Genomic DNA, 110,706 nt, shown 5'->3' with positions numbered 1-110,706 from the left:
CCACATTGCAAGACTTATAGTGGTCTTCTCCCCTTTTAATGCTCTTATGCTCATTCTTGAAAAATGCCATAAGGTCTGAAATAGACACCAAAGTCGACATACTGTACAAACAATTATCTAGGCTAAGTAAAACAAAATTATGTTTTGATCTACTACTCTGCTAACTAGCTAGCTAAAGTGTAGTCAGTGGCTAGCTAAGACAAGGGGATGCAAATTCATGGATTGAGTACAGAAGTTCTCTGGGCACAAAGGTCTCTGATCGCGCTGGTGAACAGGCTGACAGTGTAGACAAGAGATGACATGCAGGAGCTTCCTACAGGAATTTGTATTGCTGAGGTCTCATCTGTTGCTAATTAGCATTTCACATTTTCTTGAGTAAACAGTGTGGCAGGCAGGCTCGGGGTCAAAGCAGGCAGAATTGTCAGGCAGGCGGGTACAGAGTCCAGAAACAGGCAAGGGTCAAAACCGAGAGAATTTAAAAAGCAGGAGCACGGGAAAACACGCTGGTTGACTTGAACATACAAGACGAACTGGCACAGAGAGACAGGAAACACAGGGATAAATACACAGGGGAAAATAAGCGACACCTGGAGGGGGTGGAGACAATAATGAGGACATGTGAAACAGATCAGGATGTGACAACTACAGAATAAGAGCAAATCTTAGACGTATAATTACTAGTCTGCAGCTAGAAATTACATAAATCTAGAACGAGAATACTGACAACCGCTGAAGCATCTATCTATGAGAACAATTCCGAATGGTACTCTGAAGTATCCATTCTAACCACATACAACCACGAAAGACATATTCTGTTAAAGGTCCCCAAAGCACACACATCCCTGGGTTGCTCCTCTTTTCAGTTCGCTGCAGCTAGCGACTAGAACGAAAAACACTCAAACTGGACTGTTTTATCTCCATCTCTACATTCAAAGACTCAATCATGGTCACTCTTACTGACACTTGTGGCTGCTTTGCGTGATGTATTGTTGTCTCTACCTTCTTGCCCTTTGTGCTGTTGTCTGTGCCCAATAATGTTTGTACCATGTTGTGCTGCTGCCATGTTGTGTCTCTGCCATGTTGTTGTCATGTGTTGCTGCCATGCTATGTTGTTGTCTTAGGTCTCTCATTATGTAGTGTTGTGGTGTCTCTTGTTGTCATGTGCATTTTGTACTACATTTGTATTTTTCATCCCAGCCCCCATCCACGGAGGAGGCCTTTTGCCTCTTGGTATGCAATAAATAAGAATTTGTACTTAACTGACTTGCCTAGTTAAATAAAGGTTCAATTAAAATGTTTTAATAAAACCAGCTCAAGCATGCCCCTGGTAGAGCTGCCACACCTTCAGCAGGCTTGAAAAATGGGAATTTTCTGTTTGTCTTTGTTTGTTTCAGTAGTTAAATCTTTTGACGTGTTGATTTAAAAAACATTAACAAAAATGCACTGGATTGTTTGAAAAGTGATAAACTTACACTGAGCGTACAAAACATTAAGAACACCTTCCTAATATTGAGTTGCAACCCCTTTTGCCCTCAGAACAGCCTCAATTCATCAGAGCATGGACTCTACAAGGTGTCAAACGCATTCCACAGGGCTGATGGCACATGTTGACTCCAATGCTTCCCACAGTTGTGTCAAATTAGCTGCATGTCCTTTGGGTGATGGACCATTTTTGATACTGTGGCAGACCAGGGGGTTTGGCGAAGACGTTTACACAGATCAGACACGGACAGAGTAGGATTAGCTCGGTTTCAAGGGTGTTTATTTAAATAATAAATCAAAAAGAAAAGGATAGGTCTCCCCCATGAGACCCTCTCCAGGATACCGTCTTCTGGGCTCCGCGTCTTGCTGTATCCTGTCGGGGTCAAAACTGCACTCACTCCTGTTACCTCTGTAACCGTCCCCACCTATATGGGAGTCCTTTCTTCCCCCTTCCTGTGTGCTGCTGTATGCCACACACCCCCCTTAGCTCTGTCGGGGCGGGGACTGTAATCAGTGCGACGTATGTCTCCCTTCTCGATAGGGCATCCGCGTTTCCATGCTTCGCCCCTGACCTGTGCACAACAGAAAAAGAGAAGCATTGAAGGGACAAGAACCACCTGGTGACCCGATCGTTTGTGTCCTTTCCCTGGCCATCCAGAACAGGGGAGCATGGTCCGTGACCAGGGTGAAGTCGGTACCTAACAGGTAATACTTGAGTGTCTAGCGCCCACTTCACCGCTAGAGACTCTTTCTCAACAACATTTTGCTCGGTGGGATCTCATTGTAATCCTTTTTTAAATATTCAATGATGGCTGTTGACGTCAACCGCCTGTATTCAATGGAGAGAGATGCTATGCTACTAGATCGTGCCACGAATATGCATAGCGATCTCGAGACAACTCCAATATAAAGTGTTTTTTCTCAAAGTTGCCGGGATGTTACGTGTCCTGCTCATGTCAGTACATGTAAAAACTTTAGCGTTACAAAACTATTCGATAAAATAAAATAAACCTCACGTAGCAAAAAAGCCATAAAAAAATGTTGACAAAATTCTGCATTCTCTAATTGATCTCCATACAAAAACTCCTTTCTTGGTGGGTGAAAAAACGCCACCTGCTGGAGGGAGACAGTTTTTATGCCGAGTTGGGCCTCTTCTCCTCCAATTATATTCACCAGATACTCTAGTGGCTGCTCTAACAATGAAAATAAATGTCTTCAAAAATGGAAGGCAGTCGGTAGGAACATTCTTTTTTTTCTTTTTTATTCACCCCAATTTCGTGGTATCCAATTGGTAGAAGTTACAGTCTTGTAACTTTGATGCACATGTACTGACCTCACCTTCTGGATGCTAGGGGGGGTTGTTATCCTTGATGATCTTTTTGGCCTTCCTGTGACATCAGATGCTGTAGGTGTCATGGAGGGCAGGTAGTTTGCCCCCGGTGATGCGTTGTGCAGACTGAACAACCCTCTGGAGAGCCTTGCGGTTGAGGGCGGTGCAGTTGTCATACCCGACAGGATGCTCTCGATTGTGCATCTGTAAAGGTTTGTTAGGGTTTTGGGTGACAAGCCACATTTCTTCAGCCTCCGAGGTTGAAGATGGGCTGTTGCGCCTACTTCACCACACTGTCTGTGTGGGTGGACCATTTCAGTTTGTCTGTGATGTGTACGCCGAGGAACTTAAAACTTTCCACCTTCTCCACTGCTGTCCCTTCGATGTGGATAGGGGGGGGGGGGCTCCCTCTGCTGTTTCCTGAAGTCCACAATCATCTCCTTTGTTTTGTTGACGTTGAGTGAGAGGTTGTTTTCCTGACACCACACTCCGAGTGCCCTCACCTCCTCCCTGTAGGCTGTCTCGTTGTTGTTGGTAATCAAGCCCACTACTGTTGTGTCATCTGCAAACTTGATGATTGAGTTGGAGGCGTGCATGGCCACACAGTCGTGGGTGAACAGGAAGTACAGGAGGGGGCTGAGCACGCACCCTTGTGGGGCCCCAGTGTTGAGGGTCAGCGAAGTGGAGATGTTTCCTACCTTCACCACCTGGGGGCGGCCCGTCAGAAAGTTCAGGACCCAATTGCACAGGGCGTGGTTGAGACCCAGGGCCTCCAGCTTGATGATGAGCTTGGAGGGTACTATGGTGTTGAATGCTGAGCTGTAGTCATTGAAAAGCATTCTTACATACAGTTGAAGTCAGAAGATTACAGACACTTAGGTTGGAGTTATTAAAACTCGTTTTTCAACCACTCCACACATTTCTTGTTAACAAACTATAGTTTTGGCAAGTCGTTTAGGACATGTACTTTGTGCATGACACAAGTAATTTTTCCAACAATTGATAACAGACAGATTATTTCACTTATAATTCACTGTGTCACAATTCCAGTGGGTCAGAAGTTTACATGCACTAAGTTGACTGTGCCTTTTAAACAGCTTGGAAAATTCCATAATGATGTCATGGCTTTAGACGCTTCTGATAGGCTAATTGACATCATTTCAGTCAATTGAAGGTGTACCTGTGGATGTATTTCAAGGCCAACCTTGAAGGCACTCTTTGCTTGACATTATTGGAAAATCAAAAGAAATCAGCCAAGACATTGGGAGAAATGTTCAAACCCCTGAAGGTACCACGTTCATCTGTACAAACAATAGTACACAAGTATAAACACCATGGGACTATTACAAGCTGCACACCCAGGGCCCACTGTACAGTCGTGGCCAAAAGTTTTGAGAATGACACAAATATTAATTTCTACAAAGTTTGCTGCTTTAGTGTCTTTAGATATTTTTGTCAGATGTTACTATGGAATACTGAAGTATAATTACAAGCATTTCATAAGTGTAAAATGCTTTTATTGACAATTACATGAAGTTGATGCAAAGAGTAAATATTTTCAGTGTTGACCCTTCTTTTTCTTTTTCAAGACCTCTGCAATCCGCCCTGGCATGCTGTCAATTAACTTCTGGGCCACATCCTGACTGATGGCAGCCCATTCTTGCATAATCAATGCTTGGAGTTTGTCAGAATTTGTGGGTTTTTGTTTGTCCACCCGCCTCTTGAGGTTTGACCACAAGCTCTCAGTGGGATTAAGGTCTGGGGAGTTTCCTGGCCATGGACCCAAAATATCAATGTTTTGTTCCCCGAGCCACTTAGTTATCACTTCTGCCTTATGGCAAGGTGCTCCATCATGCTGAAAAAGGCATTGTTCCTCACCAAACTGTTCCTGGATGGTTGGGAGAAGTTGCTCTCGGAGGATGTGTTGGTACCATTCTTTATTCGTGACTGTGTTCTTAAGCAAAATTGTGAGTGAGCCCACTCCCTTGGCTGAGAAGCAACCCCACACATGAATGGTCTCAGGATGCTTTACTGTTGGCATGACACAGGACTGATGGTAGTGCTCACCTTGTCTGCCCCAAACAATCGGAAAGGGGATTCATCAGAGAAAGTGAATTTACCCCAGTCCTCAGCAGTCCAATCCCTGTACCTTTTGCAGAGTATCAGTCTGTCCCTGATGTTTTTCCTGGAGAGAAGGGGCTTCTTTGCTGCCCTTCTTGACACCAGGCCATCCTCTAAGTCTTCGCCTCAGTGAGGATGCACTCACACCTGCCTGCTGCCATTCCTGAGCAAGCTCTGTACTGGTGGTGCCCCGATCCCGCAGCTAAATCAACTTAAGGAGATGGTCCTGGCGCTTGCTGGACTTTCTTGGGCGCCCTGAAGCCTTCTTCACAACAATTGAACTGCTCTCCTTGAAGTTCTTGATGATCCGATAAATGTTTGATTTAGGTGCAATCTTACTGCAGCAATATCCTTTCCTGTGAAGCCCTTTTTGTGCAAGGCAATGGTGACGGCACGTGTTTCCTTGCAGGTAACCATGGTTGACAGGGGAAGAACAATGATTCCAAGCACCACCCTCCTTTTGACGCTTCCAGTCTGTTATTCGAACTCAATCAGCATGACAGAGTGATCTCCAGCCTTGTCAGCACTCACACCTGTGTTAACGAGACAATCACTGACATGATGTCAGCTGGTCCTTTGTGGCAGGGCTGAAATGCAGTGGAAATGTTTATTTTATTTTTTATTTATTTTTTATTTTTTAATTTTACCCCCTTTTCTCCCCAATTTTCGTGGTATCCAATCACTAGTAATTACTATCTTGTCTCATCGCTACAACTCCCGTACGGGCTCGGGAGAGACGAAGGTCGAAAGTCATGCGTCCTCCGAAGCACAACCCAACCAAGCCGCACTGCTTCTTAACACAGCGCGCCTCCAACCCGGAAGCCAGCCGCACCAATGTGTCGGAGGAAACACCGTGCACCCGCCCCCCTTGGTTAGCGCGCACTGCGCCCGGCCCGCCACAGGAGTCGCTGGAGCGCGATGAGACAAGGATATCCCTACCGGCCAAACCCTCCCTAACCCGGACGACGCTAGGCCAATTGTGCGTCGCCCCACGGACCCCCCGGTCGCGGCCGGCTGCGACAGAGCCTGGGCGCGAACCCAGAGACTCTGGTGGCACAGCTAGCGCTGCGATGCAGTGCCCTAGACCACTGCGCCACCCGGGAGGCCCCGGAAATGTTTTTCAATCAATCAATCAATCAAGTTTATTTTATATAGCCCTTCGTACATCAGCTAATATCTCGAAGTGCTGTACAGAAACCCAGCCTAAAACCCCAAACAGCAAGCAATGCAGGTGTAGAAGCACGGTGGTTTGGAAAAACTCCCTAGGAAGGCCAAAACCTAGGAAGAAACCTAGAGAAGAACCAGGCTATAAGGGGTGGCCAGTCCTCTTCTGGCTGTGCCGGGTGGAGATTATAACAGAACATGGCCAAGATGTTCAAAATGTTCATAAATGACAAGCATGGTCAAATAATAATCAGGAATAAATGTCAGTTGGCTTTTCATAGCCGATCATTAAGAGTTGAAAACAGCAGGTCTGGGACAGGTAGGGGTTCCATAACCGCAGGCAGAACAGTTGAAACTGGGACAGCAGCAAGGCCAGGTGGACTGGGGACAGCAAGGAGTCATCATGCCCAGTAGTCCTGACGTATGGTCCTAGGGCTCAGGTCCTCCGAGAGAGAGAAAGAAAGAGAAGGAGAGAATTAGAGAGAGCATACTTAAATTCACACAGGACACTGGATAAGACAGGAGAAGTACTCCAGATATAACCAACTAGCCCTAGCCCCCCGACACAAACTACTGCAGCATAAATACTGGAGGCTGAGACAGGAGGGGTCAGGAGACACTGTGGCCCCATCCGATGATACCCCCGGACAGGGCCAAACAGGAAGGATATAACCCCACCCACTTTGCCAAAGCACAGCCCCCGCACCACTAGAGGGATATCTTCAGCCACCAACTTACAATCCTGAGACAAGGCCGAGTTTTTGGGGGATTCAGATCATTTGCATGGCAAAGAGGGACTTTTCAATTAATAGCAATTCATCTGATCACTCTTCATAACATTCTGGAGTATATGCAAATTGCCATCATACAAACTGAGGCAGCAGACTTTGTGAAAATTAATATTTGTGTCATTCTCAACTTTTGGCCACGACTGTACTCGACAGGGGACGGCAGCAAGCAGACTGCTGTCCTCGCACTCCATCTCCCAGATCTCCATCCACAAGGGGGCGGTGTTCATGTGCCAGGTTTCCTATGTGGGGAAAGACTAGGTGGTGATGGAGAGGATGTCAGACAAGTTCACTATATTAGTTAAGGGACACCTCTCACACCTGGAATGGGGTCAATTTCAATTTAATTTTGGACATTTAATTTAATTTAAATGGAATTTGAACACAACCATGTCTTTCTTACAGAAACCCTCTCATTCTTTGTGCTTTTCCTCTTCCTTTTGACTCAGTGTATTTGTAATAATTGTATTCAAATTACTTGTCCTGTCCTCCTTTACTTTTCTTCAGCTCTCCCTGAGGTCTCAGATTCAGCTCACATAGGCAGGTGATGACTCCAGTTCTAGTTCTTTTAAATGCAATACACATGACAGTACATTGCATATCAGGATTGCAGTCCATCCCATTTCAACTCCACAAATTGCCCTTTTAACAGTCATGACAATATAGCAGCCATTTTTATCCAAAGCAACTTAAAACAGTGAGTGGTAAAACATGTTTTGTGTGTATGATCCCTGCGGGAATTGAACACACAACCTCGTCGTTGCCAGCGACACACTGTTACAAACTGCCCAATAGGCAAATAACGTCATTATGACATCTGATAATTGTCCTATTCTGGTCACGACGTCGTGACAGTTTTAGACGTCTTTTTTGAGACGTCTTTATTTATGACCAAAATATGACCAGAAATCAGCAGGGATGGAAATTAAGCTAGACCGAGGCTAGTACTTTTCAGACTGGGCTAATAGACAATGTGCCAAACTAGCCTGACACAGCAGTGAAATGTTGACTTTACAAACATTGCATGCCACATATTTAGGACCTGAATGTAGAAATTGTGGTCTGCTGACCAGTGCCCAAAATCATCATGTTACATCTCTGCATGTCAGTCCCTTTCAGATGATCCACCTATCACTGTCGGTCCTCCTCAGTGACCTTACGGCTAAGGGTTTTAACTTTCCTCTTGAGAATTAGAATCAGAAGTACAGCCATATAGCTCATCGCAATATTATACCTCTTCGGGCAAATAGTACTCTTGACTGTCCCAATCACCTAGTTGAGTGTTACAGATATTTCCTCCATCCCAGCAGAAATGTCCCATCTACCAATTAGGATTTTAGATGTGCAGATAGACCAAAGCCAGTCTATTTTACCGTTACTATAGTTGTCTGTGGGTTATTGTATTTTAATATAGACGTTACCATTTTAGTAATCAACTTAGCTAGCTAGTAAAACTAACTTATCTGTGTGTCTTTCAGATGGGCGGACCGGAAACAACACTCGGGTCTGCAGCTGCCATTTCCTGGTGGGAAAGATAAATAGCCCAGTATTTACCAGAAAAGGTAGCTCATCCATTATGGCAGAAGAGGAATATCCAGACTGTTGATTGGGAAACAAGAACAAACAATGAGGCATGAGGATTGGGTGTTAAGTATGATAAACAATGCGTTTTCTGTCCAGATAAAGATGGTGTTACACCATTGAAAAGACCTACCACTGACCAACCATCCATATTTTTTTAAACTGCACTGTTGGTTAGGGGCTTGTCAGTAAGTATTATACCCACCTATTTTAAGTCTCACACTTTCAGGTGGGACTTAAACAACTTTCCACACTTTGCCTATTTTGCTTGTTATTTTGGCATTAATACGTGTCACATATTAGTTTGCAAACAATGTATAAAAAAAATGTCAGTTAATAAAGCCCCATGGTCTCTTTGTTGCTTTCTTGAGTAAGGCAGTTCTAAAATGTAGGTGTTTCAGCCTAGCTCAGTGCTTTCTGTGGTGGTGGGGCTAGCCAGCAGAAAATACAGAATGTTGTGCCTGATTGGCTCAGTTTTCTGTCACTCATGGGACCGTACATCATCCCCAATTCTAAGGTTAGAGCTCCAAAATTTTAGCCCCTTGGGTGCTGTCATAGAGTTATATTAGAAGTGCCCATCCAAGTAGGCTCAAGATCATTGGCCACAAATGACATCAAATCACGTTATATCTACAGTAGCTTTGATTGGACTCATGTCAACATCTTACTTTCAAAGTCTTAGCTAGCAGTCATCATCAGTTGTCATCAAGTCCACAATCATTTTTAATCGTTGTCATATGAAGATAAATAATGTAAAGAAATTATAGATAAAATGTATCGGTGCTCATCGTCCATTGTACATAAAGATTACACAACGCGTTGGAAATCGCAAAATCAACAATGAGTCGTTTGGAAGGAATCAGTGGCTAACTGCAAGCGTTGCAAAGAAACCACCATGTCAACATCATACTTTAAAAATCTTAGCTAGCAAGCTAGCAGTCGTCGCCATGAATCAAGTCGACAATCAAATCCTTTTCAATCCTTGTCATATGAAGAGAAATTAGAGATAAAACGTCTTGGTTCTCTTTGGCCATTGCACAAACATTACACAAGTTGGGAATCGCAAATTCAACAATGAGTGGTTTGGGAAGGAATCAGTGGCTAACTGAGTTCAAGACAACTGGGAACTCTGGGGGAAAAACAAGCTACTACTGGGAAAATACGTTTTGAATGGTCATTCAAACCTGTATTGTAAATCCGGCATCTTTCTCTCTGACAAAATTTGCCCATGAAGGACCGCCGCACCACTTTCCTGTTCAAGCACATCACAACGTGAGTCCAAAAATGTCTTATGCTGCTTCATAAATCATATAGGATGCCAGATAGATATGTATACTGTAGCTAAAGTAATACTAAGTGTATATTGTGTAGTAGAGGCTGACCGATTAATCGTCATGACAGATTTAATTTGGGCCAATTTCAAGTTTTCATAACAATCGGTAATCAGCATTTGTGTGTTTGTGTGTGTGTGTGTGTGTGTGTATGTGTGTATGAACAATGTGGAATATTTTTGGACCATTGGCTTCCCTGAAAATAGGCACTGACAGGAGGAGCAATATGAGTCTAAGAGGTCGTCATGCTAATGGGGATGGTGATGGAGGCTTTGGTGGTCCACACAACAAAGAAGCGGGTGTCCCTTCCAGTGATGTGGAGCTGACCTTGGACCTAATGCCAGTAAGGATGGTCTTCACGGAGGCGGTAAGACCCTCCCTCCTTGATATAGAAATCCTTCACTGCATCTTCAATGGTAAGTCTTACGAAGTCTAGTTGATAGGTAATCGACTAGCTGGACTGTTCCCCGGACTCCGCGTGTAGGGATTTGTACAATGCTTGAACATGGCTATTGGACTTGACATTGGTGTCTTTCTTTATTCCTTTATCCAACATATCATACTGAAACATGGTATCAGAAGTGTCTTGAAAACCACACGCTTGTTATTTTTGTAGCGAAGTACAGTATAAGCGCAGTTACGTTCCATATGCAAACACACGCCGTTTCCTACTCCTATTCACAACACTGATCAACTCGTTGTTATGTTAGCTGGCTAGCTAGCATCACTACCTACCTCGAAGGCAAAGAAATCTCCTATTCCATCGCTATGGCAGCGAACATTCCGCCACCAAATCCCATGGTTCTCACAGGGGACTGGAATACTAATTGGGACAACTTCAGGGATGAATTCGAGGACTAGGCGCTGGCAACACGTCTACATGAGAAACCCAACAAGGTACAAGCGGCAACTCTGAGGAGTGTAATGGGCAGCGAATGCAGGCATATCTATCGGCACAATCTCACCCTCACGGCACGACAACAGTGTGATGCAAAGGCTATATTGGATGCATTGGATGCATTACTTCAAACCCGCCAGGAATGTCATTTACGAGTGGTTCTTTTTCGGAAGCTGCAAACAGGAAGAGGGTGAGTCCGTACACAACTTTGTAACCTGTTTTGAGAGAAATCCGCTACTTGTGATTACGGGGGATTGAAAGATGAATTGATTCGTGACAAAATAGTACTGGGAATTGCAAATGAGGATACATGCCAGCGTCTACTAAGAGAGAGAGGCTTAACATTAGTAATTTCCATTGAAATGTGCCGCACTGCTGAAGTCACTGACATGAGAATGAAAGCAATGGAAATCGAAACCCCACGCACTGACGTTGATACTGTTCATGCTGTTGCCAGGCAGACATTCACACAAAACCAATCGAGGCAGAGTAATTCACCACGAACGGTGAACACAGAGAGCCCCATAGCATGTAAATACTGTGGGAATACACACGCACGAGGCAAAGAGCACTGCCCTGCCTACGTAAAACCATGCAGAGCTTGTGGAACTAATAATCACTTTGCAAAAGTGTGTCTCAAAAGCAAAAGAAGGGTGAGTGAGGGCAAAATTCACTGTGTTGATGTCACTCAATGTTCAGAGCAGAACAGTGAAAGTGACATGCATGAATCCATATACCAGGTATACCAACGCAAGCAGCATGGGTTACTGGCTGGGCTCAAGGGCATTGAACCCATCTCCGATGATGTCCTGATCGTAGGCTGTTGTGACACAGACGAAGAAGCAGAACGCGACCACAATGTGAAGCTCCTGGCACTGATGGAGCGCTGCCGATCAGTTAAGCTTCGTCTTGGCCTGAAGAAGCTGCAGTTCAAGGTGAAAGACGTCCACTTCCATGGCCACAATCTCTCGGCCAAATGCCTGAAGCTGGACCCAGACAAAGTCAGAGCGATCCACGACATACCAAACCTGTCTGATGCAAAAGGAGTACAGCGTCTCATCAGTTTTGCAAACTATCTTGCAAAGTTCATGCCACACCTATCAGCAGTCTGTGAGCCTCTGCGCCGGTTGCTGGACAAAGACACATCATGGCACAGGCTACCCAAACACGAGGCCGCAGTAAAGGGGATGAAATCTCTGGCTTCATCCATGCCAGTGTTGCGCTACTACGTAGTCACGAAGCCTGTCACAATCCAGAGTGACTCCAGCCAAAGGGGACTTGGATGATGCCTTATGAAGGAAGGCCAGCCCGTTGTTTGACTCGAGAGCGCTCACCCCCACCGAACAAAACTATGCACAAGTTGAGAAAGAGTGCCTCAGCATCGTCTTCTCCTGCCAGCGCTTCCATCACTACTTATATGGTCGAGAGCTGGTCACCGCTGAAACTGACCACAAACCACTCATTGCCATATTCAGTAAACCTCTCAACGCGCCCAAGAGGCTTCAAAGCATGCTCCTGACTCTGCAAAACTACAGCCTGATGGCCATCTACAAGCCAGGACCAGAGATGTACATCAGCGACACACTGAGCAGGGCAACAGCACAATGTACAGGCAGAGGCACTGCCTATCAGCGGCAGGCCATCTGTTCGCTACAGCAGGAACAACAAGATGTTCAACAGATCAATCAGGCAGACTACTTAAACGTCACAGATCACCGTCTAGCCCAGATCAGGCAACACACCGAGAAGGACGAACACCTACAGTCACTGAAGTCCATGGCTCTCACAGGTTGGCCGTAACCTGAAAGAGGAGGCACCGTTCACAGTGAGAGAATACTGGACCTTTCAAGATGAGATCAGTGTGCAAAATGGTGTCTTGTTCAGAGGTCAGAAGGTCATTATTCCCAAATCACTACATCCAGAGATGCTTACCCGCATACACTCCAGTCACGTTGGAGGTGACGCATCCTACCGCCAGGCTCGTGAAACATTATACCACATGCAACGAGTACCCTCAAGAACAGCAAAAGGAAACCATGATGTCGCACGAACTGCCCACAAGGGCCTGGCAAACCGTCAGCATGGACTTATTCAGCCACAGACAAAAGGACTATCTTCTCATTGTTGATCATGTGGCAGACCAGGGGTTTTGGTCAAGATGTTTACCCAGATCAGACACGGACAGAGAAGGATTAGCTCAGTTTCAAGTGTGTTTATTTAAATAATAAATCAAAAAGAAAAGGATAGGTCTCCCCCATGAGACCCTCTACAGGATACCGTCTTCTGGGTTCCGGGTCTGGCTGTATCCTGTCGGGCACAAAACTGAACTCCCTCTTGTTACCTCTGCAACCGTCAACAATAACACGGGAGTCCTTTCTTCCCCCCACTCTCCCTGTGTGCTAACATTCTGGCAGCTTTATGGGCCTTGCACAGCTGGTGAGCAATCCGCCCTTGATTACTCCCAATCAGCCCCAATTAGTCCTGGCTGGAGAGACCGTCGAGATCTGGCACGTCCAGCAGATGGAGCCATCGCCTCGTGATGTATACTCCATCTGTTACCAGACCTCGACAAGTCTCCCCCTGGTGGCTGACCTACTGTACGCCACAATCACTACTCTTGACTTTTGGAAAATTTAACTGATCCCTGACTTGTCTGCAGAGACGGTCATAAAGCGCTGCAAGGCATAGTTTGCAAGGCAAGGTCAGCCTGACAAGGTCATCACGGACAATGGCCCACAATTCACTGCACAGTTCAAGCGTTACGCCACAGAATGGGAGTTTGACCACGTGACCTCCTCAAGACACTCCTCAAGACACTCAAGATTGTAAAAAAAACTGTTAAGCAGGGCCTTGCATGACAGCAACAACCCATGGAAAGCGATCTTACAGTGGAGGAACACACCCACCAAAAACATGGACAGCAGCCCAGCACAACACCTTCTGTCCAGACGTCTGAAGACTACCATCCCCGTAGCTAACAAGCTACTTGAGCCCCGCATCATGGTTGGAGCAACAGACAACTGCGTCACAGAAAGCAGCTCGCTAAGTGCTTCTACGACCGGACTGTGCGAGACCTACCAGAGCTGGAGGTGGGTGAAACCTCTGCCGGGAGACCACACAGGACTTGAGGCTGGGCACGTGCTTACAGAGAGTTGCACCACGTTCTTACCTGGTGGATGTTGGTGGCTCCCTCTATCGTCGTAGTCGGGTGGATCTGCGCGTAGCAGAGCAGACAAACCAGAACACACCATACACTCACCTAGATGAGCTGGATCACAGTCCAGGCCTAAGGGCACAGAATTGAGACATGCGCCAACTGAAGGTGAGGCTTCTACACCACCAAGCTCGTGGCCCTAATCCTACCCCTGTCAGAACACATACTTACTCATGGGTGGGTCGGCTGTGCAAGCCACCAGACAGGCTTACTCTGTAAGCAAGAGACTGTGTTAACTTGTTGTAACGCTCGTCTGATGAAGAATGAGTGGACCAAAGCGCAGCGTGGTACGTGTTCATGATTTTTATTTAACTCAGAACAAAAATAACAACGAGACAAACGAACAGTTCTGTAAGGTAACCCAACTAAACAGAAAACAACTACCCACAAAACACAGGTGGGAAAAGGCTACCTAAGTATGGTTCTCAATCAGAGACAACGATAGACAGCTGCCTCTGATTGAGAACCACCTCCGGCCAAACACACAGAAATAGAAAACATAGAACACAAAACATAGAATGCCCACCCCAACTCACGCCCTGACCAAACCAAAATAGAGACATAAAAAGGATCTCTAAGGTCAGGGTGTGACACTTGTCCTCTTTTTTTTTTATAAACAGAGGGAGATGACAACTGAAGTAAAAAGAAAATGTCATGCTTTTTCAATTGTTATGACTTGACTGTTAATAACTTAATGTTATGCCGTTATGTTTGCACTTTCTATTGAAAAGGATGATTTTACGGAGTCTAGTTGATAGGCAATCGAGTAGCCGGACTGTTCCCCGTACTCCGCGTGTAGGAATTTGTACAATGCTTGAACAAGGCTATTGAACTTGACATTGGTGTCTGTCTTTATTCCTTTATCCAACATATCATACTGAAACAGTAAGGTCCCTTGCTTGCACCATAGGGACACTTGACCTCCACCCCTGCTGTGATGCCCACCAGACCATCCGGTGAGGCTCCCAGGATCCCAGACTCCGTGACCCAAAGCCATGACTCCTGCACATCCATCCCTGTAGACATTTTGAATGCCTTGATGCCCTCCTTTTTTCGTTATATGTGCCCCACTTTATAGACAACACCCCATCCAACGACTGAACACCTTGAAATGCATTTGTTGTAAGAAATGTGCTATATAAATACGTTGGATTTGATTGATGACATTACAGCTGTAGAATATGAGGACAAGTACAGTTTTCCCATAAACTTTTAATAAAGAACTTGGGATTTTATGACATATCAATCATATATTGGGAAGGATCCCATAAATCAAGACTGTGAATGCATGTACCACTCTGAATAAATACATATTGTGCCTTTGAAGATTTGTCTTTGGTTATAAAACTACAATACAGGCTGGATGTCTAAACAAAGTCGATTTTGAATGTCAATAGGTTTTTAGATTCATTCTACAACTGAGTTATCACTCATCAAATTCTGGTGTCCGGGGTAATCTGGTTAATGACTATATCATTGATTAATTGGCTCTTTCCTTGTAGAATGTTGACAGCTGTATAGAAGACATTGTATTGCTAAGATGCTCGAACTTAACCTAATAGCTACACTCACTGACACAGGATAAACTTTATCTCTCATGCTGGCCCACACCAAACCTGTAAGTTGCCTTTTTCACTACAGCTGCACTTCTCAACATGGCAGATTTACCCTTTTAATGCTCTTATGCTCATTCTTGAAAAATGCCATAAGGTCTGAAATAGACACCAAAGTCAACATCCTGTACAAACAATTATTTAGGCTAAGTAAAACAAAATGATTTTTAAAATATTCTGCTAACTAGAGTGTAGTCAGTGGCTAGCTAGACAGAAAAAGGGGACAAATTCATGGCTTGGGCACAGATCGCGCTGGTGAAGTGTAGCTGACAGTGTCTGCTAGACATGAGGTTCAGCAGCTTCCTGCAGGAATGTGTAGTCTTGCTGAGGTCTTCTCTGTTGCTAATTTCCAGTTAGAATATGGAGAGTAAATTGAGGCGAATATATTGCGAACTCACCTTGTCTGAGCGAGAATTACATGGTCAAAACAATCGGAACCATTATCGGGTTTTACCGCTAACGTTAGGTTGTATGTGTATTATGAGGAAACCACAGTGCCTGACTATTGCGCTTCGTGCAATGATGCGGATGCGACGTGCCTAAACCAGAGAGGAGAGGAGAGAGGGTTTACTCCATATACAAATTCTTATTTTTGGGCGGAGGTCAATGACAGCGGCAAATTTGGTTAAGAAGAAATGTAATTGATAATATTCTACATGATGCTTATTTGATCAAATATAAGTTTCGTAATGGTTAGTTTGTTAAAAATGCACTGATATAAATGGACGCACGTGGCATTTCGACAACTTTGAAAAAACTACTTTGTATCGGAGTTGTACCAGTCTTCACACGCCTATCTGCCCTCTCATTGGCTAGAATGGTCCCACCTGATCTCGCCTGTCTTCCATATTTGAATACATATATTTCCATTGTTAGAGAAGTCACTCGACCATCTTGTCAATATAATAGATCATCTTTGCCTAAATCAGTCATGCGAGTTTCCTAGTTCAGAGTAGCATTTGAACGCGACGTTATCATCTTCCTGCTGTATACCTGTATCACATTAGTTGAAACCAAGACTGTTCTCATGGCAGTTTAGGATAATTAACGTGACAGGTTAGGATAATTAAGTTAAGGTTAGGAAAATGTGTAGGGTTAGCTAAAATTGTCCCTGATGTGACTCGAACATATCTAACTACAACCAGGCCTGCCCTGAGAACAGTCTTGGTTTCCACTAACGCGATGACGCGAATACCGGACATCTCAGTCTCAGGAACTACATAAGAGCTGTTACCAAAATTCTCATTTACATTTGCTCGCGTTTAGATCTCTGTAAAAGTTAATAGGTCTATTTGACAATTGACTACAGCGATTTTTTTTGTTGTCCTCGTTTGACAAAATAATTAATAGGCCTATCAAGAACAGGTAGGCTACCTCAGGTTGCAGTTACTTTGTTGTAGACTACTCTGAAGAGAAGTGTATTATCTTATCGAAAAAGCCACTGAAACACCAAAATATGGACTCACCAGCAAGCCCCCTCTCCCGTGCTGGGAGGACTTTCTGGACAGTTTGGGTGAGTTTCTGCACTGAAATCATTTACTACAGGACACTGTTTTTATAGCCTCCCGTGATTGGTATATTATTTCCTATTGTTACAATTACAATAAATATATTTTAGACTACTTAATAATTTGTTGATGAACAATTAGTTTAAATTGAGAACTTCCCCGAAGGAGGAGAAAAACACAATGACTGCATTAACTCTATTTCACTGTACCTGGATTGATGTAATGTGATCATATGTTATCATAAATGGACAAATAACATTAACATAGAGTAATTATCTCTCTCTCTCTCTCACTCTCTCACTCTCTCACTCACACTCACACACACACACACAGAACTACTTTACGGAAGTTGTGGGGAGGTATCTAAGCCCAGAGCCCACTAACAATGACACAAGCTCAAGACAGGAAGCCACTGCTGCACAACAAACAGACGACCATAGAGATGGTGTGAAAAATGAGTTAAAGGAAACTGAGGTCACATTTGAAACAGGCTCTGAGGTTAAGAAACCAAGACCAGTCGTTGCCTGGGAACAGTGCAATGTCATCATTGGTCCAGGCCTCGGCAGAGAAAATGTGCAATACACTGGACAATCCAACAGAGGGAGTGATAGCAAAGCATCCCAGGAGGGGGATGATATAAAACAAGAGCAGGTGGACCGAACAGAAAATAAAGACACAATCCAGCATGTTACTAAAGAAGAATTAAATATGGGGAAAGGGGTCCAATCAGTGGTAGTCACTGGGATCCAGATCTTATTCAGAGAGCCGACATCTGAAAGGTCAAAGGGCCAGGGAGCACAAGGACACACTGACAGTTACAACTGTGCTGAAGCAAATAGATTAAGAGGTGCAGTGGCAGCAAGAAAAGAGGAGGAAGAAGAAATCCCTGAAGAAGTTACTGAAGAATTCCCCTGTGGTGAAGAAGGAACCAAAACAGAAGAACATGAAAACAATAGAGATGGAGAAATACATTTTGATATAGAGTCCCCAAACCTTACATCAGCCTGTGCTGAACCTGCCACACTTTTGGATAAGAATGGAGACACGGAAAATAAGGACAGATTAATGAAACACAATGTGCAAAGTACAGAGGATGAAACCATGGTAAGATTAAATGAAAAAGAGGGAGAGGAAGAAACGGCAGTACTCTTCATGGAGACAGACAAAGAAGGGTGGAAAGTAGCAGAAATAGTAGAATTCTCAGCGGGAGGGGAGAATAGCGATGATGATCTGTGTGTAATCAAAGACAAAATGAGTCGAGATGGTAATGAAGTGAAGAATGGCATAGACATGGAAGAACTTAGGAGGAAGGAGGAGAGAGAGGAAGAGAATAGAGCAATAGAAGAGATGGACAGAAGAGAACAGGAAGAGATATTGGACAGGGGCTTTGGACCGAACAATGATTTCCAAGTCTCAGAAAACAATAAAAAACATGAATATGGTGACAATCGTTTGAAGGTTGATGAAGGAACTATAGAGAAGTTGGATCAAGAAAATGACCCCAACCCACGACTGCTTTGTGGAGGATTATCAGACGAAGATAGAACATTGGGAAGAGGCCAGGACATCTTTGTTTCGGAGGCAGAGTTGGAATTGCCAATGGCCTATGACAAAAGAGTCTTTGTGTCAAATGATGAGATAACTATTGTTAGAGACGAGCAGAGAAAGGAGGGCAACATTGAAAGAATTGACAGCACAGTGTTAGAAGAAAGAAAAGAAAGGGTATCAGAGGATGGATCCAAAGTGTTTGAGGACGGGGGCAGTAACAAGATAGAAGACGTAGCAATCAGTATTCGGACGAAGACTGATACAGAGGCAGAGGATGTGAAAGATAAAGTGACTGGACTGGACACTTTCTTTTATCAGGACAGAAATGTTGTAGTGGAGAAAAATAAACTACAGGAAGAGAAGCTCTCAGAAGAAGACGAAGACCCCCTTAATGAAGTGGAGGGAAAACTTATTTCAGTGGTTGACAATAGAGTGGAAATCAGAGGCGTGGCAAAATACATTTCCCCTGGGCTATGTGAGGACCTTGTTGTGGCTCAGGAGCCAAAACGTGTAGCGTGTGAAGAAACTCGAGAGGAAATTCCTGAAATCAACAATGGCAAAGAGTTAGACGAGAATACGGCACCGAAGATCCTGGAAGTTGGCGACGATGAAGTCAACACCACCCATTTACAAGAAGCACACACCGAAAGTGATACCAAAGAGTTAGAAGGTGTAGAGAACACTGGAACTACTTTTAAATCTGACAATTCACCAGTGAGTGAACTCATGGAAGGGAAAGAAGATCCGAAAACCGTTGAAAGAATATTTGAAAGTGAGGATATTGAGAAAGCCTCTGATACAGTAGTAGACGAGCACACAGTCGCGAAAGCAGCGGAATCACTGGGGGAAACGGAGAGAACAGATTCTGTATTACTGAATGGAACAGATACTCAAATACTAGAGGACCCAGCGAAGACAAAGACTGAATCACATGAACCGATGGAGATTGAGTTAGGACTGTCAGAGGAAGCAGGAGAGACATATGTTTGTTTATCAGATGAGACGCTGAGAACAGAGGCTGGAGTATACAAAGAGACAGAGGAGATAAAGGCAGAGTTTAGAGAGGGATGGATGGAGTCGAAGGCAGGGGAGACAGTGGGGACAGAATTTGAATCAGTGGAGACACAGGCAGAAACACCAGAAGTGAGGACCGGGGTTGTGCCATCAGAGGACAAAGATGAGACCGAGTCTGGATCAATGCAGGAATCAGCAGATACCAGTTTTGGATTACTAAGGGAAACTGTGGAGGAAGGGTTACAAAAGGTGGCAGAGGTAGACACACCAGAGGTGAGGACAGTGACCGTACTGTCAATGGAGACAAACACAGAGGAATTAGTGGAATCTGAGGCTGGGGACATGTTGGAAACAGAATCTGGATTAGTGAAAAAACATGAGGCAGAAATACCAGATGCGAGAACTGAAACGGCATCATCAGAAAGAACTGTGACGACAGAGGCAGCAATACTTGATATGAAGATTGAGGAATCGCCATCAGAGGAAACAGAGTCTGGATTAGTTGACACAGAGGCCAGAATTTTTCTGGAAACAACAGCGATTGAGTCTGAATTATTGGAGGAATTATCTGAGACTGAGTCTGGATCACGGAAGGACAAAGAGACAAAAAGACAGAGGATTGAGACAGAGCCATCGGTGGAGAGAGATGTAGAGGAATTAGTGGAATCTGAGGCTGGGGTTATGGTGGAGACAGAAGTTGGATTAGTGAAAAAACATGAGGCAGAAATACCAGATGCGAGAACTGAAACGGCATCATCAGAAAGAACTGTGACGACAGAGGCAGGATTATCAAGGAACATGACATTGTACCCATCATCAATTCATACAGAGGCTGTGTTTCTCACAGAGACAAAGGCTGTGTTATCTAATGAGTCACTGGAAACAGACAATGGATTATCAGACAAATCATCTGAGGCTGGGACTAAATTACAGGGAATGGTAGAGGCTGGATTACCAGATTCGAGAGAAGTAGAGGCTGAATTATTTGAGGAAATGGTTTGTGGAGAAGTTGTACTATCACAGGACACAGAAGATGAATTATCAGAGGAAAAATATAATATAAAAGCTACATTAATGAAAGAATTAGTGGAGCCAGGGCCTGGGGAAACGTTGGAGACTGAGAAGGGAATCATGAATGAGACAGACGCAGCAGTACTTGATATGAAGATTGAGGAATCGCCATCAGAGGAAACAGAGTCTGGAATAGTTGACACAGAGGCCAGAATTTTTCTGGAAACAACAGCGATTGAGTCTGAATTATTGGAGGAATTATCTGAGACTGAGTCTGGATCACAGAAGGACAAAGAGACAAAAAGACAGAGGATTGAGACAGAGCCATCGGTGGAGAGAGACGTAGAGGAATTAGTGGAATCTGAGGCTGGGGATATGGTGGAGACAGAAGTTGGATTAGTGAGGACAGTAGCCGAATTACCAGAAGAAGTTAGGCCAAAGATAGAGCTATTAGAAAAAACGAATAGAACAGGTGCTGATTCATCAGAGGACACAGATGAGACAGAGGCCAGATTTTCAGAGGAGATAGAGACTGATTTAGTAGAGACCAAGTATGGGTTACAGAAGAACACAGAAGAAGACATACTACATGTGAGAACAGAGACTGTGCTGTCGGTGGAAACAGTAGAGATGGATACTGACTCATCAGACAAATCACTGGAGTCCAGATCACTTGAAATATCAGAGGCTGGATTATCTGAAGAATCAGTGGACAGTGAGGCTGTATTAAAGGATATTTACACAGAAATACCAGATGTGGAGAAAGAGTCTGGATTATCAGAAGAGACCGTAGATGCTGGATTATCAGAGAAAACAGACGTGTCAGACACAGAATTAGTGAAAAATACAAAGGCTCTAATAATGCTAGAGCCTGAACTTTCAGATGCGACAGAGGCTGTGTTAAGAGAGAAGGCAGAAGACAACACGGCAAACGAATCACTGGAAATTGAGGTAGGATTATTTTGGGAAACCGATGAGACCGAGGCTTTGGTAACAGAGGAAGTTATGAAGACAGGGCCTGTTTTATCGAAGCAGACAGATTTTGGATCACAGGGTCAATTACTGGAGATCGAAGATAGAATAATAGAGAAATCACAGGTTGGGTGGTCTGAGGAAACTGTGGAAACAGATGCAGGATTACCAGAGGAAAACAGAGGGGAGGGTGCAAAAGCAGGATTCCGTTCCCCATCAGGAACCAAAAATGTAGACCAAAGTCTTCAGCTTCAGGTAATAATAATACTTTCCCTATTATAGGGATACTTCAGGATTTTGGCAATGAGGCGAAAATTCACAACTTCCTCATTTTTAAAAATGGTATCCACAAGTTCATCTGACTCTGGGGAAGTAGATAAAGGGCCTCATTGCCAAAATCCTGAAGTATCCCTTTAAAAGAATGCAATCAAATATATACGATTGTGATGTCTAATCGTAAGAGATAAAGCAAACGTTAGTCTGTCATATATTTTATTGGATTTGTTTCCCTTATTTTTATGTTATCGAAATTAAGCTTGATAGCTTCATCTAAAAGGATGTTATGAATTTGAAGACTTGTCAGTAAATCAGTTGTTTATCATACCATTGCAGTTTGACGCCTCCGCTTTGGACTTCACTGCTCAAAAGTCTCGCATTGCCCTCAAGAATCCACATGTCCGTCCACCCAGGGATCCCCGTACTCTTCTACAGATGCCATCTTTGACCCCCTCCCCTTCAAAACCCACCGTACACGTGCCAGTCAGAGGCCCAACAGGGATACCAATGAGGGGCATGGGCGGCATCGGAATCAAACTGCCTGGTAAGTTGAACAGAGAAAAGAGGAATTTAATGTACATGTGTTCTTTCCTTCTGTTATCGTTGGTGACACAGTGTTCTATGACAGATAATGGATGATGCCCAGATTTAAGTGTGAACGGATATCTTTCTTTGTTGTTTGTGTTGCTATGATATTATTTAGGATTCGGTGCAGGGCCCCCCATCTTAAGAAAGACCGGAATGGGGGTGAGAGGTGAAAATAACACCGAAAATATCCCTCAGGTACCAATCAGATACTTGCACTTTTTGAGCTCAACCTTTGAATAGGTCTAGTAGTATGTTTATTATTCTGACTCTTAATTTGATTTGGCAAAGTCATCTATTCAACAGAAATCTGAGCTAGAGCAAGATGTAAGGGATGAATCTCCCAAGAAAGAAGAGATGCAAAACAAGCAAGAAGAGCGCAAAACAAAATGGACACCGCCTAGACATCCAGGGTAGGGAATCAATTGCACTATTTTCTACAAGATTCTCTTAATTTCTTGTTTGAAATCACTTTTATATGGAGATATTTCCTACATGAATGTCACTCTCTTTTTATTATAACACCTTAGTTCAATATATATCCACCAGATTTGGAAATCCCCTGATGATGAATGAGCTGAAGAACAAGCTGAAGAAGACTACAAAAGAGAGCGGAGATGATTGACAGGACCTTTTTTCTCATTGGTGAACCATGGTCCATGAACAATGGGCTTTCATTTATCATAAGTATCTCCATTTTATTTAAAACTATCTTTGTCTATTTCTTTTGAATATCTTTGTATGAACATTTTCAAATAAATAATATATTTTTGTTTTGGACAGTGTTTACTTGTTCCAGAGGGTTTTAAAAAACTGGTGTGATAAAAAAAAGTTGACTGCTCAAGGCATTAAATTGATTCAAGAAAACTATTTGTGACATTTGTTTATTTCTTCATCAGTGGGTTTGTTTCAGCAAAAATACTTATCTTATGCATTATTTCCGTACTAATTATTTCTATTGCTACTGTAGTTACCTATAGGGAAACCAGCAATAGCGTCTTGATATTTGGGCTAGCCTATAATTGCCTATACTGATTGGTCTTATAAAGCTTTTATATAAACCTTAAGATTCATTATTTTAAAAAAGTTTATATTTTTGGAGGGCTTGCCTGTTTGCTTGTTATTTTGGCATTAATATGTGTCATATCAGTTTGGAAACAATGTAAAAAATTGTTTTTTAAATGTCATTGAGTTAATAAAGCTGCATACAAACATGGTCTCTTTTGGCTTTCTTCAGTAAGGCAGCTCCTAAATACAGGTGTTTCAGCCTAGCTCAGTGCTTTCTGTGGTGGTGGGGCTAGCCAGCAGAAAATACAGAGCGTTGCGCCTGATTGGCTCTGTTTTCTGTCACTCATGGGACAGTACATCATCCCCAATTCTAAGGTTAGAGCTCAAACATTTTAGCCCCTTGGGTTCTGCCATTGAGTTATATTAGAAGTGCGCATCCAAGAAGGCTCAAGGTCATTGGCCACAGATAGAATGACATCATATCACATATCTACAGTAGCTTTGATTGGACTGATCATGACATCATACTTTCAAAGTCTTCACTAGCAGTCATCGTCAGTTGTCATCAAGTCGACAATCATTTTTAATCCTTGTCATATGAAGAGAAATAATGAAGAGAAATTACAGATCAAACGTATCGGTGCTCATCTGCCGTTGTTCATAAAGATTCCACAAATTGGAAATCGCAAGTTCAGCAATGAGTCGTTTGGAAGGAATCAGTGGCTAACTGCAAGCGTTGCAAAGAAACCACCAACGTTAGCCTGCTATTCAATCGAGTGGCTAGTTTTTTTTCTTCCAAATTCCCGCCATTAATCCAGAGAATGCCAGATTTAGATGACAAAATATGCCTACAAAGGCCCGCTGCGCCACCTGCACAAGGTGAGTCCAAAAATGTATTGACTTCTTCTGCATAAATTATGTCATATGCAATGGAGAAATGTGTACTGTAGCTAAGAAATTAATACTAAGTGTATGTTGTGTAGTAAACTGTTCGTAGCCCATGTGCCTCACCCTAATAATTTGGGCTATTTTCACCAACGCGGTATTGTAAACACAACGTTAGTAGTTGTGGTGCTTGGTTTGCACGTGCAAATCCAGCACACACAACATAGAATTGTGTTATTTGACGTGTCAAATTAAAGGCTTATTTAACGCGTCAAATAGTGTTATTGTAAGGGGTGCGTAATCAGTGGCAGGGAAGTCAGACGCAGGAGAGCAGAACTTGGTAATAGCTGGAGCAGTTTAATAGCAAAACCCACGGCATCAAAAATAACAAGATAATTGGGTACAAAACCCGTCGCGCACACGTGCACAAGCACTTACAATAAACAATACCGCACAAAGACATGGGGGGAACAGAGGGTTAAATACACAACACTTAATGAGGGAAATGAGAACCAGGTGTGTAGGAAAACAAGACAAAACAAATGGAAAATGAAAAGTGGATTGATGATGGCTAGAAGACCGGTGACGCTGAGCGCCGCCCGAACAAGGAGAGGAACCGACTTCGGTGGAAGCCGTGACAGTTATATGACGTATATATATATTTTTTTATTTTTTTATTTATTTTTTTAAATTTTATCCCATTTTCTCCCCAATTTTTGTGGTATCCAATCGCTAGTAATTACTATCTTGTCTCATCGCTACAACTCCCGTACGGGCTCGGGAGAGACGAAGGTCGAAAGCCATGCGTCCTCCGAAGCACAACCCAACCAAGCCGCACTGCTTCTTAACACAGCGCGCCTCCAACCCGGAAGCCAGCCGCACCAATGTGTCGGAGGAAACACCGTGTACCTGGCCCCCTTGGTTAGCGCGCACTGCGCCCGGCCCGCCACAGGAGTCGCTGGAGCGCAATGAGACAAGGATATCCCTACCGGCCAAACCCTCCCTAACCCGGACGACGCTATGCCAATTGTGCGTCGCCCCACGGACCTCCCGGTCGCGGCCGGCTGCGACAGAGCCTGGGCCCAGAGACTCTGGTGGCGCAGTTAGCACTGCGACGCAGTGCCCTAGACCACTGCGCCACCCGGGAGGCCCTTGACGTATATTTTTGGACACACGGAGACCCAAACGGCGTTCAATGTGCTTTACCCTAATAATTTTGTCTATTTTCACCTCATAATTTTGCCTACTGTTCTAACTTGGTGGTGCACAAATAGCCTATAACCTGTTTTAGAGAAATGTAATTATCAAATATTGTAAGAGCTTTCATTGTCTGTTTATATGCCCCATTTATTTATCCTACGGTTCTGACTGGTACAGTCCGTACACATTAAGAATGGCCCATGTTCTGAATTATGTTGCTGTACATTTCAAAAGTGCTTAACAAATAGTTATATTGACCACATCCGTCGTTGCTTGCCCAGAGTCTTAATCGAAATTACAGATTGCCTCCGCTTGTCGGACGTATTTGTACATCTCAATTGTCCGTAGTAACCACATTTGTTTAAGCAAGTCTGCTATATCAGCTATGTTTTTTTAAAGGGCAGTAAATGAGTCTGAATGAACTGTAGCAGTGGTAAGGTGTTGGGACTCTGCTGTTGGGACAGCTTTATGTAGGCCCTAACAGTTTATGGGCACAGTTTGTCACCGTTATAGTGCAATTAATGTATTGTTTAGTGTTGTGTAGTGGCTTTGCTGGCATGCATCCCACATGTTTTTTGTTGTTGTTGCCCCACCAAGATTTACATGATAAAATCGCCACTGGTAACAACCAACTCATTACGAATGTTATATTCGTTCAAATAAGCCATACCTAGCAATTAAGCCATTACATGTTTTGTTAACCAAATTCGACACTCTCATTGACCTTTATACAAAAACAACTCGCTTGGTGAGCGAAAAGAAAAATACACCTGCTGACAAAGACAGATTGTGGCACCAGTTATCCCTCTCACTTCGCCTCTTCCTCTCTGGTGCTATCCAGGATCGTTGGGACGTCCCAAGCAAAGGGTCCCGGAAGGCAGCAACTCGCACCTCTCTTGATTCAGAGGGGCTGGGTTAAATGCATTCAGTGTTTTTCGGTCGTCATTAGTTACCACAGCCACAAAGTCATAAACCACGCCTATTTCTCCAATTTATCTTAAAATCTGATTTTAGCCAAACATCATATACATTTTTGTTTTCATGAGTTTTTATGATAGACAATTTTGACTTTGTGGCTGTGGTAACTAGTGACAACCATGTTTTTCGTCTCTGCTAGCTAGCTAATAAATAATACATTTAGCTACTATCTTCGTATGTTAGCTACCTCATCAAAATGTCTGCAGAGAACGAAAACTTTGCTGAGGGAGAGTCTACGCTGAAGGAGGAAATAAACTAAAAGGTATAATGGGTTGTTGACTTGTCAAATGTCTGAGCATCTAGCTACAGTAGCTAGCTAGCTCTTTGGCAAACTTTGGCTATGCCATCTTATAAAGGTTCTCTGAACTGACTTCATGTCTGTAGCTAGCTCTTTAAGGTTTTCTCACTGAAAGTGAAATATTTCTGTAGATCAAGGAACATAAAATGGTAATTGATGAGCTCCAATCTGCGTAAAAATGGGGTAAAACAGTGTTAGCTAATTTAATTAGTTTAAAACCTACTGATTGCTCTAACGAATATGGTATTGTCAGACCATAATTTACGGAGATCTGCTAATCTTCATCCATATTTATTTCAGAGCGTCTATGTCCAACAGCCCAACAGTAACCTATTCTTCTTGGCAGACAGAGTGCAGACTCTTGGTTCATGCAAAAGTAGGCCAAAGTGCATACAAGTTTCATATTATTATACAAGTTTTGTTTTCTCTTAGCCATAGATAGATTAACCTGTGAACTTTTCTTCCCTTGGAGGAACTGGTCAACATGAAGAAGGTCCAGGATATGTCAAAATCTACACAATCTGGGAGTGAAATACAAATGAAGCCTTACTAGCTATAAATATGTGTGGTATCTGTAGTGTGCTGGAGAAGAGTATGCAGGAAAACCTAAGGAATAGAGGGCCGAACTCCAGTCGCATCACCAAAAAAGCTTCAAATCCCCACCACTGTCTGTTCTCTGCTCGTGTACTTCACATGAGATTGCCTTTCACCTCAGCCAGCACAAGACAGTAACAGGAATGTATTGATGTGGAACGGAGAGGTTTTTGGTGGACTGTCATTGAGACCGGAAGAGAATGACACTGACGTTATTGGCCACCATCTCTCAACCTGTGACAGCCCTACAGAGATCCTGTCTGTCCTGGCCAATGTTTGTGGACCCTGGGCTTTTACATATTCCCAACAGGCCGGACACTATCTCTGGTTTGGGAGAGACGTCTATGGCCGGCGAAGCTTGCTTTGGTAATATGACGCTGAGGAGAAGTCTTTGACTCTGATGTCTGTGGCTGCCCATCTCCCTGGCTCTGAAAGACCACCATAGTGGAAAGAGGTTCCAGCAGTAGGTGTTTACAGTATTGACCTTTGCAGAGTCTGGCTCTTTGAACTTTGACGTTTATCCATGGGTTCACGCAGGTGAGAGTCTGTCATCTGTTAGTCAGGAATCCAAGTTGGAGGGTATCCCCAGGAACACCTCAGCAGTGATGAACAATTCAGGTCTCTCCCTAACCGTTCCGGTTTGCCCACTGAACATGACAATCCCTCAGTTGTCAAAGGAGGTAGAACATGATCCGAGCTCACAAGCCTCAGTTAAAGACCTGGAGGTGTTGCTGGAGTCTGATGAGAGAACGTTTATGGTGAATAGTCTTAATGATGTTCTCAGTAAGGCAGTAGGGAGGCATGTGCAGTGTCTTCTCTTTGATACACTGCTGACATCACCACAGACCAATGACGAAGCAGCAATTGCTGTCATTTTCTTGATTCCATGATTCTGGCTGCTCTGGCCGACCGCCACATCCCAACCCACCAACCAATTGACCTTCTGAATGTGCCACTCAAACTGCAAGAACCAAAGGTGCTGAAGGAGTCTACCAAGAAAAGCAAAAAGCACAAAACAAAGCCCATGGATTCTAAAACTGACGTTGCTGATTCCCACGTGTATAGCCCTTTTGACGTCCCAGACAAGATCACTGGCAGAGCAGGCCTGCAAGGGCTTCAGCACTTGAATCCAGAGAAAAAAATGTATTATGTTGAAATCAACGTCCCTCAGAAGGAGGAGCTCATCTGTCACCCTGGTGCACCCATACTGTGCTTGATGACAGCATTGGATGTGCTGTGTGGTTTGCAGCGAGAGGAACCGGCTTCCTCACAGAAGGCAACAAACCGAGGGGGTTCACTTCATCTGCCAAGGTACAGTATCACTGATGTGTTTGTCTTGTCCTTTGTAGATCACATGGGTAAAGTAGTAAGGAACATGCCATTTAGATGTGAATAAAGTCTGTTTCTTTTTTGAGAAAATTATGCTAGCTTGGGCATGGTGTAAATTCGATCAACAGTATGTAGGCCTAATCGAACCACTGCTCTGTCTGCAGGTGGTTTTGACAGGTATGGGTGCCGATGAGCAGATGGCAGGGTACTCCAGACACAGAGTCCACTTCAAGACCTCTAGGCATGAGGGTCTGGTCCAAGCCCTGGCCATGGAGCTGGGCAGAATTTCTACAAGGAATCTCATTTGAGATGACAGAATCATAGGAAGGAGGCTAGGCAAGTACTGAATAGGACACTAAGCAATAACATTTGTTTTCGTTTTAGTGATTAATGCCCATTTATTACCACCAATTTAAATGTTGATTTGAGTCACACCTGTCTGTCATCACTGTTGGCCCAGTTTCTGTTCTTCTTCAGTGGCACGCAGATTTTCCATTATTAAAAAAATAGGAACACAGAAAGAGGCCATGAGTAACTTGATCAACATTTGTCATAAGAAACTAGCTCCCTGGTATACAGAAAATACCCGAGCTCTGAAGCAAGCTTCCAGAAAATTGGAAGGGAAATGGCGCCACACCAAACTGGAAGTTTTCTGACTAGCTTGGAAAGACAGTACAGTGCAGTATCGAAGAGCCCTCACTGCTGCTCGATCATCCTATTTTTCCAACTTAATTGAGGGAAATAAGAACAATCCTAAATGTATTTTTGATACCGTCGCAAAGCTAACTAAAAAGCAGCATTCCCCAAGAGAGGATGGCTTTCACTTCAGCAGTGATAATTTCATGAACTTCTTTGAGGAAAAGATCATGATCATTAGAAAGCAAATTACGGACTCCTCTTTAAATCTGCGTATTCCTCCAAAGCTCAGTTGTCCTGAGTCTGCACAACTCTGCCAGGAACTAGGACCAAGGGAGACACTCAAGTGTTTTAGTACTGTATCTCTTGACACAATGATGGAAATAATCATGGCCTCTAAACCTTCAAGCTGCATACTGGACCCTATTCCAACTAAACTACCCAAAGAGCTGCTTCCTGTGCTTGGCCCTCCTATGTTGAACATAATATACGGCTCTCTATCCACTGGATCTTTACCAAACTCACTAAAAGTGGCAGTAATAAAGCCTCTCTTGAAAAAGCCAAACCTTGACCCAGAAAATATAAAAAACTATCGGCCTATATCAAATCTCCCATTCCTCTCAAAGATTTTTGAAAAAGCTGTTGCGCAGCAACTCACTGCCTTCCTGAAGACAAACAATGTATACAAAACGCTTCAGTCTGGTTTTAGACCCCATCATAGCACTGAGACTGCACTTGTGAAGGTGGTAAATGACCTTTTAATGGCGTCTGCATCTGTCCTCGTGCTCCTAGACGTTAGTGCTGCTTTTGATACCATCGATCACCACATTCTTTTGGAGAGATTGGAAACCCAAATTGGTCTACACGGAGAAGTTCTGGCCTGGTTTAGATCTTATCTGTCAGAAAGATATCAGTTTGTCTCTATGGATGGTTTGTCCTCTGACAAATCAACTGTAAGTTTCGGTGTTCCTCAAGTTTCCGTTTTAGGACCACTATTGTTTTCACTATTTATTTTACCTCTTGGTGATGTTATTCGGAAACATAATGTTAACTTTCACTGCTATGCGGATGACACACAGCTGTACATTTCGATGAAACATGGTGAAGCCCCAAAATTGCCCTCGCTGGAAGCCTGTGTTTCAGACATAAGGAAGTGGATGGCTGCAAATGTTCTACTTTTAAACTCGGACAAAACAGAGATGCTTGTTCGAGGTCCCAAGAAACAAAGAGATCTTCTGTTGAATCTGACAATTAATCTTGATGGTTATACAGTCGTCTCAAATAAAACTGTGAAGGACCTCGGCGTTACTCTGGACCCTGATCTCTCTTTTGACGAACATATCAAGACTGTTTCAAGGACAGCTTTTTTCCATCTACGTAACATTGCAAAATTCAGAAACTTTCTGTCCAAAAATGATGCAGAAAAATTAATCCATGCTTTTGTCACTTCTAGATTAGACTACTGCAATGCTCTACTTTCCGGCTACCCGGATAAAGCACTAAATAAACTGCTAGAATCTTGACTAGAACCCCAAAATTTGATCATATTACTCCAGGTTTTACTGCTAACCTACAAAGCATTACATGGGCTTGCTCCTACCTATCTTTCCGATTTGGTCCTGCCGTACATACCTACACGTACGCTACGGTCACAGGAAGCAGGCCTCCTAACTGTCCCTAGAATTTCTACGCAAACAGCTGGAGGCAGGGCTTTCTCCTATAGAGCTCCATTTTTATGGAATGGTCTGCCTACCCATGTGAGAGACGCAGACTCGGTCTCAACTTTTAAGTCTTTATTGAAGACTCATCTCTTCAGTAGGTCCTATGATTGAGTGTAGTCTGGCCCAGGAGTGTGAAGGTGAACGGAAAGGCACTGGAGCAACGAACCACCCTTGCTGTCTCTGTCTGGCCGGTTCCCCTCTCTCCACTGGGATTCTCTGCCTCTAACCCTATTACAGGGGCTGAGTCACTGGCTTACTGGTGCTCTTCCATGCCGACCCTAGGAGGGGTGCGTCACTTTAGTGGGTTGAGTCACTGACGTGATCTTCCTGTCTGGGTTGGCGCCCCCCCTGGGTTGTGCCGTGGCGGAGATCTTTGTGGGCTATACTCAGCCTTGTCTCAGGATGGTAAGTTGGTGGTTGAAGATATCCCTCTAGTGGTGTAGGGGCTGTGCTTTGGCAAAGTGGGTGGGGTTATATCCTGTCTGTTTGGCCCTGTCCGGGTGTATCGTCGGACAGGGCCACAGTGTCTCCCGACCCCTCCTGTCTCAGCCTCCAGTATTTATGCTGCAGTAGTTTATGTGTTGGGGGGCTAGGGTCACTCTGTTATATCTGGAGTATTTCTCCTGTCTTATCCGCTGTCCTGTGTGGATTTAAGTATGCTCTCTCTAATTCTTTCTTTCTCTCTCTTGGAGGACCTGAGCCCTAGGACCATGCCTCAGGACTACCTGGCCTGATGACTCCTTGCTGTCCCCAGTCCACCTGGCCGTGCTGCTGCTCCACTTTCAACTGTTCTGCCTGCGGCTATGGAACCCTGACCTGTTCACCGGACATGCTACCTGTCCCAGACCTGCTGTTTTCAACTCTCTAGAGACAGCAGGAGCGGTAGAGATATTCTGAATGATCGGCTATGAAAAGCCAACTGACATTTACTTCTGAGGTGCTGACGTGTTGGACCCTCGACAACCACTGTGATTATTATAATTTGACCCTGCTGGTCATCTATGAACATTTGAAAATCTTGGCCATGTTCTGTTATAATCTCCACCCGGCACAGCCAGAAGAGGACTGGCCACCCCTCAAAGCCTGGTTCCTCTCTAGGTTTCTTCCTAGGTTCTGGCCTTTCTAGGGAGTTTTTCCTAGCCACCTTGCTTCTACACCTGCATTGCTTGCTGTTTGGGGTTTTAGGCTGGTTTTCTGTACAGCACTTTGAGATATCAGCTGATGTAAGAAGGGCTTTATAAATACATTTGATTTGATTTTGATCAAAAATAATGGCACTGATTCACCTATAGGGTTAGGGTTAAAAAGGGAATTATTGTTTTATACTAATACAATTGCTCAGAGAAAGAGTTTTTGTTTTACACTTGTGGGAATTGGCCTATATGGATAGGTTTACATTTAAATGTTTCTTACAGAAGAAATATGAAAAACATATACATAACCATCGTAGCAATTGAAAGGGAACAGTTTAGAGATAATGGGACAATTATTAGACCAAAGGTGAATACACAGCCGTTCACCTGACAAGTCTGAATCCAAACATCACACTGTTGATTTTGTGCATTTTTCATTTACTGTGCTTTTCGCCGCGTTTGTTGATGACGAAATCGGAAAATACTCTGGATACATTCAGTAACTTTAAGACTATTACTGGAAAATGTTGGATAGATGCAACATAAGACAAAACATTTACAAGGGTTTGAGGGAGAGGACTAACTGGTGTCTCCAAGTGGCCACACACCTCTCTAAAGTGGGCACAGTTCCTAAGTAATTTCAATGCACTTGATTTACTCAAGGAAAGAGTTAAACTAAAAGGTACCTTTTTTAGCTCTATTAGCATTGCCATTGAGGAACTGAAGCAAACGCACTTGCTATATTATTTGTTGGTTTTGTACAGGCTTCCCTATTTGGATGAGGATGTGGTGTGTTTCCTGATTGCCCTGCCAGTGTACGAGAAGGCAGATTTGTCAGGAGAAACTGCTACTGAGGCTGGCTGCCAAGGAGCTGGGCCTGGGGGCCTCTGCTCTACTCCCTAAGAGAGCCATGCAGTTTGGTTCCCGCATCGCAAAGATGTAAAACAGCCACAGGAAGGCGTCAGACAAGTGCAGCAGAACATTTAATCAGGAATGTTATCTTTTTCCACTGTATTGACATAAGCCAACTAAGTCATGCTTTTAATTCTGGTCACAGTGAGCCACAGTATCAACAGACATGTTTTAATTAATTTGTATACATTTACTCTTGATATGTTTTTGTAATATTCAAAGTTGCTGTTTTCTTCACAATGCCAATCTCACACATGCATCTGAGTAAGCTATATTGTGTAAGACTTCACATCTTGAAGATCTTCTCTGAAGTACCAGTCACATTAAACATAGGAAGGAAGGTCTCCCACTTTTTTTTTATTTTTTTTTATTTTTTAAATTTTACCCCCTTTTCTCCCCAATTTCGTGGTATCCAATTGTTAGTAATTACTATCTTGTTTCATCGCTACAACTCCCGTACAGGCTCGGGAGAGACGAAGGTCGAAAGCTATGTGTCCTCCGAAACACAACCCAACCAAGCCGCACTGCCTCCATCCTGGAAGCCAGCCGCACCAATGTGTCGGAGGAAACACAGTGCACCTGGCTACCTTGGTTAGCACGCACTGCGCCCGGCCCACCACAGGAGTCGCTGGTGCGCGATGAGACAAGGATATCCCTACCGGCCAAACCCTCCCTAACCCGGACGACGCTAGGCCAATTGTGCGTCGCCCCACGGACCTCCCGGTCGCGGCCGGCTGGGACAGAGCGCGAACCCAGAGTCTCTGCTGGCACAGCTAGCGCTGCGATGCAGTGCCCTAGATCACTGCGCCACCCGGGAGGCCTGTCACATTAAACATAGGAAGGAAGGTTTCCCACATCTTGAAGATCTTCTCTGAAGAACCAGTCACATTAAACATAGGAAGGTTTCCCACATCTTGAAGATCTTCTCTGAAGAACCAGTCACATTAAACATAGGAAGGTTTCCCACATCTTGAAGATCTTCTCTGAAGTACCAGTCACATTAAACATAGGAAGGAAGGTTTCCCACATCTTGAAGATCTTCTCTGAAGAACCAGTCACATTAAACATAGGAAGGTTTCCCACATCTTGAAGATCTTCTCTGAAGAACCAGTCACATTAAACATAGGAAGGTTTCCCACATCTTGAAGATCTTCTCTGAAGTACCAGTCACATTAAACATAGGAAGGAAGGTTTCCCACATCTTGAAGATCTTCTCTGAAGTACCAGTCACATTAAACATAGGAAGGTTTCCCACATCTTGAAGATCTGCTCTGTAGTACCAGTCACATTAAACATAGGAAGGCTTCAAACAAGTAATGTGTGATAGATGCAAAGTTGTAAAGGTTTAAGTGTACGTCATCTCTCGTGGACAGACTACGTAAACATAAATGGTGCCGTAGATCTGTCACGATACAACGGGATGCGTGAGATATCCAGCAGCATTAGTTCTGGAGCTGCTTTAACACCATTGCTCTTAGGACCTGCATTCACCTGTAAACATTTCCCGTACAAGTCAGATGAGTATTTCCCACCTACACGGTGGGATTGAAGTTTGACGTGGGAAGTCATCAGCTAGAGGAAGTCTCTGAGGAAACAACGGTGAGGTTTGGATTCACTTAAAATGTACGAGTGAGCTGTCGCAAGCCACTGAAAATTAGGCCAGGGTTGGGGGTTAAGATAACGCCAGGGGCAGATAAAGACGGGATGAGGCCAAAGTTGCTTATGGTGCCCCCCAATCTATATGGGAGGGGTGGAACCAAGCATTCTGGCTATTAGCTATATGAACTGGGAATTATCTGTATGATTCAGACTCTCAGCCTAACAGTCAGTCAAGACTGGTGGACTGACGGTCTCATTATTGCAATAATGAATTGATATTAAATAAAGATGATTGTTTGACGAAATGACCAAGTCTCTCGCAGTACTTAATTTCCACGTCAATTATTACACTATTCTCCCTGTACACCAAGTCAGAACCATAGGATAAATAAAAGGGGCATATAAGCAGACAATGAAAGCTCTTACAATATTCAATGAATACATTTCTCTAAAACAGGCTATAGGCTACGTGTGAACCACCAAGTCAGAACGGTAGGTGAAATGAATGACAATGACAAGCTTCCGATGACAATTAAATGACAATTAAGAGGGGGTGAAAGGGACCAAATTACTAGGGTGAGGCACATGGGCAACAATCAGCTTACTACACAACATACATTTAGTATTACTTTATTAGCTACTGTATACATATCTCCCTGGCATATTACATCATTTATGAAGCACCATACAATACATTTTTGGACTCACCTTGCTGTGTTCACTTGAACAGGAAGGTGGCGCAGCGGTCCTTCGTGAGCAAATTTTGTCATCAGTCTGGCATTCTCTGGATTGATGGTGCTTTCAAGATGACTGGGAACTCTGGGAAAAAAACAAGGTCAAATCATGATGACGTTGGAGCTCTAGAAAGAGGCCCGAGTTCCCGACTTGCAATAGCGAGTTGGATGACCGTTCAATTCCGAGTTCCCAGCTGTCTTGAACTCACTGAAGTCAGATTTCCAAGTTCTGAGTTTCCAGTTGTATGCTGCTATTGTCACAAAGAATTGTTAGCTAGCTACCCACAAATAATTTACATCTACCTTGACTTACTATGGGCTTGTAACCTATGCACTCTACGGTGGATATTGTAGGCATGTAACCATGCCTAAATTAACATATCATGTATTTATTAACACTCTGGTAGCACTTGAGCATGTACTTTAAGTTGTTTCCCCTCGGCAGTGTTCAGGGTTGAGTTCAGTAAGGCAGACAGTATCAAATAGTTTTGCCACAGAAAATTTAAATCTGTTATTATGAGACAAATTCAGGTAGTACCTCCCTGTTTTAATTTGTTTCTAAACGTTTTCTCCCTACTAAATGTGACCCAGGTGTTCCAGGTAGAGGTGAGGTAGCAGGGTGCCGTCTCTCTATGGACCTTGGTAGGACACACTATGAAATGGCAGAGCACATCGGCTACAACTTCATCCTGGAGCTCATCCTCTCCTCCTCGCGACAGGGTTCAATATGTCGGTACATTCCTTGAACTCCAATTCTAACACTTGTTTTAAATGCCACCCCTCTGTACTTGCCAGGATTTTCACGCAAAATAAGTCTCTTTACACCAAGGTCATCTTTCTTAAAAGAGGACTCCCCGGCAAAGCAAAGGTTAAATGACACTCATCAGTTCATGGACTGAGTTGGCTCGCTAACAAACTAACGTCAAGCTTTTCCAGACAACATTTAATTCGCTCAGGGGGATGACCTCTAGGGATCGGTGAAAAAAAACACAGAGCGTCGTAAAACAACGTTACTTCCATGTGCCGTTGACAGGCGATGCAGATAAATGATTGACTGTATTGTGGACATGCACCCTGAGATTTGTGCTGGAACGAAGCCTGCCTCTGTCACCGCAAGTCAAGCCACCTCCTGCCCCCGGACGGCTTTCCTCTGCTAGACTCATCACCCCCAGCCAGAACACAGGAAGGCATGTAGTCAGGAAGTCTACCTTGAAAAGAAGAGGAACACAATCCTAAACAATACTGACTGTTACAAATGTTTCAATATCCTAAAGTTGATTAGGAAGAACTGGGGTATCAATTAAAATGGGATGGGTGTTCACTGTTTTGTTGTGTTTCCAAATGCTTACTTCTGACTCCATGAATAAATGTGTTCCTGTATTTTTCCCTGTAACATGGCAACAGCCTCTAGTCTTCCCTCAGGTCCTCTGTCTGTCACACACACGTCTACAGAGAATCTGTACAGCAGCATCTGAAATAGTAGCTGTCCAGACAAGACAACAGATGGTTTTTTCATTCCAGCCTTCTTTTCCACAATAAATGTCTGTTCTCTTAATTAGAAACAAAATTAGGTTAACGATGTGGAAATGGTAACTTAAATTTCTATGTGAATTTGGTCAGGTTGTCCAAAACGTTTTTAATGTACAGCTTGAATTATAGGTAACACTTTACTTGAACCCTCTTACACAAGTTCTACATAACGCCATCCTAGTAATGACAGAACAGTCATGACAGGTGATGTCATCTTATTGGCCTAGGGACTAACTTTACACTATGCTATCCCATTGTTATTAGGGTCAGGTAATTGGCAAGGCATTACACTAGCGAACTAGCTTACCCTGATCATATTTTCCTTGACAGTTTCATGAGCTGACAGCTGGCATCAACTTATACCCTCATCCTGTCATCTTCACACTGATGGTCACCACTGCTGGCCGATATGCAACAAAGGCATCACTCACATCCCACAACTGCCACCAGTTGTCAAATGTTGTGTGGTGGTGTTAGATATAGTCAGGCCAGAGAGCGCCCTTACGTAGCCCTTATGAAATAATTAAAGTCACGATTTACCTACGATTCATGTTGGTAAAGTGTAACCAAATAGTATTGTGTTTCAGGCTGCCAGGCAGTTATAGCGCAATCTGAGCCACCTGGACAGGACGTGTAAAGAAAGAGTTCCACCACTGGTTCGTCTACTACGGGTGTCCTGGACAACTAAGAGAACCCTCCTCAGTGTTATACGAGCCCTGGGCATCCTGTGTATTGGTACGCACTGTTGAAGTCGGAAGTTTACATACACTTAGGTTGGAGTCATTACAACTCGTTTTTCAACCACTCCACAAATTTCTTGTAAACAAACTTTAGTTTTGGCAAGTCGTTTAGGACATCTACTTGTGCATGACAAGTCATTTTTGCAACAATTTTTTACAGATTAATTCACTTAATCACAATTCCAGTGGGTCAGAAGTTTACATGCACTAAGTTGACTGTGCCTTTACACAGATTGGAGGATTCCAGAAAATGATGTCATGGCTTTAGAAGCTTCTGATAGACTAATTGACATAATTTGAGTCAATTGGGGTTGTACCTGTGGATGTATTTCAAGGCCTACCTTCAAACTCAGTGCCTCTTTGCTTGGCATCATGGGGAAATCAAAAGAAATCAGCCAAGACTTCAGAAATAAAATTGTATGCCTTCACAATCTGGTTCATCATTGTGAGCAATTTCCAAACGCCTGAATGTACCATGTTCATCTGTACAAACAATAGTACGCAAGTATAAACACCATGGGACCACATAGCCGCCATACCGCTCAGGAAGTAGACTCGTTCTGTCTCCTAGAGATGAACGTACTTTAGTGCGAAAAGTGCAAATCAATCCCAGAAGAACAGCAAAGGACCTTGTGAAGATGCTGGAGGAAACAGGTACAAAAGTATCTATATCCACAGTAAAATGAGTCCTATAACGACAGCAAGGAAGAAGCCACTGCTCCAAAACCGCCATAAAAAGCAGGACTATGATTTGCAACTGCACATGGGGAGAAAGATTGTACTTTTTGGAGAAATGTCCTCTGGTCTGATGAAACAAAAATATAACTGTTTTGCAATAATGACCATCGTTATGTTTGGAGGAAAAAGGGGGAGGCTTTTTGGCAAGCCAGAGTACACCATCCCAACCGTGAAGCACGGGGGTGGCAGCATCATGTTGTGGGGGTGCTTTGCTGCAGGACGGACTAGTGCACTTCACAAAATAGATGGCATCATGAGGTATGAAAATTATGTGGACGTATTGAAGCAACATCTCAAAACATCAGTCAGGAAGTTAAAGCTTGGTCGCAAATAGGTCTTCCAAATGGACAATGACCTCAAGCATACTTCCAAAGTTGTAGCAAAATGGCTTCAGGACAACAAAGTCAAGGTATTGGAGTGGCCACCACAAAGCCCTCACAAAGGTATCAGAGTTGCCATCACAAAGCCTCCTTGAGGCCTACAAAACCTGACTCACTTAACCAGCTCTGTCAGGTGGAATGGGCCAAAATTCACCCTACTTATTGTGGGTTGCTTGTGGAAGGCTACCCGAAACATTTGACCCAAGTTAAACCATTTAAAGGCAATGCCACCAAATACTAATTGAGTGTATGTGAACTTCTGACCCACTGGGAATGTGATGAAAGAAATAAAAGCTCAAATCAAATGTATTTATATAGCCCTTCTTACATCAGCTGATATCTCAAAGTGCTGTACAGAAACCCAGCCTAAAACCCCAAACAGCAAGCAATGCAGGTGTAGAAGCACGGTGGCTAGGAAAGACTCCCTAGAAAGGCCAAAACCTAGGAAGAAACCTAGAGAGGAACCAGGCTATGAGGGGTGGCCAGTCCTCTTCTGGCTGTGCCGGTGGAGATTATAACAGAACATGGCCAAGATGTTCAAATGTTCATAAATGACCAGCATGGTCAAATAATAATAATCACAGTAGTTGTCGAGGGTGCAGCAAGTCAGCACCTCAGGAGTAAATGTCAGTTGGCTTTTCATAGCCGATCATTAAGAGTATCTCTACCGCTCCTGCTGTCTCTAGAGAGTTGAAAACAGCAGGTCTGGGACAGGTAGCACGTCCGGTGAACAGGTCAGGGTTCCATAGCCGCAGGTAGAACAGTTGAAAGTGGAGCAGCAGCACGGCCAGGTGGACTGGGAACAGCAAGGAGTCACCATGCCAGGTAGTCCTGAGGCATGATCCTAGGGCTCAGGTCCTCTGAGAGAGAGAAAGAAAGAATTAGAAAGAACATACTTAAATTCACACAGGACACCGGATAAGACAGGAGAAGAACTCCAGATATAACAAACTGACCCTAGCCCCCCGACATAAACTACTGCAGCATAAATACTGGAGGCTGAGACAGGAGGGGTCAGGAGACACTGTGGCCCCATCCGATGATATCCCCGGACAGGGCCAAACAGGAAGGATAACCCCACCCACTTTGCCAAAGCACAGCCCCCACACCACTAGATGTGCCACCACACCACTAGGATCCCTTCAACCACCAACTTACCACCCTGAGACAAGGCAGAGTATAGCCCACAGTATAGCAGTATAGCCCACAAAATAAATTATTCTCTACCATTATTCTGACATTTCGCAATCTTAAAATAAAGTGGTGATTCTAACTGACCTAAGACAGGGAATTTTTACTAGGATTAAATGTCAGGAATTGTGAAAAACTGAGTTTAAATGTATTTGGCTAAGGTGTATGTAAACTTCCAACTTCAACTGCACATCCTCAGCAAGGCTCAATCTCATTTTGAGAAACAGTACATTCACTCAAAGGTTTTGCAGAAGTCATACATTGGTATGAATGGGAGATTTGAGCAACCGTTTGTCATGTTATTACTTGACTATTTTGCCCATTACTGTTGTAACAGTGCTAGAGTAATAACATGGCTTTCAGAATTGACTTGGAAACAGGTCACAGTATACAAGCTAATAATATACCATGACTTCTGGTTCATACTGTATATCACAGGAGGTTGGTGGGGAGAACAGGCTTGTGGTAATGACTGGAGCAGAATCAGTGGAATGGTATCAAATACATCAAACACATGGTTTCCAGGTGTTTGATGATATTCCATTTGTTCAGTTCCAGCCATTATTATGAGCCTTTCTCACCTCAGCAGCCTCCTGTGCTGTACATGTGTTTGCGTGCATGTTTCGTACATCTAATTTTACGATTGACACAAACCAATAACCCAAATGGCCAGATGGTCATAGCTGAGGAGCAAGCCATTCCAATGCTTTCACAAATTTCTGGTTGGGATAACATCAATAATTTCTGTCCTTTTCAACACAGTTTGGAGATAAATGGTGGCCCACCTGTTCCTCAGTGCAACAATAAAAAGGTACATTTTGTTATGTAGTAAAAATGCCCTACATTTGTTTCATGATAAATCAATGTTTTTCATGATTGGCTTTGACTCCTATGTACATCAGGTGTGTCCAAAAAGACGAACTGCACTAATGGCCTGTTGGTGTCTGTAGGTCACTTTGGGCAGACCAGCTCGGCTCCAGCTCCAACGCCAGAGGAGCTGGACAGCCAACCCCAAGGTTAGGCTGTGGGGGACAGTCTACCCTGGATTCATTAAGGCTGGATGAAGACAGCCAGCGTCCCCAGCAAAGACGGTGACCCTGGAGGTCAGTCTGGGATCTAGCCTGACTAGGAACCAGCTTAAAGTAGTGATCTTGTGAGTCAGGGACTGAACTCAGAGAACCATTCTATTTATGTTCAAGATGAATATATTACATGATATTATTAATGGGAAAGAGTGACTTAATGGTCTAATATATAGGAAGTCGGTTGAATAATAAAACAAAATGAAACACCCAATAACATAGTCTGGAGTCATTTCTGCTAGGATATCAAAAGTTTAATCATAAATGGTGAGAAAAATGTGTTGTCAGTGTTGGACAGGATGCCCTTTCCTTCCTTCAGTCTCAATTCCATTCCTGAAATAAATCAAATAAAGAGTAGGTGGATGCCTTGGATTCCAAAGCCATATTTTCATATCCAAAATAACAAATAGTCTTCTACATACCATGCAATCATGACTCCATTTTTAGTACATAACTTGGATGGAGGACAAAGCAAATGTAATTCAGTGGCATCTGTGACCATCTTCAAAGCCTTAACTGGTTACTGGCAAGTCCGCCTGACATCACCTAATAGAGCAAAACCTTTAGGAAAACAGACTTGAGTGTTTGTAGAAATATACCTTTGGTCCAAAAGGAGATCATCAATACAGTATGGTGAATTCGATCTTGAGAGCTATGAATCCACTATCCAATTATGGGATGAATTCACTCACCAGGGTTGGATTGCAGGAAGGCAGTAGGCCTTACAGAACAAAATGGCACGATGTGTGCACTTGGCAATGTGAGAGGCCACTGTGTAGCTGCAGCTATATCATTCACACATACAACAAAGTCCCCTGCTCCAGACCTTGTATGAAACAAAAATACACGGTTGATGCATTTTCACACTTAATTTAAATGACCTGATTCAATGTGTCGACCAGGGAAAGGTTATGATATTAATGCATATTATATCTTTGACTTATTTATTACCTTCCTCTTTTTTCTGTATTGACATTGTCACCTGATTTTGCAGAAGAGCAAAGAATAAGTTACAGTCATAGTCTGCTCCCACTGGTGGCTTGAAGAGAAACGTCGACCTGTCTCCATCTTAAGCCAGAAGCTGTATCGCTTGACCCCCACTTATCGTGGATCACTTTGGGTGTTTGATGAGTGACAGACATCTTGCCACCTGTGAATGAACAAAGGTCACAAATTCAAGGCCAAGAAAACCCACCGGCCTCTGACAAGTGTTTTCTTAAAGGTAGACTCATGACCTTGTCTATAGTGTCCCATGGAGCGTCATCCAGTGTTTGACCCAGTAGAAGAAAGTCGCTGATTCCTTGGGCCAGAGCCAGGAGAGTGACCACAGAGACCAGGAGGACAAGACCACTGGTTGGAGCATCCTGACCATCAGGACATGGGCCTCCATGTGGTGGATGAAGTGCTTCTGCTATTGCTTTACAAAGCTCAGGCTGAAGTCCAGACAAGATTATACCCACCTCTTTTGTGAATGAAGAGATTCTCCAAGGATTAAGCCTTTTTTTTTAAAATCCACTACAGCCACACCTGTCTCGTCACTGCCACGAACAATATATACTTGTATACTTAACATTACAAAATGAAACACCCAATAACATAGTCTGGAGTCATTTCTGCTAGGATATCAAAAGTTTAATCATAAATGGTGAGAAAAATGTGTTGTCAGTGTTGGACAGGATGCCCTTTCCTTCCTTCAGTCTCAATTCCATTCCTGAAATAAATCAAATAAAGAGTAGGTGGATGCCTTGGATTCCAAAGCCATATTTTCATATCCAAAATAACAAATAGTCTTCTACATACCATGCAATCATGACTCCATTTTTAGTACATAACTTGGATGGAGGACAAAGCAAATGTAATTCAGTGGCATCTGTGACCATCTTCAAAGCCTTAACTGGTTACTGGCAAGTCCGCCTGACATCACCTAATAGAGCAAAACCTTTAGGAAAACAGACTTGAGTGTTTGTAGAAATATACCTTTGGTCCAAAAGGAGATCATCAATACAGTATGGTGAATTCGATCTTGAGAGCTATGAATCCACTATCCAATTATGGGATGAATTCACTCACCAGGGTTGGATTGCAGGAAGGCAGTAGGCCTTACAGAACAAAATGGCACGATGTGTGCACTTGGCAATGTGAGAGGCCACTGTGTAGCTGCAGCTATATCATTCACACATACAACAAAGTCCCCTGCTCCAGACCTTGTATGAAACAAAAATACACGGTTGATGCATTTTCACACTTAATTTAAATGACCTGATTCAATGTGTCGACCAGGGAAAGGTTATGATATTAATGCATATTATATCTTTGACTTATTTATTACCTTCCTCTTTTTTCTGTATTGACATTGTCACCTGATTTTGCAGAAGAGCAAAGAATAAGTTACAGTCATAGTCTGCTCCCACTGGTGGCTTGAAGAGAAACGTCGACCTGTCTCCATCTTAAGCCAGAAGCTGTATCGCTTGACCCCCACTTATCGTGGATCACTTTGGGTGTTTGATGAGTGACAGACATCTTGCCACCTGTGAATGAACAAAGGTCACAAATTCAAGGCCAAGAAAACCCACCGGCCTCTGACAAGTGTTTTCTTAAAGGTAGACTCATGACCTTGTCTATAGTGTCCCATGGAGCGTCATCCAGTGTTTGACCCAGTAGAAGAAAGTCGCTGATTCCTTGGGCCAGAGCCAGGAGAGTGACCACAGAGACCAGGAGGACAAGACCACTGGTTGGAGCATCCTGACCATCAGGACATGGGCCTCCATGTGGTGGATGAAGTGCTTCTGCTATTGCTTTACAAAGCTCAGGCTGAAGTCCAGACAAGATTATACCCACCTCTTTTGTGAATGAAGAGATTCTCCAAGGATTAAGCCTTTTTTTTTTTAAATCCACTACAGCCACACCTGTCTCGTCACTGCCACGAACAAGCCTGGAACTCATTGCTACTCTAAAAGCACATTTCCATAAATGCTTGAGTATAAACATAGGTGGGCCCTGTGGAGCTGAATTTTTAAATGCAAACATTTTTCACTGTAACAGAAGTTCCTGCATTAGCCAAAATACATATCCATAGAAAATCATCAAAATCTAAGATTATGGATAATACTGACAAGATACTCGTCTACAGTGGCACGTGGACTGTCAAACTCCCGCCTATTCCTCTCTTTGGATTGGTGGATGTCTCATTTTAATACATTTTTAAATATTCAAATGAGCGTTGTTGACGTCTACTGCTTGTATTCAATGGCGAGAGATGCTATGCTACTAGCCTCATGTCATGAATATGCATAGCCATCTCAAGACAACCCCGATAGTGTTTTTTCAAAGTTACCAGGATGTCACGTGTCCTACTTATATCAGCATACTCGTAACAACCTAAGCATTACGAAACTATTCAAGCTAAAAAAAAAACTCATGTAGCAAATAAGCCATACAATTTTTGTTTACCAAATTCGACACTCATTGACCTCCATACAGAAACTCAACTCCACCTGCTGGAGAAGACAGATTTTTGGCTGAGTTGAGCCTCTCGCCTCTCAGCAAAAATGGAAGCAGTGTAGCTACCCAATGGACACACACTAGTTGAATCAATGTTATTTCCACGTCATTTCAATTCAATTACGTTTAACCAACGTGGAATAGACGTTGAATTGACATCTGTGCCCAGTGGGTACCAGCTACCATGACTATTTTTGAAAGGTACTGTATTAAAAACTTGATTATTGAAGTCTGACAACAATACCGTTGTCCCAAAAGCTGAAGTTGCAATACTGAGAAATGGTTTTTGCATGGAGCTCCACGACCTTTAAGATTGTGAACTCAGGCCGTTTACCATTGAGGGAAAAAAATGTGTCAGTTCCTGTGACTCTCCCATAGACACCAATGCAATAGCAGTTGGGTCTGGTCTACTTTGGCTGCATTTAGACAGGCAGCCCAATTCTGATATATATATTTCTTTACCAATCAGATCAGCTCTGAAAAAGATCTGATGTGATTGGTCAAAAGACCAATTATTGGAAAAAATATCCAAATTGGGATGCCTGTCTAAACGCATGCTTTGTTAATTTGCCTTTTCTCAATTGGATTTGCTTAAACTCCTGCATCCTCTCTGGCCTCCTTTTGAAATAGGTCAAAGGTAATTGAGGAGAGGCTGCAAGGAGAGGGAGTGGAATGAAATGAGACTATTCTCCAATCATGCATCATCAGGCAAATTACATTTACAGGGTAGAATCACTAAATAAATGTATACATTTCTAAAGACAAATAAAGATAGTTGTGCAATACATTTTATATATAAAAGCAAAATGCTACTTATTGTTTTAAACGTTTGCATGTTTTTCTCCTCTGACAAAACAAAAGCTGATTCAAAGTGGGTGTGGCAAATTTAAAAACTCTTCCGCAGTATTATACACAAGTATCCTCGATCAAACGTGGATATGGAGGAGGGGAGAACACTCTTCCGTTTGCCTACTAATGAAATTAAACACTCATTGACCACTTACTGGTTTCCGGGTCATGGAGGAGAGAGGACGGAATACGGTCTTTTGTCCAAACGAGAATTTCCCATAGAAACAGAAAAAAACAAGGGAGTGGTACAGTATGTCTCGCTTCCTCGGTCTCTGACACTTGTACTGGTTTCCACTAGCTTCTATAGCCACAAATTGTGGTCTTAATGTAAGGTTAGGCATAAATTTAAGGTTAAAATCCAATTTTATGAAGAGAAATTGTAGAAATGGCTGGGGTATATGACTTAGTGGCTATATTATACTGAGGTATAATAAGAACTGGAGATTACTTCCAAACGTATTTTTTTTTAAAGGTAATAAATTCACGTTCGTTCGCATAGGTCAATTCATTGACTGTCTATATCGGGTTGCATCCGGTTTATATGGACCAACATTACATGCGCACTAGCATTCAGTGCGCACAGGGAGCAACAACGTCATCATGTCATCCAAAAACATCAGACATTGGATGAATATAAAATGTTAATGGACGTGTTAAAGGATCAAAACCACAATGTACATTGGGTAAATTGTGACTGACTGATCTACAAATAATAAATTAGTTATTTATGATGTAAGGTGATTTTTATACCAGTTTGCAGTTGCATTCAGTCGTTTTGGTTCTCTCGGACACTGCCATTTTTTATTTTTTATTTCACCTTTATTTAACCAGGTAAGCTAGTTGAGAACAAGTTCTCATTTACAACTGCGACCTGACCAAGATAAAGCATAGCAGTGTGAACAGACAACAACACAGAGTTACACATTATCTTCAGCTGTGACTGATAAAATAAAATGGCCTCCGCAACAGTTATTTGAATAATTCAATGGATGTTTTGTGCACAAAAGGTGATGACTAAAGTGTCTTATTAGGATTTTTCAAATCTGACTTCGCTATGTGGCGGTGTATGGAAATGGTCTTTCTGGGTCAGGCTCCAGTTAAACTGTAGTACCACAGCATAACTATAGGAGCAGTGGAAAACGTGCTTCTAGACGGGACCCCTGCCCCTTCATAGAAGCCAGTGACGTCCCGGGTACTTTGGTCATGGCTAGACGGTATCCAGCTTTTGTCAAATCAATGTATTTAAGCTAACCCTTTTTTATTAACCTTAACCCAATTCTCCTAACCTGCTGCACAAATTCTAACCTGCTACGACCGTGTACTTATTATACTTGTGAGGAGCTTTGTGTCACATGAAAATAATTCCTCCATGAAACCACAAATAACACTAATCTAACGTTAGGTTTATGATTTGAGAAATATGAAGAACATTTTAAAAGTTTTTTCCGATATTAAAATAATCCCTTTGATTTAAAATCAGTACATTTTATGAATCTAGGAAACAAAGCTGTGGGTGGCTATGAAGATTGATAGCCTTTGTTTCAGGGGGATATAATATGCAGTCGGAACATCAACAAGCACGGATGGAAAGGGAGAGCTAGCTCCACGTATCTGAAATCTGTCACGTTTTACACTTCTAATCAAAGCTGGTCAACAAGGTAATTTTTATTAATCAATCGGGTAATGTTAAGTATACACTGCCAGTATTTTTTTCGCATGCTCGCAAAACAACCTTACATCTCTGCGCCACTACATCCAATGTTTATCTTCTTGTAAACATTTGGTCTGTATCCGAGTTGTGTTTCGTCCTGATTTTTAACAGAGGTGCTTTGAAATGGAGCCACAACTCAAACGCAGAAAAGAATATGAGTGTGACATCGACTCCTGGGTTGCTTACCCTGTGCTGTCCAACGAGCAGTCACAAGACATTGAGCTAATCGAGGCCTTTGCAGCTCCCATCATCAACAAGAAAGAAACCTCTCGTTTGATCAAGGAGTTGGCCAAAGTATACCCATTACCTGGACTTCAGCACATCAAGAGAGTACGGTCATGCAAGGATAAGGGCAGCCCTCACCCTCTGGAGGTCATTGTATGCCTTGCCAGTGATGCACAAGTCATTGACCGCAGTGAGGAGCTGCACATATCTGATCTGTCATCCTCCAGTAGATTAAACTGTGAAGGTCTAGGAGACCCTTTCCTGGTCAAGATACCAGCATGCCCTCCTTTGACCAGACCACAGTTTGAGCAGGCCAGCAAACACTGGCCCACCTCCTTTCACGAGGACAAACAGGTGACTGTGGCCCTGAGGGGCCAGCTGTTCACCTCTTCTCAGAAATCAAAGATGCAGGAGTACATGATGGCTGCTGTGGCTGCAGCCAGAGCGGGGCAGGATTGTGGCATGGAGGCTGTGGGGGCTGCGGTCGTTGACCCAGAGGCAGAGAGGATCCTCGCTGTGGGACATGACTGCCGGCAAGGCGGTCACCCACTTCATCACGCCATCATGGTCTGCATTGACCTTGTGGCACGTGGGCAGGGGGGTGGGGCCTACACCTATGACAAGTACCTCGCCTGCCAGTCTGTTTTGCCCTATTCCTCACCCTCTCAAAAACAGGGCGCCACCACCATGACAACCTGTGGGGTCGTGCAGGACGGGGACAGTGCAGAGGAGAGCGGTGAGCCATACATCTGCACCGGGTACGACTTGTATGTTACTCGAGAGCCTTGTGTTATGTGTGCCATGGCGCTAGTCCATTCTAGGATAGGCAGAGTCTTCTATGGAACATCCTCTATCGATGGGGCATTTGGGACTAAATATAAAATCCATGCTCAAAAAGATCTGAATCACCGCTTTGAAGTTTTCAAAGGAGTCTTGGACCAACAGTGTTCAGACCTTAACAGGCCAGTACACTATATCAAAATGAATTCTTAAAAAAGGTTCACAATTGTTACAGGAACGCTAGACCATTATAAACGGATGAATCTCGTGTCAGACTACTTGGCACACGCGGTTGATGAATGAGACTAGATCAATGTGTGAATTACATAGGTAACATTTTACTTCTAGAAGATTTTGGATTACATAAACACATTTTAATGTTTTACTTTGTTACTGTGTAAAATTCAATGCAATAAAGGTTTGGCCACTTTGTGACAGCAAGCTTTCACAGCTAGTTTTATTGCTCATCGTCAATATGGTTCCCATTCATTTCCCACGAGATTTCATCCAGTTAAGACATACATGCTGCTTTCAGGGCATAAATGTTTTAATGATGTTAGGTACAAGGGCTGACAAAGCTCCAAGAATACCCTGGATAAGCCATAACCAAGCAAAAACAGGACTAGCTGTCTTAATAGTAGCCTCCAGGAGATATTCATATCCTAAACATCTACATGAATATACAGGCAAATGCCAAAATAAAAGGAAACACCAACATAAAGTGTCTTTAAAAGGGCGTTGTGCCACCATGCCCCACTTTCCACAGTTATGCTTCCGAAACTGACACAGCCACTTGGTTTTAGCATGCAAATTTCAACAAAATGCATGTCAAGTGGAATAGGTACAAAAATCTCCAGGGTGAACCATTCATTCAAAAGACTAGAAATCGTAACAAAAAAAAGTGATATGGAAGAAAAGTCAAGGGTACAAGACTGTACATACCAGTTAGGGGGCAAACAAACTACTCATCCCATACAGCAGTGCGGCCCGTTTCATCCAATCGGAGCAGATGAAATTCACATGACCACTGGAATCTTTCCTTGTAAATTAGAAAAACATGCCGGTTGTTTGGCGAGGTGTTTCGTTTAACAATTTCTGTTAGCTAACGGAGTTGCCATACATTGTACTAAAATAAACCATGAGATCTGTTAGTAAGATCACAGGATCAGCAGAACCGCTAAAACTTGTGGATAGTGTTGTTTTTGGTGCCCTTTGAAGCCAGGAACTGACATAAAAGCACAACTTCAACACAGAGGTTGAAACATTCATAACCGATGGACACTACATCAACATACGAGTTATGCAATCTCAGGTGAAAATAGAACATCTACATTGCACAGTAATATTGCCATCACTAATATTTAACATCACCACGAGGATTGAGAAGCGATGCCATTCTTCCTGATAAATTCCATCATTTGGTGTTTTGATGGTGGAAAATGCTGTCTCAGGCACCACTCCAGACTCTCCCAGAAGTGTTCAATTGAGTTGAGAGCTGGTGACACACACACACTTTAAACCACCTATGCTCCTTTGAGACCCCTCTTCAAAGTCACCGATCTTTTCTAGCCATGGTAGCTGAAATAATGGGAAACTGGCCATTTTATATGACCCTAATCATGAGATGTTAATTGCTTAATTAACTCCGGAACCACAGCTACACGGAAGCACCCACTTTCAATATACTTCACATCCCTCATTTACTCAAGTGTTTATTTTGGCAGTCATGTGTAGGTACATAGCCATAGCATAGACCTGTCTCAGTAAACAATTATCTGACAACACTTAACATCTTATGACAAATCATCTGATCTTCACATAAGACATGAAACTATACAGACAAACTATATACACTGCAAAAATGCCTGCCCTAAATGATTAACACGGATAAATTATTAATATACAAAGGAAATCATGCTAAATTAGTATTTCATATTGTTCAGGGGCCTCAAGTGTTGCATACACACAAAATATGCCCAAAATATGCATGCGCCAGAATTCACACAAGTTGGCATTAATAAAAATGTAACTTGATGTAATGTGCTTATCCTCACACAAATTTTAGACCAGGGGTGTCAAACATACAGCCCACAAAGGTGGTCCCAGTAAAAACAAAAGCCACTCAATATACTTAAAAAAAATGACTAAAACCAAATCTAAACTAGAAATTATAATGAACCTATATTTATACAGTTTGACTGTCCAGCTCGATAATCATTGTGCAGTCAATGGACCTACATTCATAGTTTCTTGACTGTCCATCTCGCTAATAAATCACAAGACAGTCAGGGAGCATTAAATTCCAAAGACGATGAATATAGGACTTATGTTTTAGCTAATTTTGATGGCAAGGAAATATAACATTTTCAGTGTGGCCCTCGAACTCTATGAAAACCGAATGCTGACCCCGGGGCACAATTAGTTCGCCACTGCTGCTTTAGACCATGCGTACGCACAGTTTCTAGTGGTTTAAGTATTGCATTGTAAGAAGGCAGAAGTAGCCAAGTAGTGGCCTTGTGCAGGAATATATGATGACACTCTTATAACAAAAAAAGTTTTAAAAAACAAAACAGGTAGGCCTAGCTAAATATAATAAGATGCAATCATTTACCATTAGTGAGAAGAGCAAATATCCCTTTATTTGATCTAAAATAATTATAGAAATAGATGTATTCTTTACCTCAATTACATAACCATTGTAGAATAAATTCCTCACCTTTTCTGACTGATGGTTTCATACAAGTTAGGATAGGCTACCATTCATCCCATCAATTGTTTAATTGGACCCACTTCACAGTAGTAAATAGATGAGCTACTTTAAGTATTTTGCTTTGTGATCTGTTCTTAAGTGCAGTTTAACGGTAGAGCAGAGGGTTCACCTCTTTCCGTTGACGTTTGTGAGATACGTCTGAATACTGTAATGTCAAATTCCGAGTAAACATTTCATTTATACACAACTATTGCAAAATAAATTGCTCACCTTTTCTGGCCATGATGAGTTCATTTTCCTGAAGCAGCCATACAACAAATTACCAACGCGCATCTCATTTAATTGGGCCTATTAATATAGGCGATAATCATTTCAAGTTTTTGCTCTATGCATCCGAAAGGGAGCGTGGTTTATAACATACAGTAGAATTTAACAGGTGAGCAGACAGGTTGATATTTTGCATTGAAGTGTGTGTAAGCTACCACTAAGTAGGTATTTCAAGGAGTCAGCTTCAGAACTCGCGGGCAGTGCACCATATTTAGATTAGGGGAAAAAGTAAATGCTAAACATGATTGAATTAATTCAATCTGTTTACAGGTCCACGACAATTAGCAAATGTTTGTCTTTCAGAAACAGTCAGATAGGCTACCACAACTACCACTGCAAAAGAAAACATTCTGCCAACACCTCCAAAAACATTTGATCAAGTTCGCCATTTCCAGATATGGTCTTGGCCTAATTCCAATACCTCCAAAGTAAATAAGGGCGTTATTGTCACCATAAAAGGTGAATGATGGGCGTTTTTCAGGCTAAGTTATAATGCTTCACGTACGCAGTTTTACGACAGGTCTGATTTCTAGGGGGAAACATACGTATGATTGGCGTGTGCCAAGTTTATAAATCTCAATATTTGTGCGTGCAGTCTTCAGAAATGGCGCATGCAGATATTTAGTGTAAAATTTACGCAACGGTTCTAATGCCCCAGTTTTTTTCCAGTAATAAGATTGACACCCTTCTAGAAATTAAGTGTGTGTCAAACAATGAACCATAGGCCCCTACTTTTATGAAGAAATCATCTTTAAAAATACATCTGGTATTTTTAAGGCTTCCGGTTAAGAACAGAAAAATACATTGTGACAAGGAACGCAGTCCGTGTCACTGTGTGAAGTGAGAGCAAATAACAAAAAAACAGAACAAAAAAAGGCCCACGTTTGAAACCTGGGCCAGCCCAGGTCTATGCAGATCAAAAAATACAACATTAAATATTTACTTAAGTTAGTAATGCACATGGCATTCTCTCTCATTCTCCCACTAGTTTAACCTGACGTATCTAAACAATGAGTGACAATTGCACGTACTGTACAAAACTGCTTAGTACACACTCCAGTGGTACATAGTACATAGGGTTAACTATTCATCTTGCTATGAGGCAATAGCTCCTTTGAGAGTTGGTCACACACCACTGACCCTCTTAACACTCGGATTAATACTTGTTGATGCCAAAGATTCGGACTCCGTGTAGTTGTGGCAATTTGGGGATCAGCACGCTCAAAAGGGACGCAGTGTTTATGACAAAGTGTGTTGTGTCGTACTTTGTGTAGAAGCTTGCAAGAAAATATCTAGGGGGATAAAAAAAAAAAAAAAAAAAAGTTAGCAAATGTGTCAATTAAAAAATATCTGCAACATGGTCAACAATTAGCATTTATAGGGCCGTTTTCCCAGTCACAAATGAAGCCTAGTCCGGGACTAAAACACAATCTCAATGGAAGACCTCCATTTAAGTGCTTTTCAGTCCAATACTTGGCTTAATCTGTGTCCAGGAAACCACCCCATACGGTTTACAATTACTTCTGCACTGGATGCTAAATCGGTATCTAAAGCAAAATGTACAGAAATGTAACCTCTTATTCTAAATGACGGAAGGCTACGTACAAAATGATTGGGGAGATGGTGAAGAATTTTCTGGATGATGTAAACTGCACGCCGTAGTCCAACTGTTCCCAATGTGTCAGGAGCCGGGCTTTGCCTTGGTCTGGGGTCTCAAACGGAGTGCCTTTCACTGCATGCATGAAGACATACATCCCCTGGAAGACACAGACATACAGAGAATGAGTCCAAGTCTCAATGGTGAGTGACAGTCCACTAAGACAAGACAAACAAATCTTAAAGTAACAAATGGTGCCAGGGACTGAGGGTAGATGTTGCAGCACAGCTGTGTGTCTTTTCGGTTACGTGTCTTTTTCTTTTGATAAAAGAGAATTCATCCTTTCATGGTCCCATGTGGCTCAGTTGGTAGAGCAAGGCACTTGCAGCGCCAGGGTTATGGGGGACCAGTACGGAGAAGAAGAAAAAAAGTATGAAAAGTATGCACTAACGACTAAATTCCTCTGGATAAGAGCATCTGCTAAATGACTTTAATGTACACATTTAAAAGACAGAGCTGTGATAGAACCTGAACTGTATTTATGATAAGAAGCTGAGTGCGAGTGAAAACTGCTGACCAAAGCATGTCATAATTACCACAACACGGGACTGATACTTAAACTACTTGCTCATCAGTGGGACATGGGAGTTAGTATGTTCTGTGTATTCACTTAGTTTCTTTATAACACCTGGCACTGTGGACATGAGGTAATTTGAATGACCTCATGTCCTTAAATTTTGCTGGACCTCAGGAAGGCAACAGCTAATGGGGATCCATAATAAATACAAATACATTCTAATAACAAGGTCTCTGAAATTGTTATTGATTTATCAGCTGAACTAGTATTTGCTGGCAAGCAACAAAAGATACAGGAAACAATAAGCTGCTGAACAAAAAAAAGTGCAGGATATTGTGGTCCCCTTTTAATGGCCTTCCTTATCGCTGTGATGCAGAAGACTTTACATACAATATGGGGACAACAGCTAAACTTAGTGAGTGATGACATGCCAGTGACCTTGTTCCTTTATTAAAGGAATTCCGCTCAGAACAATGAGAGGCCAGTGCATTGAGGAAGCAGCAATGTCTAGGCACCAACTTTGAAGTAGTTTTTTTTTACCATGATATGGCTGAAAGTAAGGACAAACTGGTAATAATTAGGGCCGGGACGATACCGCAACACTCGTTAGTATTGTGGCAAGGAAACAAAACAAATCAAATTTAACTTCTTTAGGAAAACAGCCCTATTGTTGGAAACAAACATTGGTGTCATCCAAAGTCACATTTAATTTATTTTCCAAGCCATAGCACACAATATTTTACATAGAGCAGGTTTTTAAAAAGGACCAACATTTGGTCTGTTTCGTGTCTTAATTGCAATACTGATATTGTCCCAAGTAATAAAAGCACTCAAAATGGGGTCAACACAAATGTATTCATGAGAAGAAAAATGACTTACAAAATTGTGTATAACATTTGTGAGAGTCCACACCACAGCTACACCGAAGAAGGGTATGCTCAAGAGCACAATGTGAAGCATTCCAACACCGAGGGCATAGGTGAGCCAGATCCCTCGACTGTTCATGACCCGAGTGTTGGGGTTCACCTCACTGTGCGCAACGCCAACATTCATTTTGTTTCTGTGAACAAGTGGATTATGTTATTGATGAATATGCATTATTCCTTTGAATAACTTAACACAAAAACGAGTCATTCAAAATGAACCCCAACAGGGAGCCATTTGCTTCAGGACTATAAAATAATGACTTGCTGCATTGCAATACACAAAAAGGTCATAGCCTCGAGGTACAAGAAATTATTACGAACATGATCTGCTTATGTAGTACACTTTCACCTTTCTTGCACAACAATACCTACAGCTGTTTACAGGCAAATCAAATAAAGCTTTTCACAAAAATGACATGAGTAACCGATTTGGACTTCACTTGTCTTAGTTGCTTTTCAGACCATTGCTTGGCTTGAGATTGAAAGTTCGAGGTTGCGTCATACATTCTAAGATTTCTCAAGCTCTTGATAATGCTGGGAAAAAATACGCCTGTGGTTAAGTATGCATGTTTATATAGCTACTTTGCTGGTTAGCTTGTATCTCAGCCATTTCGTGAAAGCGTGTAGCATGTTCGTTTTCAAGCCTATAATGGGAAACCAAGCTATTCACGTGCAACTGTCCTAAGAAGGGAATGCATTCATAAGCAGCTGCACTGAGGCTCAGAAAAGTGCTGCAACAATGTTAGGCAACACTTGTGAACTTTGTTTGAGACAGAAAATATCAAGGCACGAAAAGCAACTCACTAACGTTAGGTAGCAGACAGCAGCGTCAACATTAAACAACTTTCCAGAGCCAAGCCTGTGTGATCAGAAGTTAGCGACAACTTTCCCTAGATAAGTGTGATTCTTAAAAAAGGTAAATTCAACATTAACCCTGCCCTTAAACTGGGCTTGCTAGTTACCTATGCTAAGTGAGATGGCTTGTAATTCATTGACATTCATTGTATCATATTTCTAGCTAGCTAGTTAACTTATCGTAGATTACTTGGTATTATGTTCACATTTGTATAAGTCCCAGCTACTACTGATTCAGCCAAACTCCAGCTAATGTTAATAAGTCAAGTATGCTTGAAACACCAGTTGAATAGCTAGCTAGCCATTTTGTTGACAAGCTAGGAATATCTAGTTACTGTAACGTTAGATAGCTAGGCGACAACATTTGCATATCAATAGCTAGTGTTATCAAAAACTTTAACAGTCAACACATAGATATGGCAATATACTTACTGGAGTACCTTGTTATGAACCTGTTTTTAAACGTGGCAGTGCAGAAGGCCAGTCTCCCCTAATCAACCGTGCTGTTGTTGACTGAACCTGTCCGCTAGCGACTAGTGAGCTATCTAGCTAACTTTGGAGCAGTTCTTCTTCTATGGTATAATGGCGGTCCACCAAAATTCGTTAGAGGTGCATGTCGCCACCTACTGTATGGGTGGTAAACTATAGGAAAACATCTATTGTAGAAGAAAATAAGAAAAAAAAACATCACACTCCTTCAGTCACATTCCAATTCAAGTCACATCCCTACAAAGGCTCAGGGGCATGTGAGGGCGGATCCTCCTTTGACAGGATTTCTTGCAATGCCTCTGCTGTAAACTCACTGAGTCCCAAAAAGCGTTCAGCTGCGCTCACAATGATTCCAATTTTTCCTGATTTCTTCTTTGTTTGCGCTATGCAGTTCATGACCATTGCAATAATGCTACAAAGTCCACCTTTTTCCACATGTAATATATCAGGATCCCTTGATTGCAGAGACACTTTCACGGGTGCAGGCTCAAATACCACTGCATCTTCAATGCCACTTGCTCCTTCAACTCTTCTCACATCCTTCAGATAGGAGACACGCTGGACAGCCCTTATTCTTGCCACCTCTGTCTCCTAAACCCAACAGGGCAATCCAGAAATTCGAGCGCATGTTCGCCACCACAATTCAATACTCTTCCCATATGCATATGCTTGACACATGACCAAATCTTTTGTATTTATGGCACCGAAGGGGTTTGTGAACAAAGGCTCTTACAGGGTATCTCACATAACCCAACTTGACATGAGAAGGGAGAGACTCTTCATCAAAGAAAACAAGTATGGATGAACAGAATTTCTTCCCTCCATCTACCATACGGGTCAGTCAACGACGTGCGCCCACCACTCCATCTACTTCCACAGGTATTACATCTGCACGCACTTTATGCGCCACCCCAGAGATATATCCCTTGATAGGTACTTTGCTTTGAAGATCCATACATGAAACATACCACTTCTGCTCCTCGGACACACAAAACATGTAAATAAGTCCACTTCTTATGATGCTCACTGACGCAACTTCACCCAACGCTTCCATGAAATGTATCGAAATTTCAAACGGATCTCCAAGGTTACATTGGTCCAAAAACCTCCCTCTGACTAAAAACGAGTCTAGGGGTTTCCTAGTTTCCACCACAACTTTACTTCTCGTTTCCTTTTTTTCATGGTAATCCATTCATTCTCAATCTCTGTGCTCTCATCTTCACCCAACTCGCCAGCAGTTTCAAACAAAACATCAGTTTCAACCATCTTCCCACTCAACCTTACGGTCTCCCACCAGCATTGCCTTGTGTGTACCCCCTGCTTCTTAGTATAGCCAAGTTGATGTGCAGGGGTACTAGGTAATTCAGGTAGATACAGTGCATTCGGAAAGTATTCAGACCCTTGACTTTTTCCATATTTTGATTCGTTACAGCCTTATTCTGAAATTGATTAAATAGGTTTTTCCCCCCTCATCAATCTACACCCAATACCGCATAACGACAAAGCAAAAAACTGTTTTTTTAGAAACTTTTGCAAATGTATAAAAAAACTGAAATATCACATTTACATAAGTATTCAGACCCTTTACTCAGTACTTTGTTGAAGCATCTTTGGCAGCGATTACAGCCTTGAGTCTTCTTGGGTATGACGCTACAAGCTTGGCACAACCATAGGGAGCTTCTTTCATTCTTCTCTGCAGATCCTCTCAAGCTCTGTCAGGTTGGGGAGCGTCGCTGCACAGCTATTTTCAGGTCTCTCCAGAGATGTTTGATCGGGTTCTAGTCCGGGTTCTAGCTGGGCCACTCAAGGACATTCAGAGACTTGTCCCGGAGCCATTCCTGCGTTGTCTTGGCTGTCTACTTAGGGTCGTTGTCCTGTTGGAAGGTGAACATTCACCCCAGTCTGAGGTCCTGAGCGCTCTGGAGCAGGTTTTCATCAAGGAGCTCTCTGTACTTTGCTCCATTCATCTTTCCCTCGATCCTAACTAGTCTCCCATGGTTTTCTCAAGACTTCCTGCCCAAGATGCAGAATACTCGATTAAGATGAAGAATTTTTAGGACTGATTAAAATGTAACATAGTGAAAACTAAGTACATATTTATTTTCTTTCTTCCAGGACTGATGGAATGTCCGCTACTAAGTTTTTTTTGACAAGTTTACCAATGATTCTCTATCTCTCCCTTTGAAAGGCTTCCTGAGGCAGGTGCCTTAGGAGAGCAGTAATTGAGACTGTGTACTATACGTAACTATGGTACCCTGATCAGGCTGTTAAGGGAGCTCCCACACTAAGTAAGGCCTGGCCATTTTGTTTGTTTTACCTGTTATGAATATCTGTTAGTGATGTTAACACTGTGTTTGATTTATTGTGTGGGGTCTATTTATTTTGGTTTTAGTGGGGTTTTCACAAGTTAGAAAGGATGCACATTAAATGGCACACAAATGACATTTTCTACCTATTTTCCGAGTTTTAGGTACACACATGTAAATTCTCTTGATAAAATGGTTTTTATTTTTTTTATTTTACCTTTATTTAACTAGGCAAGTCAGTTAAGAACAATTTTTTTTTTCTCAATGACGGCCTAGGAACAGTGGGTTAACTGCCTTGTTCAGGGGCAAAACGACAGATTTTTACCTTCTCAGCTCGGGGAGTCGATCTTGCAACCTTTCGGTTACTAGTCCAATGCTCAAACCGCTAGGCTACGCTGCCGCTAGGCTGAAAAACACAATGTAAACCTGGTACACAAAATGTTTGGAATGTTTGAAATGTTTTTAAATGAGTCTGAGGTACAGTAAAGGATACCTGTCTCTAATCTATTTTACTATTCCTTGAATTACCCTATGGGATACAATTATTTTAAGATGGAGATAAAGGGTTGTAATTCTAATTTTATTTGTTATTTTGATTTAACCAGCAGTGTTTTTTTTGGACGCATGAATCACGATGTGATTCGTGTCAAAAGGGAAGAAGTGTATTGTTGTTGTTGTTTTATGTGTATTGTTGTAGTTGTTTTGTTTTTGTCTTGCTTCAATACAAATCTCACCTGATTGGGTCTGCTGGATGTTCGGGATTTCTCCCTAAGGATTAGCCCTCTGACTCCCTGACCCTGTAACTCTGCGGTGAGATCGCTAAGATCTGTGTGTTGTTATTTTCTTTGACATTTGTCTTAGAGATCTGTATTAAGAATATTGGTAGTAGTAATATTTTGTCATACGGTAAATAGTTTGTATGGATTTCCTGAATCAGAAATGCCCTAACCTAAATTGTTGTTCTGGTCTGTCCTCTCTCGAGGTTATGGCAAAGGGGACCACAGATGGTATCTAGATGCATGGAAGCGATAATTCGAACGAGAACAGTGAACCAAACCCCCTCTAACCGGCTGAAGTAATGGCAACAATGGCCTTCACTATGGCCCTGTCCACCACTTCTACATGAGTCCTGAGACCTTCCATGTGGAGTGAGCATAGAGAGAGAATGATTCCAAACTTCTCTCATGCTGCTGGTGTACTGGTCCGAAAATGAACATGACATAATGAACCGTAAAGGATGGTGGCGGCTCAGGTGAGATTCGTCTGCTTGGGAAAATCAGATTATTACCCAGATATTGAAAATCCGGACATTATCAAGAGCCATCCACATTGAACACATGTGCCATTGGGAGGATGAACTGTAAAGCTATCTGAAGAAGAAAATGAAGAAACACTAGAAGAATGAGTGCCGTGAAGGAGGGGGGTTGTCAACCATGCCCGTAATTGATTTAGGCTTGTCCAAAATTGTTTATTTGGGGTATCAGATTGATTGTGGAGACCTGCACACTGTGAAATGTATAGTAATTTAGACTAAGAATGCATTGAGATACCAATCTGTCATTACCACAAATGGGGGCAGTGATGAAAAAAGTTCATGCTAGAAATACAAGAAGATGAACATACTGTATGTCAATATAAATGTACATTCTGCCAGTGTCGGTGTTTTCTAAGTTGAGGGTTTTAAATTCAAGTGATAGTGCTTCACGTTGGTTCTGTCATTCTACATTTGGGTTGGATAAGTTATCAATAGTTCTAATTATGATTTGGAAAGGTGAGGCTTCTAGAGACAGAGCTATGCCCCTAAAATGTGAGGAGAGCCACTAGATTGGGGATTGAGTAATTTTAGCCCAAGCTACAATCTCATTCTTATCAAGGTTAGTGTGAAACTGTTATAACATTCCCTGTGAAAGTCAATATGGTTTCTAGGTGGTGTCGAACATGTGAGTGATCATTGTTCCAGATGCTGGAAACTGACACATTTTTTTGTAACTGACTAATTGACTTGAGCAAGTTATTAATATGTTTATAACTATATAAGTGGAGCAATTAATGTGTTATGGGTGAGATGGAATGATTTATGTGCAAATGTATTTGTGGCCTGAGGCAAAGTACAAAGGCGACATGTTTGTTTCTATAATTTTAGATTTATTTTACTAGGCAAGTCAGTTAAGAACAAATTCTTATTTTCAATGATGGCCTAGGAACAGTGGGTTAACTGCCTGTTCAGGGGCAGAACGACAGATTTGTACCTTGTCAGCTCGGGGATTTGAACTTGCAACCTTTCGGTTACTAGTCCAACACTCTAACCACTGCCGCCCCAATGGTGAGGTAAGTCCCGAGCCAAAGGGACCAACGCAGGCCTGGAGTGGACCAGAAGTCATTGTGGAAGGACCATGAGGACAATTTGTTCTTATCTAGAGCAGAAATGGTTAACGACCTGATATCCAAAGAAAATGACTGTTGGGTGAGTGGGTTGTGTCCGGTTAAGGAGGTGAACTTTACTACAGCATTTGCAGGAAAAATACCTTTTAAGACTTTGACCAACAATGTACTATGAATCTTAATGGATCAATTGCCTGCACTGTTGGATTTGTGGTGACAGCTATGAGAACCATTCCAAACAATAAGAAGGATCCGAAGGCTCTGTTTAAAAGACTACAAACCTCCTGGAATGAGGAGAGATAAGAGGTCTCTGACTGACATCACTCACACACCTGCCTCCAGGTTCTTTGGTGTATTTTTTCCTGGGACTATCTTTTGACAGGTCAAGGGGGCACTCGTGCAATCATTGGCGATGAATGTTGTACTTTTGTTCTAGATCACTCTTCTAATATGACTGATCTCGCCTAATACATTGCCACTGTTGCAAAAAAGAATTCCCGAGTGTTTGGAAGTTTGGGATCCCAAATTGCCAAATGATCTGCAGCGTGTGTTTTGTTTGCCTAATTGTGTTATTAACATGCTGTTTGTGTATTTTTCATGAATTCACTCTCGTTAATAGAAGTATAACCTTTATTATGATGAGAGTATTACCCAGTGGTGGAAAAAGTACCCAATTGTCATACTTGAGTAAAAGTAAAGCTACCTTCATAGAAAATTACTCAAGTAAAAGTGAAAGTCAACCAATAAAATACTACTTGAGTAAAAGTCTAAAAGTATGTGGTTTTAAATATACTAACAGTTGAAGTAAGTACATTTAAACTCAGTTTTTCACAATTCCTGACATTTAATCCTAGTAACAATTCCCTGTCTTAGGTCAGTTAGGATCACCATTTTATGTTAAGAATGTGAAATGTCAGAATAATAGTAGAGAGAATGATTTATTTCAGTTTTTATTTCTTTCATCACATTCCCAGTGGGTCAGAAGTTTACAAACACTCAATTAGTATTTGGTGGCATTGCCTTTAAATTGTTTAACTTGGGTCAAATGTTTCCAGTAGCCTTCCACAAGCTTCCCACAATAAGTTGGGTGAATTTTGGCCCATTCCTCCTGACAGAGTCAGGTTTGTAGGCCTCCTTGCTCACACACGCTTTTTCAGTTCTGCCCACAAATTTTCTATAGGATTGAGATCAGGGCTTTGTGATGGCCACTCCAATACCTTGACTTTGTTGTCCTAAAGCCATTTTGCCACAACTTTGGAAGTATGCTTGGAGTCATTGTCCATTTGGAAGACCCATTTGCGACCAAGCTTCCTGACTGATGTCTTGAGATGTTGCTTCAATATATCCGCATGATTTTCCTCCCTCATGATGCCATCTATTTTGTGAAGCGCACCAGTCCCTCCTGCAGAAAAGCACCCCCACAACATGATGCTGCCACTCCCGTGCTTCACTGTTGGGATGGTGTTCTTCGGCTTGCAAGCCTCCCCCTTTTTCCTCCAAACATATCCATGGTCATTATGGTCTAACAGTTCTATTTTTCTTTCATCAGACCAGAGGACATTTCTCCAAAAAGTATGATCTTTGTCCCCATGTTGCAAACCGTAGTCTGGCATTTTTTAATGGCGGTTTTGGAGCAGTGGCTTCTTCCTTGCTGAGCGGCCTTTCAGGTTATGTCGATATAGGACTCGTTTTACTGTGGATATAGATACTTTTGTACCCGTTTCCTCCAGCATCTTCACAAGGTCCTTTGCTGTTGTTCTGGGATTGATTTGCACTTTTTGCACCAAAGAACGTTCATCTCTAGGAGACAGATCACGTCTCCTTCCTGAGCGGTATGACGTCTGTGTGGTCCCATGGTGTTTATACTTGCGTACTATTATTTGTACAGATGAATGTGGTACCTTCAGGCGTTTGGAAATTGCTCCCAAGGATGAACCAGACTTGTGGAGGTCTTCAACTTTATTTCTGAGGTCTTGGCTAATTTCTTTTGATTTTCCCATGATGTCAAGTAAAGAGGCACTGAGTTTGAAGGTAGGCCTTGAAATACATCCACAGGTACACCTCCAATTGACTCAAATGATGTCAATTAGCCTATTAGAAGCTTCTAAAGCCATGACATCATTTTCTGCATTTTGTTTCTGAAAGAAAAATAAATTTTCTGAAAGAAGGAGAGGGTATCTAGAGAAAGAGAGGGAGAAATGGAGGAAAGATAAAGAGACTGGGAAGAAGAAGGCAATAGCTGAACTGTCACGACCGTTTAAAGGAGTGGACCAAGGTGCAGCGCGATTGGAATACATATTTTAATTCAATGAAGAACACTTAACAAACTAACAAACGAAACGCCAACGTAGTGCTCACAGGCAACTAAACATGGACAACTACCCATAAATGCAGGTGGGAAAAAGGCAACCTAAGTATGGTTCTCAATCAGAGACAACGATAGACAGCTGTCCCTGATTGAGAACCACACCCGGCCCAACACATAGAAATGCAAAATCATAGAACATACAACATAGAATGTCCACCCAAATCACACCCTGACCAAACCAAAATAGAGACATAAAAAGCTCTACGGTCAGGGCGTGACAGTACCCCCCCCTCCCCCCCCCCAAAGGTGCGGACTCCGGCCGCAAAACCTGAACCTATAGGGGAGGGTCTGGGTGGGCATTTCTCCGTGGTGGCGAATCTGGTGAGGGACGTAGACCCCGCTCCACCTCTGGCTTGGCCCACCTAGGTGGCGCCTCTAGAGCGGGGATCCTCGCCGCCGACCCCGGACTGGGGACCCTCGTAGCGGGCCCCGGACTGGGCACTCTTGGAGTGGGCCCCGGCCTGGGGGGCGTCGCTGGAGGCTCCGGACTGAAGGGCGTCGCTGGAGGCTCCGGACTGAAGGGCCTCGCTGGAGGCTCCGGACTGAAGGGCCTCGCTGGAGGCTCCGGACTGAAGGGCCTCGCTGGAGGCTCCGGACTGAAGGGCCTCGCTGGAGGCTCCGGACTGGGGATCGTCGCTGGAGGCTCCGGACTGGGGATCGTCGCTGGAGGCTCCGGACTGGGGATCGTCGCTGGAGGCTCCGGACTGGGGATCGTTTCTGGAGGCTCCGGACTGACGTCCTTCGTCGGAGGCCTTGTGCCATGGATCAACACTGGAGGCTTCGTGCCATGGATCATCACTGGAGGCTTCGTGCCATGGATCATCACTAGAGGCTTCGTGCCATGGATCATCACTGGAGGCTTCTTGCCATGGATCATCACTGGAGGCTTCTTGCCATGGATCATCACTGGAGGCTTCTTGCCATGGATCATCACTGGAGGCTTCTTGCCATGGATCATCACTGGAGGCTTCTTGCCATGGATCATCACTGGAGGCTTCTTGCCATGGATCATCACTGGAGGCTTCGTGCCATGGATCATCACTGGAGGCTTCGTGCCATGGATCATCACTGGAGTAGAGAGACACACAGGAGGCCTGGCTCTGGGAGAAGGCACAGGACTCACCAGGCTGGGGAGACATGCAGGAGGCCTCTTCCTTGGCCGAGGCACCGGATACACTGGGCCGTGGAGGCGCACTGGCGGTCTCGAGCGCAGAGCTAGCACAACCTGTCCTGGCTGGATGGTTACTTTGGCCCGGCACGTACGGGGCGCAGGCACAGGACGCACTGGGCTGTGCAGACGCACTGGAGACACAGTGCGCAAAGCCGGCGCAGGATATCCTGGGCCGTAGAGACGTCCTGGAGGTCTGGAGAGCAGGGCTGGCACACTCCGTCCTGGCTCGTTGCCCACTCTAGCCCGGCCGATGCGAGGAGCTGGGATATAGCGCACCAGGCTAAGAATACGTACTGGAGACACCGTGCGCTCCACCGCATAAAACGGTGCCTGACCAGTACGACGCCCGCCACGGTAAGCACGGGGAGTTGGCTCAGGTCTCCAACCTGGCTCAGCCAAACTGCCCGTGTGCCCGCCTCTCGGGCTTCCTTGCCAGCCGTGTTCCCGTGTAATCCTTGGCCCCTCTCCTAGCTGCCTCCTCAGGACAGCGATGTTCACTCCTCTGTCCCCAGGGTCCCTTGCCTTCCAGGATTTCCTCCCATGTCCAACTCTCCAGGTAACCACGCTGCTTGGTCCTCTTTTGGTGGGTAGTTCTGTCACGATCGTTTAAAGGAGTGGACCAAGGTGCAGCGCGATTGGAATACATCTTTTAATTCAACGAAGAACACTTAACAAACTAACAAAATAACAAACGAAACGTGAAGCCAACGTAGTGCTCACAGGCAACTAAACATGGACAACTACCCACAAATACAGGTGGGAAAAAGGCAACCTAAGTATGGTTCTCAATCAGAGACAACGATAGACAGCTGTCCCTGATTGAGAACCACACCCGGCCCAACACATAGAAATGCAAAATCATAGAACATACAACATAGAATGCCCACCCAAATCACACCCTGACCAAACCAAAATAGAGACATAAAAATCTCTCTACGGTCAGGGCGTGACATGAACTCAGTGACAGGGTGCAGCCTGCAGAAAGAAAGAAATGGAGAGATTCAAAAAGGATACTCAGAGCCAGGGCCAAGTCTAATGCGTTGCTGCAGTCTGCCGAGGTAACCCTCCTTCCTCCCCATACACACATACAGTTAAAGTCAGAAGTTTACATACACCTTAGCCAAATACATTTAAACTCAGTTTTTCACAATTCCTGACATTTAATCCTAGTAAAAAGTCCCTGTCTTAGGTCAGTTAGGATCCCCACTTTATTTTAATAGGCACTGAGTTTGAAGGTAGGCCTTGAAATACATCCACAGGTACACCTACAATTGACTCAAATGATGTCGATTAGCCTATCAGAAGCTTCTAAAGCCATTACATAATTTTCTGGAATTTTCCAAGCTGTTTAAAGGCACAGTCAACTTAGTGTATGTAAACTTCTGACCCACTGGAATTGTGACACAGTGAATTAAGTGAAATAATCTGTCTATAAACAATTGTTGGAAAAATGTACGTGTCATGCACATGTAACGGATGTGAAATGGCTAGCTAGTTAGCGGTGGTGCGCGCTAATAGCCTTTCAATCGGTTACGTCACTTGCTCTGAGACCTTAAAGTAGTGGTTCCCCTTGCTCTGCTAGGGCCGCGGCCTTTGTGGAGCGATGGGTAACGATGCTTCGTGGGTGACTGTTGTTGATGTGTGCAGAGGGTCCCTGGTTCGCGCCCGGGGCGAGGGGACGCCATAAAGTTAAACTGTTACATTGATGCTGTTGACCCGGATCACTGGTTGCTGCGGAAAAGGAGGGGTGAGTGTAACGGATGTGAAATGGCTAGCTAGTTAGCGGTGGTGCGCGCTAATAGCCTTTCAAATCGGTTACGTCACTTGCTCTGAGACCTTGAAGTAGTGGGTCCCCTTGCTCTGCAAGGGCCGTGGCTTTTGTGGAGCGATGGGTAACGACACTTCGTGGGTGTCAGTTGTTGATGTGTGCAGAGGGTCCCTGGTTCGCGCCCGAGTCGGGGCGAGGGGACACCATAAAGTTATACTGTTACACACAAAGTAGATGTCCTAACCGACTTGCCAAAACTATAGTTTGTTAATAACAAGAAATTTGTGGAGTGGTTGAAAAACGAGTTTTAATGACTCCAACCTAAGTGTGTGTAAACTTCCGACTTCAACTGTAAGTATAAAAAGTAAATGTAATTGCTCAAATATGCTTAAGTACAAAATAAAAGTAAAAGTATAAATTATTTCAAATTCCTCATATTGAGCAAACCATACGGCACCATTTTAGTTTTTGGATAGCCAGGTGCACACTCCAACACTCAGACATTATTTACAAACGAACCATGTGTGTTTAATGAGTACGCCAGATCAGAGACAGTAGGGATGACCAGGGATGGTCTCTTGATAAGTCTGTGAATTGGACAATTTTCCTGTCATGCTAAGCATTCAAAATGTAACAAGTACTTCGGGTGTCAGGGAAAATGTATGGAGTAAAAAGTACATTATTTTCTTCAGGAATGTAGTGAAGTAAAAGTTGTCAAAAATAGCAAAGTACAGATAATCAAAAAAAACACTGGTATTATCATACTAATTAGATTGTATAACCCAGAATGAAGGCTTTTAAAGTGTATGTCATTACATTTGTAACGATTATTATCATAAAAGTGATACAAGTAGAGAATGTGGAATAAAAATGTATTGTCTGGAGGGACAGCCTTGAATTGTACATCTTGTTTCATACAATCATTGGTTCTTGTAGGTGCTGGTTAGAGATATGAGGGGGAGACGGTCATGACCCCCTCCTCAGACCTTCTGGCAGAACGGCCAGAATATGTTCTATAAATTAAGATGGGAGATGGTGCCAGACACATGTGGGAACCAACCCTATGAACTATGCCTATGTGGCTTGTCTGTGTAAGCAGTACATAAGATAACTAACGGAACTGCCCCAGCAGAGCTCACTTCAGACCGGTACTTTATGCATCTAAGTTTGACTGTGACCTCTCCAGCTTGCTGATAATAATTAATTTAAGATTGACTTCAGGTGTCCCTGGTGGTACTTTCCACAACAAGGTTTTACTCACATTATCTACGGAGAGCAAGATCACACAGTCGTCTGGAACAGCTGGTGCTCTAGTGCACGGTTCAGTGTTGCTTGCCTCGAAGCAAGCATAGAAGGCATTTAGCTCATCTTGTAGGCTCACGTCACTGGGCAGGTCGCGGCTGGGTTTCCCTTTGTAATTCGTGATAGTTTGCAAGCCATGCCACATATGACAATATTTTAAGTTGCCAATAATTATATTACACAATTTCTGACATATCACATGCATTACTTTTATTTTCCTGGATTATGCCACTATAGCCATTCATTCGAATTAGAGCGATTTGGCTTTCTCACTGACCAATATGGTTGACTATTTCACTCCATTCTGGAACTTTGAGGGTTTATGACATAGCCCCTCTAGTAATTTAATAGGATCTCTATGCATGCCAACACTTACTGTGTGCGCTGTGTCCGCCTGCTGTTCTGAAGTGTGCCTTTGTTACACTTTATGATACAAAAAGGGTAGGGGAAAAAAGGATGAGGAAAAGGGAAGAAAAATGGACCTACCAACTAACCCATACGATACCTTCTGACCCGGGAAACCTCAACCTGCCATTCTCTCACAGTCAATGCAATCCGGGGTCCTTAGGACGTCCCAACCCTAAACCTTAACTCTTACCTTAACTATTTTACATTTAAACTTCATTGGGTAGGGACGTCCCAAGGGTCCTGGATAACATGGCCCTTTCTGCTCTCAAGCAACATGGGTACCCCAACAGTTAATAAACATAGCAGCTAGCTTCTTCTTATTTAAAAAAATGTGTATTGGCGGATCGCAACCAACTAAAAGGTGCCACCTAATGTACTGGAGTGTGAGGCCGGTCACGGTTCTTTGTACCTCAGTGGTCACAGTCTCTTATCTAGCTCCGTGTTTCTAATCAAATATCACTACTCCCATCCCTCCACCCAAAATACCACCCACACCCCATCCCACCTCTCTGACCCTGTCAAGTAAACTCTCCCTATATATCATAAAATTCACAATATAATAATACTACGACATGTTCAACTGTTTCTTCCACCATACAAACATCGCACATTCTAGTACCATGCTTCCCTGTCAATTTAAAAAAAATAATGAAATCCTGTATGCTCATCCTAGACAACATTATTTCTCTCTTCTGTTCCCATTACAAGACCTGTATGAGCAGGGATACAACAAAACAGAACCTCTATCCCATTTCTTTGTTTCGCTAATAAAATTATCACGTTCTGACTTCCCAGATCCTTTACTGCACAAAACTGATGCAGAATCTGAACATACTACTCTTCTTGGTTGCGCTGCAACATAATAATCCGAAATGCTCTGAGACTAAGTACGTAAAGCCGAGACACGCCATTTAGTATGATTGGATTCGTATGGTATGTATTCATTTGTGGATTACCTTCCTCCATTTTGTATGATACATCACAAATTGCCATTTGGAAATTATGTTACAAATTTGAATTTGTTGTGGCAAACTTTAGCTAGATGGCTAACTCTAACGTTAGCTAGCTGGCTAATGTTAGCTAGGCGTTAGGGTTAAGGTTAGAAGTTAGGTTAATGGGTTAATGGGTTAAGGCAGGGGTGTCAAACTCATTCCACGGAGGGCCTAGTGTCTGCAGGTTTTTGGTTTTTCCTTTCAATAAAGCCCTAGACAACCAGGTGTGGGGAGTTCCTAACTAATTAGTGATGTTAATTCATCAATCAAGTACAAGGGAGGAGCGAAAACCCGCAGACACTCGGCCCTCCGTGGAATGAGTTTGACACCTGTGGGTTAAGGGTTAGCTAAAATGGTTAAGGTTAGGGGAAGCGTTAGCTAACATGCTTACGTTTAAGAGCCCTGTCCTAGGCAATAGATCGCAAAGTAGGGCATCCTCACTAAACTTTTTGGAAATGGCAAGTTCACTTTCTCATCTGCAAACGCATCTTAAGTGCAAACACGGTTCAGCAGCTCAAATCAACAGGGATGGGGGGCATTGTTCTTAGGAAAGACTACCACCATGGATCGCAAAAATAATGATTATCACACTTCATCAATTGAAATATTATGGGGACATGAAGGGGTGCAACTTTCACTGCGAACAGTGTCATATCCCCCCTACATTCTGAAATTGCATTGTCTCCCCCAGTTTTATCATTGCAATGTTAATACAAAAAACAGCGAAAGGTTGGCTTTAGGACCATGCGGACGACTCTGAGCGGTCGGGTAGGCTGTTTGGAGTGTTCATCCGGCTGGATTTAGGACAGCGCAGACACCACAAAGCGGGCTGACAGGCTGTGTAAAAGCAACGCTTCTGGAAGGCTGGCTGGGTCAGCAAGGGAGAGTTGACCATAGTGTGTGTTGCACTCTTTCACCGAGTTGTAAAAGCAAGCAGAGCATAAACTGACTACTCTTTAATTGACTGATGTAGCTGGCAAGGTAACTGCTGTTTAACTTAACAGAAAAAAAACGAAACTAGTGTTTATTCGCGGTGCTGAGCTAGTATTGTAACTGACATGTAATGTTACATAATGTTTCATCCCATCTCAAATGAGGTATATGAATTACTAACTACGCTAGCTAGTAGATACCACAGACTGGTCAGCTCAAACCTCTAGCTATCTGTCAGATAGTAATAATAGCCATGTCAGATAGTAATAATAGCCACCTCATATTGCTATCTGACAGCAGTTGTTTGTATGGAAATATACTGTAGCCTTTGTTTTGTTCCATGTCAACAGAAGTAAATTAACTTGGCTAGCTTTCGCCAGTTGATGTACCATTAGAGAGAGAGAGCTGGCCAAAAGTTGGCTAACGTTAGCTATTATTTTTGCCTCAATCACAATAGAACTGAGTCAAACGATGAAACCATCAGCCAAACGATTTAAGATTGCACTGAAAAAGCGTCAGAATGTCAATGTGAGTTTTTATTAGTCAGTATGCCAATGTAACGTTGTTGATCTGTCAGTTTCCCTAGCTAATTCCCTACTTTTCACACGGACACAGTAATAAACAGCTCTAACATTACAAGCTTCACTGTCATGGTGCACAGTAAAGGTCTGTGCGGGAGCGATTTCTTCATCCCTCTCCGGAAGCTTTTCATGCCACACTCCACCTGCTGGCTTTCTGTCCGACTCCCACCTGCTACCGCAAGAACTGATCCCAAACCCAACCACAGTCCCCGCAATGTTATTTTAGGCGTATGTGATCCAGCTCACTTGCCAGCCATGGTCCCAGCAATTTTACGTCCAATAGGCAATATCAAATGAGCAAATATAACTTACGAAATAGTTAAAATTACCAGAGATTCTCACATGGCCCTTATATTATGCCATCTTTATTACTGGGCTATATCAGCCAATATGCTGAATGTTGTTTGAAGAGAACAGAGTAGGAGAGACTTGCACTTTCTCGAGCTATTTTTATATCCTGCCTTTTAGGAGTGGGAAGATTTTCAGACAGAGAAATATGGGTGATCAATATGTAGGCCTATTTCTAGGCAATGTAGTAAACCATTTAGGAAGTACATTTCCTTGTAAAGATAACTGCTCCGTGCTTCTCCACCCATGCATAGGCTATAGCCTACTCTAATTAATTGAGACCACACGCGCATCTGATCTCTCTGGTGTGACTACTGAACTTGAAGCAGAATGAATGATGACAGCAACAATTGCTACGTTTTGCATAGGCCTATAGGATATAGCCTACCTTTTAGGAGGACAATTTGCAGGCAGAGACAAATAAATGGGGAATCAATACTTATTGAAAATGAAAAGGTCCAAGGCTCGTTCAACATAGTAGCGCGTTGTAGTCTTTTCCCTTTCAATAAATTATTTGATTGCACTTCGACTCACGTTGGTTGAGCGCCCTCCACTTCTTTCCATTATCAAAATGTATTTACAAACACTGTAGTAAACTACATTCTAATCATATTTAAGTTAATTTCATACTTAATGTATGCAGCCTACTCTATTTTCAATGAGACCCACATACTAGGCGAAATTGAAATCTCGCGCCTAACTAGGAGAGGTAGGCTACTGAAGTTAAAGCAGCGAATTCTGAGTGTGTGAACAATGCAAAAAAATATGTGCTTTTAATACAATAGATAGGCTAACGCAGAAAAAGCAGAAAGAGGACCGTTTCCAAATAATCTGGGCCAACAAAAATATTTTCATCCCTGCCCACAGCATGAAAAATGTCGACCAGGCCGCAATTATCTCTCTCAGGACCCGCAGGTCCCATAGGCATCCAGCGGGTATGCAGCCCTCTAGTGCACAGTCGGCATGTTTTAGCAGGATCACATGGTGACAGAGGTCCCAGCAGGGTCAGACAGCCAGGGAAGACCAGTCTATGGAGCTCAGGTGAATTTTGCAGTATATTAACAATATCAGTGAATGATACAAAGTTCCATATTGAGTTGATGGGTAGACCTACAGCAGCTACATGACAGCAGTTTAAGCTTAAGGCTAGTCTGGGATCTGGGAATAATGGTCATTTAAATGATTGAACCATTGATTCTATTCTTGGATAATGTAATGTATAAATGTACACTAAGGTAATTCTTTGTCATGTCTCATCATAGGCGGATCAGATTGTGACAGGGGTCTCAGCAGGGCCAGGCAGCCAGGGAACACCAGTCTGTGACAGCTGAGGTGAATTTTTGCAGATACAAAACTTTATTCTCTGTGCAGAAAACATCGGACAAGCCAGATGCTATTTTAAGGCAGTCTGACAAATTACAAAGTTGATATCCAAACTGTATCAAGGGTTGATAGAGGCCTTTCCCGATGACACAAAACATGTAAAACAAAAATGTGAGGAAGACCTGGGAGATGCTATTGATGAAGATGAATGATACAGATACAGTGCATTCAGGTAGTATTCAGACCCCTTTACTTTTCCCACATTTTGTTACATTAGAGCCTTATTCTAAAATTGATTAAATAAATATCAGACCCCTTGACTTTTGCAACACAATACTTAACAAAATAGGCTTTTTATAGGCTAAATTGATGAGCAAATAGGCAGCATCATGCACTTTTTGTTTTTTTGGCAGCATCATGCACATGTCAGTCCTCTAGGACGCAAATAGTCTTCGGTCTTCTTTAAGTTTTTATTGGTGAATTGCAAACAACTGACAGGTGCATACCCTGCCACCTACTGTACTGGAGTGTGAGGCCGGTCACTATGTTCTCTTAAACTTACCCTGAATTTCTAATAAAATTAAATAATTCCCTATAAATCTCACTACTCCCATCACCCCCACCCTGTGGTCTTCCAAGTAGGACTCTGAAATAATGAGGTGGCGTGTACGCATCTGTTTCAACGTGTTTAGGGAGTCGAGCAAGAGTCGAAAGAGTCGACTCCTTCAACCAACCACAGGAGTCATGCACCACTAAAAGAACAAGATGAATCACATGCTAGAGGGGGTGAAGGTGCACATTTTCATTGTTATTGAACCAGTTGGGCACGAGACGGGCTTTAGTTTGAAGTGAAGGGAGTACAGGGCTTAGCATGTCTCTCGAGGAGGGTAAAAATAGTTTTCGGCTTGGCAATGTTTAATATTTTCAGAAGGAGTCAGGTAATTCGTTAAGGAGGATTGGAGGGAAAGAGAGAGGAGGTTGAAAAGACTGAGGGAGGTAGAGGATGGGTTTGAATCTGTTGACACTAGCAATAACAAGGGAGAGGGTATGTTGAAAGAGTGTGGCAGACCCCAGTTTGAGTTTTGGAGGTGAAATAGAAGAGTTGGAAGGTGTTGTGAGGAGCTCAGAGCCTTGCATTGATGGACATGGTTATGATAAAGATACGTATGGTCCAATGGAAGTGAGATTTTTGAAGAGGGTGGAACCAGGCCTTTCGGCAGATCCATGGGTGGTTTCATGTTGGGTGGAAAAGATGGTGGGTGCTGTTGAGTCGGTGAAAGTAACCCAAAGTGGACTTGTGATGTATGTTTGTGTTTCTTCAGATCAGAGGGAGCAGGTGCTCCGTGCGACGCAACTTGGGGAAAGACCTGTATCTTGCTTTGCGCTTAAGTACAGGGCACCATTGAAGGGAGTGATTTCTGGGGTAGCGTGAAGTGTGGAGGTGGAGCAATTTAGGTTGAAGATTCCTGGTGTTTGTGACGCCCGCTGTTTGGTGCGACACAGATCCGGTGGGGAGCGTAGTGAAACAGAGGTGACAGTCTGTTCTTTTGATCTTTAATTGAGTCTTTACTTGACAAAGTAATGTTAGGATATATATTAGTTATGCTGTTAGAGCTTTTGTGCTGAATACACTGCTGTGTTATTGGTGTCATGTTTATGGGCACGTCACATCAGTGTGTAGGAGGGAGATTCCAAAATGTGGGAAGTGTGCAGGAGGACATGGGACAGAGGAATGTGTAGTTTTGGTGGAAAAAGTTGTCAACTGTAGGGGTGCCCATTTTGCTGTGCATCGGAGTTTTCCTTTGCGAGAGAGGCATATTGAGGTGGCCAGGGTCAGAGTAGTGCAGAAGATGTCGTATGCTGAGGCAGTGAAGAAAGTAGGAGGGTGGATTAAGGGTGAGGGATTCTGAGAGGATCTCTGTGAAGAGTAGATCTGTGCCAGACCTGAGGAATAAGCCAATGAGTGATACAGTATATGTTTCAGTAAGGTTGTCTTCTTAGCGTTCATAGCCGTGGTTATCTGTATCACAGAAATGAAACGTACTTCACAGAAAATAGATGTTGTGGTGGCAGCCTGCAGAGAAGTATTTGGGGGGTACGGGATTTGATTTCAGTAGAGTTACAGGGTGTGTTGAGTGGTAGTGTCCTGTCCTCTCAGATCATGGCCTGGGGTAGGATCAGATAGGGTTAAAGTAGTGGAATGTGGTGGTGGGTTTTAATGTGTGTGTTGTTAGTAGCGTAATTAAAAATATACATTTATTTTTCCCCTTTCCCCTTTGGTATCACAAAGTGTAATGGATTTATACTATAGTTCAGTTGGGGGCGGTAATGCAACATATTGGATGCCAACCGTCATCAAACTCCACCGAAGAAGAAGTGCCGAGGAGACAGCTATCATGCAAAATTCAATAACCTTGTCAATTCAAAGAAATATTGTTTAATAGTTATTAAGTGAGTCACTATTCATAATGTATTGTAAACGTGTTCTTCGTTTCAAGAGTAAATGATTGGCAGGTAAGGTTATAACTAATGTTAGCTGGCAGTTAATTCAACGCTAGCAGGTAACGTTAGTTAACTAATTAAACCCTACTCAGCCTAGGCCCGTTTGGAGATTTATGGTATATCATACAAGTAAATTCATCGTAGAACGTTTTTGGACTCATTCGGCCGTTTTTACCTGATTAAATACCATTAGAAATTATACCATTGGAAAGGAAGTAAAATTCATATTCCTAAAACTTAAGTTAAATGTTACTTAAGTTAAATTACTTACATTTTTTCGTCGCTGCTTCCTGTTGACTAGACATTTTGATAAATAGCCCAATGACAAAACACATTTGTAACGTGTCCAAATCAATATCCAATATGCAGAAACAAATCCTGATATATTGAAAGCCTAAACATACAATTTGCTATCCATCTACACATACATGTAACAATAGTAATCATATTTTAAACAAGCACCAAAAACCCTGTTTTGACAAGTGGTAATAAATCACTGATATCGATTAGAGGGAAAATCAGGTAATGAGCTGTTGAAACGAACACAATGTAAAGTTTTCAGCGGTTACATCCGCCCACATTTTGGCTCCACGTGAACTACAATAACGACGCGGTGTGTTTTAACGTTTAGAAAAGTAAACAATCATCACTTTCAAACCGGTTTTCGAAACATGCTGATATGCCCTTTATCTTTCGTATCAACAAGGAATCTTAAAATCAAACTTACTGTCGCAGCTTTGCACAGATCCACAAGCTAGACATCTCCCAAGTTACGCTTACACAGATGTTCGTTGCTCGCAAGATAGCTAATTAGCACAGGTGGCCGCCTATGTCTTCCATCTGTCTTCAGTAAACAAGCGATGTTGGCGGTGTGGGAAGTTAACACAGCTGAAAAAACACATGGAATCTGGGAATAATGTGTATTACCGCAATCAATCACCCCAACTACCTCGTACCCCTTGTATATAGGTATTTTGTGTTATTTTATATCTATTTGATCGTACTTTTTAACTGCATTATTGGGAAAGGGCTCGTAATTAAGCATTTCACGGTAGTCTACAATTGTATTCGGCACAAGTGACAAATACAATTTGATTTGACGTCACTGGTTAGAGGACAATTTGTATCGAACAGCTAGTTACATTTTGATTCAAGTGGGTCGCCAACGCTGTAAGTTTAAACGCAACACTTTTTTGTTAATAACTTCCATGGATATCACGCTGAATTCAGTAGAATAGAGGGTAAAACGTTTGGGGTGTAGCGCTGTTTAAACTAACACTATTCAAAGGCCACACGGAAACTTGGAATAATCTATACATCGTAAAAATTACCTATAGATGATTGCTTTTTCACCGTTTAGTGTGGCCAGAGAAGCACATGCACGTCACTCATGACTTGTAGAAGGCTTATGTCTATATTTTGCGATGCTGATTTCGGGTGGCTGCCACCATGGAAAAGGGAACAAAACACTTTTTCTGTTGGATAACTTAAGTGAAAGATTGACTGTCAAATACATCTATTGGTGTGTGGCCAGCGACTTTTATAGAGACCCCACCACCAATATTCTGTGCCATTTCCTGGCAATTTTATTAACTGCGTTCTAAATCCTACACATCCCAGCGCGTGTGACGTACAAAACCAAAGATATTGAACTGTTTGAAGCAATCAGTCTTAAGTCATCTTAATGACTATAAACATTTATACTAAAACCACCAATCTGAGATAAAAAGGATGAGCTTGTGTAAGGTAGTAACACAAACTGTCCACATTAGGTAAATTAGCACAATATACTTTAATATGGCAAAATAATTAAACATGTCAATTTAAGATGATAGTATATGTTGCCCACTCACAAACTATTGCAACAATGACATCTATTTCTCACTCATTTAACAATTTAGAGTTTTTAAAAATGCCCTCAACCACAATTTAACCGGGCACTCCAGACTAGAACCTCCCAGACTAGAACCTCCAGTTGTGAATGACAGCTCATTGCACAGCAATGTCACATCAATGTTTTCTTTCTCCATATTGCAGGTGTCCATAAACAGTAGCTAATCATGAAACAGCTGCCTGCAGAAACTGTGCGCATTCTGTCCTGCTGTGAGGTCATCACCTCTTTGGTAAACGTGGAGAAGGAATTGCTGGTGAATTCCTTGGATGCTGGTGCCTTGAGAATCGACATGAAACTGGTAAAAAAAATGTGTGTGGCCAGTGAAGCACATGCAAATCACTCATGGCATGTTGAAATTGTCACATTGTAAAGCACATAGCTATTTTACTTGTTTTCCCTGGTTGGAATTAGGCCTACTTAAAGGTATCCTGTTAAACATGTCCTGATAAAATGTATGTAACTATACACACACCCTCTCCAACTCCCAATACTGTCAGAAATGGTTATAGTGTACTCATATGGTCATGTCATCTGAATTCCTCAGATATTTTCCCATTTCGAGTGGGCTCGGCTCACCTGCTCTCTGTGAATTTGTTTTTCTTGGCATGGGGGAATACTTCTCTCATGATTGCACTCTTTGCCCACTTCAGAGCCATTTCTTAATGAGCTGTCAGCGGTAATCCTTTCAGGCAGCACAGCCAGCCTCTGAGGACACAGTGAAGCTTTTTGATTGGACTAATATTTCTAACTCTTCTCCTATATTGCCAAGAGGAAAGCAAATCCACTTATCAAGAGGAAAACATTTTTCCGGAACTGAACACCACATGATCAATATCAAACGACCTCCAAGTATCTCTAGCGCATAAACCTGCCTGTATGGAAGGAAGCAAATGTTTTTTTATTTTGTATTTATTTCACCTTCATTTAACTAGGCAAGTCCAGTTAAGAACAAATTCTTATTTTACAATGACGGCCTACCCCTCCACTAACCCGCACAGTGCTTGGCCAATTGTGCGTCGCCCTATGGGACTCCCGATCACGGCTGGTTGTGATACAGCCCGGGATCGAACAAGGGTCTGTAGTGATGCTACTAGCACTGAGATGCAGTGCCTTAGACCGCTGTGCCACTGGGGAGCCCAATTTATTTGAAGCACAATTTATAAATTCTTGTACTTACACCTCATTGAATTGTAAACGGAGCTGGGGTGGACACTAACATACACTGAGTACAGCAAACATTAGGAACACCTTCCTAATAGGAACACCCACACATACTCAACCCATGCCTCAATTGTCTCAAGGCTTAAAAATCCTTCTTTAACCTATCTCCTCCCCTTCATCTACACTGAAGTGGATTTAACAAGTGACATCAATAAGGGATTATAGCATTCACCTGGTCAGTCTGTCATGGAAAGAGCAGGTGTTCTTAATGTTTTGTACACGCAGTGTATATAATAATCAGATCAATCCACAAAAGAGGCTTTAAGAACTTTAAGTGTTAATATGACACAAAAAAATCAAATCTGCTTTCAAGGCTCTTTGAAGGGACAATACTGAACATTCTCTATTTTATGTATTTCATGTGTCTTAGGAGAATTATGGTCTGGATCGAATAGAAATCATAGACAATGGCTCAGGCATAAAAGCTGCTGATACTGCTGTGATGGCTGTGAAATACTACACCTGTAAAATCTGCAGCCACGATGGCCTGGAGTGCCTGGAGACATATGGCTTCAGAGGAAAGGCCCAGGGCTCCATATGCGCCGTGGCAGAGGTCAGAAGCAGCTCTCTTTTACACTAAATTCTGCTTGAAAAAGTCGAAAGTGGTAATAAGCAGCTGTGATAGATTTGCCCCGTGCTCTCCCACCAGGTAGCTGTCACGACAAAGACTGCCGAGGACGACGCCGGCACCTAGTACACGCTTGACCTCACGGGCAGGGTCATTTCCCAGAAGCCCTCACCTAGGGCAAGGTTTGGCATTTCCTTTTTACTGAAATGGAGTCAGTTTCCGACGGTATTTATTATGTATACGTCACAGAGAAACATTTTAAAGGTAGACATGGGCTTTGATGTCTTTTCAGGTACCACAGTCTGTGCACTGAAGCTTTTTTTAAGAATCTCCCAGTGAGGAGGCAGTATTACCCCAACATGAAAAAGTGCAAGGAGGAGCAGAAGAAGGTGCAGGACCTTCTCATGGTGTATGCCACTGTAAAACCAGAGCTGAGACTCACCCTCACTCGCAGTAAGGTACAACTTCGTTCTCACTGTTTATTTTATCTTTTTGCACACAATAACACTTCCTACCACAAGGTGTCCTCATCTGTCTGCATTTCCATTGGGTGAAACCCAATCCCCGCATACCAACTCCATTAATCACTGCTTAAGCATCATTAATGCCATCAATGATTTGATACTTTAGTGTTGTCATTGATAGGGTTTAAACGTGAAGCAAACCTTTTTTCTTTAGTCATACGTCTCTTTCATTCTCTCGAACACTGTCACTGCTCTCAGCTATTAGTTAGAGCTTCATCAATGGCCCATGTCTTTCAAAAGTTTGGCATTGGAGTAGTTCCAGTGTATTTAACACAACACATCACATCTATGTCAAAAAGCCTTCCTCCACAATTTCATGGACATTTATCTTCTTTTCACCCAAAATGTCCATATTTTGAGCACAGTTGGGTTTATTTTGTGAATGAGATTGATTTTGTGGAAAATGTGTGATTTAGCCTAAGTTTCTACTTGACAAAGTAAAGTCTTATTAGATATGGCATCTATGTAAAGATGGAGTTTTTCCACCATTTATCACAACTTTCCAGGAGATTAAATGGGAGACAATAAAGTATTGCAGAGAAATAAGGAATTATCGTAAAAAAAAAAACGACTAACACATTGCTTATGCTGTCACTGCAGTATCTTGAGAATTCAAGTTCTTTTTACACAGGTTCTCACTTAATAGCACACCAATTAGTATACCAAATTTGTGTGGGAATTTGACATGTTTATGCTGTGCAGGAATCCATTCAGATCTTGCCGGGCACGCTGTCCAGACTACAGAGATTATTTTGTGGTGCCAGTGAAAAGATGCGCAATTTCCCATGACCTGAACCCACTCCCTCCCGTAGTCATATTTAGTGAACTGTGGATGCCTTTGGAGCTGAGTTATGGAAGAAAGGAAGACCGGCAGAGAAAGCTGTAGAACACTGGGCTGCAGACTTAACCCCAGATTCAGTTTCAGTCAGTGGCCACTTGGAATAAAACATTAAGGGAAGGGGTCAGAGGTATAACACCACTGTATACTTTTCATTGAAATCACTCTGACATCATCAAGGGAGGAGCGTGCCCCCATTTCATGGCATCAGCACTTGGGAGGCATATCTGTATCCCGAACTTTGCACTTCGGCCTGTGTTGGGTTTCATGGCTTCTCCAAGTGCTGTTTACGGGTGTGATCTGTTTACAGTCACCAAATTGCATATTTCATAGCGGAGACGTGTGCTGCTGCGGACAGCATACTTTCAGAAATCAACACCCAGGAGATATATTCGCTGGTGGACACGTCAACGACAAGCCCACCCGTGGGTGTGAAAATATGTTCTCTTTTAGTCTTGGACTAATTTTCTCTCACATATATCGGACATGAAGGAAAAGTAGAGGATTCCAAGCCTCGGTGGAGGTTGCACAGAGATGAGGAAGATTGTGTAACCTTGTGGTCACTGTGTATCTGCTTTCATTATGTAGTGTACATTGATCCAGTGGGTTGAATAATATGTTCAGACAACATGCTGATTTGGGAATGGTGTGAAGTACTGTCCGTTTATTCTGTGGAACTGCTCTCACAGTTTGTGACCTGACATAGGCATCAGCGCACAGTAGCTTGTTCTCTAGTCATCCCCAAACCCCTCTGGTCTGGTTTAGGCCTTTTTAGAACAGATGACACACAAGCCCTATTCGGACGGGATTAGTTTTACTGGGGGAGGTCGGGTAATGTAATTATGTGCACAGCACAAAACACCACATCCGTGCGAATATGCCATGTCAATCATTTTCACATGACGGGAGAGGGATAATTCCAGCCAGAATAACCTTCTGTTTTTTGGCATGCAGACTCCAAGGTCCTCTGATAATACTTAGGGGTATTACTGTGTTTAGCAGGTGCTGCTTGCAGTTTGGGTTAGAACATGGGAACAAATGGATGCTTAAAATATAATGCTATGCACGTACTCTATAGATGAATGATCTGTTTTGTCTCATCAACTTTTTACTCTTTTTAAAGATTAAACGGAGGATATTGTGCCAATGAATTGATAAATTCCAAAATGGCCAGTTAATTAAATGTCTGCATACAGTTAGTTACACCATACCATACATGGTTCTTATTGATATTATTTTGACATTCTTCCAACTGAAAGCCATTATTAGGCTATCCTTAGACAAGTTGAAATATCCTCACGCCTAGAACAGCCTCCAGGCTTCCGTCATAATGGGGGAAAAAGAATTACAGGGGGCAGTTTGGTAAAACTAATCCCGTCCGAATCGTCCTTTGGAAAAAACAGACATACTGGGGGTAATAATTACATAACCTACGTTCTATAGTAATTCAAGTCCCGTGCGAATAGGGCTATTGTTGAACCTCTCTCCGAGCGATCCACACAGGTAAGGGAAGTGCTAGAGAAGAGGCTTTGATTGGTCATCGGGGTCTGCTGTTTTGAATGCGAGATCCGGCAGGTGGTCTTTTTTTAGGCGGACTGAAAATAAGCTGCTGCGTGTTGTTGCAGGTGGTGGTGTGGCAGAAGGCCAAGGTGTCCGATCACAGGATTGCTCTCATTGCTACGCTGTGGCCCAACGCTGTGGCCCACCTGCTTTTCAGTCCACCATCAACAAGAACAACCAGAGGTCAGTCAAACACCAGCATCACTCCGTCATGGCCCTGGTCCATCCAAACCAGTCATCAGAGATAAAACATCACTCTTATACTGCAAAAATGTCATGTAAAAATGCTAAATAAGTGAAACGCAAAGATTTGTGTTTTTTTGCAGATTTTGCTGCGAAAAGACAAACATTAGATAATTTGTTTTGATACTGTCCATATGTAGCTTGTTTTTGGTCGCAGGTTCAGGAATGGCTGAAGAATTGCAACACTTATCTGGAGCTAACTCTGCAAATAGCACTACTGGGTGATTTAAAAATAAACTATGAGAATAGAAAGGTTCAGAACTTTTGTGAAACATCACAGCACAGTTGAAAAACATATGTCAAATAGAAATCAAAACTGGATGGTCCCTGGATGGTCCCTATGGGAGGGGTTGAGTGGAGCTGAAGGGTGGAACTAGAAAGAACATAACTAATTTTAAAATATACTGTGTCTGTAAAATGTATAGAGGTCCAGAACTTTTGTGAAACAGTACAGTTTAAATATATATGGCAAATAGAAATCAAAACTGGATGGTCTTCAGAGATAGATGGGAGAGGTTGAGGGTAGCTGAAGGATGATACTAAATACAAACACAATTGTAAAATATACTGTATCTATAAAGTGTATATAGTATGTATAAGCTGGAAGTAGAAGCCTAGGTCCAGATGTCCATTAGTTTACTCCAGTTAGGGGAGGGGTAGTAGGGTTAAGGTAAAATAATAAAGGAAAATATATATTGACATACATTTTTTTTATAGCGATTGGAAATGATGCAGATGCAGACAATTACATTGATGGCAGCTGTTCTTGGAGGTGTCCACACGAAGCTTGACTTAAATATTGCTGCTCTTGCAGTTCTGTCCTTTCCTGCAGTGCTCAATGACACCAATTGCTATTTTACTGATTCAATTCAGACTTCCATACCTCCCAAAAGTACATGTCACATTGCTTTACTTTACAATAAGTGGCCTGAGATTGTCATTTTCTCCTAACCAGGAGTACAATGAGTGATGCAAAACTGGGCACCATTAAAGATAGGGTGTGTCTAATTTGTGGCCCGTGGTGCATGTGGATGGCCTAGGTTCATAGAGAGCCATAGCACGGCTGCACTGGCACCCAGCCACTCGTCCTCCCACTGCCCTCCAGTCTTGGTCAACACCAGGGGTCCCAGAGACCCTCTCCCCATACCCTGGGTGTGTTCCACAGTCTGCATGAACCTTTCTCTGGAAGGTAGTGGTTGAGCTGCAAAACAAACAGGTCCACCACTGTCTGTGTGACTGACTGCAAGTGAAAAACCCAAGAGAAATACTAGACAGCAAGCTTGTAAAATGGCTGCATCAAGAGCTCTTGATTTCAAGCCAGTATGTGATGTTGGCTGGCTGTTGGGCAGCAATGTCCATGCCCTTTTCTCCTTCTGTGTGAGAGAGATTTGCTTTGCTGCTGGTAATTGAGTTGGCTGTGGAGCGTTAAGTTTCTGCTTGGTCACGGTAGGCGTTGTGTGGTTGCTACCTGCCGTGCATCTCCTGGCTAATGTGGCCTGACAGATATGGAGCGCAAGTCCCTTTTCCCCCATTTCCTTTGTTGTTATTTTGCAGCAGGACTCTGGAGCCCAGTTATGACAAGGACCTTTGGCCTTTGTCCTCTACTCCCTGTAGCAATGAAAGAACACTTATTGCCTCCCCCTTCTCTGGCCGAAGCTTAGCGATCACGGAATCCAGTTCAAAGATTCCACACACAACTCTGGCAAGTTGATGTAGGAGCCATGCCCCTTGTGGAACAAAATGTTACACTTATTTTGGCAACGTGACAACCCACAACCATGCCCTTTTGAGCAAAGGTGCCATTGGTGCTCTCATAACCTGACCTAATGAGTAGATAATGAGCTGAACGAGAGGAAACCACATGTACCCGCAAAACCTCAAACAGTGTTGCATCAATGAACTGGCTTTCCGTTTACTATGTGTTTTAAAAGTTATGAGAAGTTTTGTATTGCTCATTAAAATGATCAGTGTGCCAATCTAAAACAAAGCTATGTGTCCCTGGAACTACTTTTTCCATGTGTGAGGATAGTGTTTTGTTTTGTGGTACAGCACTATATATAGCCCAGCCACAGTGATTGCTTTGCAATTTGTTCCTCTCTTGCCTGTTATATAATATTAGCCATAGGTCTGGCTCATGAACATCATTTGCCAGATAAGGAAATGTTTTTGTGTACCAATTTATTGTACTTTTCTCTCAACAATTCTTAGAATGTCCCACCCTCTTCATTTATGCGGTGAGAGATCTGCTTGAATAATCAGTCATTAGCCAGGAAAAGATGATCACTCATCAGGTAGGACGCCAAGCCAAGATGTGTTCCAGTTCCGGGCTCATGGGTGTGACACGTGAAGACGTGTGCAGACAGACTGGGGAACACAGCCCCGGCCTATTGCTCATGTCACCTGAGAAACGTTTGCATCAATCTTAGGACTTTGTGTCAATCCTTGGACCTCTGTTTTGCAGATTTAGGTAGATTATCTTGCAGATTTCACAAACCTCAGAGTTCTCACTTGGTTTGTTTTATTATTTTCCTTTTCTTCTGGTGCCTATTATCTTTCTCAAGTATTTTATCACTTTAGGCAAGATAGAATTGTTTAACAAATTTTGTATAAAAAATATTATTGGGGAAAAAAGTCCGTACTCGTAATCACTCCTTGATTGAGTGGACAAATCGAGAGTTTAAGAGACTTCGCTTGGTCAGTTTTTCTGTGCTGCTTTTCTAATTACCAGAGCAGGGTCCTGTGGCAGTGAACACTGCTGCCAATGAGGCCCAGATGCCTCTACACAACTCAGAATGGAATAATAGGGCTCATTCATAGCCAGGCAGTCAGCAGGCAGGATCAACTGTATCACAGTAATTGACAAATGTTGTAATGGCAAAGTATATGTAATGTACACAGCTATTATCAAGGTCTCAATGGCAGTAATTAGAGAGTTTAAAACTCCAGTTGTATGACCCTGATGCTCGTCAACTGCGAAGCTTGTTAATTTAGAATTGTTTTGACCGAGTCATGCAGTGAGAGATCTGCTAATGAAGTAATTTGGAGCAGTTTCTCTTTTCGCCAACACTTGTCTATCGCATGCCGCCAACATAAACAATTTTATTCGAGTTTAGAAGGCAACAGCATTTAGATGTCATTGGTTGTTCAAACTTTTTCAAAGTGTCTACAGCGTGTGATGTGTTTGTGCTGGGGGGAAAAAACGATGTGAATCCTTTAAGATTTAAAACCCTTGAGGATCCGACATGAATCGATTTGATAGTGGACTTTTTAAAATCTCAAAGTTCATGAGGTTGTATTGTTCAATAACTTGGTTTGAAGTTAACATGGTTTGGCCGTGAAATTTTAAACATGTTAATATTGGGTGTCTCGTTTTTGGTAAGAAAACATTATTGTAAGCGGTTGGTGACAGTGCAGTGCCTAGGTAAACAATGAAAGCATGGAGAATTGTCTCTCCTTGTCCATAGAAGGAAACAAATAAGTAATTTAGAAATTTGGGTGAACTATCCCTTTAGCATTCTGTATTTTTACATGGTGTTTAAATGATAGATGCCTTGTAAGTACAGTGTAGATAGCTACATATTGTTACAAATTATACAAAAAGCATGTTTGTAACTACAGTAGCTATGTAAAAATGTCTACATAATATTCTACCTGCCTATGTACTATACATGTTAATAGGCAGAGGCACTTGGTATGAAGTGGGACCGAAATACAAATATAGAAAATATAATTTAGTTTTGCACTGAAATTGTTCCCCAGTTATTATGTTGATTTTATTTATTTTAACAGATTGTGATAGATTATTTCCCAAACCTGGTATGGATTGCTCTTTAGCAAGCTCCAGTAACCCCAACAAAACATCTATCTTTGAATGATCGACCTGTCCACCAGAAAAATATCATGAAGTTAAAAACATGCTTTTTGTGTTCATGAAATGTACACGTGTTTCAGATGTTTTGTTGTGGTTTTGGTAAAGAAAATAGGCAGCCAATATGATAGAGGTGTTCTATAAACAATAGCTTCTCAAATTGCTTGGACAAAGTATTTTAGATGTGGTTATTTGTTCTCTTAGTTGTACAGTGAGTATTCACATGTTACATTCACTCTTCATTTAACCTACATTCACACAAGTCGTCCAAGGAAGTCATAGACCACATTTATAATTATATATTTTTTTTTTTTCAGAAGCACACCCAGTGTTTTATTTACCTGAAGATGAAAAATACATATGTAAAGCCGCTCCAGCTGAAGACAGCAATGAAGGCTTATTTCCATTGTGGTCCTCTCAAGTATCACTTTGTCCTCACATAGGCCTGTCTGTTATCCCAAACGTAGCTCTCTCTGTCATTGATAAAGTCACTTTGTTATGTAAATGCTACAACACTGTCACTGTGAAGCATTGCCCATAGTATCACCGCTGCAGTTCTGATACGTTCTCTCTGCTTGACCATCGGGGCTCAGTACCCGGCAGACTCTCTGCCCGCAGCCGTTATCCCACTATGATGCTCAACATCACTGTTCCCGCATCCACTGTAGACGTCAACCTGACCCCCAAGAAGACCCAGATTCTGCACCAGAACAACGTTTTCTCTTTTTTTTCTAAATTTCCTTGCGGACAGATTCATGTTCCACAATACCACTATCATTCTATGAGATTTGGTTGAAAGAATACAAAACTTAGGGGAAACTACATATGATTGAGGATGTTCAAAACATTTATAAAAACGGACAGTAGCTGCAGAACCAGTTACCAGTCAATTTATCCTTTTCAGCTTTCTGACCGATTCAGCTGCAAATATGCAATGCAAGATCCAGTTAGCAAATTTATGATTTCCCTACATGTAGCTTCTACGGTACAGCAAGGAATCCATTTACTTACTTTGGCTAGCTAACGTTACTGTCCCTTTGCCCTTTGTCCAACTATCTAATTTATCTCCTCAAAAGAACTTGATTGATTTTCTGTGATAAAAATAGAAAGCGCTGACAGTAAACACTAAGTTGCCAATCAGTTCCTTAGCCAACACCATTGGAAATAGGAGGAGCTGACCAGTGCTGTAATTAACCACATTAATTAAATGTGCAGTTACCTGGGTGCACAGCCACTGCCTGTAAAGAAGGGAAAGTGAACAGCATGGGCATTAGTGTGTTATGTTATTTCTCACAGAGACTGTGACTGTTAGGAGGCTGTGCTGGCAGCATTGGAGACGCTGTTGGTTTCCTTGTATGGCCCTGGTTCGGTGTCTCCTGCTGAGGCTCCACCAGTCACTGGAGAAGATGCCTACAGTTGCCCATTATCACTAGGCAACTGTAGGGGAAACGCTGACGTAGAGGACAGTCTTATGGAGCACAGTGTCACTGTGGCCAAAGTGCCATTTGGCTGCAGTGATGGCTCTCCATCCAGGGTAGTGGCTGGTGACCAGACAGTAAACACTAGCTCCTCCTCTTCCTCTGAAGACTGGATAGTCAACCAAATCCCAGGGGACTTTGACTTTTCCACTATTGGAAGATGAAATTGCTTTGACCTGCAGCGAGATAACAAATCCAGGCCCAGCCAAAGGCCTGGAGAGGCTCAACAGCCATGACCAAGATCCTGACAAAGACGTTGAGCAGTTATCAGCAGTGAGTTGGAGCCGAGGCACAGCTCTAACAGACCCCTCCACAGGAGTGCCACTGCAGTCCGTCAAGGTCCACCTGCCCACCGGATGCAGCAGTGACCTGGGCCTGGTCGAGGCCAAGGATCAGAGCAGCCCTGGCAAAAAGGTGTCCAACGCTATAACAGAGAAACGTGCGTCACTGAAGGCCTACAACCTGATCAGTAGCCGTACCATGAGGATCCCTCTGTCCTCCGCTGCCTGTTTGAGAGGGAGACCCGGGGCAGAGGTTCTCCAGGAGAAGCCCGCAGCAAGCCTCCAGGACATCACCTCTGCCGTGCAGGAGAGATGGAAAAACCTGGGGGAGGAGGACCGAAAGAAGTGAGTTTCCAGACTTTACCTTCGAAGCAGTTTCCATTTGTTATTATTAGCAAGGCAAAAAAAAGAAAGATTGACCTGTCACTTGCATGTGTAAAATATGGCCCTGGAAATTCTGCTTGGCTTATTCATGTTGCTACCCAGACAGAATTATTAATATGAGCTATGTTTATATTTTCCAGACTGCATCTGATTACTAGGTTACATGGTCAATATTTTCCACTGTAAAACAGGTATTCTGCATGAAATATCTCATTTTTCCAAAGTATGCCATGCATCTTGAGCGCTCAAAGGTATTTTGCTGGTCAGACGGTTAATAAATTTAATATTCTGTATGTGGACACACACTAACCCTCTCCTTTGTCTTGCCCGTCTGGTGCGACTTGTTCGTAATCAAGATGTTGTAAGGAAAATCAGCAAGTGCATAAGATGGGCCACATTTCTTGAATTATACTGAACAAATATATAAATGCAACAATTTCAACGATTTGAAATAAATTCATTAGGCCCTAATCTATGGATCTCACATGACTGGGCAAGGCCCAGCCGTAGGCCCACCCACTTGGTAGTCAGGCCCAGCCAATCAGAATGGGTTTTCCCCACAAAAGGGCTTTATTAAAGACAGAAATACTCCTCAGTGTCATCAGCTGTCCGGGTGGCTGGTCTCAGACGATCCCGCAGGTGAAGAAGCTGGATGTGGAGGTCCTGGACAGGTGTGGTTACACATCGTCTGTGTTTGTGAGGTTAAACGTACTGACAAATTCTTTAAAATGATGTTGGAGGCGGCTTATGGTAGAGAAATGAACATTCCATTATCTGGCAACAGCTCGTGGACATTCCTGCAGTTAGCTTGCCAATTGCACCCTCTGTGGCATTGGATTGTGTGACAAAACTGCACATTTTAGAGTCTCCTTTTATTGCCACCAGTACAAGGTACACCTGTGTAATGATCATGCTGTTTAATCAGCTTCTTGATATGCCACACCTGTCAGGTGGATGGATTGGCAAAGGAGAAATGCTCACTAACAGGGATGTAAACAAATTTGTGCACAACATATGAGAAAAATAAGCATTTGCTGTGTTTGGGATCTTTTATTTCAGCTCATGAAACATGGGACCAACACTTTACATGTTGCATTTATATTTTTGTTCAGTATATAAATTATGAACATGTTCGAGTATTTCGCTTTGTTGCGGTTTCGACTAATAAAAATAAGATGTAGGAGAACGAAACTGATATGAATAAAATTCAGAAAATGCAATGGAACATTTTATAAGAAAATGTGAAACTTTAGGAAGTCACACAAACCTTACATTTTGTGAGCCTGCTTTAATTGCCTTTCCACAGCTGAGAGGCCATGCTTTTCAGTGGTATCTGTATAGTACAGCACACTGTAATAGGGTCTGCGTGACTCATGATTCAGCACGAGAGAGGTCACTCACCTTTGTGCTTCTCTAATAGTGAAGAATTGTTTTAAATCGGACATATATATATATATATATATATATAGAGATTTTTTTACCTTTTATTTAACTAGGCAAGTCAGTTAACAACAAATTCTTATTTTCAATGACTGCCTAGGAACAGTGGGTTAACTGCCTTGTTCAGGGGCAGAACGACAGATTTTTACCTTGTCAGCTCAGGGATTTAATCTTGCAACCTTTCGGTTACTAGTCCAACGCTCTAACCACTAGGCTACCTGCCGCCCCATATCAAAGATAAGCAATGCACGTCGTACTGCCATTAGGGACTTTCGAAAAAATCGAATCCCAGAGCTGACAAGGTAAAAATCTGTTCTTCTGCCCCTGAGCAAGTCAGTTAACCCACAGTTCCCCGGGCGCCGAAGACGTGGATGTCGATTAAGTCAGCCCCCCGCACCTCTCTGATTCAGAGGGGTTGGGTTAAATGTGGAAGACACATTTCAGTTGAATGCATTCAGTTGTACAACTTACTAGGTATCTCCCTTTCCTTTATTTTCTAACAACATCCAGATGCACATCCACACGCCAGTAAAACAAATCATAAATGGCATTGTCTTCTGATCTACATCCACTGAGACTGAACAACTCAACCAGCATCACGGAATAACATCATTACCCTCTACTAAAAGCACTCCACCCAATTATCGTGAATTACTGCATACCAATTTAAAGAAATTGAAAGGACGGAAAATGTGTCTCAGCGTTAGCCTACGTGTGGAACTTATGTAAGGTATGGACGAGTGTATGGAAAAAGACATCTGTTTAGAATCCCACCTTGTGTTACCGCTGTCTTAAACGTGAAATAAGACGAGGCAAATATTTGGCTCCTTTTCGACGCCACTTCTAGGAATCGTTATCGCTCTCACGTGAACTCTAGTAACACAGGTCAGTTGCATGTGTGGATGCCGTGCATAATCCAAAATACTCATTTACACGGAAGCGTATGGGAGTGCAAGTTAGCAGATTCAATTGCCTTTACCCCCTTACACCAAAGCAGGCTTTTTATGAGTGTAATTTAGTTTACCGTACCTCTAGGACATAGCAGCAGTTGCACACCTGGGATTTCGTCTCATTGCCCTCTGATGAAAGGTCCAGAGGCATAAGCAGCAATATTATGTTATTGTAGTGTTACAACCTTTTGGGCTTAATTGATTGACAATCTACATTATACTTACTTACTCCTTCTTCCCCTATGGGACATAAGGCTACAATGAGTTCCTTCCACCACTCTCTGTCCTTGGCCACGTGTTGTGCCTCGCCCCCACGAGAGGTTCATCTTGGACAGCTCGTCCATCACAGTTCTGCGCCAGGTAGTTTTAGGTCTTCCAGGTTCTCTTTTCCCCGGTGGTCCACCTTAGGGCAATTTTTGGGATGCTATCCTGCTCCATCCGGAAAACATGGCCAAGCGAACGCATTCTTCTTATCTTGATTTGGTATGTGATGCTCTGGCTTTTGGTCTTCCTGTAGAGTTCGTCGTTGGTGGTTTTTATTTTGCCAGAAAATTCTGCAGATTCTTCTGAGGCTTCCATTATGGAATGCCTCAACATTCTAGGTGGTGGGCAGAAAGCCGAAAAACGTGAATTTGATTGATGTCCATCGAGGGAGCAGATTTTTTGTATATCAGTGAAACATTGTTATAAAGACTATAAAATTTGTTGGCACCTTCAAGTCTTGCACATTTTCATAAAAAGTATATTTCAACACTGTCTGCACAGGCACATGATCAATTAGCCTTTCAAAATGATAAACTTGGATTAGCTAACACAACGTGCCATTAGAACACAGGAGTGATGGTTGCTGATAATGGGCTTCTGTACTCCTATGTAGATATTCCATTAAAAATCAGCCGTTTCCAGCTACAATAGTAATTTACAAGATTAACAATGTCTACACTGTATTTCTGTTATTTTAATGCACACAAAAAATTAGATTTTTCAAAAACAAGGACATTTCTAAGTGTCCCCAAACTTTTGAACGGTAGTGTATATACTAGGTGGGGTTAGTCACCCAAGTCATAGACTGTTTTCTCTGCTACCGCACGGCAAGCGGTACTGGGGCACCAAGTTTACAGTAGGACCAAAAGGCTCCTTAACAGCTTCTACCCTCAAGCCATAAGACTGCTGAACAATTAATCAAATGGCCACCGGACTATTTCCATTGAGCCCCCCCTCCCCTCCATTTGTTTTGTACACTGCTGCTACTCGCTGTTTTATCTATGCATAGTCACTTTATCCCTACCTACATGTACAAATTACCTCGACAAACCTGTACCCCCCCACATAGACTCGGTACCGGTACCCTCTGTATATAGCCTCGTTATTGTTATTTTGTGTTTTTGTTTTAGTTGATTTGGTAAATATTTTCTTAACGCTTTCTTGAACTGCACTGTTGCTTAAGGACTTGTAAGTAAGCGCTTCACGATAAGGTCTACTACACTTGTTGTATTCGGAACGTGACAAATAAAGTTTGATTTGATCTTGAAGACTAAATTCAATCAGTGGCGGTCTGTGCCGTTTTAAGATGAGGGAGGACAATTTTATTTTTTAATGAGCATGACCTTATTTCTATTACAGCATATTGGATGACTGTCGTTCATATTCCATTCACCCAGTTCAATGTAACATTGATAGGTTTAGGCTACTACACGATACTCTAATTTTCCCTGTACCCATCATGAGGTTGCTACAACCTATTCTATGAACGAAAGATTACAACGTAGGTGCACAGGTCGAGAGAACATTGTGGACAGACAGCGACACATTCAATACCGCCTTGCCTGCATCTACCTGATCTAGGCTGTAATCATTAGTCCAACAGTTGAAAACGAGAGTTTCTATTGCTTTCACTTAAATGTTTTTCAACAGAACCGGCAAAATGAATACACCCCTGGTCACACGGTAACACAGTTCACATTCATAACAGCCACGTTGTATTCCTTGTCACATCCGCGCTCTCCTTATCTTTTCCCTTTGTTTGTGGACTTTAATGCACAACACACCAGCTGTATGTGACCAGGCGAAAAAACCTTTCCAAGCCAAACAATAACTGCTACACACGGCCTACATTGTTGTCACCATATTAGCTAAAGTAACGTTATAGTCAAAGTAGCTAATAGAAGTAACGTATTAGTAAACCCGCTACAATCATGCAGTAACTTTACAGTGCATTCGGAAAGTATTCAGAACTCGAGACTTTTTCCACATTTTGTTACGTTACAGGCTTATTCCAAAATCGATGAGAAAACAAACAATTTAATCCATCTCCACACAATACCCCATAATGACAAAGTAAAAACTGTTTTTTAGAAATGTATTAACAATGTCTACACTGTATTTGATAAATGTTATGTTATTTTAAATGGACAAAATTGTGCTTTTCTTTCAAAAACAAGGACATTTCTAAGTGACCCCAAACTTTTGAACGGTAGTGTAGGTCCTGGATGGCAGGAAGCTTGGCCCAGTGATGTACTGGGCCGTACGCACTACCCTCCATACCAGGCAGTGATGCAACCGGTCAGGATGCTCTCGATGGTGCAGCTGTAGAACTGAGGATCTGGGGACCCATGCCAAATCTTTTCTATCTCCTGAGGGGGAAAATGTGTTGTCGTGCCCTCTTCGACTGTCTTGGTGTGTTTGGACCATGATAGTTCATTGGTGATGTGGACACCAAGGAATTTGAAACTCTCAACCCGCTCCACAACAGTCCCGTCGCTGTTAATGGGGGCCTGTTCCTGTAGTCCACGATCAGCTCCTTTGTCTTGCTCACATTGAGGGAGAGGTTGTTGTCCTAGCACCACACTGCCAGGTCTCTGACCTCCTCCCTATTGGCGGTCTCATCGTTGTCGGTGATCAGGCCTACCACTTGTGTCGTCAGCAACCTTAATGATGGTGTTGGAGTCGTTTGGCCACACAGTCGTGGGTGTACAGGGAGTACAGGAGAGGACTAAGTACACACCCCAGAGGGGGCCCAGTGTTGAGGATCAGCATGGCAGACGTGTTGTTGCCTACCCTTAGCACCTGGGGGCGGCCCGTCAGGATGTCCAGGATCAAGTTGCAGAGGGAGGTGTTTAGTCCCAGGGTCCTTAGCTTAGTGATGAGCTTCGTGGGCACTATGGTGTTGAACTCTGAGCTGTAGTCAATGAACAGCATTCTCACATAGGTGTTCCTTTTGTCCAGATGGGAAAAGGCAGTGTGGAGTGCGATTGAGATTGCGTCATCTGTGGATCTGTTGGGGCAGTATGCGAATTGAAGTGGGTGTAGGGTATCCGGGAGGATGCTGTTGATGTGAGCCATGACCAGCCTTTCAAAGCACTTCATGGGGCGGTAATCATTTAGGCAGGTTACCTTCGCTTTCTTGGGCACAGGGACTATGGTGGTCTGCTTGAAACATGTAGGTATTACAGACTCGGTCAGCGAGAAGTTGAAAATGTCAGTGAAGACACTTGCCAGTTGGTCCGCGCATGCTTTGAGTACACGTCCTTGTAATCCGTCTGGATAAAAAGGCATTTAGCTCTTCTGGTAGGCTCGCGTCAGTGGGCAGCTCGCGTCTGGGTTTCCTTTTGTAGTCCGTAATAGTTTTCAAGCCCTGCCACAGCCGACGAGCGTCAAAGCCGGTGTAGTAGGATTCAATCTTAGTCCTGTATTGATGCTTTGCTTGTTTGTTGGTTCGTCTGAGGGATTTCTTATAAGCGACCAGATTAGTGTCCCGCTCCTTGAAAGCGGCATCTCTAGCCTTTATCTCGATGCGGATGTTGCCTGTAATCCATGGCTTCTGGTTGGGATATGTGCGTACGTTTACTGTGGGGAAAGTGTTGTCAATGCACTTATTGATGAAGCTGATGACTGAGGTGGTATACTCCTCAACGCCATTGGATGAATCCCGGGAACACATTCCAGTCTGTGCAAGCAAAACAGTCCTGCAGCATCCGCGTCATCTGACCAGTTCCATATTGAGCGAGTCACTGGTACTTCCTGTTTTAGTTTTTGCTTGTAAGCAGGAACCAGGAGGATAGAATTATGGTCAGATTTGCCAAATGGAGGGCGGAGAAGAGCTTTGTATGCATCTGTGTGTGGAGTAAAGGTGTTCTAGAGTTTTTTTTTTCTTCCTCTGGTTGCAGATGTGACGTGTTGGTAGAAATTAGGTAAAACGGATTTAAATTTGCCTGCGTTAAAGTCCCCGGCCACTAGGATCGCAGCTTCTGGATGAGCATTTTCTTGTTTGCTTATGGCCTTTATAGAGTTGGTTGAGTGCGGTCTCAGTGCCAGTATCGGGTTTTGGTGGTAAATAGACTGCTACGAATAATATAGATGAGAACTCTCTAGGTTTCTTGTCTGTGTGCTGTTAGTGTTTCTTGTTTTGTATTATGTTCTGTTTTTTAAATTAAAACACTCACTCCCTGAACTTGCTTCCCAACTCTCAGCGCCCTCGTTACAGTCTATCCCGAGCTCACTGGCGCAGGAAACTGAGGGCCCAGAATATTTTATACAATGTTGCAAGGAGCTTCAGGTCAGACCCAAGTTAATAGTTGATACAGTGTTTCAAGTTTGTTACAGACAGGCCATGTTTAGCCAATGTGATTTATAGGATATTTATTTTTATCAGGATATTTTCTACCTGAAGGCTGCAATGTTTTTATTTGTTGGCTTTATAGTCTATTTTTATTTATTTATTTATTTATTTATTTGTTTATTTTTGCAGGGCTCTGGCAGTGCACCTCCTGGCACAAAGGCGGAGGTAGCGGTCCTGCAGCTGGGTTGTTGCCCTCCTACGGCCTCCTCCACGTCTCCTGATGTACTGGCCTGTCTCCTGGTAGCGCCTCCATGCTCTGGACACTACGCTGACAGACACAGCAAACCTTTTTGCCACAGCTCGCATTGATGTGCCATCCTGGATGAACTGCACTACCTGAGCCACTTGTGTGGGTTGTAGACTCCGTCTCATGCTACCACTAGAGTGAGAGCACCGCCAGCATTCAAAAGTGACCAAAACATCAGCCAGGAAGCATAGGAACTGAGAAGTTGTCTGTGGTCACCACCTGCAGAATCACTCCTTTTTTGGGGGTGTCTTGCTAATTGCCTATAATTTCCACCTTTTGTCTATTCCATTTGCACAACAGCATGTGAAATTTATTGTCAATCAGTGTTGCTTCCTAATTGGACAGTTTGATTTCACAGAAGTGTGATTGACTTGGAGTTACATTGTGTTGTTTAAGTGTTCCCTTTATTTTTTTGAGCAGTGTATTTTGACCAAACGATTATTATTATTAATTAATTTATTTCACCTTTATTTAACCAGGTAGGCCAGTTTACAACTGCGACCTGGCCAAGATAAAGCAAAGCAGTGCGACAATTAACAACAATAGAGTTACACGTGGGATAAACAAAAGTACAGTCAATAACACAATAGAAAAATCTATATACAATGTGTGTAAATGGAGTAAGGAGGTAAGGCAAAAATAGGCCATAGTAGCGAAGTAATTACAATTTAGCAAATTAACACTGGAGTGATAGATGTGCAGATATGTGCAAGTAGAAATACTGGTGTGCAAAAGAGCAACAAAATACTGTAAATAAAAACAATATGGGGATGAGGTAGGTAGTTGGATGGGCTATTTACAGATGGGCTGTGTACAGCTGCAGCGATCGGTAAGCTGCTCAGATAGCTGACGCTTAAAGTTAGTGAGGGAGATATGAGTCTCCAACTTCAGCAATTTTTGCAATTCGTTCCAGTCATTGGCAGCAGAGAACTGGAATTTAAGGTGGCCGAAGGAGTTGTTGGCTTTGGGGATGACCAGTGAGATATACCTGCTGGAGCGCGTGCTACGGTCGGGTGTTATGGTGACCAGTGAGCTGAGATAAAGCGGAGCTTTACCTAGCAAACAATTATAGAAGACCTGGAGCCAGTGGGTCTGGCGACAAATATGTAGCGAGGGCCAGCCGACGAGAGCATACAGGTCGCAGTGGTGGGTGGTATATGGGGCTTTGGTGACAAAACGGATGGCACTGTGATAGACTGCATCCAGTTTGCTGAGTAGAGTGTTGGAGGCTATTTTGTAAATGACATCGCCGAAGTCGAGGATCGGTAGGATGGTCAGTTTTACGAGGGTATGTTTGGCAGCGTGAGTGAAGGAGGCTTTGTTTGTGAAATAGGAAGCCGATTCTAGATTTAATTTTGGATTGGAGATGCTTATTATGAGTCTGGAAGGAGAGTTTACAATCAAACCAGACACCTAGGTATTAGTCGAAAGAACAGACTTTTGGTGGACCAAGATTTTTTTTTTGTCGGGGACAGCCCTAGTACTTATTCCCCTATGTCTCTGGCTGTTAAATCTTCCATTAAATAGCATTGGCATGTTCTCTCTACGGACCCCTCTGTCGGGCTTTTCAGACTATCCCTCGATTCGCTTTTAAACGTGCTAGAAACCTAAGGGACAGTCTGGTAAGAGCAGATTAATATATACCCCTTCAACTTTTTCTGTATACCCTCCCCCCAGGCAATTTTCTATGTCATAATTGTGTGAACTGCGATGTCATAATTGTGTGAACTGTAATGCAATGACCAATGGTGATTTCTTTCTTCACCCTCATACGGGAATGAAAACAAAATGTGTGGTCCATTTACTGTCAAGTGCTCATGTGGCTATTATTATGTTGGAAAGTCTAAGAGTGAATTGAACGTTTGTATTACAGAGCACAAGTGCAACATCAGAACTGGTGACGAGAAGTCCCCTGTAGCCGGACACTTTAATGCGGTCAGACGTGTGCAAACTGACGTTCCAGGACGTTCCAAGTTGTACAGCCACATAAGAGGGGAGGTAATAGATAAAAATGACTGTTACAGAGAGAGGCGTATTACATTCATGTCTTACAAAACAGAGAGCCCTAGAGGCCTTAATGAAGAACTCGTGTTAGGTTGCTTCGTGTGAGAAATGTGCAGTTTTCTTTGTGTCTTTTTATTTTGTGGGAAAAAAGTAGAAAATGTATATAAATAATGATTGTGAAAAAAGCAGTACTACAATGTGACGTCCGCTATAAATATGGGTGGATGTCTATAGTTCTCCAAACGCTGATGAGGGCTGCCTCAGAAACATTCGTTTTGACCCCTGCTGCTGCAAAAAAACAAGACAATGTTTCAGCTAGTACTTGTTTTTCCTTTCTTTCAGGAGATGATAATATACCATTTCTTAATTGGCTAAAGGGTTTCTGGTCCTTGCAGGTATGACGATAAGGCAAAGAAACACCTGGAACGCTATGACCTCCAGACCAAGCTGGCCTCAGATCGAGGTGTGAGAGAGCCCGAGAGGGGGCTCAGTCTGGGCTCCCCGCTGAGTTGGCCCCAGGGCTAGAAACACAAGAACCTGCCCTCTAACCAGCCGGTCCTGGACCAGCTCTTCTCCTCCCAACTCCAGAAGAAGAGAAGCCCCGGGCCCAAGCCCTCACAACCCCTGCCCGTTCAGTGTGGTTGCTCTCAGGCAGCGGCTTAATCGCCTTTCGTCCCAGAGCGTCCCAAGACTTCAGGGCCTCAGGCTTGTAAACGGCTTGGCCTCTCAAAGCGCCTGGGTCGTTTTATTTGGTAGAAAGCTCATGTTGTTAAATCTGTTTCGGGTGGAGGAGGCCTTGCTGTTTAGGAGACTTCTGCAGAATAATATACTTCCCGCAGCGATCCTGCAGAACCCTATACTGTTAACAGATGGGTGACATATCACTCCAATTTCTCACCTGACAGAAAAAAGGGGAACATTGACACGATCTTGTTCTCAGCTCATAAATTCAGAGCGATTTCATGGCGCATTCTATAATCTGGTCATTATGTAGCACCCCTTATGTATCTAGTTACACTTAATTTTACAGTTTGCTATTTATCTGATATACTTATAAATAAAACTGTGTAGTTTTTTATAATTACATAATTCCTTTTTGGATTACTGTGAGATTCATTGAAACAAGTACTACAATGTCCCATTTGGTATCAGGTACAGATTTGGTATCCTTGATTAATATGTTCTTGTATTTTTCTAGTTTCCTAGTGGGTGGCTGAGTGTACTCAGGCTCTCTGGAACATAGAGAAGGGAAGTCCTGAGATGAGTGGAGTGGCCAACGGGCTTGTGCTGGCCCAGGCTTGTGGCCAACGGGTTTCAAATCCGACTCACTCCAGGAAGGGTAGAATATGAAATTAATAGATTTTTCCATGGTGGTAGGTAAATTGACAAATGTAATCTTGAGTTGAAAAAGAGAAATGTAAAAACTTCACAACATTAGGGGACCCAGCACTGATCCCTAAGGAACACCTTTTGTTTGGCTGTTTGATGAGGAGATCGACCCTCTCCATTTTACCTGGCTTAAGCGATAGACGAGAGCGGATGCAAATCATTTGTTTTGCAACACAAACTGAGTTTGAACCTTTGAGGGTTTCCAGACAGTGATTGGCTTGAAGAAACATGACTTACTTTGCACAAGCTGACATTCTTAGCAAATCCCCTTATTAACACTTATGATGATGACATTGCGAGGATAAATTGCTTTAGAGGAAAGAAAAATGTCAGCATTTCCCTGGTCCTGGTGTTGCAGTTGAACAAGCCGTGAAAGTTCATTGGCTTGTTAAAAAGGATTTAAGCACTGGAATATTTCTCGCTCGTTCTCCTAGTATGGTACTTTCATCCAACTTACCTTCTTTAGCTGGTAAATAAAACGGTACAGTTTACAGCCCACCTGTTCCTTTTGAGAGAAAATAGGCCTTTATTATTGTTTGATTCAAGCTGTTTAAAGGTCTCAATAATTGTCCAATTCGATTTAACAAAGGTTGGGCCCATTGGATCATTAATGTCATAGTTCACAAATAATTTTGAAATGTCAAACATAAGAGCTGGAGTAACAGGATTATGGTCAATTATTTCTGACAGAGTTGCTATGTCAGTATTGGATTAGCAGTGGATGAGACAGAAAATATAAAATGTTCCTCCATAGTGCTTCCACCGTATGCAACATGTTAGAGTTGATGAAGGGATTTTTGTATTCTCACTAGAATCTTGTCTAGGTGCTGACTTGGGACCAAATTCCACCTGGTGAAAAGCGCTAAATAGATCCACCCCATTATTAAGAGTCGTCGTTGTAATCCCTTGCCATCAATTACGGAGGGGAAATATTCATGTAAAATGTTAAGATTCAAAGACCACAGATTTACCATGTGTATTAGCTTTTTGATAGCTTTCCAATGTTTCTCTTTTTGGTCAATATGTGTGTACCGGTATTCTTTTATCTGGGTGTTTATTTGTAAATCGTGAAGTGGCAGAACAAAATTGATCGTGAGGGGGGGGGTGAACCGGGGGGGTTCTGAGGTACTGGAACGCATGCAAAAAGTGTCAAGCACAACATAGCAGCACAAACAGCCAGGTAGCCTACTATATAGTTGTGCTGAAATGGACAGCGCTCTCCGGTGCTGATTAAAAGCCAGTTTATGCTTGATCCGAAAATGTGGTCGGCGGCTCGGAGGTATGGAGGGTGTGACGCAATTGCGGAGCATCCGGAAGCATGTAGAGGCCACAATAAGTTCTGTACTCCATCGCCGTGTGCCTCCTGAATTGTGTAACAATGCAGAGAGCTCCGTATAGCTGTGCATATCAAGAAGCTGATTAAATAGCATAATCATTACACAGGTGCACCTTGTGCTAGGGGACAATAAAAGGCCACAAATGTGCAGTTTTGTAACACATTACAATGCCACAGATGTCTCAAGTTTTTTAGGGAGCATGCAATTGGCATGCTGACTGCAGGAATGTCCACCAGAGCTGTTGGCAGAGAATTTAATGTTCATTTTTCTACCATAAGCCGCCACCAACATCATTTTATAGAGTTTGGCAGTATGTCCAACCGGCCTCATAACCGCAGACCACGTGTAACCACGCCAGTCCAGGACCTCCACATCCGGCTTCTTCACCTGCGGGATCATCTGAGACCAGCCATCCGGACAGCTGATGAAACTGTGGGTTTCAACAAACCGAAGAATTTCTGTACAAAATGTCAGAAACTGTCTCAGGGAAGCTCATCTGCATGCTCGTCGTCCTCGCCAGGATCTTGACCTGAATGCAGTTCGGTGTCGTAACCGACTTCAGTGGGCAAATGCTCAACTTTGATGGCCACTGGCCCGGGCAGATGGTCGTTGTGTGGGCGAGATGTTTGCTGACGTCAACGTTGTAAACAGAGCCCCATGGTGGTGGTGGGGTTATCGTATCGGCAGGCATAAGCTACGGACAACAAACATTTTATTGATTGCAATTTGAATGCACAGAGATACATTGACGAAATCCTGAGGCCCATTGTCGTGCATTTATCTGTTGCTATCACCTCATGTTTCATTATGATAATGCATGCCCCATGTTGCAAGGATCTGTAAACAATTCCTGGAAGCTGAAAATGTCCCAGTTCTTCCATGGCCTGCACACTCACCAGACATGTCACCAATTGAGCATGTTTGGGATGCTCTGGATCGTCATATATGACAGCGTGTTCCAGTTCCCACCAATATCTATCAACTTCGAACTTCGCCATTGAAGAGCAATGAGACAACATTCCACAGGTCACAATAAACAGCCTGATGCGAAAGGAAATGTGTTTTGCTGCATGAGGCAAATGGTGGTCACACCAGATACTGACTGATTTTCTGATCCATGCCCCTACTTTTTGTTAAGGTAACTGTGATCAACAGATGCATATTTGTATTCCCAGTGATGTTATATCTATAGATTAGGACCCTAATTTATTTCAATTGACTGATTTCCTTATGAACTGTAACTCAGGAAAATCTTGAAATGTTGCGTTTATATTTTTTGTTCAGTGTCGATGTCACCGCAGAAACACGCCATATAAACTCAGCAAAAAAAGAAACGTCCTCTCACTGTCAACTGCGTTTATTTTCAGCAAACTTAACATGTCTAAATATTTGTATGAACATAACAAGATTCAACAACTGAGAGAGAGTAACTGAACAAGTTCCACAGACATGTGACTAACAGAAATTGAATAATGTGTCCCTGAACAAAGGGGGGGTCAAAATCAAAAGTAACAGTCAGTATCTGGTGTGGCCACCAGCTGCATTAACTACTGCAGTGCATCTCCTCCTCATGGACTGCACCAGATTTGCCTGTTCTTGCTGTGAGATGTTACCTCACTCTTCCACCAAGGCACCTGCAAGTTCCCGGACATTTCTGGGGGGAATGACCCTAGCCCTCACCCTCCGATCCAACAGGTCCCAGACGTGCTCAATGGGATTGAGATCCGGGCTCTTCGCTGGCCATAGCAGAACACTGACATTCCTGTCTTTCAAGAAATCATACACAGAACGAGCAGTATGGCTGGTGGCATTGTCATGCTGGAAGGTCATGTCAGGATGAGCCTGCAGGAAGGGTACCACGTGAGGGAGGAGGATGTCTTCCCTGTAACACACAGCGTTGAGAGTGCCTGCAATGACAACAAGCTCAGTCCAATGATGCTGTGACACACCACCCCAGACCATGACATACCCTCCACCTCCAAATCGATCCCGCTCCAGAGTACAGGCCTTGGTGTAACGCTCATTCCTTCGACGATAAACGCAAATCCGACCATCACCCCTGGTGAGACAAAACCGCGACTTGTCAGTGAAGAGCACTTTATGCCAGTCCTGTCTGGTCCAGCGACGGTGGGTTTGTGCCCATAGGCGACATTGCTGCCGGTGATGTCTGGTGAGGACCTGCCTTACAACAGGCCTACAAGCCCTCAGTCCAGCCTCTCTCAGCCTATTGCGGACAGTCTGAGCATTGATGAAGGGATTGTGCGTTCCTAGTGTAACTCGCGCAGTTGTTGCCATCCTGTACCTGTTCCGCAGGTGTGATGTTCGGATGTACCAATCCTGTGCAGGTGTTGTTACACATGGTCTGCCACTGTGAGGACAATCTGCTGTCCGTCCTGTCTCCCTGTAGCGCTGTCTTAGGCGTTTCACAGTACGGACATTGCAATTTATTGCCCTGGTCACATCTGCAGTCCTCATGCCTCCTTGCAGCATGCCTAAGGCACGTTCACGCAGATGAGCAGGGACCCTGGGCATCTTTCTTTTGGTGTTTTTCAGAGTCAGTAGAAAGGCCTCTTTTGTGTCCTATTAAGTTTTCATAACTGTGACCTTAATTGCCTACCGTCTGTAAGCTGTTAGTGTCTTAACGACCGTTCCACAGGTGCATGTTCTTTAATTGTTTATTGGTCACTGAACAAACATGGGAAACTGTGTTTAAACCCTTTACAATGAAGATCTGTGAAGTTATTTGGATTTTTACGAATTATCTTTGAAAGACAGGGTCCTGAAAAGGGGACATTTCTTTTTTTTGCTGAGTTTACATTTGCCCATATTCAGCTGTGGGGCTTACAGGGCCGAATTTCATATAGCAACCGAACACACATCAGAATACCAGAACATATGAGGAAAAAAAGTGGCAACCATTATAACAGTGCAGAAGACAAATTAAACAGCCAGGTAGCCTACTACACACTGTGTGTAAAAAACATTAAGGACACCTTCCTCATATGGAGTTGCCCCCCCCCCCCCCCACCAACTTTTGCCCTCAAAACAGCCCCAATTCGTCGGGGCATGGACTCTACGAGGTGTTGAAAGCGTTCCATGTTGGCCCATGTTGACTCCAATGCATCCCACATTTGTGTCAAGTTGGCTGGGAATCCTTTGGGTGTTGGACCATTCTTGAGACACACGGGAAACTGTTAAGTGTGGAAAAACCCAGCAGCGTTGTAGTTATTGACTCAAACCGGTGCTCCTGGCACCTACTACCATACCCCATTCAAAGGCGCTTAAATCTTGTCTTGCCCTTCGCTGAATGGCACACATACACAATCCATGTCTCAATTGTCTCAAGGCTTAAAAATCCTTCTTTAACCTGTCTCCTCCATTTCATTTACACTGATTGAAGTGGATTTAACAAGTGACGTTAATATGGGATCATAGTTTTTACCTGAATACACTCAGTACAATGGTACTGAAATGGACAGCGCTCTCCAAGGTGCTGATTAATTCCAAGCATTTTAGACGTCACTGCGGAACACTCACCATACGCATATGACCACATACTCAGCTCTGAGCTTTACATGCCCGAACTTCATATAATTAAGCAATAAGGCCAGAGGGTGTGCGGTATATGCTATACAACGCAACGCGGAGTGCCTGGATACAGTCCTTAGCCGTGGTATATTGTCCATATACCACAAACCCCTGAGGTGCCTTATTGCTATTAAAAACTAGTTACCAACGTAATAAGTGCAGTAAAAAAATGATAATCATACCCGTGTTATACGGTCTGATATACCGTGGCTGTCAGTCAATTAGCATTTAGGGAACAAACCACCCAGTTTATAATTTCTAATAAAATTTGTCAATGTAGAATACAGCAGAACACACATATCAAAATATATAGGCCTGCCGCCTGCCTATGTGATGATATGAAGCGCATATTCAGATTAACTTCACAGTACAGAACAAGTTTGTCAAAAACAACATATGTGCCAACCTTAGTTTTCCAAAACCTTCCACAAGACAGCCATTCGCTCGTGCGTCTTCTCCCTGTTTTTTTCCTGGTGTCTGTACCACATCTTTGACCTTTAGCAATCCATGACCTCACATGGGTTGAATTTGGTCAGGGGTAGGCCAACAAGGTTCAGAAAAAGTTGTCCTGATATGGTCAAAATCTAATTTATTGGTCACATACACGTGTTTAGCAGATGTTTTTGCGGGTGTAGCGAAATGCTTGTGCTTCTAGCTCCGACAGTGCAGTAATATCTAACAAGTAATATCTAGCAGTTTTACAGCATATACCCAAAATACACGTAAATCTAAGTAAGGAATGGATTAAGAATATATATACACATATGTCAGAGCGGCATTGGACTAAGATACAGTGGCATGGTATAGAATACAGTATATACATATGAGATGGGTGACGCAATATGTAAACACAATTTAAAAGTGACTAAGATACTGTAGAATAGTGTGGAGTGCAGTTTATACTGTGACGACCCTCCCACTCTGTCTGCTGTATTCTCTCTTTGTTCTTGTTTCCTTATTAGGATGTCGGTGGGCGGAGTTGGGAGGGTCGTCAGATACATGGGAAACACCTGGGCCCACTGTCATAGGATAAATGCACCACTTCCCCAATCATGGAGGGGACTCTCTCCAGGCAGACACCTTGATAGATTTGTTTGTGTTTCTTGGTGGTTTTTTGATTGTTTGTTTTAGCATCTTTCAACACCCTGCATTATCACATTCATGCATGCAAAACACTCACTTACACTACTGATTACACACACCATTGTATATTATACTTAGTTACTTTAGTTAATAAATATATATTTTGTTACTCCTTTTCTCCACGTTGTCTCCCTTTTGTTACGGGCTTTGAGCCGGTTCGTGACAAGTGGGGGCTCGTCCGGGATAATTGAACGTATTGGTTTGGGAGAACGTGGAGGTACGTGTTTGGTTTGCATATTTTGTTTGAGTTTGATAGGCCCAGTATTGGTTGCCTTTGTTGTTTGGTTTGTGTGCTGCTTTGGAGAGAGTACATTGGTTAGTTTCCAGGGCCCTGCCCAGCCTGGAAACTCTTGTTCTACTTTCTGTTGGGACATCGGTCTGAGGTGAGTAATCGGCTGTGTACCTCAGTGGGAGATTTGGGTAGGGTAGTGGAATTTGCTACCCGGAGCTATAGCCTTTTACCCCTGATAGGCTTAGCGACGTGTTTCATTTTTGGAATATGTTGGGCATGGTTAATGTTTGTTATTTTTGTGTGGTGTCTGTGGACAAAGCAGTTGTCTCGGGGGCACATCCGTGGCTTGGTGGAATCTGCCAGCGTGCTGGGGGGTTTATTTCCTTGCCAGCGCGCTACAGTGCGTAAATACCCACCGCAAGTCCGCACGAATACTAGGGTTGAGTTAATGTAGGTTTTGGGGAAGCTCCGTATCTCATCTCTCTTCTGTGGTACTCAGGGTGATTGTCATTTCTTGGGGTTGTGGTCTGGTGTGCTCAGCAGAGGGGAAGAGTGAGAATATATATATATTTTTTTGTAACTATGGCGTCTTTTGTAGATGAGTTCATTCGCTTTCCATCAGAGGAATTGTTAGAATTAGGTACTAAAGAACAGCTGTTGAAAATCGCCGAATACTACAAGGTTGAAATTAGTGATAAACGTCTAAAGAATTCTATTAGGTTGATATTGAAGGCCAATCTGATGGAGAGTGGTATTCTTGAAGTTACCACTGGGCCAGCCTCTGCTGAGGAGTCATCTCCCCGTAACGTTACAATGGCCATTCCATCGGTTAGTCCTAGTAGTCTTCTTTTTGAACAGCAGAAAGAACTGCTTCTGTTACAGCAGCAGCATGATCGTGAGAAGCTAGAGTATGATCGGCAGCATGATCGTGAGAAGCTAGAGTATGATCGGCAGCATGATCGTGAGAAGCTAGAGTATGATCGGCAGCATGATCGTGAGAAGCTAGAGTATGATCGGCAGCATGATCGTGAGAAGCTAGAGTATGATCGGCAGCATGATTGTGAGAAGCTAGAGCATGATTGTGAGAAGCTAGAGTATGATCGTGTAAAGTATGAAAAGGAATTAGATATGGAGCATGCTAAAATCAAGTTGCAACAAGAACGGATAGAGTTGGTTAGGGAAGGAAAGATTTCAGGGGAGAGTTTGTTCTGGGAAGGTGACCCAGATTTACCTAGGGGTCGTTCCTCTTTTGGTCGTGCCCCGGACACAGTTGATATTGTTGGGAACTTACGGTTATTGCCTCAGTTTAATGAAAAGGACCCTGAGACATTCTTTTCGTTGTTTGAGCGTGTTGCTGACGCTAGGAGTTGGCCTGATTCTGACCGCACCTTAATGTTGCAGTGTGTGCTGACTGGTAAAGCGCAGGAAGCATATTCAGCTCTTAGTGTACACGACAGTGCCAGTTATGATAAGGTTAAAACGGCTGTGTTACAAATTTATGAATTGGTCCCTGAGGCTTAGCGCCAACGATTTAGAACTTTAAAAAAGGATGATAAACAGACTCATGTTGAGTTTGCGCGACAATTATCTTTACAGTGTAATCGCTGGTGTTCTGCCTCTGCAGTTGTGACTTTCCAAGGGCTGTGTGATCTGATTATGTTAGAGCAATTTAAGGACACAATCCCTGATCGTATTGCCACATATATTAACGAACGAAAAGTAAAGAATGTCGCTGAAGCTGCGGTTTTGGCGGATGAGTATGTGTTGACTCACAAAAGTGTCTTTGCAGAGCCCCGTATTCGGAATGAGTGGGGGCGTTCGGATAGATTTGGGCTTCGCTCACCGAGACACTTTGGTTCACGGGCAGAGTTCAATTCAACTAGGGTTGAGCCTGACTCCCGTGGAAAAGCTGACTTTGGACAAGAGTGTCACTACTGTCAAGGTTCAGGTCATTGGAAAAACAAATGTCCACTTCTCAGATCAAAGGGTGCTTATGCTAAATCTAAGCCTACCGCGTTAGTTGTTGTGGGGGTGCGTCCTTCGTTGCCTATTGAGGGTATCGACGTTATCCTTGGGAATAACTTGGCTGGTGATCGTGTATGGCCTGTCGTGTTTCCATCTCTAGTGGTTTCCACTAAGCCGTCATTTGTTGGGATTCCTGATGAGAGTGTACAGAGTTTCCCAGAGGTGTTCTCTGCGTGTGCACTGACACGTTCTATGAGCTGTGGCGAACTGGTCACTGCGCCGACTAATAATAATACAAAGAAGTATGTCACTGTTTTCCCTGTTATCCCGTTATCTGTAACCCGCTCAGATCTAATCAATGCGCAACGGGATGACAAGACATTAGAAGAGTTGCGTGACCAAATTGTGCCTGTGGAACAGTTGGGAGATGTCGCCCATGGCTATTTTCTCCAAGAGGATGTCCTGATGAGAAAGTGGGTGTCTCATGGTAGTTGTTTTCTGGGGGAGGCAATTAGTCAGGTTGTTGTACCAATTAAGCTTCGTAAGTTGGTGTTGGAAACTTCTCACAACGACGTTGCTGGACATATGGGGGTGAGGAAAACCTACAATCGCATATTAAGACATTTCTTTTGGCCTAGATTAAAGAGGGATGTTTCTGATTTTATCAGAACTTGTCACACCTGTCAATTAACTGGTAAACCTAATCAAGCTATTAAGCCGGTACCATTGTTTCCTATTCCTGTACTCAGCCAGCCTTTTGAGTATCTGATTATTGACTGTGTGGGTCCTCTGCCTCGTTCTAAAAAGGGTAGTAGTTACCTGTTCACTGTGATGTGTCAGACCACTAGGTTTCCTGCTGCCTATCCTCTCCGATCTATCACGACTAAGTCTGTGTTAAAAGCTTTGACTCAGGTATTCCAAACATTGAGAGAAACTAAGGTCATTCAGAGTGATCAAGGATCTAATTTCACCTCTAATCTGTTTGGTCAGGTTCTCCAACAGCTCCATATTAAACACAATTTGTCTAGCGCCTATCACGCGCAAAGTCAAGGAGCACTGGAACGTTTCCATCAAACACTTAAGTCTTTGTTGAGAGCTTATTGTACTGAGATGGATAATGATTGGGAGGAGGGGTTGCCTTGGTTACTGTTAGCCGCTAGGGAGGTTTCACAGGAGAGCACGGGTTTCAGTCCAAATGACCTTGTGTTTGGACATAGGGTGCGTGGACTTTTATCTGTTCTCCAGGATGACTGGAAGTCTCCCGAGCCTCCTCAGTCCCTGTTATCGTATGTGTGTGATTTCCGGCGACGCCTGTACGCCGCTGGTGAAATGGCTAAAGAGAAGTTATCATCTTCACAGGAGAGGATGAAGGGCATATTTGATCGCCGAACTGAGCCTCGTCACTATAGTCCGGGTGACCAGGTTCTTGCTCTGCTGCCAATTGTTGGTTCTCCTTTTCAAGCCAAGTTTCAAGGTCCATATACAGTGGTGCGCCAGTACACTGAGCAAAATTATCTAGTTGCCACTCCAGAACGGAGAAAAGCACACCAGCTGTGCCATGTGAACTTGTTAAAACCCTATTATGCACGTTCCTCTGAGAATGAACAGTGGGAGTCTACAGAGGATGGTAAACCTGTTCTTTTGGCTGATACCGTTGTTTCCTTGGGTTTTTGTCATGCTAGATCTGTGCATGAGGAGGAAGATGTGCCTGGTCCTGACGATTGTATATTGCGGGGTAGATTGAAAAAATTCAGAGACAATGGATATTTTAGACAGTCTTCTCACTCACCTACCTGTTGATGGGAGGAAAGAGATGGTTGGTCTGATTCGGAGATTTCCAGGATTGTTTTCTGATACACCTACACGTACAAACTTAATAGAACATGATATTGACATTGGAGATGCTGACCCCATTCGTCAGCGGTTCTATAGAGTTTCTTCAGAGAAACTGCGTTGTCTGGATGCTGAGGTCAGGTACATGCTGGAGAGTAAGATAGCAGAGCCTTCTTTCTCCAGTTGGGCTTCTCCCTGTATCTTGGTCAGTAAACCGGATGGAACAAACAGATTTTGTACGGACTACCGTAAGGTAAACAGTGTCACAAAGCCAGATTCATTTCCTCTTCCTCGGATGGAGGATTGCGTTGATCAAGTCGGAGCAGCTAGGTTTGTGAGCAAATTTGACCTGTTAAAAGGCTATTGGCAGGTGCCACTGACGACTAGGGCACGTGAAATCTCTGCCTATATTACACCCTTTGGTCTGTACTCGTATTCGGTTATGAGTTTCGGTCTGCGTAATGCACCTGCCACTTTTCAGCGACTTATGAACAGGGTTGTCGCCGGTTTGACCGGGTGCGCTGTTTATTTGGACGATGTAGTGATATATGCAGATACTTGGGAAGAACATCTGTCCCGTATTCAAGCCTTGTTCGAACGTCTGGCTGCGGGTCGCCTCACGATCAATCTGGCTAAATGTGAGTTTGCTCAGGCGACCGTTACATACCTTGGAAAGGTGGTTGGGCAGGGTGAGGTGTGTCCGGTTCGGGCTAAAGTGGTAGCTATTGATGCTTTTCCACCACCAACTACTAAAAAGGAACTGATGCGTTTCTTGGGCATGATTGGTTATTACCGTAGTTTTTGTAATAACTTCTCTACTGTGGTCGCTCCCTTGACAGATATGCTGAAAGCAAAGGCTGTTTACGTTTGGTCTACTCATTGTCAACACGCTTTTGAAGATGCAAAGAGGTTGCTTACCTCAACTCCGGTGCTGGCTGCTCCTCGTGTGGATTTGTCATTTACCTTGCAGGTGGATGCTAGTCATGTGGGAGCAGGTGCAGTTTTGCTGCAAGCAGATGTGTCCGGGGTTGAGAGGCCTGTTAGTTTCTTTTTCAAAAAGTTTAACGATTATCAGTTGAACTATTCGGTTATTGAAAAGGAAGCGCTAGCACTCATCTGGGCGCTACAACACTTCGAAGTGTATGTCGGGTCGGGGGTAGTACCTATTGTGGTCTACACCGACCATAACCCTCTCTCTTTTTTGAGGTCCATGATGTGTCCGAACCAGAGGATAATGAGATGGTGTTTATTTTTACAATCATTCCATCTCGATGTGCGGCACATTCGGGGGACTGAAAACGTGATTGCTGATGCGCTCTCTCGTGCGCCCTGTTCCTGAATGTTTGTATTGTCAGGTTCTGTCTTTCCTGTCTGTTCCCTCCTGGTCTTGTGTTCTTCTTTCCTCTTAAATGTTGCTTCCTATGCACTAAGGTTGCTGAGGTCTGGGGAGGAGAAGGTTGGCTGGGGCAAATGCACCCGTAACCCCTCATCAATTTAGGACACAGAGGCTGTGTCAATTTGGGACGCAGAGGCTGGTATGTTGTTCCGGGGTCCTTGTTGGTCCCCGGTTTTATGGGGGGGATGTGACGACCCTCCCACTCTGTCTGCTGTATTCTCTCTTTGTTCTTGTTTCCTTATTAGGATGTCGGTGGGCGGAGTTGGGAGGGTCGTCAGATACATGGGAAACACCTGGGCCCACTGTCATAGGATAAATGCACCACTTCCCCATTCATGGAGGGGACTCTCTCCAGGCAGACACCTTGATAGATTTGTTTGTGTTTCTTGGTGGTTTTTTGTTTGTTTTAGCATCTTTCAACACCCTGCATTATCACATTCATGCATGCAAAACACTCACTTACACTACTGATTACACACACCATTGTATATTATACTTAGTTACTTTAGTTAATAAATATATATTTTGTTACTCCTTTTCTCCACGTTGTCTCCCTTTTGTTACGGGCTTTGAGCCGGTTCGTGACAATACATATGAGATGAGTAATGCTAGATACGAAAACATTATTAAAGTGGCTAGTGATCCCTAATCTGTGTCTATAGCCAGCCGCCTCTGATGTGCTAGTGATGGCTGTTTAGCAGTCTGATGGCCTTGAGATAGAAGCTGATTTTCAGTCTTTCGGTCCCAGCTTTGATGCACCTGTACTGACCTTGCTTTCTAGATGATAGCGGGGTGAACAGGGAGTTGCTCGGGTGGTTGATGTCCTTGATGATCTTTTTGGCCTTCCTATGGCATCGGGTGCTGTAGGTGTCCAGGAGGGCGGGAAGTTTGCCCCCGGTAATGCGTTGGGCAGACTGCACCACCTTCTGGAGAGCTTTGCGGTTGTGGGCGGTGCAGTTGCCGTACCAGGCTGTGATACAGCCCGACAGGGTGCTCTCAATTGTGCATCTATAAAAGTTTGAGGGTTTTAGGTGTTAAGCCAACATTTTTTTGCCTCCTGAGGTTGAAGAGGCGCTGTTGCGCCTTCACTACACTGTCTATGTGGGTGGACCACTTCAGTTTGTCGGTGATGTGTACGCCGAGGAACTTGAAGCTTTCCATCTTCTCCACTGCGGTCCCATCAGTGTGGATGGTGGGGTGCTCCCTCTGCTGTTTCCTGAAGTCCACAATCATCTCTTTTGTTGAGGTTGAGTGAGAGGTTGTTTTCCTGACACGACACTCCCAGAGCCCTCACCTCCTCCCTGTAGGCTGTCTCATCGTTGTTGGTAATCAAACCCACTACTGTTGTGTCGTCTGCAAACGTTATAATTGAGTTGGAGGAGTGCTTGGCCACGCAGTCATGGGTGAACAGGGAGTACAGGAGGGGGTTGAGCACGCACCCTTGTGGGGCCCCAGTGTTGAGGATCAGCAAAGAGGTGTTGTTTCCTACCTTCACCACCTGGGTGCAACCCGTCAGGAAGTCCAGGACCCAGTTGCACAGGGCGGGGTTCAGACCCACGGCCTCGAGCTTGATGATGAGCTTGGAGGGTACTGTGGTGTTGAATGCTGAGCTGTAGTCAATAAACAGCATTCTTACATAGGTATGCCTCT

At 43.1% G+C, this 110,706-nt stretch overlaps 3 protein-coding genes and 4 pseudogenes across 5 annotated transcripts; 4 read left to right on the top strand and 3 right to left on the bottom strand.

Moving 5' to 3' along the window:
• The first annotated feature begins 16,795 nt into the window (after positions 1-16,795).
• On the top strand, positions 16,796-23,635 carry si:ch211-136m16.8 (myosin-14). Of its 2 annotated transcripts, none has more exons than XM_039006698.1 (6): positions 16,796-17,035; positions 17,364-21,830; positions 22,188-22,395; positions 22,555-22,634; positions 22,743-22,849; positions 22,986-23,635. In XM_039006698.1, the coding sequence occupies exons 1-6, from the start codon at positions 16,979-16,981 to the stop codon at positions 23,059-23,061; spliced, it is 4,995 nt and encodes a 1,664-aa protein (XP_038862626.1). In that variant the 5' UTR covers positions 16,796-16,978; the 3' UTR covers positions 23,062-23,635. The 2 variants fall into 2 exon arrangements, with proteins under 2 accessions (XP_038862626.1, XP_038862625.1); XM_039006697.1 differs by having other exon boundaries at positions 22,728-22,849.
• Positions 23,636-27,366: 3,731 nt separating this feature from the next.
• Positions 27,367-41,137, top strand: LOC120057753 (annotated as a pseudogene).
• A 255-nt stretch (positions 41,138-41,392) lies between these two features.
• LOC120057752 lies at positions 41,393-42,935 on the bottom strand (annotated as a pseudogene).
• Positions 42,771-44,344, bottom strand: LOC120058207 (annotated as a pseudogene).
• Positions 44,345-47,045: 2,701 nt separating this feature from the next.
• On the top strand, positions 47,046-48,634 carry LOC120058206 (probable inactive tRNA-specific adenosine deaminase-like protein 3). Its single transcript, XM_039006693.1, has 2 exons — positions 47,046-47,132; positions 47,297-48,634. Exon 2 carries the CDS (start codon positions 47,309-47,311, stop codon positions 48,401-48,403), a length of 1,095 nt encoding a protein of 364 aa, XP_038862621.1. The 5' UTR covers positions 47,046-47,132; positions 47,297-47,308; the 3' UTR covers positions 48,404-48,634.
• Positions 48,635-48,719: 85 nt separating this feature from the next.
• Positions 48,720-55,734, bottom strand: LOC120058208 (ORM1-like protein 1). Of its 2 annotated transcripts, none has more exons than XM_039006696.1 (4): positions 55,623-55,734; positions 54,281-54,461; positions 52,833-52,984; positions 48,720-52,519 (listed from the first exon to the last, which is right to left on the bottom strand). In XM_039006696.1, exons 2-4 carry the CDS (start codon positions 54,452-54,454, stop codon positions 52,384-52,386), a joined length of 462 nt encoding a protein of 153 aa, XP_038862624.1. In that variant the 5' UTR covers positions 54,455-54,461; positions 55,623-55,734; the 3' UTR covers positions 48,720-52,383. The 2 variants fall into 2 exon arrangements, with proteins under 2 accessions (XP_038862624.1, XP_038862623.1); XM_039006695.1 differs by having other exon boundaries at positions 55,615-55,725.
• A 20,381-nt stretch (positions 55,735-76,115) lies between these two features.
• On the top strand, positions 76,116-97,151 carry LOC120057750 (annotated as a pseudogene).
• Positions 97,152-110,706: the final 13,555 nt, after the last annotated feature.

The sequence above is a fragment of the Salvelinus namaycush genome, chromosome 13, assembly GCF_016432855.1.
Source record: "Salvelinus namaycush isolate Seneca chromosome 13, SaNama_1.0, whole genome shotgun sequence".
In the NCBI taxonomy this organism is placed as follows: domain Eukaryota; kingdom Metazoa; phylum Chordata; class Actinopteri; order Salmoniformes; family Salmonidae; genus Salvelinus; species Salvelinus namaycush.
The sequence above is the reverse complement of the archived record's forward strand: the minus strand, read 5'-3'. Positions and strand labels throughout refer to the sequence as shown.

Coding starts and splice junctions, on each gene's coding strand:
- si:ch211-136m16.8 (XM_039006697.1), top strand. CDS start 16,979: ATGGACTCACCAGCAAGCCCCCTCTCCCGTGCTGGGAGGACTTTCTGG. Junction 17,036..17,363: donor GGACTTTCTGGACAGTTTGG/GTGAGTTTCTGC, acceptor ACACACACACAG/AACTACTTTACGGAAGTTGT. Junction 22,396..22,554: donor CATCGGAATCAAACTGCCTG/GTAAGTTGAACA, acceptor GATATTATTTAG/GATTCGGTGCAGGGCCCCCC.
- LOC120058206 (XM_039006693.1), top strand. CDS start 47,309: ATGGAGCCACAACTCAAACGCAGAAAAGAATATGAGTGTGACATCGAC.
- LOC120058208 (XM_039006696.1), bottom strand. CDS start 54,454: ATGAATGTTGGCGTTGCGCACAGTGAGGTGAACCCCAACACTCGGGTC. Junction 52,985..54,280: donor CAAATGTTATACACAATTTT/GTAAGTCATTTT, acceptor TGTGTCTTCCAG/GGGATGTATGTCTTCATGCA. Junction 52,520..52,832: donor ACCATCTCCCCAATCATTTT/GTACGTAGCCTT, acceptor TTATCCCCCTAG/ATATTTTCTTGCAAGCTTCT.